The sequence below is a fragment of the Poecile atricapillus genome, chromosome 10 (assembly GCF_030490865.1).
Source record: "Poecile atricapillus isolate bPoeAtr1 chromosome 10, bPoeAtr1.hap1, whole genome shotgun sequence".
In the NCBI taxonomy this organism is placed as follows: Eukaryota; Metazoa; Chordata; class Aves; order Passeriformes; family Paridae; genus Poecile; species Poecile atricapillus.
In genome coordinates this window covers 18,504,609-18,647,456 of record NC_081258.1, presented here as the reverse complement: position 1 = coordinate 18,647,456, position 142,848 = coordinate 18,504,609, and the positions used below count along the sequence as shown (strand labels likewise).

The 142,848-nt window shown below is 45.1% G+C and overlaps 3 protein-coding genes across 7 annotated transcripts; 1 reads left to right on the top strand and 2 right to left on the bottom strand.

The window, feature by feature from the left end:
• Positions 1–35,466: 35,466 nt before the first annotated feature.
• MEAK7 (MTOR associated protein, eak-7 homolog) lies at positions 35,467–45,689 on the top strand. Of its 2 annotated transcripts, none has more exons than XM_058846057.1 (9): positions 35,467–35,595; positions 35,789–35,903; positions 37,004–37,180; positions 39,713–39,943; positions 40,413–40,557; positions 41,177–41,617; positions 42,836–42,954; positions 43,957–44,136; positions 45,142–45,689. In XM_058846057.1, the coding sequence occupies exons 3-9, from the start codon at positions 37,013–37,015 to the stop codon at positions 45,274–45,276; spliced, it is 1,419 nt and encodes a 472-aa protein (XP_058702040.1). In that variant the 5' UTR covers positions 35,467–35,595; positions 35,789–35,903; positions 37,004–37,012; the 3' UTR covers positions 45,277–45,689. The 2 variants fall into 2 exon arrangements, with proteins under 2 accessions (XP_058702040.1, XP_058702041.1); XM_058846058.1 differs by having other exon boundaries at positions 35,789–35,912.
• A 2,772-nt stretch (positions 45,690–48,461) lies between these two features.
• ATP2C2 (ATPase secretory pathway Ca2+ transporting 2) lies at positions 48,462–74,043 on the bottom strand. 4 transcript variants are annotated; one of them, XM_058846053.1, is made up of 27 exons: positions 73,893–74,043; positions 68,670–68,825; positions 67,960–68,076; positions 66,204–66,293; positions 64,951–64,986; positions 64,803–64,864; positions 63,532–63,640; positions 63,306–63,455; positions 62,874–62,942; positions 62,482–62,557; positions 62,235–62,301; positions 60,975–61,099; positions 59,033–59,130; positions 58,228–58,329; positions 57,301–57,390; positions 55,832–55,933; positions 55,115–55,271; positions 53,348–53,518; positions 52,922–53,019; positions 52,784–52,834; positions 52,079–52,245; positions 51,361–51,429; positions 51,162–51,278; positions 50,501–50,648; positions 49,822–49,917; positions 49,367–49,508; positions 48,462–48,716 (listed from the first exon to the last, which is right to left on the bottom strand). In XM_058846053.1, the coding sequence occupies exons 1-27, from the start codon at positions 73,986–73,988 to the stop codon at positions 48,604–48,606; spliced, it is 2,874 nt and encodes a 957-aa protein (XP_058702036.1). In that variant the 5' UTR covers positions 73,989–74,043; the 3' UTR covers positions 48,462–48,603. The 4 variants fall into 4 exon arrangements, with proteins under 4 accessions (XP_058702036.1, XP_058702037.1, XP_058702038.1 ...); XM_058846054.1 differs by having other exon boundaries at positions 68,715–68,825; XM_058846055.1 differs by lacking the exon at positions 73,893–74,043 and adding an exon at positions 71,063–71,138.
• Positions 74,044–79,502: 5,459 nt separating this feature from the next.
• On the bottom strand, positions 79,503–95,181 carry WFDC1 (WAP four-disulfide core domain 1). Its single transcript, XM_058846193.1, has 7 exons — positions 94,752–95,181; positions 88,596–88,791; positions 87,807–87,890; positions 84,835–84,975; positions 83,779–83,820; positions 82,926–83,000; positions 79,503–82,140 (listed from the first exon to the last, which is right to left on the bottom strand). Exons 1-6 carry the CDS (start codon positions 94,869–94,871, stop codon positions 82,942–82,944), a joined length of 642 nt encoding a protein of 213 aa, XP_058702176.1. The 5' UTR covers positions 94,872–95,181; the 3' UTR covers positions 79,503–82,140; positions 82,926–82,941.
• Positions 95,182–142,848: the final 47,667 nt, after the last annotated feature.

The window sequence follows — 142,848 nt, the reverse complement described above, 5'->3', positions numbered from 1 at the left end:
GTCCAGCTGAGGGAATCTTCACAGGGTGGGCTGGGGAGGAACAGCTCCCTGTTCCACCACAGCTGGAATGTTTCACAGCTGCTTTCCCATTTGGGGATCTCTTATTGGACTCTTTCTGTGCTTCAGGAAGAATTCTTTGCCCTCGCAGCTTTGCTGACTTCTCTGATGGAAGGAGCAGGCGAAATGAGTGCCCTGATCTTCTCTGAGTGCCTCTGTGAAAGCTCTGCTGCTTCTTCTTCCAAGCTTCTCCCCAGGCTGCTGGGCAAGGCCCTGGTTTTGGGATCAATTATAGCAGAGCTCTGCTCTGCTGCTCTGCCAGAAATCCCCTCTGGATGTGGATCAGACATCGGCTCGGGATCGTGCTTCTGGTGAAACGCTGAGTGCAGGTCACAGCACTCACTCTCACTTTCCCTGACTGGGGGAGGACAGACCACTTCTGACAGAGTAAAAATGCTGGAGCAGGAGCTGCAGGAGATGCCTCATTAGGACAGAGACTTCTGCTCCAACATAAACTTCTCATTACTTTTTAATACATACAAATAGGCAAGTTTGCTCGCTGTGGATCAGTGCTGTGTGTGATGTGATTCTGTGTCATGACTTCTGAGCTGGCACAAGGAGCCCTTAAGCTGGATTTATTGTTTTGTTGAATCATGACCTCAGGGATTTGTGAGAGAAATGAACTGCAGCCAAGTGCCAGAGATTTTAAGGCAGTTTACAAGTGGAACCTGGGTCAGGCTGAAGTCAATAGCAAATCCCTGTATTCTCTTCTGGAACAAACCCACTTGATCACTGAAACGTGAACTTTGTGTGAGAACATATGGAGCAGCTTTGGTGTGGCTTGAATTTCTGGCCTGAGGCTCTGAGGAGAGGATATTCATTGTCTCAGAATGATGGAGAGGCCATCCCACCCTCCTTTGGGATGGGGGCTGGAGCAGGCTCCAGCATCCTGAGCATCCTAAACTTTCCCTCCCCCCTCCTCTGACAAAGCCACTCTGCAGTGTTTCTGCTCCACTGCTGCACTTGATGCTCCCACATTTAGCCTGGTTCAAGCACGAGGCAGGAAACACTAAAATGATCCTTGTTTTGGAAAAGGTTTCTTTAATCCTCCTGGTTCTGCCATTGGTGTCCTTCCAGCCAGTGACTAAGTAGTCAGAGCTGGATAAAAGCCACTTCTCCCATCTTCCCCCAGATTCTTTTCCAAGACGTTTTGAAAGGCCCAAGATCCTTTCTACTGCAGTATGGAATATTTTGGTAGATGAAATATAATGTGGCTAATATAAAACTGCGGGATGCAGAACACAACCCCATTCAGATCCAATCAAAGCTTCCCTGAATATGGACATCCATTGGAAATTTTCCCTTTTTTCCACCAAATTTTCAGAATCATTAAACCAGCTGAGTTACTTTTTCATGTTACTTTAAAATATTAATTTTCTTTCAACCAATAAATGATCTTAGCTAGAAAATAATTTGCATTAGTTGAGCATATGGGTTGACTCAAAGACAAGTTAATTACAGAACACAGTGCAGAGAACCTTTGCCTACTTGAAGGAGACTGCTACAAAAAGGAAAAATGAAATAGGTGTTATCTCTTTTTAAATTAAATAGCCTGTTACGGGGGATGTGCTTTATCCAACATGAAACAGAGTCTAGATGAAATGAGGAAAGAAAAGAGAAAATGAGATTGAGGAGGCATTGGGAGAAGAAGAAGAGAAAATTACTAAATAAAAGGCTGAAAGAGAGAACGAGGGTTTTTTCTGTATTTTTCAAAAGGTCCTGAAGGATCTGAGGTAACACTGAGAGATGCAAGACAGAAGAGAACAGGACTGAACTGTGCTCCACACTCTGCTGGGTTAAGGGAATTTCTGCTGCAGTTGCTGAAACTAAGTCAGAGCTGGGCTCTGATTTTAAGACAAGAACCTTCTTAACCCAAACAATTCCTACCACAGACTCCCCTGTAATTGTCCTTGGGGGCAGGACAGAGCTGAGGCCACAGCCTGACACACCAGGCTGAGCCTTGCTTTCAGCTCAGGATCTCTTCATGCACAACATATAATTTCAAAAGCCTGCTTTAAACACTGGGATGATACAATTCTGCTCTCTGTGATTCCTTCCAGATTATATATGTGGATATTAATTATGTAAATACATTTATCATTCATGTACATATGGTCATGAATATAAACATGGGAGTCATGCCAAGGGCCAGGGAGAGGCTCTGCTGAATTTCAGAACGAGACCTTCCGGTCCCATTTCAGTCTGACAAGAAGCTCTCTGGTAGGATCAGAGAAGTCTTGGTGCACATCAGAGCTATGTGTTCCAGTATGAGACCATTCAGAACTGGGAAGCAATTCCAGGCTTGACCTCACAGGTGTGAAAATGGAATTCCCCCAGAGAAGAAAAGATGAAAACTGCGAGATAACTTTTCCCCAGCCATGTGTGCAGTGCATGCTTGCAAAGAGCCCCATAATTTTCAGGGTCATTAATTTCAGTGTACAACACATCTCCAAAAACCTACAGGATCTGAAATACTTTGTGCATGAATTCAGATCAATATAATGAATACCAGGTTGTCGTCTGTGTTTCCTGACATTGCTTGTGCAGGATAGAAGATTATAACATCAGAGTTATAATTATGGAACCAAAAGCCTTGGATTTAGTGAGTTAGTTGGGTACCTGCAATTTACTCTCTTATTATCACTCCCCATTCAACCTTTTATTTATCCCATATCTGGAAAATGCACAGCACATGAACCAAGCACCAGTTCACATTTGATCTCCCTCCAAAAGCTTTGTTTAGTTTGATTGATTTTTGAATATACCTTCAGCTCTAGGTCACACCAACTGTGGCAATGACAGCTCTTCAGAGTCATTGCTCTTATAAAAAGGGATTTAAGTCCCTGCTTCTCACAGTCCATCAGTTTTACTGTCTGTGTGAAAGGTTTGGATGTGGCAGGTATCAGCCAGCCCTGCTGTAAAGCACTATTTGATCACAGGTAAGAAAAGGAAACTGTTCCTGTAAATACCTGGAGATTTCTGGAGGAGTGCAGAGGATCTGTTTTATTCAGTGAATCAGTACACGGCTCATGGCCAAATCACCTCACAGACACAGCATTTCTAAAGCCTTTCCAAGGCATTTCACACATTTGGATTGTCCTGTGTGTGGTAGGGACCAGCTCCAAGAGAAAACCTGAACGCTAATTTCCACGTGTTCCCATGGATCTAAAAGATTAATACATAATCCTATAACCCAGCTTTTGGATGACATCTGTTGATGCACTTTCCTACTTAAGCTCCACAAATCAAGAATATCTTCATAATTAACTCTTTGGAAAGAATAAACTGATTCACAGAAGTCATTAAGAGCATAATTTGGTGTAATGAACCATCATTATGAGATAAAACCCATCCAGGCTCAGAAATTACTGCCAATTTGTACCTGAGTCTGGACTTTCCTGGTGTCTGTATTGGCAAGGCAAGGTAGGCATGGGTTTGGGGCAAAATGGGGGGATTTCTGTGGGGAAGGGCAGGTCTGAGCTCTGCACCAAGGGGGTTTTTATTGGCCCCAGGTGCAGTGGTACTGGGCACATCAGGTACTTTCAAAAGGACCCTGGCCTGTCCCACAAGGATAGAGAGAAACTTCAGCTGTGTAAAGCTTGAGGAGCAGTGCAGGAAATTTGTGTTGGTTGTTGTTTATTTGTTGTTTGTTTGTTTTTTTCCAAATCCATCTTGTTCTAAAGGAATTCTGAACACGAGCTATCTACTCAGGATTCTAACCTAAAGCAGGGACATGCCTCACCCAAACAGTGCTCAGGTGTTTCATATCCCAAATCTAAAAATCTAAAAATCTAAAAATCTAAAAATCTAAAATTCTAAAATTCTAAAAATCTAAAAATCTAAAAATCCATTCAAGAGCAGGTGACAAAAAAGGCTTTCCAAGCCAGTCTGTGTGTGGCCAGCTGGGATGTGCTGGCCAGGCAGACCCCAACCCAGTGATGCCAAACTGGTGCCAGTGTTCCCAGCAGTGCAGGATGCTGGGGTGGATCTGATGCCTGCCTTGTTTACACGCTCCCTTTGCTGCTTTCCTTTGCTCAGTAATTCCTTTGCAGAGGGACTTTGGGAATTTCTTATGGCTGAGCAGTGCCAGAGAAAAGCAGAATTGGGGAGCTTTTGTACAGCATCAAAGTCAGAGCAGAGCTGAGGAAACAGAGCACTTTAACCCTAATTTGACACATTATTAAATTCAAAAAGGGCAGGGGAAAAAACATCCTCGTGAAAGGGGACCATGAGGAGCCTTTTTTTCCCCAGGACTTGCCAGCCCTAAATTAGTATTCCGTGCTCTCTGAAGGAGGAATGCTTTTTTTGTGCTGTACTGCTTCAAAATGGCCCTTCAGAACGTGTTTCTCAGCATGCAGGGAATAGCTGAAGGTCTTGAAAAATAAAAGTGCATTCAAACCAGCACTTGGCACTCGCAAAGATTTTGGGCTTTCTATGACCCCAGTCCTCCCATTCTTCTACAACTACTATCCAAAACGAAATATTTTTATCCAGCTGGCCTCCCATATAACAAAATAAGCCAGAATCTTTGTGTTAATTTGCAAACTGGGCGCTTCTCTGGGGTTTGGGCACTCCCAGCTGTAATTTATTCTTTCATGTGACATTTATTCCCAGCACAGTGACACTGGCAAGGGTGGCAGCAGGCTCTGGCCAGGGCAATGTGGGCACTTGCCAAGAGAGCCACGAGCTCCTGCCCCTCTGGAAAGGCTCCAATGGCCACTGCAAGGGGCTGGAGGCAGAGAAGTTCCCTGTTTTTGCAGCCCCACCATCCTGCTGAGAGCAGAGCCATGAGCCCTTTCCCCAGGGATATCAGCCCAGCTCTCTGTGTAATTCTGTCTTGCTTTCTTCTGCCCTTTCACCAGACAAGGGACTCCACACCCAGACCAAATGCACAGAGTGGATACCAGAAACCTTGGATGGATACAAGTTCCAGCTCATTTCCATTGCTTTGATTAAGTTGACATCAGGCCTTTAATTCGTCATAACCTTTAGGTTCTTTTGCAAAATTAAATCATTTTCTTATCTGTTACTGATCACTTTCTTATGTTCCTTCCCTGGGAGATTAAGTGAGATAGTATCTGTGAGCACTTTGAAGATGTTAAAGTGCTTATTACTGGATTTGAAAAGTCAACAGAATCATAAAGTTACAGGGTAAAAATATGTATTAGAAAAGAATAAATCCCAGACACCACTCCTGACTCATCAGCACAGCTGGGTGCTGAGTCCTTCTGACCCTGGATCATGTGCTGCTCTTTATCCCACAGTCCAAATCCCACTGACTGCCCAGGTGAGGAAAAAAAAGGGCATCATCTAATTCAGATTCCCTGTTTCATCCTAAAGACACCCCCTGGGGTCCAATGCTTGCTTTTCTCTGAGCAGAAAGGGAATTTTGCATCACCAGGTTCTGGCCTCACATGTGTAGGCAGACAGCTCTGGTTTCACAACTTGAACATCCTGGGCTACAAATTACAGCCTGATTCAGATGCTGCTTCATATGTGGCTCATCTTTGCCCATGACTTGCTGGGAGTTAGGCAGGGCTTGGAGCTTCAGTTTAACCTCTTGGTGCCTGGCAGTCAACGCCCCCAGGGAATGGAAAGGAGCTGCAAAGTGGAGACCTTCCAAATTCAGGCCAGGAAGAGTCATAAGGACACAGAGCACTGGACAGATGGATTTCCCTGCTCTCCAGTCCACAGTAATTGAATAATTAGTGTGAAATTAGTGGCAAAATAATGCAGAGCAGAACATGGAATCAGGGAGGATGTTTACATCCAAGAAGGGATATTGGAGGTGGTAAAAAACCACGATGTCACCTGGTTGATGTCCCTTTTATCTCCTGGATATAATCAATCTGGGGGAAGGGAATACACTCAGGAACAGGGTTTTGCCTTCACTCAGCAGTTTTTGCAGCCAGGCCTATGAGGACTCCTGCAATATGAACCCTCCAACACCTGCACTGCACTGACCTCCCTGTGTATTTTAAAAACTTGTTTTCTCCTCAGAAGTCTCCCTCTTTGCATCTCCAGAGCTTCTCTTCAGTCTTGCCATCTTGGAAAGACTTCAGTCAAACCCATCAGAGAAAGATTTGGTTTTCATTGCTCACATGTGACGTGTCTTGCTGACCTTTTGGTGCATCTGCTAACCCTGGTCACCATGACACTTCAATTTCCCCAAACAGAAAAGAAGAACGAAAATCCAGAGGGTTTAATCTGCAAAGCTTCCACCTCTGAACTCAATCAAACAATGTTTAAATTGAAGGAATTAATAAGCACCAGAAGCCTTTTTTTGACCTCAGAGAAGTGCAGAGAGTACTGCAAAGGAACAGCAATGTCTGCAGAAGTGTGATTCAGATTTCTTGTACCTTCTTTACAGAGCTTTTCTCGGATATTAATTCTGCCCCTTGTGCTTCTCTGACACTGAGCAAAGCCTGCTCAGCTAATGCTTTTACAACTCAAAGAACCTATTTTATCTGATTATTTTCCAGCCACTTGAAATTAGGGTTTGAAACTGCTCTTACAAAGAGCCATCTGAACTGATGAGAATGTGAAAAAATAGCTCAAGTGCCTATCAGAGAAATATCCTGACTGTCAGCTGCTTCTGGGGAAGAAAGGACTGAGCTACAAGAGGAAGCACCAAGAGCTGTTTAGCCCCCTTTTTGCTCCTAAACAGGAAATTGTGTAAGCATGGTTTGAGGAACAAAGCAGGGAGAGCTGAGGTGTGAACTCTGCTAAACCCCAGAGGTGCTGGGACTGAGGCTGCATTTCAGCAGCTCCAAGAAAAATGCACAGAACGGGCTTTTTTCATTGATCCTGTTATAAATGCACATCATATTATTGGCTTTTGGCAAATATTATAATGAATGTTATGTGTATAGGATTAGAAAATTTAGCTGTATTAATAGAGTTTCCTTTATTTCTGTTATTGATGAAACTTAGAAATAGTGGTATAATACATATATGTTAGGCTATGGCATAGTATTAAAATAAAAACTGCTTTTGTTTGTATAACCCAAAGACTGAAAAAGATAGCTGGAGACCCCCTGCATTTATAAACTGTCTTATCCAGATGAAGACAGCAGTGACCAGAGCTCTGGGGGAGGAATTTATTGCATTTCTGCTATCAGGGAATGTAAATCTCGATGGTGTCAAGAAGATTGATCTATTGGGAAGGGGGCAAGAGAAAACTGAACAGAGGAACACCAAACATCCTGAGAAGAATGTATGAATATGTATGAGAATTTATGGATATGTAGTAGGGTTCTGTTTTTAAGGGACAATCCTTTGTTAGTAAGGTGTGCTCTCTTGGCTGAACCATATCTATATACTTCATTTTTGTCTCCTAATTGTCTTTTTATTAAACTTTTAAATTCTATGAAAAAATATGTGAACCTTGTTTTTCAAAATCCCAAACACAAGGTTAGAAGCAGCACCTTGGCTGTGTGCAACACAAGGGGAAAGAGCAGGAAAGGTGCTGTGTGTAATTCTCCAGCGCTGGCAGGAATAAGGAAAACAGCTCTGTTAATGTGCTGTCTCCATGGGAACTGTGCAACAGGGCTCCCACTGCATGGATTTGCTCACTGCAAATTTGCAGTGCACAGGAAATACCTGTATCTTCTGCATCAACTCCAGCATCTATGGATTTTACTGACTTCTGACACAAAAAAAGAGCAGATATGCCAAAAAATTTGGAATTGTCTTATTTCGAATTTCAGTTTTGGAGGTAGACTGCCAAAACCCCTAAAAAGAAGCCAGGTTTTTATCGGTGGGAAAACAAGGAATGGGAGAGGAAAATTCCCTCCAGTGAAAAGGTCTTTTGTGGGCAGAGGAAGAATTTTTTTTGTAGCGTACTAGAGCTGTGTCTCAGGCACGGATCTAAGAAGGTGCTGATTTTGTTTTGCTGAATGATGATTTCCTCTGGGCATTACCCAAAGCCAGAGTGCCTTTGTCTCCAGTTTGTCATATTCATATTTGAGTTTTCACTGGATCTTTTGGAATCCATGGGACTCATCTGGACTTCTGTAGATCCCAAGGAAAAGTTTTGGATCTGCAGATATTTCTTTCAGCTCCTCAGCACTTCAGCTCTTTTTGCTGACACAAGAGTGGTATTTCACATCCATTTCAGAGTGCAGAGGTGGAAGGAGAGGGTGGTGGTAAAATTAAATTTTTTAATTAAAAGCAATGATACAGATGGACAAAAGTTCTCCTATCCCACACTCAACAGTGGCTCCAACACTGCTCTTTTGATCAAGTTTTGGTTATTTCTTCCCCTTAGAGACAGAGTCTCTCCTCTTCCTCAGTTCCTCTCAGAAACTCTTCCTATCCCAGCTCATTTCCAGCCTGTGCTTACACAGAAAAAGGGGCTCAGCACAAGAGTAATCCTGGGAGGTCAGGGGCCTTCTGCCTCTAATAACTTCCCAAGACTGAAACATGAAAGTAGCCCAAAATCAAAAGTGAAAAGGAGCAAAAAATGCTTATACAAAGAAGCACTGAGTTCATGGCAGATTCATTTGCAAGGGGTCTCCTACTTTTCTTTCCATTGAAACAGAAGGAAATAAAAACCCCCCAGTTAATCTGCTTAATTTACTCACATCCTGAAACCATTAATAAAACCATTTGGGAAGCCAGTTGGAAGTGATGTTGTGATCTCTTTTTAATTCTTGTAACATCTCTGGAAACTGTCACAGTGGGCTTTGCTCTGGGTTCAGGCACCCACAGAGTGGCTGTAGCAGCACAGCAACTCCAAGTCCTCCCCAAAATCCTGGGAATGCTTTATTCACGGTACTGAGCTGAAGTCTGCAATCATTCTTGTGCCTATCACAAAGAGTTTTATGTGTGTAATGTTATTTTTTCAAGGAACTGGTGGCCTCAGCTGGCTCCAGCACTTATAACTCACGTTTTTGCTAGCAACAGAGGGAAGTTCATGAAATTTTAAAAGATTTTAGGTCAAGTTCATCCATGTTTAATGCACTGGGGGATGATCTGGCCTGTTCTGTGAGTCTCAATTTGTTTGACTGCTTAAAACAGCAACTGTGTCCAAGCAAAGAACAGGACTTACACAGTCACACATACATAATTTGTGGATTTTACTGCACAATGAAGATGCAATGGCTTTGTGGCTGTGCCCTGGTGTAAGCCAGTGGGGTTTCACTGTGAATTCACTGTAGATTTACACTGAGAGGAGTGGGAATGCCAGCATGGCTGGGGGTTTGAGGATTGGAATTTTGCCTGTTTTCTCTGAGCAGTGGCTTTGTGCAATTTCCTGCTCCCAGTCCCTTGTCCTTTCTGCTCGTGCCTCCCTCCTTACCCACTGACACTCCACCTTTCCACTTCCCTCTTTTTCGTGCTCTGCTGACACATCCTTTAACAGCAGCAGCAGCTTTGCTCTTCCTTCCAGCCACCCTCCTGCTTCCTGTCCCATCCTCCTCAGATCTGGGAGTTTGATCCCAATTTTCCCTCTGATCCCTTCCTACACACATTCCATGGTTTCCTGGAGTGTTGGTCCTGCTTTGCCTGCTCTTGTTTGACTGGTGAAGGGAGCCTGTCCAGGAACACCCCAGGAGCTCAGACCATAGAGAAATGTGACAAATAGCAGCTGGTGAAGGAGGGTAGATAAAGGCCCAAGCACCAGCTGAAGGATGAGTAAAATGATTTAGATATAAACACAAACCAGATAGGTGACAGCAGTGAAGTATTTCACACTCAGAGCAGACTGAAAGCAAGATGGGGAAGAAAGTTTGGTAAATTTAGCTAATGTTGACTCAGCTGGTGTCCCCAGGGTGATCCACTAGATCTGCTTTACAGCTTCCTTGCCTCCTATTTGAGTCTTTATTAAAAAAAGCTTTCGACCAACAAAAAAACCCAAACACCCCCCACCTGCCTCCTTTCCCCTGAAAAAAAACTCCAGAGGGTTTATCTGCAAACTTTAGTCTGTGCTGAGCCTTCCTGGAGCAGATGTGGTTCCAGGAACCTCTGATCTGTTTCAGGTACTGGCTGACCAGCTGGAACTGGGAAGAACAAGCTGGAAATGCTCAGCTGAAATCCTCATTACTGAGTGTTTGGCAGAATTATGAGCATTTATTCTTTGAAGCCAGTGATAAATGCCAAGAAAAGCTGAATTTCTAGGACTGCCTATTAAAGTGCCTCCCATGCCCACATCCCAGAGTGTGCATGCACGCCAAAATATCTGATTTAATTACTACATCTGATATATATATCAACAAAAATATTTTTAAGTAGATGCTGTAAATTGCAAATGAAATGCTCTAAATCCTCTCCCATTTTACTCCTACAAAGGGTTTACAAAGTTTACAAAGCTCCCACAACATCCCTGAGACAGGCTGTGTGTCCAGGGAGACACAGCTCACTCAGGTGAAACTCAGAGTGCACAAAGCAGCAATTGCTTATTAAGGATCTCAGCCCAGGAATAGCATCCATTTGAAACACCAAGGAGAATTCAGGTCAGGAGAACATAATTATCCAAGTTGGAGTTTGTCCAGGTTACCTGGATTACCACTGCTATAAAAAGTGGAGTGGCACCATCAGTGAGTGATTAGGAGCTGTGTTTAGCAAGGCTTTGGAAGCTCCTAATATGAATTAGTGTTCCATTCCAACCAACTTTTGGTATGAGTTGTGCATACATTTCATTAAAATCTCCCCTTTATGCCATGGCATTCAGCTGCTGCTTTCTGGCCAGTCACAACAATGTGACTTATTTTTTTCTGAAGTTTCAGTGTGAAAAAATTACGTACCATTAAGGTCTTCTGCATTATATAAATAATAAAAACTGCTGAATGTTAAAACACTGGTAATTAGTCATCTCTTGTGTTTTACTTTTGGACTCTTTGTGGTCTCAGCCCTGCAAGGAGCCTCCTGAGTGCACAGGATTAAGGATTCTCCTTCCTATGAGCCCTAAATTGGTATCTCCAGCTGTAAACCCATTAGAAAGGCAATCAAAATTAGAAAGTCCCCAAACCTACTGCACTACACAGCTGGACAGCACAGTGTATTTCCAGCTGTGGGTTAGGAGGGTCAGCTGGGCAGCAGCCTTTGGAGGAGTGATTTGGGATATCCCCCTGTGCAGAGCTCACCCCTGTGCTGCTGCCAGCTCCTGCCACACTTCCCACTGCCTTCCCTGCACTTCGCTTTCAAAGAAATTAAAAACAAATCCCTCATTCCCAGAACAATGGTTATGGCTAAAGGAAAGGGAGGCAGACTGGGGCATGGTCAAGGTTGAGTAATTCCTGACAGTTTTCCCTTCTGTGCTGGCCTGTCCCCTGCAGACCTATTTGCTCTCTTTGCTGACTCACAAATCCATGTGGCAGACTTAAAAGCCTTTATTATAAATACACCAATAATCTGAGCTGTCACTACTGCGAGCTGCTAAGCTTCTGCTAGGGGCACACATAATAATGAGCTCTTATATTCCTTTATTTTCCAAGAGGGAGAGCCAGGCATGGATTTGTTATCAGACATCTGCCCTGTGGGATTCTACAGCTACTTATTCCCACTTCCACATTCTGGGGAAGGATGGGTTCCCTTGGTTATTTTGCTTCTGAGCAGAGAGGGAAAAAACAGAGCAGCTAATGCTCCCTGTTTTGTCTGTGTGAATTGTGGCAGTTCCTGGAGGGCTCTGGTGCTCCACACAAGGCTGAGGGAGCACAAATCCATGGTCCCACAGCACACTGCCAAGCAGAGCAGCCACAGGCAGGACCGTGCAAGGTTCTGAGAGCCCACAATCAGGAGGGAGGCTGTGACAGCAGCTTTGCCATCATCAAGGAAAAGGGAAGTCATGCTAAGCCTCCAGTGAGCAAAAGTTCATTACCAGCTGTTCTACCCACAAGGTTTTGCTGCCCACCCTCATCATCTCTGTCTGCACCTTCCAGCTCCTCAGCCTGGGGTTACCAGAGTAGAATAGCGCCCATATTCATATTTTTATTCTGAGATGTTAATCAAGTAGGCTAATTATATATCTGCCAGGGTTGACACTGGTAGGACTCATGGAACTAGAACCACCTCCCACCCCCTCACACTCCCCTTCTGTTCAGACCCAGGGTATTATTAACCCCCTAACACCAAATCACTTCCATTCTGTTCTTCCATCATGGCAAATGCATGTGTCAATTAGACTTTTGCCCCTAATTTGCATGTGCCCCTGAGTTTTGAACAGCATGCCTCAGGAAAATGGGTCAAAATTCAATGAAAAAATATTCTGCCACCACTGCTTCTACTAAACCTCTGCTTTCCTTGAGAACATGTTGACTTTCATACATCGGCATGGAAAAAACACTCCCCCAAACACGAAGCATTTCAATGCAGTTAAATTATTCAGCTTTGGCTTTGTGCCCAGGAAATATTTTTGGGGTTTGTACATAGAGTTCTCTCGTGCATTTCCATTCAGAAGCAATAGGATTGATACTGTAATGATTGCTGTGCTCTGCAAACATTTGCTGTGCTGTCTGCTGGAGCCAGAGAGGGGGCAATCACTCGTGAACTATTTCTGTGGGAGAGCCCTCATGCTGCAGCAGCCATTTCTGATGCACTGCGATTTATTCAGTGTCAGAACTGGCACTGGAGAGGCTGCAGCTGCTGGGATCAGACCTGGGATCCAAGCAAACAGGAGCTCTTCCCACACTGGGCACCGAGGGCACTGCTGAACCAACCTCACTATTCAAGAGCAGTGTTCATAAAGCACAATCCTGTAAGGCTATGATTAAATACTGCACATTCTGTCTCTAAAGCTCAGGCAATAATAGAACCCCTCACAGTGCTTTCACCTTCTTTTAGCGTTCTGCAATTCCTCAGAGTGTTCCTATTCACTTTTGGCCATGGTTATCTGCTACTTCTTGACAATAAAATTAAAAAAAACCCAAGATCTCTCTTCATTATTTCAAGTAAGAGGCAATCAAAGCAAGATTTGGGTGGGATCTCACCAAAACATGTTCTTTAGAGAGCTGAAAAAGTTTTTTTGATCCAATTTTCCCTATTTCCCATTTCAGGTGCTATGATCCAGACAGAGCTCATTCCTCTCTCAGCCAAAGGACGCAAGTACAAAATGTGTTGCTCTAAATTTTGCACACCACATTCATTTGTGCAAAATCTTAGCTGGACACAGAGAGACTTGTTTCAGCAAACAGAATAAGCCAAGATAAATCAAGGACACTTGTGTTCACACATATAAAGGTCCTTCAGTTTCTGCTTTCTGATAATCCCGTGGCAAATTCTAAGCAGGGAGTAGGATCATGGAATTGTGTAACCACAAAGCCACAGATAGCATCCAGTGTGACTCAGAGCAAATAAAGAAATTTTTCCTCAGAAGCAGAGAAAATATCAGCTCTGTAGGAATTCCTGCTCTACCTGGGGCAAGGACATGAAGGTCAGTGGGTGGAGCAGAATTGCTTTTCACATTTCAGTTTGGAAGAGGAAGATGGTTCTGAAACACATTCAGCATGTAGAGAATAAAATATAATGAGAGATCCCCCGAGCTACTTTGCTTCATTGTGGGCACACCAAGGAATTCCACAAATCTGTTCATGACAAAGCTCATCTGATGGACAGAGCTTTGTGCACACGTTATGAGCACAAGTAGGACAAGGACAGAAAAAATAAAGTTCTATTTATACCACTGTAAACAGATATCAAAGACAGGACCAAACAAGCAGCCAGAGAGACAAAACCACCCCAGGAAGCAGCCAAATAAATTCCCATCCATGGAAGCTCACACTGGTCTCCTCAGCTGAGGCTGGAGGTGTGCACACTGCTAATTAGTACTTGCTTCTGCAAGCAAATTAGTGACCCTTCAGAGCAGGGTGTAAACGATAGATAAGAAATCTCTCACACCACTCCTATGGGATTTAACAGAGCTTTTCCCCATGGCTCTGAAATTCTGGCACACAGAAAATGCACCAATGCTTTTCTGGCTGCAGCAAGGGAAGGATTTTCCATAGCAGAGCAATGCAAGACCAGCAGTCAGACCTCACCCCACTGGGATGTTCTGGAGCTGACAAGAGCCACCAGACTGGGTGGTTTCATTGCAAGGATCCTTCTGATCTGAGGCACTGGAGAACAAACAGCTGATATTGCCCCTGACTCCAAGAGCAGATGCATTAGCTTAGACTCAGAATTCAGAGAGCAGAGGGTCCTGATACAGCTGCTGTAAGCCCATCTGCTCAGAACCAGTTTCTGAGATGGAGAAAATAGGAAAGAGAGAGAAAAACCCTTAAAGCATGACCCTTTTTGGGTTTTAGGATGAATCCTTTGCAGTTTGTGAGAGCAATCATGAGCCTGTCTGAATAAAGGCAGAGCTGAAGGCACACACGAGTGGGCAGGGTTTGTTTCCTCTCTGGGGCTGTACACCCTGAGCAGCTCTGCTGGAACATCACCCAGCCGGTGCCACAGCAACTCTGGGGAAGGATTAGTACAATTAAAAGGTAGCTTTTCATTTCATACATTTAAAAAGTGCCTTTTGGCTTGTTAAACTTCCAGTTACCAACACAACTTTTTAACCAAGCTCTTGTTTATAATTATGTATCATTGATTTTATTAATTTATTTTAAACAACCCCCTGGATTCAGTTTGCTCTGTGTTGCTGCATCCTCTGCAAGGGCAGTGATCTTGCACATTATAGTGGTTTCTACATTGAGCATCTGCTGAGAAAAATCAGAAAACTCCAGCTGAGGAAATGGTGGGTGCAGTTGGGGCTGTGGTCATATACATTACTGGAAAAAAGAAATCCACCTCTCATGCAAGCCCTAACAAGGGACTCACGTGCATGCCAGCTGTCAGGATGGGGAAAGCAGGGTAATTGGAGCGATTAAAAGCTCACAATGGTTACAGACCTGCTTTTGCATTTAAGGTGGAGTGAAACTGTCCTGTAACAATGCCATGGCTGCTCTGGGAAAGCCTGTGAAATCCTCTGTGTCATCTCTGCACCAGTACTTCAAATTCTGGAATTTTAAATTCTTGACCTCACCAATTAGCACCTATATAAACACCTAGGTTTTATGGTGAGAAAACCATAAAAGAAAGTTTTTCTTTCTTTTAAAGAAAGAAAGGAGGAGCAGCAGCACAAAGGGATGTGCTGACCCCAAACTGTGCTAAGGAGCTGTGCTTTAAAAAGATCCTCCACTTGAATATATTATGAAATTGTGGCAATTTTAGTGGCTAATGTGAGGAGGATCCTTATTTATTACTGCAAGCAGTGCAGGAGCAGTGGTCAAACAGGGCAGGGAAGGAGAACTTTCCACATGTATTTGATAGGAGGATTCAGTAAGATCTCAGAGATGAGAATCCAGAATCTCTGTAGAAATCAGGACCATGCAAAGCAATGACATTACAGTTCACCTGAATTACTGCAACAGCGGGATTTTGCAAATTAATCTGCTGCTTTGCCCCTCAAAGAGTTGACCCAAACAATATGAGTGTGCAGGGCATCTGAATGTTATCTAAGTTTCCCAGAAAATAATTCTATCTTTCTGGAGCATAAAGGAGACCTTGAGGAAAAACAAACAGCGCTGTCCTCTGTCTCCAAAGGCTTTCTTTCCATGCACATTTCACACTGGATAAAAATAGCCTTAAACCCTGGGTTAAGTAAGCTTCTTATATTGGAAAAAAACCTGTTTCAAGTGGACAAAGGAGACAGAACTGGCACACCACAGAAAGACCTTTGGTTTCAGTGTCTGCACCTTGAAACACCAGCCTGGTCTCATTTTCTGTGTCCAAGAGGGAGCTAACCAACACCGAGCCACTGATTGCAAGGAGCAGAATAAGCATGGACTGGGTGTGAGCTGTCTACTTCTCCCTTCTGCATTTCTCTCTCTTGATCAGGCTAAGTTCCTTTTCAAGCCTAACTAGCAACTGTGAAAAATTATTCACAGGGTTAAGAGAGAAATCCATTCTGTATCTCTCATCAATACTCAAAACTTACAAGCTGGTCAAGATCTTCACTATAGAGGAATAATTTTCATAGCCAGTAATTTTGAAACTGTCATTAGTACTAAAACATTTCTAGAGATGGGCATATGGCTTTTTTTCTATTGTAATTATTTCTGAGTTACAGTTCAAAGGAAAGCTGAAGAAAGTCAGAGAACAGGAAATGAGACTTCCTGGTGCATTTTTAAACTGCAGTGCATAAACTGCAGCAGAGTTCTGTAGATTACTCCAAAGGGAGTGAGAAGGGAGCTAAGGAAAGCAAGTCCATTGTTTTGCTAAATTTATTAATCAAATGTCCAGACACAAAAAAGAGTGAAAAAAGAAGAGCTAAGCAAGATATTCAGAGACTTCATGCTATTGCTCAGCTCTACTGGTCTGTTCCTCTTGGCTACATTTCAAGCAAACTTGGTCGCTTCAGTGTGCCTCAGTTTCCCCTTAAAAACCCCACACTCCCCCAAAATAAGAAGTCAGAAGGTTAATCATCTCTCATAATTAACCACACTAAGATCACCTTGGAGGATTCTGGCCTGAGCCCTTAAAACTGATCCTGGTAGAACCAGAAACTAAAGCTTTGTTATTATTTCTTAATTACTTGTGGTCAAAAGCAGAGCTCCTGAGGTAGATGCAGGACAAGCAGCTGGGTGACAGAGGGAATTCATCACTGTCCTACAGAAAGCCATTCCCACATCTGAATCCATGCCTTTTGTGTTGGAGACAGCTTCCAAGTGAAGTTCAGTAGATCCCTCACCACATCAATTTAATTCTACAGCTCTGGAGGCCAAGGTCCACCACTGGCTGTGAATAGTTCAAGGTGTAGAAAGGAAAAGAAAAGCTGGAAATTTTGGCCAGAATTAGATCCACATTTTTGTGGTTCTAACATACAGACCAAGCAAAAGTAGTCTGCTTTGTATGAACACAAGATCTTAAAAATGTAGGGGAAACAAAGAGCAGATACACAAGAATAAGAAATTTGTCTTATTGAACCAAAAAAGAATTTACTCAATGCACAAACTGGTCTCAAAGCACTGCAGAAGGGGTTCATTGCCCTCATACCAGCAGTTTATCACCTTTCAAGATCCTTCCTTTGATGGAACAGGTCTGTGTGAGCAGTACCAGAGAAATTCCCTGCTGGATCCATAACCCACTGAGTCCAATGAACATCCCAGTGCAACAGTCCAGACTGAGTTCCTTACCAAACTTAGAGCAAAGTCATCCCACAATAAATCCACACCATCCTGAGATGCTCCCACTGCCAGCCCCACATGCCTTTGGCTTTGCTCCAGAACAAGAAGCTTGATTCAAATAAGGAGGGTGGACATTTTACATTCACTCTCTTCCCAAACAAAACTGATTCTTTAAACAGAGCTGCACCTCTCTACCAAACACCCCATCCTAGGCTGATCTCAGGGCTGTGCTCCCTCCTCGAGGGACTGGTCTCTTGCTCAGCTGTTGGCACAGATTGCAGAAGAGCTGCAGTGTTTTCCTCTGTTCAGGGCAGGGAGCCCAGCCAACAGCACAACACGACCCTCAGGATGGATTTACATTGTTAAAGACTTCATAGCACCAGCTCCAGGTAGTGTCACCTTTTTGTTCCTCAAAGGTACCCAGGAGGCCACGATGTGAACCTGTCAGGAGCCTGATCTGGCTTTAAATATCAGGTGATTTTTAAGCTGATCAGTTCCCTGATCCACTTTGCTATATAACAAATTCCTTTGATAAAACTGAGGGCAAGACAAAACCAGGAAAAAGTGAAACTGGAGGAAGAAACTAAAAGGGAAGAATACATCAATCCAACATTACTACAGAATAAACAAAGTCATAAAATCACTACAAAAATCACACCCCTTAGGCAGAATTAGGTACCAATACTGATGATGGGTGGCTGTGGAAAGCTGTTGTACCTTCAGAAGGTTCAGGTAGAAAATCCTCACCTGCCTTGAGCCAGCACAAACACATGCAGCTGCTCTTTCTCAACCATGTTTAGAACATTAACTTATCTCCACAAAGCCCTTTAACTACAGTTTTATATCCCAAACTGATGCACAAGCTGTGTATTAGCACTGAGGACTGCCAGGGAGACATTTCAGGGTTCCATGTGGGGTTTTTTTTTAATCCCTGCTTTTTATGCTACAGATTTTATCAAGGAAATATTTTGGAAACCTTGGAAAGGTTTTTGCCTGTTCAGTAATGAGTCCTGGGCATGTCTGACCATTTCTCAGTACAGGGATTTCTCCTCCTGTCGTGCTGCCCAAGAACAGATAGAAAGGAATTAGGGCTGATAGAACAACGTACCTGAGTAAGCCAGAAGCAAGCCACACAAAACTCTGAAAACTACAGATCTTCCTTGAATTTTCTCTTGAACTTTCCTTGGGAGGTTTTGCCAGCATGGAGCAATCCTTTGAAGCAATGGAACAAAGGTGTGAGTCACTTAAGAAGTTCTCATTTTAAACAAAAAGCTGAATTATTTGCCCACTCTAATGGGAACAGATATTAGGCTGAAACCATGACTCCACTGCTTCAGCACATTGGAGTCTCAGGAGACAAAATGTTCCTGCTGTTCAGGCAGACTGGGAATTACAGGAGAGCAGGGAAGCTGCCCTACAATGATTTACAGGGCCTAAAACTGCAAGCAAGGGAAGCACAGTTCTGCTAAAAAGACAGAACTGAAATGGGGAAAAAAATTTGCAGTCTTAATTTAGTTCAAAACATGGAAATAGATTAATTTGGACTGTAACAGCTTTCTAGAGGAGATGGGCCATGGATCTTCCCTAAGAAATCAGCAATGATACTGAGCAAGTGAAGCCACATAGCCAGTGTCAAGCTGTACCTCTACATGCCTAAAATTAATAAAATACACTTGGGAAAACCAAGGAGTTTAAGGGCACCTCTGTTAAAGGGCAAAAAAAGAGAATTCACAATTGGAACATGATTATTAGGCTCAATACAATAATTATTAGGTGAAACTCTGTGGTTTCTATTATGGAAAAAGCAGATTAAAACATTACAATGAATTCATGGGGTTCAGATAATTACCTGCAGGGAAAACAAGAGAATGAAGGGACAAAAAGAAAAAACCCCAAAAAGGCATAAAATATACTCAAGAACCATCACATTCAAGGGAACACAAACAGATAACACAGGCAGCGTTTCCAAACACCCCACCAGTGCCTTCCCAAAAACAGAGCTGTGACTTCTGTCCCTCAGACTAAACAGGAAACAAGAACTGGTTTGGACTGGAGCCACATATTCACAGTAAAATGATTACTGTGAAAGCATTTTGTACCAGTTTCAAACCCCAGGATGAGACAGAGATTGCTCATTTAATTTATTTTCTCACATATCAACAGGAACTTCATCTAAGATTTTAAGCACTGCTTTCTGTGGGGTTTTCACCTGGAAAAGCACGTGGCACTGGTCTTTAGGAATTAGTAGGATGGTGTGCACTCTACAGCAATGAAAATAAAGCAAAATAAAATGATAGCAAGCAGAAGATTTAGCACAGGAAAATACAGAGTGACCATGAAATTCCTAGAAAACATTGATATGCCATTATTTAACATTTAAATCCCCAAGCTTCCTATTTATTGCTGTTGAAATGCATAATGTGAAAATCATTTTGGCTTTTTCCTCCCCCCTAAAAATTACAGGTGGCAATTCTTAGCTTTGAAAAATTTAGCTCTGGAGCTGTCACGTATCTGCTCTCTTTTTACACAAGTGTTTTACTAGAGATAGTCACACAATGCTGGTTTCCAACCTTTATTTTCATCTTTTGCATTTGAAGCTGAGCCCATGGCAGGTATTAGGGAGTTCTAGATGGTTTCCAGTCAGAAACCCTGAATATTGTGGTATTTGAGAAACTGCCATGCTGATAATTTATACATCCATTGCTCCTAATGAGTAGAGTCTACCAGCAAACCAGGATTTATTTATCCCAGAAATTATGAATAATTTCCAACAACAAATCCATCTGAGAATTTTGCAGTTTGCCAGCAAACAAAGGAAGTGGCAGAATTTCTCAAATTAATTTTAATGTGCTATTTATCAAAGCTTCTTGTACAATGAGGCAGAGAACAATTCTCAGTTGACAGACAGAACTAGAGTAACAACCTAAACAGATACTTTACATCTTTTGTTTCTACAACACAGCAAGGACTGGAAATGTTCATATTTGCATTCTTCATCACCTTTATCAACACTGTGACCCAAGACATTTTATGCTACTTAATATACTTAATTAATATGTTTAATTAATATGCTTACATGCTATTTAACACATAGCATATAATGAAATATTTACTGACATGGCAGCCCATCACTGATCATACTTTTTGCTAATAAAGAAAAGAGTGTCCCTTACAAAATTAAGGATAAATTAAACTAAAACATCTCAAAAATCTTAAAAAGACCTTATCAGAGTCTACTTTTTAGACAGAGCATTTCCTTCAGCAGTCTCACCCCAAGGCCTGTTCAAAGCCAATCCATCACTGCCCACCCTCCTCCTCATCTTTCCTTTTAAGCAATAGCTGGAAATAGCCCCATCTGCTCTGAAAATCAAAGAGCAGCAGCTGGTGATCAGCCCCCTTTTAGAGCAGCCTGTGAGACTTCAGCTTATTGTCCCGAGCAACTCAGTCAAAATTAATTATAACCTAGATGGAATTAATTAGAGGCTATCTTTATTTCATCTCCATTGTTGTGCAGACAATTGTTTCGCTACTCCTCACATGACTTGGTAATTACAGTAAGATAAAACCACTTCAGATGAAATGGCCTGAATGGGTTTTGATTTAGATTTACAGGAGTGTGTTTGCAGAGCTGGGGGGAGAAGAGAGCTGTTTGTTAAATACAGAGCAGATCTACACACACACACAGAAGGTTTGTCAGCTCTTATTATTGCTCAGTTGGGGCAGCAAAACAGAAAAGTTTTTGTTAATTAAAAAATAAAATACTAACTAAGAACAAATTATTTCTAGCACAGAGAAATTGTGGTGGAATTCTGTCATAAAATTCAAATTTTAGATTCAGGAAGCCTTCCCCTTGTATTTGAAGGTGTAAGAAGCTTCCTGAGATCTGCTGGATGTTACCAATAGTTCTATCTTGCACTGTGGGAGGGAGTTTCTATAGGCATTTTAATTCCAATCCAGATCAAATGGCTCTAATCAGTATTTTCTCAAGCTTTTATCGAGGCAGGCAAGTGACGCAGATGCAGATGCTTCCCAGATGTATTTCAGCTAAAAGGAAAAAGTCTTATCAGGACTGAAAAGAAACAGTGGCAGATTTCTATTTGGTTACACTGTTCTCCATATCTCTGATCTTTGATTAGATTACAGGAATAAGATTCTCTAGTTTGATAGTATAAAACCCATCTGTGAACAGCAAAAAACCCTCAAACCTTGCATTTAAGAGAGAGGAAAACATCCATCTAGTTGTAATCTACTGAAGTAATTTCTCCCTAGAAGCATAACAAAGCTAAATTATTCTAAAATCCTAATGTCTGTTGCACATGGGCTTGGGGGAGGCTAAATGGAAGCTGATCCTCCCTGTGGACATGAGTGCCTGATGTTTCCAGGGGTAATAAATAACATATTCCCTGCTGGGAACAGCAAATGCAGTGCCTGGCACTCCTGGGAATTAGGCTAAACTGAGTCTATGGCACAAAAGTGACGGTGGAGATGAGTGATTAATTCATGTGGTGCCTGCTGTGAGGAAGATCCAGAGCCCCTGGGTCATGGGTCCCCACACTATTTTTAGAGTGTGAAATCCAATGAATTATCAGGAGTTTCACATGTATAATACATGAGGAGGCAGGGAGGCTCAGCTTCATTCTGCCTCTTACGAGCAGGGGTTGATGAGTGAATTTTTGCTTCATCAGTCATGTGACAGCCTCAGGAGGAGGAAACAGCAAAGACAAAACGGTTCTTGATAGCAGCAAACAGTTCTAAAAGTGCTCAGCTTTCTCCTTTCTGAAAAACACACACACACAGGAGAATGTGTTAAAAATCCACACGAAAACCATCAGGAAAGTTTTGGGACAGGTAACAGTCACAGGCATTTCACTGGGAGCCCTCCCAGGCATTCCAGAGCAATCCAGGACTTTCCTGAGGTAATTCCAGTTAAAATGAACATTCTGTATCCATCTCTGGTTCTACAGCAGTGATTTTCACATGGAGGGACAGAGCTACACCCAGCAGTAGGACTTTGGCTACTAAAATGTTCCAGTTATACAACACACACACAAAATGTTCAGAAAATTTTAAATTGAAAAAGTACACCAACTCTCTAGTGGTTGTTACAGACATGCAAGATTAACTAAGTGTAGCAATAAACAAAATAAAGATGCATAATTTACTTAGACCCTAATAATCCTGTGACAATCTGACTCAATTTCCAAATCAGTTTTCCCATTTTTTATCCTTTGGAGAACAATTGCTGCTTACCAAGTTGCTTCCCACAAACACTGCTGTAAAATATTAAAACTCCTGTAAGTAGGAAAAGGTCATCATGAACATTATGTTCAGTGAAGCACAGAAAAACTCAGTTCATCCAAATAAAATGAATTATATGTGTTTATGTAAAAGCTATGTCTGCCCGTTATGTAATTGGTTAAATTAATAGGAATTTTAGTCTAAATCCAAACTGGACACAAAAGAGTTTTCATAAGCTAGCAAAAAAAAACCAAACCAAACCAAAAAAACCAAAACAAAATAAAAAGAAAAAAGTGATTGATTTATTTATGTGTGTAAAATCCTAAATATTTCACACACCATCTTTCAAAGGATCTTTCTGTGATTTCAGTCTCATTTATATCTTAATAGCATAAGAGACTATTTACAGTTCCTCCTGCTCTAGAAGAGGATTTAAAAACCTTGTGTCCCAACCAACCACACTATAATTTCCCACATTTAATTAGAAAATAGATGAGATCAGTTTATTTGAACTGGTACTTGAAGTAAGCAATTAAGTGCTTCACTTAATAGGAGTGTGTGCTGTAAATCTGGCCTTTCATTACATGTACAGCTCCCCACACAATAGGTTTCTAGCACCAGACAGAAGCTTGCAGGCGTTGGTTTAATAAAAATACGCTATTTAGGAATATTGTGATGTATTTCCACTGCCCCTGAGGGACTTACACTAATACAGCCCATTATCTGTCCTTATTACATTGAACTAAGTATGCAATTAATTGGCAATCTGTAGTGGATTATGGAAACATTCCAGATGGATGGGGACTTATCACAGCATTTTGCTGCAGCAGATACTGTAATTTCCTAAGTTTGGGACACTGACTTTACAAGAATTTATTTCTTTGTCTGATAGGTCTTGTGAGCAAGAATTTCCATTTCCTTTTACAGCAGAGGCAAGGGCTGGAGGTGCAGCACAAAGCACGTGTGAGATAACACAGTATTGCTTCAGCAGACTGCCTGTGCTCAGACACAATGGATGTGTGGGCTGCACCTCCCTCAAGAAATGAAAATGCAATCAATTGACTGAGTTAATATTTTGCTCCGTGGGAAAAACTCCATCAGACAGTCTGGAGCTCCGTTAATCTGTGGCACTGCATGAGCTGAGGCAGCCCAAGCAGGAGAAAGCCCTTTGTGGTTTGCCAGCCCTCCTCAGCAATTTGGGGGTGAGAGGGGTGATTGTTAACCTTTCTACCCTTGCCTTCCACTGCCACTGGAGCTGGGTAATGCAGGAAAAACCTGTGATGAGGTATGTGGAGCTGTCACAGACAGATCTGCTGCCATGGGGGCCTGTGGGAGAACTCACCTGGGAGCTGAATCCAGACAATATCCAGAGGAGAGCAGCAGACCTCAGCAATGCATCACAGAGCAGTTTGGAACTCACCAAAACCTATCATTCAAATAAGATGATGTTCTGCACAAACCTCATCAATGTATTATTGACAGAAAGGAAATGTACAGAGAGCTCCTTCTGCCCTTGACTCTTCCAGCCCTTTTGAAACCAGCAGAACATGAGCTCCTGTTCTGGTGCTGCAAACAGAGGGAGAGGCCATAGGAGAAAAACCTCTCATTTCATCACACTTTGGGGCAAATTCACACATTTCCCTTTCCAGTGGCAATAACTATTGTTATTCACTGGACTACCTCGGTCTGTGTAGATAAAAAGTCACCTCCAAACAGTCTTCATGGTATGTAACAGCTCTTACTCCACGTCTCCAGACTTCTGCTTGCTCCCCTCAGCATAAATGCTCAAGAAGTCCCTACAATGCATGGATGAGAGTTGTATTCTTGCTCGACTGAGTATCAGTTCCTAAAAGTGAACAGCTCACTGCTTTTCCTATGCACTCAGCAAGTATCAAAATTCTTGTGAACGTTTATAAATGCTTATTTGCACAGACCACAGCTCAGCCAAGTAACCCAATCCTCATGTGAACTACATGCCCTGCTGTAGGAATTTTCACTTTAATGTAATTTAAGATGTAAATCTCACTGTAAAATAAAATATTTTTTAATTCTTCCTGCTATACCTAAGCCTCCTGATTGCTCCCCTCCTCTTTGGTGCTTGCCACTCTCATTCATTTTCAGACTGGTAATTGCCCCCTTTACATTTCCATCAACAGACCCCCACACATCCAGCAAATCTCCAGATTGCTTTTGCCATGTGCTAGGATTAATAATTAATGAAGCCAGCTGATTGTTCCAAGTGACCCATTATCATGTCGGGGCAGAGATGAACTAGAGAGAAGACAGGATTAATTTCTGAACCTCCAATTTCAGTATCAAAGTTCAAAATCAAAACACCAGCAGCAACATAAATCTATTTCTCTCAAGAGATCTTTTTTTTTTATTATTTTTTTCAGAGTTGGCCAGAACAGTCCTCTGCCTGAAAAGCAGATATTCCCATGTTCAGGGCTTTTTAAGCATAAACTATTTTTTCTCCAGTATGTGGCATTTCTCAGGGCTTTTCTGGCATTTAAGTATCATCCAGCTGTTTAATGATAATCAGGAAGGGAAAAAGAATGGGAAAGGGAAATGTACATTAGCATGAAAGATTAAGGGAAATGAATATGTATAGCACACACAAAAGAATAAAAAGCTGGTATACAATGGGATGCCACAGAGCAGAGTGGGAGGGCTTCTGTTCATTAAGTGTTGATACAGTGGATTTAAATGAAATTGAAAAAAATCCAATTTAAATGCCAGGATAAAAAGCCTTGAATGATCAGGCAGGGGACAGAATGGATTTCTGTCCCTCAGAGGCCAGATCAATGCCTGACCGACAGCAGCTGCAGATGGTCGACAGCAGAAGCCTGCAAAAGTAAAATATTAAATGGTTAGATCAGGTCTGCTGATTCTTTTTAATCCCATTCTTTGCTGTTCCTGTAACATAATATTTATCTCTAGTACAAAAAAAAGTACCTATCACAGGTGTCTTAACGGAGTTGGTATCTTATTAGTTTTTATCATGTCTCAAACCACCTTAGGCTCTACAAGCATAATCCTAAAACAGTACTATTCAATTCTACAAGAATAATTGATACTTCAGCAAGAAGACAGTAAATTCACCCATTGAGAAAATGCAAAACAATTAAATGACAGCTCATCAATTTATTTGAAGTTGTGAGACAAGTTTCACTGGAGACAGCACTGCACAGTTTATTACCAGCCTGCTGTGAATGTAGGGCTCCCTGCTTTGAGATTATTTAAGGATGACTAACTCATGTTACATTTGTTTCCTCTAAACTTCCTCTGGGCTATATGAAAAGCAGGAATCAATTAATTATTTGCAGGACCATTCAGACAGTGCTACAAACAAAATTTAGGATTTCAACACGACGCTTTTGTGGGGTGAAGTATGACATGAAGTTGTACCACAAGAAATGAAAAAACCCAGAAAGGTACAAATTAATTTTCCAATGGGCTATAAAACCACTGAAGCATTTTAAGTGTGACAGCAATTTAGAGATGGAAATGTTGATGTCTGAAAAGTTTAAAGAGCAGATGGAATTGCATAGGTTCCATTGTTTTCAATCGTGTCTGCTTTCTTCATCACTCATAATTAATATTTACAGAATGCAAGACCTTTCTGAAGAGCCATCCCACAGCCTCAGGATCAGTATCTTTTCAGCAGATGACTCAGATTTTAATCCCTTGCATGTCACGGTGGGGCACAGAGAAGGAGGGTGTTTATATTGTCTCGAGCTGGCTGCACAGCTGAAATGGTGCTGCTGTGACTTCATTATCCCCAAGGGATTCGCTGTTTTGGAGCACGGGCAGCATGTTTTAGTCATGACAGAAGGCAAAACCTGTGCGTGGTTATTTAAGGCAATCACTGAATCACTTTTGTGTTGTGCCTGGTATTGATTCACTCTTAACTGCTCTTGGCTTTCAGCAATAGTCTCACTTTACCCTGAGATGTGTCAGGGACTGCACAGTGGGGACGGCGGAGTCACAGAGTAGCCTCTAACGTAAATTACAGACAGGTTACAATAGAGTGGGTAAAACATCCTAAATGAGATACTCCTCTCTTAATGGAGAATACCTGACCCACTCTTGGATTTCTGATTCAAAAGATGGGCTGGAATCTCCAGCATTTGGATCAGACACTGGGAGCAATGCCATACTGGTTTAAGGAACGTGTAGATGATTTATCAATCAAATGAGATTATAATGTCATAATACAATTATAAACACGGTGCTAATAATGCCTTTTATCCACATAAATTAAGAAAACTCTGCAGTAAGTAAAAGAGAGAAGTTTAATCTGAAACCTGAGTGGACAGCACATTTGAAAGTACTTATTACCCAAAGGGATGCAGGTACATTGTGCTTCTTCTCTTCAGGGAAAAGGAACTAAGATCTCTTCAGGGATTTTCTGAGGAGTTTGCAAAAAAAGCCTTTTTATCATTTTAGAAGAGCAATTACTAAACCACTTCAGCCATGGAGTACCAGCAGCTGTCTATCTTCATTTTTCCTGACAACGTTAAAAGTGCAAAATCCATTGGAAAGCTCCTCGCAGAGCAGCTGTGGATTATTTATGGTGCCTTTACTACCCGTGGTCTCAAACGCACTGTTCCACATTGAAGGAATATGCCTTACCCATGAATGATCTGTGAAACAGTCCAAGCAGTTCAGTACTGAAAACAGGATGTCTTGAGGGAAAAAATAGAGCTGGTGAGAGTGTATTTCAAATAATGAAGTGCATTCAGTGCTAATTAATCTGTAAAGTGACAATATGACCAGACTGGCTGGATCCTCTTTGTCTGGTTATTTTGCTGTGTGCCAACACAGAGCTATTTGGGGATACCAGAGCAGTTTGTTAAGCACATGACTCAGTGATATGTGACTAAAATTTCCTGGAATTACATATGCACTTGACTTTACATGCACAAAAAATCTGACTCAAACATGTGCTAGGTTAGCAGTGCCATTCTTCTCATGCATTTCTCACTCAGATTTTAAAAAAACTGGCTGAAGTTTCTGGGTTCAAGTCTGCAGATTTTCCTCCAAGACAACCATTTTGTTTGCACACTGCACCACGAATGGAAGGGGACAGCAACTCTTCCCCACCCAAGATGAAGCAAGGGGAAGAAATAGTCTCAAAAATCAGACCTGTTGTCATGGAAACCAGAACAAGGAATTTCGAGGCCAAAATGGATGCATTTATAAATCAGAGATGAGGAAAATCCTACCCTTTTATAAAAATACGTTAAGTGGAAAATGTCTTTATCATAGGAAGTCAGATATTTACTAGCTCAACAAATGCTGCGGTGTAAGGCATGTATGTGAGTAATTTGTTTCTTTTCTATAATACAATATGATCTCATCATCACCAGTGGTTCATACATTTGAGTAGCCATAGAAACAGCCTGCTCTTCCTTAGTGGCAGAAGGTATCGTGTGACACCCACTTTTGGTGGTGGCCTCACACTCTGCCAGATTTGTGGCTGCTTTTGACTGTGAGGGGTGTTTTTAATGCACCTCAAGCCACTGGGACCAGTTTCAGTCTGTGCAGCTCCACAGCTTGGCATTGCCCCTGAGAGGAGGTACCTAAGGGAGGGAAATTCTTTCTGCAGGATGGGAATAAAAAGTGGCCTCAGGGGTGCTTGTAGAAACAATGCTGTTACTTTTCCTCTCTCTGTTGTTAGAAAGCATGTTGCTACAGCACTGCAATAAAATCAGGGCTGTTACACCATGTACTCTTCCAGTATTTGTGTGGAGAGATGTACAAGTGAACAACAAACTTGCCTGAGGCCATAGAGGAAGACAGGGACACACCTTGGGGAAAAAAAAGGGTTTTTTCATTTTTCAATCCCAATCATTCACACAAAGCATTTCACCACTTTGCCTTCTTTTCCCCACCACCTTGAATCTCCCCTTCCCCACATCAGCTGCTAGCACAAAGCCCTACCTAAAGGCAGAACTTGGCTTGGACTCTGATCTCCTGTGACATATTTTCTGTTTAGTGCTGGAAATTGCTGCTTTAAACTGCAACTTGAGCCCTGTCTGGGGACACATGCTCTGAGTCACCTCTAGCAGCAGATGATTTACAGGCAAAAAAAAAAAGCTGTCCCAGCTCACTGTTTCTATCTTGATCTTACTGATACCGTACTCAGTATAAAAGCACAGGTTATCCCTTGCTTGCTTGCAATGCCTAATTAGACCGAAGCTGTAAAGAGCCAGACTGACCTTTAACAGCTCTTTGTACTGGGGAGAAGAGTTGGATTTGCAGTTTTAGACTGCTTGTTGATAATGATGGTTTCACTCTCCTGTGATAAAGTATACAACTTGAAAACAGAAAACACAGAGAAAGCTGCTGTGTTCTGCTCTGGAGAGCATCTGTGGGGGACACATCTGCCACACGTGTTTGATGAAGGTACTGGAGTACCCACATGTGGAATAAACACTGAGATGGAAGCAGTTTGCTGCCCTAACTTCCTCCCACAGCTCATGGCTCCAGCAGGCAGCACAGCTGGATCGCACAGGAAGCTGCTGGATCACACAGGAGGCTGCTCCAGAACCAGGCTTTTATAGCCCCAAAGTTTTGGAAAAAAAAAAACAACCAGGAACTGATTAATTTGGCAATGCTGGGGTGTACAAGGACGTGACTGCATACTGTATATAGTATATTTTTATGTATATATATATACATACACCCCTGGGAAAGGCATGAGGCAGGAACAGCTTCCTCTCTCACACTTTAATCTGGTGTCTCACCTTTTCCCGGATACTCTTGGAGCAGACATCCCAGCACTGAGCAATCAACAACAACTGGGTGCTCCCACAACCAGCACTGCTTTTGCTTTGGGCAATAACCATCCTATAGTGGGCCTGGGTTACACAGTGAAAGATAAACCAAAGGCTTTGTCTGAAAAACACACTCCACACCTGGAAAGAAATATGGGAAGCAGCCAAAAAGATGAGCTACAATGGAAAATAAACTGTACTGCACAAACAGAATGGACAGAACAAATCCAGCCCAGGTGGAAGGGAAGAAGCTGTGTGGGAAAAGGAGCTGCACGTAACAAAGCAGTGCAATGCCATTTGCACAAACCCCTGAAACTGCAAGGACTTTATTTGCTTACTCAATGGCTCTTGACATCACAAACCATGATCATGTTTCCATCATTTATTTTCAAAACTTAAGGGTTTTCCATACAACAGAGGACAAAACACTGGTTTCTTGTTCCATGGTGGGTGTCAATACTGCAGACTGCCAAGAAACGCAGCTGCCCTGCTGAAAAAGTCTTCCCTCACAAATGTAAGATGTTTCAAGGGGTTTTCTTCCACTCTTTGGAGAAAGAGTCTGTATGCATTAAAGAGGTGAACAAGGGTGAAAATGAGTTCAGGAATGTTACCAGAACTTTCCCATCTCATACTCAAACATGTTTTTGTTTGCCAGATGCAGTACTCTAAAATTGTTTGATGTTTTTCACTGTGTTTCCACCTCATTGTTTCTGATGGCGGTGGCACTTCCAGGGTTTGGGGTCGGCAGACCAAACAGTCTGACCCCAAGGACACAATTGTGATAACAGCCTGTGAGGTGATCCTTGTTCACAAACAGAACAAAAAGTCTGGGCCACAGTGTCATTGTGTGTAGTGCTGCCCACATTGCAATTGAAATAGATGGAATTAGGCTGTGTTCTGAGGAAATGAGACTGTCTGTTTCCATCTGGAGCAAAAGGATCCTCTGTTTTCCATCCTGCAGTACTATATATGGAAAGAGCTAAAGTTATATATTTTCTGTGGAAGACTTCCTCATTGGAAAAAATACCTTCAACAAATTCTAAAATTCCTTCATCGAAAGCAGCATGTAAATGAAAAATGAAAAAACCAGAATTAATATGACCAAACAAAAAAAAAAGAAAAAAAAAAAGAAAAAAAAAAAAAGAAAAAAAAAAAAAGAAGGAAATCCAAAGACTTTGATATTCAGTGAGAGACAGAATTCTACCATTTGACTCCTTTACTCAGTTACAGGCTTGCTGTACCCCTCTACAGTTTTCACTAAACATAGATTACAAACCTTTGCAAACAAAAGAGTTGGATAATGCAGTAAGTAATCTGGAATTGTATTCAAACTAGGCCTGGGCTAAGCAGAAAATAAACAATAGGGGCTGGGTAGGGTTTTGGTGGAGAAGGTTCTCTTCTTAAGGATTGTTTGCCTTGTTAAATTGGCTGTGGTTTATATGAATCTTATCCCACCCCTAAGTACTTTTTCTAAAATACTGTTCTGATCTCTACCCATAATCACAGAATCAGAGAGTGGTTTGGGGGTGACCTTAAACGTCACCTAGTTCCAACCCCAATAATCAGATTCATCTGTTCACTGCACCTTTTCTCCTTTTATAGAAGAGTTGGTTACGAGCAGCCAGAGGGGTTTGTAAAGGGAAGTACAAAGACTTGCAAAACCCAGAACTTCCTTTGTGCTACCTAAGGCCTCAGTTCGGGTGAGAATCAGACTTTCTTTTACCCTTATATGGCAATTCCACAAAAACCCGAAGGCAAATCAGGTGAGAAGCTGTGAAGTTACAGCTCCTACAGCAGCCAGTTACAGGCAGAGCTGAACACCACGGATATCAAAGGGCGTCAGGGATAGTTTGGACTATACCTTTTAAAGTCAAAGGAATTTTGTGCTGAGGTCACCCTACAGATGATCAGTGGGCTGAGCCCAAAACTAGCTTCATCAAATAACATTATTGCAGGATTTCACTGTGACTGACGAGCAGATGGCTCCATCAAAACAGGAAACACAGACCCTAATGGCATTAAAAGAGGTGAAATGACTTTTGTGTTCACTAGACCCTAAAACATGGATGAGGGTCTTTTATAATTTAACTCTTTTAACTCGAACGTGACCTCTTTTGCAAAGGCCAGAGTTCTGCAATACAGCATAACTGAAATGCTGAGTAATAACTGGGAAGTGAAAGGCAGCAGACACATTTCCTCCGTGTGACTTACAGCAGTGCTTATCTACACTAAAGCCTGCAAGAGGCTTGAAACCTCATGGCTTATTTTGACCTATAGTCCCAATCTTCCTTTCCCAGGAGGTGAATATGTCCCCAAAATATCATGCTGAAAAGTGCCTCTGGTGTGATATCACCATTTTTGGAGTTCGCAGATGCCTGTGGCGGGGAGGGCTGGAGTTCTGCTCATTGCATGTGTGAATGCAGCTAATTATAAGCTCTTTGGAACAGAGATCCTGTCTCTGTCTGCACAGTCTTTGGCACAGCAGGGTCCCTTTCTCAGCTGGCCTTCAATGAGAACTCAGTTTGAGGTATGAATCATATCAAAGGTGAATCAGAACGATTCTGAATCACTGACACCAGAGGGTAACAACTTTAACATATGTATACAAGACTAATGAGCTGCAAAATTTCTCTGTTCCAACTCCAGAGAGGAGAAGAAATAATTTTAAAGAAACTAAAAGATAACTGGGGTAAAACAGATGTGCTTGATATAAATGTACAGCTGTTTAGCTCATCATTTACATTCTATTTTGTTATCTTGAAATAATTTATTTTAACTGAAGAGGACTAACCTGAACTGAGAGACTTGAACTGAAATGAGGATTACCTGGAACTAAGGTAATCTAAATTATCTATGGTCTTGACAAACTAATAAAACCAAACCTACTCCATTTTATTAAAGTCAAAGGTATATAATATTTTAAATAAAATAGTTCGGGGTTTTATGGTTTTGTTTTTTTATTCTGCAGTGAAACACACGTCTAACACCAGGTTCACAAAATTACCCACAATTGTTTATAGAAACTTGTGGTTTTTTTCCTCTTTTTTATACACCAGTATATTCCTGAATGTCCTTAAAAGGCATTTAGTGTATTCTTTCTTTCTTACTGGCAGAAACAAAGACACTTAACTAGCTCTGCTGAGTAGCTGAAAATACAGATGGGGAAGTGAGGACTCATTTAAGGAGAGCCGCGAATTGCCGCACTTATGCACCAGGCCTCCAGCTTGACTTTTTACACCCTGGGTACAAAAAAAGGCCTTGAAAGGGTGTTTAGCCTCTGACCTGGATATTCCCCCGCAGCAGGAGCATAATCTGTGCGATTTAGTGTGAATATCTTGTGGCTTTAAGAGCTGGTTACAGCCTAATGTCACAGGCAAGTCACAAAACGCCATCCAGGAGCAGCAAGGATGCTCGGGGTAGATTGACGGGCAGGGCAAGCAAACCCCACAGTTCACACTCAGCTCTGTCACAAACGGGCAAGGATCGCGCAAAAGAGGATAAATTTGAGCTAAGCCGGGCCAGGTACCTTTCAGTAGCTTTTTGACTGATTCTGAGCTCAGTAGTTGGAGAAAAAGGGCCATGAAACTATCATTTGTTTGTGAAGATGATACTGGTCAATCGGAATTAGCTAGCTGGTTGTCAGTCTCAGTGCAAGGTCAGTAGGACTGGAATCTCTAGTCTTGCATTTCCAGACCGAAAAGAGTTCCTACAGAAAGAGATAAAATATGAAACACAACCGGTAAAACAAACAAATGTAAAAACCCAATTGCATGTGAAGCAATGAAGAAACACTAAGCTTCAAAAATAAAGAGGAAAAAGTTAACTCGGGTTAACTTTTGTTAACCTTTGTTTTTCTCATTCTGCATGTTTCACTTTTCTCCTTGGACATCAACTGGAAGTTCATTAACACTGATGGAAACCAAACACACCGTAGACTTTTCCCAGGACCTGTTCATGTAGCCCAGGGAGGGACTTCCACCAAGAGCCGAGTTTTGTCCTCACTGTCATTACACAGAGTTAATAGGAAAGGAGAAAACTAATTTATTACACAAGGTTTGACTTCTCACAGTGTATAAACGGGGGAATCCAAACCCACTTGGAGCCGTGTTGAAACCCGCAGTGTGGGCTCCACAGAGAACTTCCTAAACATGCGATGCCATCGTGTGGGCAAAGCCATCTCCAGCAGTTTCCAGAGGAATGACATTGAATCCTAGAATGTTTTGAGCTGTTTTGAGTTAAAATGATCATCTCGACCCTGCTACGGGCAGGGACACCTTCCTCTAGCGCAAGTTGCGTTCGCATCATATGAACATGCCATTAATTCCTTCATTTTCACTTGCTGTGTCCTGACCCTGCTGACAGGAGTTGAGTAATCCTGTGCCTCTAGTGGTGATCAGAGAGAATCTGAAACAGCATCCACCCTTGGAATTCTGGTCAGTCTGTTTCTGAACTGGCAACAAGAAGACTATTCTACAGGTTTTTATGAAATTTTGCACCCGTGAAGGTTAAAAAAACCACCCCACAATTAAAAAGTGTGGTTAAACTTTATCAAGATTTTTACACATTCTTGAAATAGAGCAAAACAAAAGAGCTCTGCCACGGTTAGTACAGACAGAATCACAGATTGGATTGGAAAGGACCTTAAAGCTCATTTCATTCCAATCCCTGGTATGGGCAGGGACATCTTGCACTATCCCAGGGTGCTTCAAGCCCCATCCAACCTGGTCTTGAAAACTTCCAGGGATGGGACATTAATAACTTCTCTGGGCAACAATTATTTTTCCCCCTAAATTATTTTCTTTTGTACATTTCTGCTTTCTGTTGGGAACACACTGATCAGACTATAATTAAAAATTAAATTACAAAGCTGCTAACCTGTTCCATGGTACTTCGTTGCAGGAATATTCACAACACCAGATTTGTGGGAATTTTCCCATCTCCCCCCATCTGGAAGGAGAAGGAGGCTTCACACTGAGCTCAGGCTGCAAGAAAATCAACCACAGCAAAGCATGGACAAAAATGGTATCACTGCTATGAATATAAAGGCCTTGGTGTGCTGCAGGAACCAACACCTGTGGCTGAAAGAACAAGAATGATGCAAACGGGATGAAAAGTAGCCAATCTGAAAAACAAGTGAGTTCTGGGATCACAGTTTTGCAGCCACTGAGGCTATAATTTTTCTCCCAAGTATTAACATGTCTGACTGAAGGCATGGCCAGTCCCTGTGACCTTGCATTTGTCTTTAGCACATGTACAGCCTTTTCACCTCTCAGCCTCAGAGCAGCCTGATTTTGCCAGTCAGGAGACAGAAGCTGAGCCTATTCATTGAGAAATTGTTGTGTTTTCCTTCCACTCCCCATTGCCACTGAAATCCAGCAGCAGAGTCTGAGTGTTTACCCTGAAAGTGACCTGGGTGTGTTTATTACACACAAGGACTCTCAGCTTTTCCCTTCCCAAAGGCCACCGGTTGTTTCCAGCACACATCAGGGCCAGCAGCACCTTCTCCCATTGACCTTTCTGGGACCTTCCCAGGACATTTTTTGGGATGCTTTTTAAAATGCTTCAGCACAGGACACCTGGCACCTCAGCCCTGACAGGAGCTGGGGTCCCAGCTATAGCTCTGAACTTTAACTCTTTTTGAAACAGGTTTTAGGGCTGGGGATGCTGAGGGAAAAGGGATGCCTCAGGATGAAGGGTCTCCCCAGGGAGGCTTTCCTGGAAAGCAAGGTCTCCTCAGGGAAAAGGGATGCCTCAGGAAGTCTCCTCGGGGAGGAGGGTTCCCTAAAAGAGTGTCTCTCTAGGGAAAAGGGTCCCCTCAGGGTGGTCGGTCCCCTCAAAAAGGAGACTTTCCTCAGGATGGGGGGTTTTCTCAAAAAGGAGGGAATGGTCTGCTCAAAAAGGAGGGTTTCCTCAGGGAGAAGTGTTCCCTCAGGGTGGTGAGTTGCCCCAAAAATGAGGGTTTCCTCAGGGAAAATCTCCTCGCTCCCTTAGAGAGAAGGGTCCCCTGAAGGCTGAGGAGCCCCTCATGGAGGCGGGCTGGTCTCCGGAGCTCTCAGGCTGCCTCCGCACCGCCTTCCACTGCGGGCTGCGGCACCGCCCGCCCGTCCTCTCCGGATCGCGGGGGCACCCCGCAGCTCCTCGCCTTCCCGGCTTCCCTGCACTGCTTCCCTGCCTTCCTCCACTTCCTCCATCCCTTCCCGGTCTTCCTCCATCCCTTCCCTGCCTCGCTCCGCCCGTCCCTCCCCGTGGCCGAGGGCCGGCCCCGCGCTCCGCCCCGGCCGGGCGGGCGGAGGTGCCGGATGGCGCCGGCCGGGCCCGGGCCGGTGTCACAGTCCGGGGCCACTGGGGGCTATCGGGGCCCGGGCCGGTGTCACAGTCCGGGGCCACTGGGGGCTATCGGGGCCCGGCCGGTAAGCGAGGGGCGGGCGGGGGGCTCGGCCCAGCCTCAGCCTCCGTCTCGTCACCAGGATGGGCGGGAGCTGCTGCAGAGGGATGTGCAGGGCAGAGCAGAGCTGGTCACACCGGGAACGAACCTTTGGAGGACCCCCTTTATCCAGCGGTTCGCTGCTTAAATTAACAACGTTTCCACGGTCTGTCTTCTAGGTTACAGTGGTTTTCATTCACCTCTCGGTGTTTGCCCCACGATCGGCATCTTCCTCTGGCAAACAAGGCTTTAGGCCTGAAGGTGAAGCAGACATAACCCGGCCTCTTATCTACGGTAAACAAAGTAAAGGACAGAAATACTGCATTGGGCTCTGCATGTGTCCTTCGGCGGCGGCTGAAGGGCTGCACTGAGGGCTCGTCTACAAAAGAGAGCTGTCAGGAAGGACATGGAATTTGCAGGAAAAAACCCTACAAAATGATGCTTTTATTCCGTATCTGATCTTTTTCATATTGTCAACCCAGACTTGTGTCCTCCCCAGACAGGTGGGAAGGCTGTTGGCAGTGGTGGATGTCACAGTGGTCATGGTGTAATTTGGGGTTTCAGGTGATGTTAGGTCTGTGCTGTGCTTCTCCAGGGAGACATGGCCCAGACAACACTAAAAATCAACTCTGACTAATGCAGGTGACTCCTGAGACATTGAGACAAATAGTTGTACCCCTAAAAGTGTAAAACAAACAAGGAAACCCCAAACCAACCCCCACTGCCAGCTTTAATTCTGTGGGTACCAACTCCCAATGATTGATTTATTGATTTTGTATGAATCTGTGTGTTTTTAATGGGTCTTGAGCTGTGTTCCTAAATGTTTTTGTTCCTTTGTTTCAAATTATTTTTGTAGTGTGTCCATAAAAAAACACAAAACACTCTCATGTGATTTTCAGAGACTTTGCAGTGATGGTGTTTTAGTGCCACATCATATTGGCAAACTTAAGTCCATTAATGCACCAGAAGGATGCAGCATAATCTGTCATAACTAATCCATTACCAGGCTTTTCCCTTATGTTAGGGATGTATTCCAGCTGTCAAACTCACGGTCACTTTGTGTAAACTCATTTAACTGTTAGATCATATTGGTTTTTCCATCTGATAGAGACTTGACTGAGGTTTGCATTGGTGGGCAGGGTGGTTTTACCCAAGAGCTGTCAGTCTGTCAGTTTTTAAAGCACAGTTACTATTCACAGATGTTCTCCAGGTTCATTAAGCCTTGGTGAATACAGAGACTAAAGAGTAGTTTTAATAATTTACTGTGAGGCTGCTGATTTTCTCTTCTTGGAAAGCTTGCACTGGTATGTTAGTCTGTTTGATGTGTCTTTCATGGTCCTTGTGATACTTTTCTGTGTTTAATGTTTCTTTTGATGTTTTTTTCTCTGTTTCAGGTTGAAAAGATGGGGAATGCTGAAAGCAATGCCTATCAGAATCACCTTTCCAGATTCCTTCCTGAGGAGCAGTCTGATATTGATGGACTGTTTGATACCTTATCAGGATCGAGCGGCTCAGCTGGAGCAAGAAATCCCAAAGCTGCAAAGAAAACTGTAACTCTGGCAGCACTACAGGCAAGACAATTTGTTATTCATGATATATCTGGGATGTAGTGCATTGAATGGAATTCCAGAAATAAACTATAAAGATGTAGTATTTTTTAAGGATTTCTCATCTTAATTTAATTTTTCATGTTTTGGAGGAGGATGGATATTTAACTTTTTCTTGCAGTTTAACCAGAGTAGTGACTTTCAGGTTTACATTTATCTCTTAAATTGCACTTTTGGGTCCAATTGCAGCTTTCCCGATTCTGAAGTAAGTTGGGGTGAATGGAAATATTTTCATAGCAACCTGAAAAATGAGAAGAATATTTTTACCCCTGGAGTCTGTAGTGTGGGATCATTTACAGATTGTCTTGAGAAGCTGTCACAAAGTCAGTTTTTATTTGGTTATGCCTGTCTCCCTTGACATATCACTGTCTCTAATCTCTTCACTTGTACTAAAAGGAGAGAATTCAATTTGACTTGATTAAGCTGTGGCTCACTGTTTTAGCTAATTAACATGCATTATGCTTCTGATTAAGTTTGAATTCATTTTCTAATCAAGAAAAGAGAAAAATGAGTCATTAGGATTCTTAATAACTTCAGCTAGTCAGGAACTAAGTGGCCAAATGAATGTAGTGGTAAAGTGCAGTTTTATATATATTACACAGATAATGGAGTCAAATTAAAACTCATTGAAAGCAGCAGGTTATTTTAAGGTGTTTAGCAATGCCTGTGCATACAGACCAGCTTCAGCCTGGCTGTTCGTGAGCTGTCACCAATTTTTGGAACACCAGGTTTGGAAATGATGTTCCTGCTGCCTGGATTTTCAGCACGAATTCATCCAAGGTCCTTGGTTCCTATTAATTGTTTGGGACCTGGCAGAAGTTCCAACTTTGCCCTAGATCAGTGTGTTCCTTGCCTTTTCCCTTCCTGCCTTTTTGTTTTCCAGCTTAAATTAAAATCTTTTGGAGGACTTCCTGTAGGTGCAGGGAGAATGGCAATGGCATTTCTACCTTGTAGGTGACAATGCTCTTGCCTGGACTGAGATTTGATCCAACACCAATCTGGTACCACTGGTGAGGTCCCCAGGCATTACCACCTGTGCTCTGCTGAGGTTACACATCTGGGCCAGGACTGGCTGCACTTCATAGCTTGGGAAGCAGGTGGAGCAGGAACCTCTTGGTAATTTCATGAAGCCTTTTTAAACAAGGTATCTAAGCTGTCAGAGGTGTGAATTAGATGTTTATTAAGGATTCCTTTTTTGCACACCTCCTTTTTTCGCACCCCAGGTCCACTCTTTGGAATAGCTAGAAGCAAAATGAAACAGCACAATGAAGTGGTGGGATTAGGCAAGGAGTGGGTAGGTAATTCAGCAGTGTGAAGTAAAAAACCCTTGAGTATAATGTTTTAGTTGTGTTCCCTGCTGCCTCTCCCACTTCAGGCTGATGGAGGATTTTTAGAAAGCCTCTCAAAGACAGCTGTACCCCCTGTGAGCATCCCTCCCTCGCTGTGGAGCACTCTGATGTGAAAAGCTGTGGCTGCTGTTTCTGCTGCTGCTGGAATCAATGGGAGTTGTAGCACTGACGTCAGTGGGAGCAGCGCAGAGCTCAGGATATTGGGTCTCTCATGCCCAGCAACAGCCATTAGCAGCAAATAGGAGCAGCCCAGGTGGCTTCCCAAGAGTGGTATTGAGCCAGGAATCAGTAATAGCAGCTCCCCTGAGTGGAGCTGGAGTTGGGCTTTTAGGCAGGTGGGGCTTCACTGATTTCAGCACAGTCCCCACTGGGCTACACCCCGTGTGGAAGAGTCAAGGCAGGTCTTGAGCACATCTCTGCACAGTGAGGACACTGGGTAATCACCTCCTCCTGTATGCATGCATTTGAGATGATTTATTTTTAAACTGTGTAATTATCTTGAACACTCTGAAAGATGAATCCAGAGTCAGATCTTTCCCACAGAGCTCTGATGAATGATGATATATTCCAGCTAGATTTCAATTCAAAGGGCCAAGCATGCAGTCCAGATGAATAAGTACTGATTTTGACTCGCTTAACACCAGGGATGCTTTTTAAAAATCAGGTGATCTGTGCTTCAATTAGTTGCTATGCAGGGGGAAATTTTCCATCATTGTTTCTACATATGCTAGTAGAGTTAAACACTGCCTTGAGGATGAAGCTGAGATATGGAAAACACTCCACTTTGTTTTTAGGTGATCTCCACTATTGATAGCAGAAAAAAACCACAATTTTGAATGTTTTACTGGCAGAGCTATAGACTTTTGCATCAGGGTTATCACCTAGAAACCCTTTGCTAATATCCTATTAAGACTTTACAGTGTTGTTTTTTCTGAAGTCTGTGGCGCTTCTAGAAAAACAGTATCAACCTAAATCACTAAAAAAGTCACTGTAAAAGTAGAGATTTTTAGTTTTTCTCTTGGCAAAGCAGTTCTTTGACAAAAGTTTATTGCTGATGGCACAGACTGTATGTCAGCACAGATTAACTGGAAGACATGAGTTGTTCCTGGTTTGTAAAATGTGCTTTTTGCTGTTTCTCTCACTGCAGGCACACACCCGGGAGCCCCTGCCAGGGCCAATGACTGCTCGCTTGTACAATGGAATGAAAAGCATTGACCTGCCTGGCAAATCGTCGGGGCTCAGTGAGCAGATTGCTAAGGAGCAGTTTGTAATTTTTATGTCAAACCTCTTAAAAGGGAATGCAGATGAGAAGATTAGCATAATAATGAGAATGATCTCCAAGACAGGAGGGCCTCTGAAGGGCAAACAAATCCAAGAGGTAAAGGAGCAGTTAAATTTGTGTTGGGGGAACAGCAAGAGAGCAGGGCTGTAGTTAAAGGGAGCCCCACAAGGGCTGTGGTGTGGCTGGTGGTTCTGGAACTGAGTACAATGCTTTCTAGAGCTTCAGTTGCAGGATCAGCTATGTAGCTTTTGAGATATCACAGAACAATAATTCACTAGCAGCTCCTACACTGCAAAACTTGACCCTCTCTTCCCTCTTTCATTCCCTATTTTATGGAGGTGCTTTGTGAAGTAACGTGTATGAAATGTCTTGAAAAAGGATCTTTTTCAAGCCCTATGACACTGAAATAGCATTTCTGTAGTTCCTGACTTGTCATGGCAAGAGATGTTTCTGCCTTTGGGATTACAGCATCACTACTGCTTGACTTTATCTTCAGATGATCCTTCAAAGCTCTTAGAAATTCCACTTAAGAAATACCAAAACGGTGATGTTTTAATCTTTTAAGTTCACAGAGGATCTGATCACTTCTGTAGTCCATGTACTGAGCTACAGGAAGGAGCTGAAAGGTTGGAGTTTGGAGAATACAAGGGATTCTTCAAGCGGAGTCAAAGCTTTGGCTTCTGAGCTGCTCTCAGAATTGAAGCTTCCAGGTAAGCAGCCCTGATTCAGCATATCCCAGAGCTTGTGCAATCACTGATCTCATGAGAATTTCTCTTTTTAGGTCACATCTTTGAATTTAAAGGGTGAGACCAAAATTTCAAACTTAGTGCTTAGAAAATTATATTGGAATTTTATTTATTTAACCTTGCCATCTTTCTCCCCTAAATTCAGGTGAGATTTGCTCTGAAGTCACAGTTTGTCGTGGAACATGTCTGTTTTGCAAATACCTGACTTGCAAATGATAGGAATGAGCATCTAAATAATATTTATTTAAATAAAATTTATCATATACTTTCAACTATGTCCTTTTATAAAGCATACCTACCTTTGCTGTTGTAGTAACAGATTTTGCTGTCTTGTAAAGAACCTTTCATGAGTTGTAGTTTGGAATCTGTGTTTCTAAATCATGACAGCCCAACCAAAGAATTCCACAGGTAATGGTTTCTCAGTTCTGTGGTTTCATTTGTTTAATGTAGTTGACAGTTTACTGTTGCTGGCTCCTTTCACATGTGGTTTTCTGTCCATTATCATAATGAGTATTATGTTTACAATTAAAAATTGCCTGATTATTTTCCAGACAGGGAGATTTACTCTTGTCTTATTCTTTAGATGGGACAAAACTCATGGGTTCTCAGCTGCTGGAGACAAATTTTGACCAAAGTGTCATTGAGGATTGGGTGTACCGAGTTCCCCAGATCTCAGTTTTCCTCAGCGTTGTCATCAGGCAAGGCCTCCAAGTCCTGCATTCCCTCCCAGACCAAACCAATGACATCCTCAACCTGGTTCCTCACTGCAAAGGCATCAAAGGAAGAGGAGTTGTCAGTCTCTTTGACATCCCAGCCATCATCTACATCAACTCCCACCTGCCTGCAGAGATGCAGCACAAGTGGCAGCTTTTATTTTCCTCCAGGCTCCATGGGGAGAGCTTCTCACAGTTGTGTGCTCATATAGTGAACAAAGGTCCTTGCCTGGTAATCATAAGGGACTTGGATGGTTTCCTCTTTGGTGGGTTTGCATCTCACTCCTGGGAGGTGAAGCCACAGTTCCAAGGTAAAACTTTTCTTTCTTTACTATCTCTGGTAAATTCCCTGTTTTTGTACAAACTCAAGAATCCTATCCCCTTAATGGGTAATGTCCCTTTAATGACACAAAGCGTTTCTTACACTTCCAAGCGAATTTGTCTGTGGCAAAAATAACACTGATTTTCAAAGAATATAAAACACATGCAAAGTTATTCTTAGCATGGCAGTCAGGTATGTTGATGATTAATATTTATAGTTTGTTTTTTGATAAGGCTTTTAAAATTGCAGGACTTAATGATCACAGAAGAAATTTTCAGAGAAATCTATCAAGCCCTGTAGTTGCTTAGGTTGAAAATGAAATGAAAATGAATGAAGTAGAGCACAGATGATGAATTAGTGTCTAAATAATTTGTCCACAGGATGGCAGTCCTCCATCAGGAACACCTGAGCCTCCTCTTGCCATTTGTGCACTGTCTTTGTTCCCCATCTAAAATCCAGCAGACAGAGGATTCTTTGGACAAGCTAAACTTCTTGTTCCCTTAAAACTCTGGGGGAGAAGAGAGGGTTTTTGAAGAACTCTTTGGAAAGAATGTTTGTGATGAATTTGTGAAGAAAAAAACATGGGCTATGGGTATTTGGGGTTGCTGGGAATCCTCACTCTGGCTACATTAGAAACTCAATTCATGTCCTAAATGAGTATTTGAAAATTACCACTTCAGACAGTTAGTGTAATATGATTTTACACTGATTGCACATCCATTTCCTTGTATTTTTTCCTGATAGAGAAACATATAAAGCATACAGGGCAAGCACACCACAGGTGCCTCTGAATCCTGAACTGGGCATGGTGAAAATTGCTCCAAATCATCGACTCTGAACTGATTTATGTATTGATGTAGTCAGAGCTAGGGATGCCTGCATTCACACCAGTTTGCACAGATCTGTCAGTTGGCCACTTTTAGGTGATATAATGCAGTCTGGGGTAGGTGACATAGTGACATAATGTCCTAGTGGTGCCTCTGACTGTGCCCTTGGATCTCAGGCTGGAATTGCATTGATTTTTGTGACTGCACGAAGTTCACTGAGAATAAAAAATAAATCTAAGTCTTGATGGGAGATTTATTGCCTTTCTGAGATAGCAGCTGCTGTCTTTGAATTATTCAGCTTAAATTATTTTTTCTAATTTATTTGTAGGCAAGTTACTGCTTGACCTCTTGTCTGACCTGAGGTGTTTCTCTGTTTGCAGGTGACAACAGATGCTTTCTGTTTTCTGTTTTCCCCACTCTGGCTGTATACACATACACAGGGTACAATGACCACTACATGTATTTAAACCATGGCCAACAGACTATGCCAAATGGACTTGTAAGTATTCAGAAATGATGATTTGGAAATTGGATTTGTGGCTGGCATTTGGAAGTGTTTTGTGGGTTTTTTCCTTTCTGAGAGCAGATTTATTTCACTTGTTATTCTCTGAGGAAATTTGCATGCCTGAAGCAGCACAAAACAGCAATCTGTGTAAATGAGGGTTCTTCCACTGGCTGCTCTCTCTTCCACACCAACTGCTTTTGGAATTTTGGAGGAGAAAGCCCAGCAGAATGGGAGTTGCAAGTAGCTGCTGCTGCTGCTGTGTGATGACAGTGGCAGGAGCTCCTCCTACCCAAGTTCACAAATGAGCTCTCCAGCTCATTTGTGTGTTTATATATATATATATATATATATTTATATATATTTATATATATATTTTATATTTATATATATATATAATATATATAATATAATAATATAATAATATAATAATATATAATAATATAATAATATATATGTATAATATATATATATATATATATATATAAACTCTGCAGAGGAGTTTCTACAGAGCTACAACACACTCTGTCTTGGAAATGCTTTACAGTTTTGGAGCATTATATGCCCATAACTTTGGAAATTGCAGCAGGCCGGAATTAATTTGTTCTAGAGAAAGTGAACAACATCAAGTTACGTTATTGGTTGCTGTAGGTACTTTCCTAAATGGAAAGGAGGCAGCAAACCTGAGCACTTCCACTCTGTTTGAAGTGGAACTGGAATAAACAAAAGCCAGGAGCTTAATTTCTGGCACAAGTCACAGACACTTGTATTCTGTGAAGCACAGAGGTAGGGCAGAACCACTCAGGTAAATTTTTAGTTGTGTTCAGGAATAATACATGTGGGTACAGAGGGCCAGCTTCACTCAGAATCCCCTTTTTTCACCTACCCACACAAGTGTGGCATAACTAATGACCACAGCAGCTTATTCTCATGTTTCCTAGCTTTCCCAGTCTGTTTTCCCTGTGCAGGATGTGTTTAATGTGCTGGTTTTCTCCACAGGGGATGGGTGGACAGCATGGCTACTTTGGGCTCTGGATAGACAGTGACTACGGGAAGGGCCACAGCAAAGCCAAACCTCGATGTACCACCTACAACAGCCCCCAGCTGTCAGCCAAAGAGGATTTTACACTGGATGCCATGGAAGTCTGGGCAGTGGGAGATGCCCCTGAGAGTGCAGGGGTAGGTGAAATTGTGAATTGCACCTGTGAAATTGTGTCCTGGTTGCAGCAGAAGATGAGAATGCAAAGCTCAGGGTTGCTGTTTTCTGTTTAAACACTGTCTCTCCACTGCAGTGAGTAACATTTTCCTTTCGTGCCATGTGTTTTGTAGCACCAAATAGCCAAACTATAGTGGAGTTATTGAGGGTGTCAACAAGAAAAAATATTAGGAGCCATGAAGTGATAGAGTCAGAATAGCAGTACTTTGAATTTCAGAAGGCCTTTTCGATATTGAGGAATGCTTTCTGGGAGGAACCTCCTTGGAGGGGCTCAGTAAAACTCAGGGTTTCTAAAAGCACTGAAAATTCTCAAGTCTAATCTGTAGTTCAGGAAGACACCCAAAAGCTTTCTTTATCAGTAACTTTAAATTTACTATTATTTTGTCATAAATTTATGTGAATAGGTTTATTCCTGTTTCTTTCTGCACCTGGTTTATTTTTGGGAATGAGTAGGAGCCCTCTCTTCAGCCTCCATTGTCCCTGCAGTTTATTCTCTTACTAAACTGTCTGCTCTATACAGTTTGGTGGGGTTTTAAAATTTATTTCTTTTTAATTTTTACTTCTTTTCATACTAAATTAATGTACCCTGACTTCACTGGACACATAGCTCTAAGTACAAACAGAGCAAACTGTTCACAGAAAATGTCAAATTGTAACTGGATCTCTTCTTTAAAAACTTCACATCAGCAGTTCAGACTGGGGTGGAGTTAACCAGGATGTCCTGGATGGCTTGTAACCTCAATAAACTTGAAATAGCTCACTGTCATCTTGGGAAAAGTTTATGGCTATTTTATGTACAGGCAGCAGTAAAAATAATTAGATTTTTTTGTGACTTTTGACATTGGAAATAGGTCTTCTCCATTGTGCCAGGCTTGCAGACCACATCACTTACAGACTTCTGAGTGTGTCCCTTCCCTGTAGCCTGATACTGAGATTTTAAATTGACTGTATTTTATTTTGTTTTGAAGAGAAAAGGTAAGAAGAGCATCCTGGATGTGGATCCTCAGGCTCAGGCCTTGTTAGAAATGGCTGGAAAGAGCCGTCAGAGCGAAGGTCTGCGGGAGCCCATGGAGGAGGATGAAGATGATGATGATGAGAACTAAAGGAGCCACAGTAACATGAAAAACCTTTACTTTTATTTGCTTCAAGTGGTGATGATGTTCCTTGGAGAAGATATTTTTTCCTATTTTTTCCCCCCTTGAATTTACCTAATTGTCTAGGACAAAGCTTAAGCCTTGTACTTGTGTAATATTTAGGTCGAAAACACTATTCTGCCTGAAGGGTTTTGTTTGGAGAGGACAAAAAAAATAACTGGGGTCATAATCATTGGGCATGGCTGAGCTCCAGCTGAATATGAATCTGCTTTCATTCCCCATAGATCATGTCTGCACTCTGAGTTAAAAGCAGCAGAAGTTATTGACAGTATGGCTTTCTGTCCTGGAGAATTGATATGTACATAGTTATATATTTATAAAGTCTGTTCAAGGCACTGATTAAAGCTGATACCTCAACTGCACATATTTATTTGTGTGCAATGAAATTAGTCAGCAATGCTTACAAACTGTAATGATGTCTTACACTGGTGAGCACGGAATAGTCCACATGAGGCCATATGAAGAGTGCTGTTAATTTACATTGCTTCAGTTAAAGCACTAAATTTCAAACTTCCTAAATCAGGTTTTCAGCAGGTGATTCCATCTGAGCTGTAGGATGTCCAGAATAGTCACACAACAACAAGTTTTACAGCATTACACTATCCCTAGAGCATCCCACTTCATCACTTTCTGTAGAAATTTGTCTGCTGCTTTTTAAACTTAGGCCAGAATCACTGGAGCCATATGTATCCTAAAAATGGGCCCTACCTCCAGAAGCAGAATTCTCTAGAGAGGGTACATCCTTTGGTAGCCTCATGAGACTGGAGTAAAAGATCAGGCTGTAAAAATGGCTGAGTAGGAAGCAGCCACATTTAATTGAGAATAGGATCTGCAGACACCTTGTGGGAAAAAAAAAAAAAAAAAAAGGAAAAAAAAAAGAACCCTCTTTTTTATGACTGTAAAATGTTTAAAGAAGATTGCTGTACACTTTATTTCCACATAATGAATCATTACTCTGTTATGGAAAAGAATCCCCACAATGTGAAATGCAGCTGGGGTTTGTGCTCTGTTTTGTGGCTGTTCACCAGTCAGCACCAGTTTTGTCAGGTCTCTTATACTCAGGATTTTTTCTACTTGAATTATCGTTCCCATCTCTCAGTAATTATTAATCTGACCTTGCTAATTCTATGTGTAATTAACTTGTCAAAAATAACCCCGATTTCTACTCAGCAACAAGTGTTTGTATCAATGTCTCTGATTGTCAGTCTTTCTCCTCCTGAGGGAAAGGATTGTGTCCAATCTCTTTTGTCCTGGCATGAGTTTGTCTTCTTTGCACCTTAGAGAAAAACAACAGAATTCTGTAATTTCTGCTCATGTGGCCTTCCTTGAAATTCTTTCCCTTGGTGTTCTCTTCTATGAGATTTTTCCCCCCCACTTGTTGTTTTTTATAAGGAGCCAGATTTGAATATTCTGAACAATCTGCACTTGTGCCTTAACAGAGATCTCGTTTTTAAAAATTATATTAAACAACATGAATTTAGCCTTGAAAGGAGAGCATGAAGAAATCACTCCAGCCAGGCATCCTAGGACTCAGCAGTGTGTTTTGTAGAGTACCTGAACAAATGCTGGGGGCATTTATATGCTCTTTGTTCCAGTACTGAAAGTGCTGTGAAAGGCCTGGGAGAACGTCCTTTTATGCTGTGTTTGCTTAGAGAAACCAGATCATCTCCCAGGTTTGTTACACACAGGAGAAAATAAGCATCAGAACAATTCAATTGCACTGATACCTTTGTATAGTTCTCTATATGTATTAACAATATTAAATTTCACAGTGTAAGGAGTAGTAAGTACATGATGTCTTACATGATGTAAGTTGGTGATATCAGCTTTTGTTTGAACATTCTCAAACTCCCACCAGGAGTCTCAAAGGTCTTTTTCACTTAGCAGTGACTAAGCCTATTAAACACTCCCATGTGGATGGCATACAGGATGAGACAGTTGAATTTCTGCACTTAAAATAAACAGCTAGACTTTATTTTCCTTCCATTACAAGGCAGAAGGTTGTTTTTGAGAACTGAAACCCTCTGCAAGGGTGTAAGAAAAATAAAATTGAATTGTACAGAGCTACTCTCCACCAAAAATATTTCAATATGGCCAGATTTTCTTTGAATTTTGATAAGTATAGCTGTTTCTTTCTAGACTATGAATTCAAAATATAATCCTGTTTAAACTTCATTTGTGACTGTCAGCATAGCATTGTGACCTCTGAAAGTAGATTTTGACAAGTTTGTGTCTGAGACTCTTCACTTTGAAGGTGTTAAATTGGGGCAAGAAGAGAACTGACACTGGCACTTTAGCAAATGTCTCAGTGGAGCATTATTTACTAGGATGCTAATGGTCCAACCAGCAGATGGGATTATTCCAAACTGTTCTTTCAATATAAAAGATGGGCTTGGGAGAGACTCAGTTTTTCTTTTAACCTGAACCTAACGATTAAGAAATCTGGGCTTCATGCTCATGCACCTAAAAATGTCCAGAAAGCTTTTGTGAGCAGTGGGTTTAGCTATGATCCGAACAGCTCAGTCCCTTTTGTGCAGTTTTGATCCAACTGCAAAGCTCCACATCCCTGCTCTGTTCCTGACTCATCTTTATTCTCAGGCTCTTGTGGAAGTGAGTCCCTTCCCCATTAAATCCATCCACTGCTGAGTGTTGGGTCTGATCAGCCTTCCCTTTTTCTCCTGTCGGTCACACAGGTACAAAAACTGACAGCTGAGGGTTCGCTTCAGCTCCTTGCTCTGTCAGCTCCCCACTGCTTCCTTGAAAGCCTTGCTGAGTCAAGCCTGGATATCTGGGAATCCACAAACACTATAAATTGAAGGAAAAGAAATGCTTCAGGGCAGGTCTTATCCACTCTTCTAACTAAACATTAAAGGATGTGTCTGAATCACGAGTCTCACTCAGATACTTGTCAGCAGCATTTTAAAATGTAGATTTTATTAACAAAAACGATTTTGATTTAAATAAATAAAATCTCAGTTTATGCACAATAGATTTTTCTGTACAGGTGTGAAACTCTTCTTTTGCCTGGGACTAGCACAGCCTCCTGTAACACAGATCAGTGTTACACAAATACAGCTGCTCTTGGGTTAAACCAGGAGCCACTCCGGAGGTTTCTGCAGGCAGCTCACGTGGAGTGGGTAGAAGAGTCTCTGGTGCAAGGGCTGTGGGTGCAGATGCATTTGAGTACCTTCAGGAAAGAAGTGTGGGTGACAAAGCACGTATTGGGATTATCCAGCATCACAGCTCTGTTCCAAGTGTATTTGAGAGCAGTCTCAGTCAGTTGTGACATCCCTTTGTGTGCTTTGGGTGGCAGCAGCGCTTTTCACAGAGTTTGACGAGCTCGGACACGACGAACACTGAGGAAGCCAGGCCGGTGAGGAACAGCAGGTCTGGGACAGGAGGGAGTGGAGGTGAGCTCAGCTGGGCAGGAGTCACAGCCCAGGGCTTTCCTGCAGCTGGGAATTGTGCTGCTGAACCCCTGAGCTGGTGGCCTCGCTGTGCCCTTGCCAGCTGAGAATTAGGGACACCACTGCAGCAACACAAGGGCCAGCCACAGCTGGGACAGTCCCCTTGGAGGGTGGAAACAGAAATCATTTGGGATCCCTGCCCCCTGCTCACTACAACAGCCTAATGGAGATGGAACACTGTGTGGTAGGGTGCAGTTTGCGGATTTAAATTAAAATCTGTCCCATTTCATCTGGGAAGTTGAAGTTGAACCCAGCTCTTTCCAAAGGGAGTGTCTTCATAATGATCTGAGAAATATACAGAGCTGAAGAATCTTGGCATGTCTCAATTTACTTGCATTTATGTGCAGTAAATCAAAATTCTGAATCTAAGCTGGGATAATATTAAAAAACTACTACTATTTGGGTACAGCCAAGTGTAAATACAGAGATGGGAGTTGTTGGTTGATTTCCCCTGCCAGTGATGTGTTGGGAGCCAACAGAGCAAAATGGGAATGGCAGCTGCTTTCTAAATCACTTTAAGGAAAAAAAAACAAACAAACCCAAAACAAACCATTATTTATTTTGCAACTTACCTAACACTCCTAAATTCTCTGTCTGGAAGATCTTTTGTAGTGGAGGGATGTAGATAACAGCCAGCTGTCCCAAAAATGACCCAAGCACGGAATACAAGAACATGCGGTTTCGGAAAAAGCCGATTTCAAATATCAACTTTGTCTAGAAAAAGGCCAAAAAAAAAAGTTAAAAAAGTAACGTTTCCCAATCTCTGTTGGAGCTAAATGTCACCCTGTTTCTTTACATTTCATCTCCATTACTTTTTAAGTTACAGAAACACAAACTTAGAGCTGTGTAATTGAAAGTGTAGTTGTACTTGAACTGTGATGGATAATTTTATCCATATAAAAAGTTGATAAAACTCATACTACATTAAATAACATTAAAAAAACCCCTTACTATGCAAAATGCTGGTATTCTAATGTTTATGTTTGTGATTTGAGACAAGAAATTACTGCTGACAGAGCCATCTCACCTGAGAGCGACACGTCAGGGCATTGAAGAGGTCAAAAAACACAAAACAGGTAAAAGTCATCGTTGTGGTTCGAGGAGTTATGCCTCCTTTTGGATTCTAGAAGCACACAAAAATTCAGGGGTTAGTTTAACCTTACAAAAATACACCAATTCAATAGAAGAATTAAATGTTCCCTTTAATGAACCCAGTCAAATCACAGGGTAGTAAAACAAAGGAATATATCTAGTTCTAGTTATTAGAGGTGGCATTCAGTTCTCTCTGCTAATTTTAAAGTTTATGATGTTATCAACTGTATTTTAAATTCTTAAACTGATGTGGACTTTGAGTAAAGAACATTGTATATTAAATTACTGAAACTGAAAGTACCAACAGCAATCCATTGTACTTGGCGTTTTCTGCTGGGAAAATGGAAAGCTAGAGGTGAAAAGTCCCTTAAAGTATTGAAGTCACATCAAATAATAGGTTTCCCATCCTAGACTGGAAGGACCAAATTGGAGGTAACAGAGGGAGGCAGGAGCAGGGCTGGGAGCCGACCCTGCTTTCTCAGCCCTCTGCCCACACTGATCCTTCCCCGTGGGATGGGTTCCAGAAAGTCCTTCTCATGTCCTTCAGAAACTGCCCTCACTTTGTGCTCCACCCACCCTGATGGAAACAAGATCTGAGCGCAGATTTCCCTCACCTCCTTCCAGAAGACAAAGAGGGTTCCGCTGATGATGATGAGTGCTGACATGAAGATTTTCAGGATCAGGGATTTGCTGAGGATGGTGTCTGTGATGCAGCGGGGGGGCTGCTTGATGGTGTCCCTGTCAACAGGTTCAACCCCCAAACTGCCTCCAAGAGAAGCGGAGGATGTGTTAATTAAAGCAGGATGGAGCTGGAGGATGCAGTTCTTTGGAATGCAGCATGAATATTTAAGCAAGGTGACATAAGGACCAACATTAAATCATCAGGCCAGTATCCCACCCCAGAGTGAGGGCTAACTGTGAGAGTGTGCTGTAATTGAATTTAGCTGTAATTAGCAGTTGGATGAGGTTCCTAAGTCTTGTGATTTTGGGGCACATCCCCACTATTCCCTGGCCATTCTACCAGCAATTGATATTTTCAGGATGACAGGCCATTCCTAGCCAAAAAATGGAACAGTTCAGTGATTCCACCATAAAACAGGAAAATAGAGAAAACTTCAAGTAAAGGTGAAGTGCTTTTTGCAAGACCAGGAGGGAACAAAAGTGCAGCTCATTGAGCCACTGATGCTTGATGAGGAATCACAACAGTTTGTGTTCCTTGGCCAAATTCAGACATATTAAACCCAAGATTACTTTGCTCATGGGACTCTTCCATACCTCTGTGCTGGCGGCCCATCCATGATGATGTTGATCCATAAGATCTGCATAGCATTGAGTGGATTTGGTAGGTTGAGCACTGTTGACAGGGTAATTAGGCTCAAAGCTGAAATACTCCTGCAAAGCACAGAAGAATATTATTCTGCAGGGCCTCACCCCGAAGGTGCTTTCACAGGAGCTGAAGCAAACAGGAACTTACGTGCTCAACTGGAACCGGACAAAATTTTTTATGTTGTAAAATATTCCCTTTCCCTCTTCTATTGCATTCCTGGAAGGCAGAGGGGAGTTCATTAAGTCAAGAGCACTCACACTGTTTTACACTGAGCTCCCCGTGACACTCAAAACACAAATTGTCTTTTGTAGCCCTTATTTCAGTGGAAATTCAGAGCCCAGCTCAGGAGGTTCTCAGTGAAGCTTCTCACTTAGAATTCCTCTATCAAGGAGTAGATCTGAAAACCTGGGTCATGTGGCCAGGTTCTGGTTCATAAAGCAGGCCTGGGCCCTATTTTTATACTCACTGTACCCTGCCCACTCTCCCTGTTGTTATGAACCAACAGAGCATTGCAAATTATGTTTTTCCTCTCAGCTTCCTGGATGAGGCAGAGCACGAGGCAGAACCATAAAGGTTAGAAAACACCTCCAGGATCATTGAGCCCAATTTTGATCAGAAAAAAAAGCTCTGATCTACCCAGTCTTCTAGGTGCTCTCAGATCCCCAGCTAGCTACAGCAGTGAGAAAAGCTTTCAGGTGAAAGGTGGCTTGGTCAGCACCACTTGGAAGGAAAGTCTTTGTGCAACCAAAGACGAGTCAGAGCCACCCTGGGGCTCTCCACTTCAGGAACTTCCATTCACACAACAGGCTCTCTGCAGTGGGCAGCCAGAAAAGAGCTGAAGAGTGAGAGAAATCTCTAAACCTACATGACTTTTGAGAAGTCATCATCCACGAGGATCATGTTGGCAGCCTCCTTGCTGACGTCTGTCCCCGCTTGTCCCATGGCGATCCCGATATCCGCGGATTTCAGGGCCACGGCATCGTTGACACCATCCCCTGTCATTGCCACCACAGCACCAGCCCTCTGCAAGGCCTGTGGGCAGAGCACAGAGCACAAACAAGCCGTGCTGGCAATTTCAGGGGCTGTACTATTTGCTTTGCTCTTTCTGCACTGAAAGGTCAGAAGCTCTGCTTGACTCTGAGGGTGAAACACACTCGGCACCACACTGAGGACAAAACTCAGAACAACAATTAGGAGACTGCTTTTTCAGGAGTACGGGGAAACTCACAACTCCAGCAGAAGTTAGCAGAGGGTAATACAACCCTCAGAAATTATTCTCCTGATGTTATAGCTGCTAATACCTCACTAGTTTTACTTTTGTATGCCCAGGCCCAGAGTTGCAAGAAACACCATAAAATCATAAAATATCCTGAGTTGGAAAGGACCCACAAGGATCATTGAGTCCAATTCCACAGCTAATACTTTCAGAGAAACCAGTGCTCTAGCTGGGGTTTTACAGTTCTTTACTTTGAGCTGATGCTGCTGGGGAAGAACAGATCATCAAGAGAACTGAGGCTCCCTCCCCCTCATTTTTGTGAGCTGTACAATGAATTTCAGAGGCTCTTAGTACCTTTATTATTTTTAATTTGTGTTTTGGACTTGTTCTGAAGAAAATGGAAACCTGAAAGACAAAAAAAAGACAAAATATAATCTCGTATTAGATGGAAGTTATTGGAAATAGGCTTTTTTATGTAATCAAAGCCATTACATTTTGGACAGTGGAGGAGAGTTCTGCCTCTGCCAGTTGGTCCAGCTCTTCCCCAGACATGGCTTTCAGCTTCCCATTGCAGAGACCAATATTCTGTCCTGCAAAGAAAAGAGACAGCACTCTAAATATTAGTGGATTCTATAATCCTAGCAATGTTATCTGTGTATTTTAAGAGCCTTACACTGAGATTTTGCCATTTCTGGTGCTAAAATAGTGGAATCTATTTACTGGATTTCGGCTCAGAGTTCATAGCTGCTCTATACTCCATTTAACATTTGTTTGAATGCAAAAGCAAAAACTCAGTGACCTTTAAAGCCTTTACTGCACACACAAAAATGATGCTAAAGTTGGTTATTAAGGGATAAAACACTTGGCTGATGTGACAGACACACCACAGACTCCCAGGAAAGCTGCAAAGTTTGGTACCTATAGCCACAGCCGTTTCCAGGGCATCTCCAGTGACCATCTTCACTGCCACACCAGACTCAAACAGGACTTGAACAGCTTCCCTCACTCCAGCCCTTGGGGGATCAATTATTCCAACCAGACCTAGAAATGTTAGTTTGCCAAGTTCTGGACCTGAAGCCAAAGCAAGGACTAGTAACAGAAGGGAGAAAAAGAGGACAAGAGTAAATTGTTAATGATGACATGCTTTAAAAGCAATATTTAGAGAAGATATTAAATTGCCTGTTTTCCAGCAGAAAAAGTCATTAAAAGCAGATCTTTAGTCATTACAATCAGATCTTATATAGACACAAAAATTCAGTCCACTAAATAATAGTTTCTCTGAATGACAGCATTTCTGTTTGACATGTTTCTCTTAGGATTTCCTTCTTTCTCATTTTTCTCTACCACGTCTTCCCCTAAATGCAGATGGATTAGATCTGGACAGTGTTATATTAAACCAGATACTATTAAACTAGTAAGTTAAACAATAGCATTCCTGCAAAAACTTACACTTTTTTTAAAAGCTAAAAATGTGAAATGTAAATTCAGTTAAACCAGTGAAACTCCCATCATGTAAACATGCAGGCTCTGAACATTTTGTCTCTGTTCCTGGTGCACACCCGTTAGCATTCAATCATCCTTAAATCACTCAAGGATATTTTGCCAGGGGTTCATGTCAGTGTTGCTTTGATGATGGAATCAAAAGCTGCAGCAGCTGTCTGAATTAATCACTTCCCTTCAGAGCAGTAATTTGCCATTGCCACGAGGGCAGATGATTTGGATATTGTAAATCAAGCACTGCACAGGAGTTCCTAACCACAGGACACAGGGTGGGAGAATCTGTCCATTAACTTCACCATCCTCCAGATGCAGCTGCCAAGGCTTGTCCTCGTCTCCTTACAACCTGGGAATGGTGTCTGTGTCACTGTGTGAAAGTCTGAGATGTTCTGAGGGGATGTTTCTGGTGATGAAGGAGGTGACTCGTGTGTAAAACTCCTGTGGGCAGTTGGGATCAGGAGATCGAGAGATTTGGGCCTAACAAAGGATTGAACTGAGCTTCAAACAGAAATCTCAGTGCCCAAATCCGTGTTTGGAACTCCTTTCAGAATGGCTTCTTGTTGCTGTCTTCTCCAAAACCAAACCTTGGCAGAGCAGTGCTTAGATCGGGCCCAGCACAAAGCGCTCCAGCGCATCACCCCGAGCGTATCCCAGACAACCACAGCACTCCATGGAACAGAAACATTCACATTTCCTGGGCTTGTTTTCAGTTCCTTTCAAACTCATTAATTTAAACCCAACAAAACAAAACAAAAAATATCAGCTAGCAGACCTAAGACACAGCCCTTGGCACTCTGACAAATGCTGGGAAGAGATCATGAAAGTGGTCCTAAGAACTCAGGGCTTTAAGATGAAACAAGGGAGATTTAGATTGGATATTAGGAAGAAATTATTCCCAGTAAAGGTGCTGAGGACCCGGCAAGGATTACCCAGAGAAGCTGTGGCTGCCCCTGGATCCCTGGCAGTGCCCAAGGCCAGGCTGGATGGGACTTGGAGCACTCTGGGACAGTGGAAGGTGTCCCTGCCCATGGCAGGGGTGGGAATGAGATGAGCTTTAATGTCCTCTCATCCCAAACCAGCCTGTGATTGTGTGAGGACTGAGCCTCTGCCCATCCTAACCAGACAGAGCAGGAAAGTTTCAGGCCAGGTAACCTGTAAGCTGAAGGGACATGGGCACTAAGGACTGACCTCGAAGTCCTGAGGAGCCCATCCGCTTTTCTTCCTGCTGGTAGAGGGCTTTTTGCTGGGGCGTGAGTGACAACGAGATGCCACCACTGTTGTACAGGGTGCAGTGCTGGATGACTTCTTCAAATGCTCCTTTCATAAAGTAAATATCCTCCTGATCCTTTAAAGCAAGGAGAGAGTACACTTTATCCAAGAAGAGGAGCACATTTTAAATGAATGAGTCTTTAACTGTGGGTAGAAAAGATCCCGTTTCCTCTTTTACCTGTTTCAAGAGATGCCCAGAAGCATATATTATGGATAGGATGGCATATTTTTGCTCTGGCCATTTTTCATGCCCTCACAGACAGCATGGTAATGAAAAGGTTGGTGAGTTTTTAAACCAGAGCATAATATCAGCCAAAATGAGCTCCTTAACCCAGTAAGGATAAAGGGCCAACCTCTTGTCCCAAACACCAGACCTCTCTCTCCCTGTCAGTTATCTCTGAAGAGCTTTTGTTTTCCTGCTTGAACCACTGTATGAGAAGTATTCCCTCCTCCCATTCAAACACAGTTTTATGAGCTAAAAATCCACCCAAGCTGGGAATTTTGAGGTTTGTTCCATTTTCTCCCGACATAGTTAACTCCTGAAAACATTATTTGCTGAGGAGATACCATTTCATGCCCATTGTTGAGGTGCACAATTAGAAACACGAAACCAGCCCCTGCCTCTGCTTGCTTTACCTGATTTTTCAGTGTGCATTTCACAGCCATCCACTTCTGCTCTGAGCTGAATGGAATTTCCTTCTTTCTTACATAAATGTCCTTTATGTCAGCTAATTCCATCTGATGCAAGGGAAAACAAAAAGAGCACTGTAAGGCTGGACACTGCCAAAACCTGGATATATTTTCCATATCATAAGGATTGACTGCTGACTGTGCCTTTCCAGGCTGTCAAATACCACAGAGCTCAAGAGAAAACACGAGGAGAGCAAAATTCATATTTCAAACAATTTTTTTTTCCTTTTGGTGTGCCTGATATGGGATAAATTGAACTGGCATTTGAATCATGCTTCAAATGTCATAAGTTTTTAAAGAATTAGTGAGCTGCCCTGCCTTTTTGTGAGGCTTTGGGTCAAAGGAGGATCAAGTGCATTCCCTAAACCTATGGCAAAGCAATGGGTGCAGCAGATTCCTGGGTTTCTTTTCTGGGTTATTTCCCAGCAACCATCCAGAATGGTCAATCGTGGATGTGGTTTTGAATTATTTCCTGATGAATTACACTCAGAAAGCAATTCACAGCAAAACCTTTCAGACCAAATCAATACAGTCCTGCTCCAGCAGAGTGTGTGGGTGTTCCAGGTGAAGTGGGAGAGACTGGAAGCTGCTTTTGGTCACCTTTGTCCCCAGCTCCCACCAAACCAAAACATTAAAAAGAAAAGTAGGAAAGACAGCCTCCCTCATATTCTACTATTGCTTGGCTACTGAATTCCAGAGCAGGAGGAAGGTTTTGACTCAGCATTTGGGGAAATGAAATGCCATTGTTTGAAAAGAAAAAATTAAAAATGGTGATTTCACTGCTAGAGAATTATGAGCTTTAAAAGCAGGAGGTCAGACCAGATGTTTGCAGGGGCATGATTTCATCAGGGACCTCCTGTGCTTCACAGCCCACCCGAGGGCTGAGGCCACAGGCTGGGTGACACCGAGGAGGTGACACTTGAGGTGTGTCACAGCTCTGCCTGCGAGTGTGAGTGCAGTATTCATAAAAAACATCTTGTTTTACATAAGCATGGCTAGGAAAAAGTAAAATCCAGCAGATGACCCAAAATGAGGGTGACCCTCTGCCATGCAATCTGTTCCTGCCCTTTTCAACTCTTGTTTTTCTGCTGGAGACTCTTCACTGGCACGTGCAGGAAATATAAAAAAGGCTGTCCTGTCTGAGCCCAAAAGAAATGCATTACCCAGCCTAACTGCAGGATTAACCAAGCCAAACAATGACTGCTGTCAGCACAGGAGCTCAAGTGTTTGCCCATGACTAAAGGCTGACCAGGAGAGGTAACATCTGCGACCTTGGGCACAGGAGACAAGCGAGGACTAAAACCGGTCTGGGGAATTTAAAGCAGTCTCACTCTGCTGCCAGACCTCACAAATCCAGCTTTTGTTTATTTATTTATTTGAATTGCAGGAAAAATGTTAAACTCTGAGGATCTTACCTTCATTGCCAGGGCAATGAGAGCTCCTTCTGTGGGTTGTCCTATCACACTGTTTTTCCTGATCACGGCGTTATTGACCACACAGCCAGCCTGGAGAAAAGGACAGGTTTGCATGAGCTGTTTTTATCATTGCTGAAGTCACAGCAATGAGTTTAATGAATGAATTTAAATTCATTCTTTAAATGAAATGATGGGAGATTGGGGAATGAAAGGAGCCACATCCCAAAAGTTTTGGGAAAAGGTTTCTCCGCAGCAGCATCACTTGAGATCAGTCCTTGTGTTTTCTAAAGCCACTTAATCCATAACACACACCGGTATTTTGGTAAAATGTTATGCTTTGGATAAATTAACATCAAGAAAACATGAGATACAGCTAATGAGCTTGATAGATCATGAAAATGAAAGCTCAGTCTCTCCTACTATTGTTTGTAATGTGCAGTATGAATAAAACAAGACCTAATCTCCATTTGAGATTCCAGCTCAAATCATTTCACCACCCAAACACCCGCTTTAGCCTACAGCAGAATGTTCAAAATTTTATGTAAATCTGACACGAAACCCAGAGAACATCACAATAAATTTATAAACTGACTGTGTAGCTGGCTAATGTCTAGAAACTGTGCACATTAAAAACCTGAACATGGTAAAATGTATTGGTCTGTCTTCTGCTGGAATTGTATTTTTACCCAGAATATCATTGACTCCTGAAGCTGATGGCTCTGGTCTCTCCATGTCTTATGATCACTGCCTTTCACTCCTAAGCTTCAGAAATAACATCACACTCAGTCTTCCCATGAGAATGTTTTAGCAAGACAGTCCATTTTAGAATTACAAAAGTGTGGTTTTTTTCCCCTAATTATCCAAAGTTATTTGTGCAACTGAAAATTGAATGTGACTAGGATAAGGTGGTCCATAATTTATACTTACCTCTACAAGTTTCCCAATAGAGATGTTGGAGAAGTCTTTAAGGATCTCCTTGGATGGCAGAAGATAAACATTTCCTTCTCCATTGTAGCCCACCCCACTGACCTGAGGGAGGGAGAGAGAGATGGGAAATTTCCCCTTTCCCAGGCAGGGCTGGACTACAGATGTGTGCAGGGGGCTGCACTCGAGAAAATTTTCATTTTGAAGGAGTGCAGTGATTCTTCTTTCTCTCTCAAAGCAATGCTTAAAGGAAAGGCTGCAGACAGTGACAATATTACATTAAAATGGCTTTTGGGGGACAAAAGGAGTCAATTTGTCCTATAGGGAACTTGTTTGTCGTGATTCCAGAAGTCTCCTGCAGCTCAGGAGAGAGATGCAGACCTTTGGCAGCAGTGGGTTTGTTCACTGGGTTTGTTCAAGCCCTGCCCTCCTGCTGACTGCCCTGTCCCTGCCTCACTTTTTGCATTTTCCCTCATTTTGCACAGAGAGGAAGGAACCAAGCAGAGAAGGAAGCTGCTCTTACAATAAATATTCCTACAGGAGATGGGTCAGTGGCAGGTTTCAGTATTTATAAGAGCTTCAGGGAACAGCAGGTTATGGCAATGAACATCTCTGTGGTACCTGAGCAGTTTTTATACCCTCAGCCCCACCTCTGCTTGTCCCCAGGGCTGCAAAAATCCCTTCTCTTTATGGAACGTGCTTGGTTTGGGGCTGGCCAGCCTCCCTCGTTTGGGTGTAAGCAGCCCAAAGGCAAATTCAGTGCTGCTGGCTTCCAGCAGGAAAGGCTGGAATAGCTCCTCATCCCTACCTCTGCCTGGCAGCCGTCCGAGCTCAGCAGCCGGGTCACCGTCATCTCGTTGGCAGTCAGGGTGCCCGTCTTATCCGAGCAGATGACATTGCAGCAACCTGGGGCAGGCATGGCTCTGGTCAGAACTGATAGATAATGCAGCCCAGCAAGCAGATTGAGAAGAAGGAACGCAAGTTTCACTAATTTTGTTTAAACTGCGCCGGGAAAAGGGAGAAAAGATCAAGGAATGCATGAGCTCCCTAACAGGGAAGGAAAGGATTGGTGCACACTGGGGCATTGTGAGCATCACTTGGGTGTGAGGTGTGGCAGGGCACACCTGAAGAGGGTCACATTGTCTTGGTCACTGTTCCTGAGTGGCAATATCACACAACAGAGCAGCTGCTGTGTCCCAAAAATACAGATCCAATTCCCACTCTGCCAATTGAGCCTTGTTCCTGTAAATCAGGAATAGCAGCCCTTCCCTGCCTCAGCGTCAACCATCAGGAGATGGCTGAAAGACTGTTACAAAAAATACTCAAAGGTGGGCATCTAAGAGGAGAAACTGCCCCTTTGCTCTGCTTTGTGCCAGTCCTGATCCAGTAAAGCACTCTTTTCCAGAGCCCATTTACAGAACACCACAAAAGGGTGAAGTAGCAGAGCCACCACTTTGCAGATAATTTCATCTCCCAGGAAGGAGGGAAATTAATACAAAACAAGAATCCAGCTCCCTCCTGAGTGTGAATATCTTCCCTGGCTCTGGAGGTGGTCACAGTGCTCAGGCACAGACCCCATCAGCACAATGACCTCCAGGGAAAAGCCTAGAGAGAAAATAAAGCAGATTGGGATGCAATGAAATGAATCGCGCTTTGGAAGGATTAGCTGAGAGCAATATCTAATTTTTAAATTAATTGAATAATAAAAATAATAAAAAAATAAATTTAATTAATTAAATAATAAAAAAAAAATCATCAAAGAAGGATTGTTTTTCTCCTTTTCAGAAGTTTGACAGTTTTGGCTGTGCCTTTTCTGCACCTGCAGTTCTGCCTCTGTGGGTGCAGCCCTACCAGAACGAATTCCCTCACGAGGGAAAAGCTGTTTCAGATGTCCTGGGTCAGGGCAGAGACAATAAAATCAGGGTGATAAGATTCCTTAACTGCAGAACAAACAAGGGCAGCTCAAACAATAGCAGTGTTTCCCACGAGGACAGGTTTTAGCTGCAGGATCCGGCTGTGCAGCAGATTTTGGGAGGTGCACGGAGCAGGTTTGATATTTATTGTGCATTTAATGAGTGGTGCTACACAGACACCGTGTCTCCCCCTCCAGATCCCTGCTACCCTGAGCCAGGGCACAGCAGCCAAGCCTGGAGTACAGCCACCTGGGAGTAAGGGACAAATGAAAGGAAAGGGGAGGTGGAAGGACAATTCCACCCCGGTTTGTTGTGCCCTGCAGCTGTGAGGATGTGCTGGGCGCCTTCTCAAGGTCCCCTCTGCTCCTCTCTCCGTGACTCTTTGGATATCAGGGAGATGGCCACCCAGCCTGCAGAGGGATAAATGGCTTTATTCGTGCTGCCAAGCTTGACTTGAGGGGCTGGGAGGTTTTTTATCCAAAAAAACTGAAGAGGTGGACAAGGTGGATCTGCAGGAGGATCCCAGAGCATGGAGAGGAAGGAGGAACAAAGATTTTAACCCACTGTGTGTCTGCAGAGGGGCTCTGCTTGCTGTGGGCTGGGTTGCACCATTCCAAGCAAATGTTTGTGCTCATACCACCAAAACAAGGGAAAAGGGTGAGAAACACAGGGTAGAAAATATATTTAATTCTGAGTGGGTTGCTCTGTCCCAGTAAGCCTGTTCCAAATTAATATTTCTGGATCAGACCAAGGCTCCTGAGGCCAGCCTGTGGCTGTCCAGCTCAGATTTTGGATCCTGGCAGGTAACCAAGCCTTGGGGCCCCTTTGCAGCCTTACCTAGGGTTTCTACTATGGGCAGCTTCTTCACAATCACCTTTCTCTTGGCCATGCGCAGCACTCCCAGCACCAGGGTGACGGTGACCACGATGGGAAGGCCCTCGGGGATGGCAGCCACGGCCAGGCTGGGGACAGCAGAGACACAACAGCCTCAACACGGGGACCAAAGCACGAGTACTGACCCAAAGGGACATTCCCAGGGCTGAGCTTTCCTGAGGGTCTGAAGGGGATAACCACTGGGACCCCTGGCACACTGCAAACACAAAAGTGGGATATTTATCCAGCCCTTTGACCTTTTCCTGGATGATTTTGACAGAGCAGTTATTTTTCTTCTTTACATTGCCAAAGAGCAGTAATTTCTGGCTAAGCAGGGATTTAGAGGCTGGATTTAATTTCATTTATTTAACTTTCTGAGGATGGGAGTTGAATATTCCTTGGCATCAGGGCTCACGTTAGCCACTGGCTCCTGGCCCTCACCTCCTCTCTTACCCCACACTGGGGGGTCAGAACCAGCTCCCCAAATGTCCCCACCACCAAAACCTGCAACACCTGATATGCTGGAAAAATCCAGCCACAGTCTGTATATTCAATATTAGCTATTCCTTGGAAAACTCTGAATGCTTCTAGGCATGTGCAGAAGGAGACCTTACAAAACCATAACCTGCCCTCCAAAACTCAGGATTAACCACTTTCCTTTGCCACCACATCCCCCTGGGTCACAGGAAGGTGGCACTGAGTCACTTTGGCTTCTCTGTTTTTTGGCTTTCCACAGGACACTTGTTGTTTTTAAGAATTGATTTTAGAGCCATGACAGCACCAACAGGTTTTATGGGCACTACTGAAAACACATTTTTTACCGTGTTTGGTTAAGAAGATGTGCATGTTTTTTTTATGCTGTATGAGATGTGCATTCCTTTCTTGGGATGTAAATCCAGTGGGAAAAGAGTAATATTTGCTGCTGGTACATTCCCACTAAATTCATAGCACAGATAGGAAAGGGCATTCACAGCAGGATGAGGGAGAGATGCCAGTGAAGATTTTCAAGACAACAGTTTACAAAATTAAATAAACCCACAAGCTTGGTTTTGTTTTTCTCCACTTTGTTTAAACCTCACATTAATTTTGCCAGTGCATGATAAATATGTATTTATGAAAGGTTTTACTCAAGATCTCATATGTGACATGTCCATTTTTTTTAACAGGGAATTCCTTGGGACATTTTATTGGAAATCAAAGAGAAAAGGGCTCTCCAGTGCTCACCTGACTCCAATGGTGAACATGCTGAGGAGACGCTTCCCCTGCCACCAGCCAATGAGCATTATCAAACCTGGGGGGGGGGGGTAAATGATCTGATCAAAAAAAGAATTTCAAAAATCCCTAACGTGTTTTAGCTGCTGTTGTACAACCAAACTGCCAAGTCCAGGTAAGGCAGACCCACGAGTGCTTTTGGGAGAGCAGAGGGGTCCCAGAGCCAGCCGTGCCAGCGTGAGCCTGGCACCCCACTCACCGATTATCCCAAAGGAGAACAGGGTGAGCTGCTTCCCCAGCCTGTCCATGCTCTTCTGCAGAGGTGTCTTGGGAGTCTGGAAAAATCAGATTGCTGGTTCTGCTTGGGCTGTTGTGTGGGGTGAGGAGCTGCTCAGCCCCGAGTGAGTGACCCACACAGCCTGGCTGTCCACACCAGGTGCCTGCAGCTGCCTTGTGCTCTTCCCACCCTCGACCCTCCAACAGGCACAGCCTGCCCTGTCCTTCCCTGCAGACACTTGTCCCTCACTCACATTTTGTGGCATTTTGTGGCAGGAGCAGGACTGAACCCAGTGCATTGAATCCTGCCACTGCTCCTGCCCACAAACTTTCATCCAGGACATCCAAAATTTCCCCAGACAGGGACTGCGTTACCTCCTCAGCCTGCATCATCTTGAACACCTCGCCAAACTGGGAATTTTCACCCGTGCCAATAACCACGCCCTGAAAAAAGGGGAGAAGAGAGATGGAGGTGGAAAAACCTAGAGGACCCCAGGCTGGTTTGGGTTGGAAGGGACATTAAGCCCATCCAGTTCCACCCCCTGCCATGGGCAGGGACACCTTCCACTGTCCCAGGCTGCTCCAAGCCCTGTCCAGCCTGGCCTTGGACACTTCCAGGGATCCAGGGGCAGCCACAGCTTCTCTGGACACCTGTGCCAGGGCTCCCCACCCTCCCAGGGAAGGATTTATTCCCAATATCCCATTTAACCCTGCCCTCTGTCATTCACTTCTTCCTGTCACTCCATGGCCACACCAAAAGAATCTGTAATTAACACTCAGGAAATGATCAGTGATGTCAGGACTCACTTTTCCCTTCCCGTACCGCACCAGGGTCCCCATGAAAACCACATTGCTCAGCGTGGTGATGTCCCCAGCTTCCTGCAGCACACTGTCAGTCTTGTTGCAAGGCTCAGCTTCTCCAGTAAAACTGGATTCATCCACCAGCAGATCTGTAACCTAATTATAAAGACGCATTTCTGGCACTGTTAAGACAAGGAATTTCCCAGCCAGGCTCGTTTGCAGCTGTATTTACCTCGATGAGCCTGAGGTCTGCAGGAACCCTGTCCCCCACAGACAGGTAGATGATATCTCCAGGCACCAGCTCTCGTGCTAGAAGGTGCTGCAGTTTTCCTTCCCTTAAGCTGCACGAGGCAAATGGAAAAAAGGAGAAAGGGAACCAGGCTGTGATGTTTTCATTCCTTCTGCAAGCTTGGGAATGTGGCTGGCAAGAGAGCAAGAAGCCTTGCCCCAGAGAACTTCCAATGTAAATAAGAACAGAAAATCTTCATACCACTGAGCAGAGGATTATGTTCAGTTTGGGCTCGGTTTTAATTCATAAACAGATGGGCAGGTTATGGGTGATTTACATTTCAGAAGTGACTTCAACATTATACAGTAGAGGAGCAATAAGAAGTTGTGCTTTCATGCTTTAAATAATGAATTGCAGATTCTTGAACCTAAAAAGAGACTTTTTAAAGCTAGAATTACCCCTGGCATTCCACTATTGCATCCAAAGTGGAGCCTTCCAGGCAGTTGGATGCTCCTGGTGTCCTATCATAAATAAAGAAAGAACCAACAGTGGGGTTTGTAAGCTCCAGGGTGAACTTTGGACCAGAGGAAAACCCCACACCTCTTTGGCAGGGCAAGGTTTCCCCGAGCCTCACAACTTATTTCTGTTGGCCACAATAAAACTGATTTGCAAAGACACAAATAGGAAAAACGTTTCTTGTCATCTTCAGCACTGATAACAAACATCAAAGCTGTGGGGAGAGCGGTGTCTGAGGCACCCTGCAGCTGCTCCATGGGCTGTGACCTGGCTGTGCCTGTCACACGTGTGTGCAGCACAGGTAGGACAGGAACCCCATCCCACCTGCACTCAGGGGCTGCTTTGTGCCCATCTCCTGGGGGGAAAAAAATACCCTAAAGCAAAAAATATATACACAGGTGAGGTTTTTCCTGCCCAGGCAGACAGTGACACACAGGATGCTGCAGGGATGTAGAGCAGGATTTTTCTGGGGGCCTCCTGTCTCTTAGCATTTATTCAATTGCACAGGGTGCTTACTCCTTATTTTTCTAATTTTTCTAATTTTTTCCCTAATCATTAAACAAATAATTTCTGATCAACACTGATTATTTCATCCCTTTTCCCTGTGACCTGGAGCTGCGCCCATTCACGTTGCCACCCCTCCCGAGACCGGGTTCTTCTCATTATGTGCACAACAGCCTGGAATAATTTTCTTCTCCTGCTTGTCCTGCCCTCTCAGCCCCACTCCCTGCTGACCCCCTGCTGCAGCCACCTCTCACCAGTTGCACTCGGGGGGCACCAGCTTGTTGAGCTCTTCCAGGGACTTTTCCGAGCGATATTCCTTTCAAAAGGACAAGAAGGACGAGTTACAGGAGAGGTCTCTTTCCTGGCAGCCATGGCCACGGAGCAGAGCTCTGCAGAACCCACCTGGATGAAGGCCACGGTGACCACGATGAGCACAGCCTGGGAACAGAGGGGAGGTACACGTGTGGGCACTGAGAGATGGGCTGGGGACACCAGCACGGGGACAGGGGACAGGGGACAGGGGACACCCACCATGGGGACAGGGGACAGGGGACACCCACCACGGGGACAGGGGACAGGGGACACCCACCATGGGAACAGGGGACAGGGGACACCCACCATGGGGACAGGGGACAGGGGACACACACCATGGGGACAGGGGACAGGGGACACCCACCATGGGGACAGGGGACACCCACCATGGGGACAGGGGACAGGGGACACCCACCATGGGGACAGGAGACAGGTGACACAGGACAGGTGACACCCACCATGGGGACAAGGGACAGGTGACACAGGACAGGTGACACCCACCATGGGGACAAGGGACAGGTGACAGCCACCATGGGGACAGGTGACAGGTGACAGCCACCATGGGGACAGGGGACAGCCACCATGGGGACAGGTGACACCCACCATAGGGACAGGTGACAGGTGACACCCACCATGTGGACAGGTGACACCCACCATGGGGACAGGTGACAGGTGACAGCCACCACGGGGACAGGGGACACCCACCATGGGGACAGGGGACACCCACCATGGGGACAGGGGACAGGGGACACACACCATGGGGACAGGTGACACCCACCATGGGGATGGGGGACAGGGGACACCCACCATGGGGACAGGTGACACTCACTACAGGGACAGGGGACAGGGGACACCCACCATGGGGACAGGAGACAGGTGACACCCACCATGTGGACAGGTGACACCCACCATGGGGACAAAGGACAGGTGTCACAGGACAGGTGACACCCACCATAGGGACAGGGGACAGGTGACACCCACCATGGGGACAAAGGACAGGTGTCACATACCAGGGTGACCCAGGACAGGTGACACCCACCATGGGGACAAAGGACAGGTGTCACATACCAGGGTGACCCAGGACAGGTGACACCCACCACGGGGACAAAGGACAGGTGTCACATACCAGGGTGACCCAGGACAGGTGACACCCACCATGGGGACAAAGGACAGGTGTGACAGGACAGGTGACACCCACCATAGGGACAGGAGACAGGTGACACCCACCATGGGGACAAAGGACAGGTGTCACATACCAGGGTGACCCAGGACAGGTGACACCCACCATGGGGACAAAGGACAGGTGTCACATACCAGGGTGACCCAGGACAGGTGACACCCACCATGGTGATGCTGGCGGCGTCCTCGTACTCCTTGGTGATGACGCTGACTAAAGCCGAGGCCAGCAGCAGGAGGATGAGGGGGTTTTTGAACTGAGAAAAGGAGAAGCATGTGGGATGAGAGGCGCTGAAGCTGAGCTGGCTGCAGACCCCAGCAGGAAGGCTCCCTGTGTGCTTTGGCTGCAGGGACACCCCTTGCATCGTGGCCAGGTTTCTGGGCTTCCTGGCCCCACGTGGCCTTGGGGACCAGCAGGACACAGGTCACACCAAAACACACCAATCTCCCCACTTTTCCCCTTTTTGCACAGGCAGTGCTCCCCTCTGCAGACACACAGCACAGAGCTGATTCCAAAAGCTTCTTAGGTGCACAATAAGGACAAACAAAAACTTTACTGTATTTTTAGAATCTGAAACCAGAAATCCTCTTTTTCTTCTTTTTCATTTCTTCTTTAATTAATCTCCTCAAATCTTCACGGGACCCAGGGCTGTGGAAATCAGAAGCTCGCTTGTTTCACTTTTAAACAGAGATTTTGAGGCCCCTTTTCTTACCTGAGAAAATTACAGCTCTGTTTAACTGATGTGGGAATTGATGGAAAGGACTTAGAAAGATAAATCTGCCTGCTTTGTGCAACAGATGTGTGGTGATGCTCAGTAGGAAAGCCAGGGCTTAAATTTATTCCTGGCTGGATCCAAAGGTGAAAGTCCCTCCATTTCTCTTTAGAAAACCAAGGCAAAGGGGATGTTTACAAAATTAGCAGCTGGACAAAGCCACAGCAAGGGGCTGCTGAGGGCTGATGCTCAAGTGCAGGACCAGAGGCACCAAAAGGTTGCAGGAGGATCAGAGATGCACCAAAGAATCCCTTTGGTGTTCCTGTAGGAGAAACTGGCTCTTAAGGCTGAGCAGAAGAAAAAACACCATCTCATTTTTTATCAGGAATAAAAGAATCCTTGGGAAGATTTAATGATGATTACCAAAAGCTTAAAGAATATCAATCACATCAAAAAAAAAAGGGATAAACCATGAAATAAAACTGAAGTCTTTCAAAGCAGCTCAAATCCTTGTGATTCGACTAAACAAGATCAGTCAAATCACTGGTTGGAAATTAAAAATAGAACCAAACAAATAAACAAAAGGCCCTTCTTGTCTGGTTAAAAGTTCTCAAAGAGAGGTGAAAGATACATTAAACACTGATGAGAAATAATAATAAAAGCAGAATTCAAGAATAACTTGTCTGGGGAAAGAGAAGGAAACAGTTATCACCTTCTGCCTGGCTTTTGGGGGCAGCTGTGGATGTCAACAGCACATGGCACCATTTATGGCACTGGTGTATCACTGATAGAGACCCTAAAACTCCCCTGAGCTCCACAGCTCTCCCTTTTCTGGAGGGACAGCCAAAATCAGAGCATCTTCCAGCTGCCACTGGCTCTCCTCAAACCCCTCATGATGTTATCACTTGCCTTAAAGGGAATAAATATGCTCCAGCAATCAGGCCCTGATCTCCAGGGTTTGATTTGTGGGTTGTGTGGAGATAAAAAGGTTCATTTCTGTTTGAAGATGTTATCTGCACCCTCAGTGAGCTGCAGAGGAACTCACAATGGTTTTGCCAGGAGAAGGAGCCGTTCCTGTGTCCAGGGCACAGCCTGTTCCAAGTCTCTGGAAGCAGAAACCCTGAATATTTCATTGCAAACACACACTCAGAGAAAGCCAGCCAGGTTTTGGTTTTGCCAAGAAATGAGGATCTGTGCAGAAAATCCTTACCTGGTCCAGATATTTCTTCCATATTGGCTCTGTGTTCTCTACTGAAAATTCATTCCAGCCGTGTTTTGACCGGCGCTGGAGCACGGAACACTCAGAGAGTCCAGTCTGTAAATCAACCTAGAGGGGAAAAAACCCAAACCCAACCCAAACTGTTCCTATTATAGTTCTAGAAAACTTATATCAAATTTATATTAAACCCCTACAAGCACACTAGGTAAGGTCTTCACGGCTCAGTCCCACATGCAAAAATAAACCTGTTGTTTTTCTCTTTAAATATGTAATTTTGTTAAACTATAAAATATTACCATCAACTACCACAGAAACCCATAAAGTAAGCACAAAGTAATTAAAAAAACAAAAAGTGTATTTCCAGAAGGGAGAAATTATATCATAGATGACAAATTAGAAATCTAAAGCAGTAAAAGAAAAAAAAGTAATTTCTGGTTGCACTGTGTATTTAAAGAGAAAGTAAAAATAAATACACCCTGACAAAATTCAAAGGGAACAAAATCAGAAGGGATAAAATCTACTCTGCCTGGATTTAAAAAATACTGAGGTCAGAAACCGAAATATAGCCAAGCACTAAAGCTTTCCCTGACGGTGGGAACCCTCGAGCCCAGGCAAGGAGAGGATTCATCCCACAAAAAAGGCAGAGGAATTGGGCACTCCAGGAATTTACAAGCCAATTAAAGACTGATTCTGCAGCTCACCTCTTCCCACAGGCAGATCCCACATTCCCAAAGACAAATCCTTACATTTAGAGCTCTTGCCAAGTCCTCCTTGTGGCATTTACAGGCGTCCTTCGGGGGCAGGACTGCCACCTCCTTCTCCTGCTCGATTATTGTCAGCTCGCACTCCTGGCCGGGCTGTGTGAACACGGCAAAGCCATCGTTAGGTGAGAGCAGTGTTAATTCAAGCTTTGCAGCATTCCTTGCTCCTTCCCTTAATCCCACTCCCTTCCCTCTCCTTGCCAGCTGGGCACCTTCAGTCCCTACAGCACTTCCCGAATCTCAGCGCTCCAATAGCAGCTCTAATTAATCCTGATGGCAGCCTCCAAGGCAGGGACATGTTCTCCTAGGGGCAGAGGAACCAAAGAGAGAAGCTCAGGGTGCTGATCAGGACAGGTTTGTGATGTTTGGGGGGTCCTGCCCGAGAGGAGCTCTGTCCCATGCCAGTGTCTCACAGCTCCGACTCGATGCTCAGAGCAAGGAAAACAACTTTGCCCTTGTAAAAAACACAATATCTGAACTGAAAACGTGAGCTGGAAATGTGAGCCAGAAGGAGAAGCAAAATCTCCCCTCCTGTGTCCAGGGCTGTTTTGCTCCACTGCTGACTCTGCAGCTGCCTCCAGGCAGGATCAACCCTTCCTGCCCCATCCAGGCATCCCAAGCCCTTAACAGCATCCCAACCTCTCCCTTTCAATTTCCTTCATCTCCTTCTCTAAAATGCACCTCCCAGAGCAGCAGCATTCCCCAAATCTGTGCCAGGCCCACGCTGAAGGCACTGTGATCACTGTGACAGGCTGAACAGAGAGGGAGAAATCTCACCCTTCCCAAGGGACAGGAGTTCCATTCCCTTTTACCTTCATTCATAAAGCACAAGAGTGTGTGTTCATTAAGAAAGGAAGCCCCAGAGAACATGGCAGGCATTTAGCACCAGCTCCCAGCACCCTGGAATGTTTCTGTGGGATGCACTCAGGTCTGGCCCATCCTCCTGCAGTGGTATTTAGGGACTTGGCCCTCCCTTGAATACTCAGGAGCTTTCTAGGAACATCCAGTGCTTTGCAATCTAAAGCCCGGGATAAATGCAGAAAATCATAAATGCTGAAGATGTCCTCGGCTGTTCTCTCGTGGGGTTGGTTTCAGTCTTGGGGTTTCTGGAGAGCTCAGAACATCTCTAAGCCCTGCTCCTGGAACAGGCTTTATCCATATCCATCTGTTTCAGCCTCTTTTTATGGCCATTTCCTGACCCACAGCTCAGCTGCCAACACGAGGGATGCCAGCAGCCCCCTGCTCCCAGTGGAAAAGCACAGGAGTCTGCTGGGACCCCTTGCTCTGGGCAGGGCTCATTTAGAAACCATTTTGTCCCAGGAACAACCTGCCTTCCCAAACCCCCAGCAATTTGCCCAAGATCTCCACGGATTTTTCTGCTCCCACATTTCCCTCAAGCTGGTGGCCCCATATAGCCCAAAGAAGCTGCTCCCCTTTTGGAGCCATCCTAGCACTGAACATCACCCTCATTTCCACATCTCCTTAAGAGACCTCTTGAGAAGGGACAAAAATACCCCTTCCACGTTTAAAAGTCATGATTTATAGCCCTGTTTGGGTGTCCTGGCTGTACAAATTCATCAGTTCCCTGTAGCTTTGTTGACATCCAGCCACTGAAACCCCAAGAGCCACTTAGGGAGATGGAAGTGGGAAGAAAACAGAGGACTGCCATGGATAGACACATCCCTGAATTCACTGCCACCCTGGTTAATGTGGCCTCTCCAGGCTCCTCTGTGCTGCAGGTGACACACACACAGGTATCAAGGTACAGCTCTGCCCTGGAGGAGTTTAAATTTTAATGGGAGCAGCTGGAGGGCAGGAAGAGACCCGGACACGAGGATAACATGCCTGCAGTCCCCAGCGGCAGCAAGGCAACAGGGCCCAGCTCTATCAGCAATATTTACCTTCAAAAAGGTGTGGAGGAAATAAATGACAAAGGCTCTGGATGTGGCTGAGCCCTCTGTGGTTTCTCTAGAAATGCTGGCAGCTCCCTGCTCCCAGCCAGGGGCTGTTGTGACAGGAACAGCTTTATTGGGATGAGCTAGCTTGCACTGCTGAGCCTACACCTGTAAGGGATTTCCCTTCATGAACCTGGCCCAGCTTTTCCCACCAGAGCAGCCCCTGAAATGCACAGCTTGGAAATGCATCAGTGGGGCCCTGTCTCCCTCCTCCTCTGCATGTGCTGCCTCTGCAGAGCCCCTGTGCCCCAATCCCATCACACCCCGAGGATATGGGGCACCAGGCAGTGTCCTGTGCAAACCCCTTCATGAACACACCTCTCCTCCCTTTCATATTTATGCTTTGTATTTACCTTCTATAAATGCTTTTGTATTTACCTTGTAAAGCAGATGTGGGTTATCCACAACATCCATTTACTTTTATAACCTTTATCCTTTCGGCACAAGAGCACAGACTCCATACAGCAGGGCAGGAAGAAATAACAAAAGGGGAGATATCAGTTTATCTACTGCTTTGCAAGATCAGGAGATACTGGAGGCTGCAAAGAGCAGCTGGTGTGGCTGGGAGCCACCTTGGAGGTAGCTGAGCATCCCTCATCCCAGAACAATCCATCGATTGTGCCGCCCAGCAGCCCATGTGGAAGAAAGCGAGCGTGGGGCTTTCTGCAGAGCACACAGCCCTTTTTGTGTACTCTGGCAAACAGCCCAAAATATCAGTTCTCGGGATTTTCCCCTACCTCTGCCTCTGCTGAGGCTTTGCATATTCTTTTCCCTGTCTTAGGTTACTTTGGATTTTGCAGTTAATGGACTGCAATCCAGAGTGGGCTGGTTTATTTAGTCTACATGAAGCCCTTCCAAACATTAAACTTTATCCCTGCCAAAAATGCAATAAATAAATCAAACCATTCTCTCCAAAGCCTTTTACATTTTTTTTTTTTAATTTTTTTTTGGGGGTGGACATGGCAGGTAAAAAGACCCATGTTCCAAGGGTGCAGGCAAAATCCAGAATGCAGACTAGGGCAACCCTCAGCTCTTCAGGTGAGGAGCTGCCTTGCTTCTCTATCCAAGCTCCCAGCTCTTTCCCACCACCACCATGATTTCTGCACCTCCCACACATTTCCCACTCCCCTGTTTGAACATCTGTCAACAGAATTCCAATGTTTTTTACACAAAACAAAGATCTGGTCCCCCTGCTTGAGATAAAAAATTCAAAATCGTCCCTTGGATTGTTCAAAAGGCCACAGGTTTTGCAGTAAAGCTGATTTGAGGCAGCCAGCTGCAGCCCCTTGAGAATCCTGCCCTGGACTGTGTCCACTGGGGTGATGCTGGTGCGTGGTCAGAGGGAAACGGGGATGTGAGGAAGCAGTGCCCAGGATTTTCTCCCACTTTCACACACACAGGCACGTGTGACTGTGAATGTGCACACATGCTGGCATGCTGGGAAGAAAAAATCTTTGTTCTTCAGATTTCTGTAGGAAACACATAATTCTTGTAAAGTGTAAACCAGCCCCACAAAAATTCCCCTGGTTCTGAATGGGGCACTGCAGGAAAGGAGTTCAAGCATGCACAGCAGAGTCTGGACACAGGCTGGGTGTGTGTTTGATGTGCCAGGTGAGTGCCCTGCCATCTCCAGGTAACGCCATGGCCACAGGTGAACTGGCCATCACCCCACAGTGACAGCACTGGGGCTGTCCTTCCCAGCCCAGTTTGGGCATTTATCCTGCCTGGAGTCCCATCAGATCACCTGGAATCACACCTTTATGGCCCAGCACAGTGCTTTGACCAAAATATTTATAAGGTTGAAAGTGCTCTGCAAGTAAAGAAGCAAAATGCCATCAAGTAGGGAACAAATGAGTAATTTACCAGCCTAAATCATACTCTGATAATAAGTTCTTGATTTACCAAGTTCTTATTTTCATTTTACACTGCTGTCTACTTCCTGCCCAATGCCAAAGCTCTCCTCACCTCCCTCTCCTGTTATACACAGACCACTCTCTGCAAGCACCAGAGCTAAAATCCAAGAGGGGTTTAGATTTGGAAGTAAATACCTGTCACTATTTATTTTGGCACAGCATAAATGGTGCAGCCTAAGAACAAGCCAGCCTAATTGCCAACGGCCTCCTGCCTACGTGCAATCAGAAATCTCAGCTTCCCACCAAGCCAGCTTACAGGGACTTTCTGTAACCTCATCAAGATCTCTTTTTTCCTGGGATTTTGAGCTCTGGGTGAGCAGTGCAGAGCAGCATCACCCGGTGCCCTGCACAGGGTAAGAGTTCAATGCCTCATCTGTCTCCTCCCTGTAACGGTGACCCACCCCACACATTTTTGATCCCAAAAATGGGATTAGCTGAAATGATATTTGGGAAAGGCCTCAGTCAGTCAGGAAAAGCACATGAATCTCTCCAGGTGTGTGGATGGAGCCCATTGGGATGGGAGCAAGGGCTAACCCTGCTTGCTGAAGGAATTAGATGATTGGGGTTCACGTGGCAGAGCACCCAACCAATCTGCCACGTGGGGAAAAAATGGGGCTTGAGCCACGGAAACCTTGTACTGTGCAAATAATCAGACAATCCCAGACTGGAAGATTCTGTGGCAAAACCCCAAGAAGAACAGCAAATATGTCACCCAAACCACCACTGGCCACTCCATCTGCACCGAGGACAGGCAGTGAGAGCAGGGAGTGGACAGCAGAGCAGCATTTTTCAGGAAAGGGAAGCGATATTTCCACATGGACTCTGCAGATCTGAGCCAAAACTCTCCTTGGCTGCTGGTTACCAGCCCTGACTGCCCGAGGCTCACAGCCCCTCTGCAGGGAGCAGCACTCGTGGCAGGGGTACCCTGGGGTCAGGGGTACCCTGGGGTCAGGGGTACCCTGGGGTCTCCATTTCCCCCGTTGTGCCCACCCTCCAGAGCTCCCACGGCACTCCAGGGCACTCCCAAGCTCTTGGAAGCTCCTCGGAGCAGGGAACACCGCTCCTGGGCAGGATTCGGGCCCCAGCTCTGTGCCCTTGGGTAACTGCATACGGTCCAAGCAGGGCTGCCCGTGGCTCCGTGACCCTGGCAAGCAGCACCCAGCTCATCCCCGGCTGCCCGCAGAGAGCGAGAGCGCAGCGATCCCGAGTTACCGGCGGGACAAAGCAGACAAAACCAACCCCAATTACACAAACTATTGCAGCACGGCCAGGCGAGAGGCACGAGAATTCCTCACCTCCTCTTCCTCGCCGCTTCCCAGGGGCTGATATTTCTGCACCAAGCGGAGGAGCGACCTTTTCTGGAAGAGTTTGGTGACAATCCCTTCGCCCATCTTCGCCGCGGGTTGGGAGCAGCGGCAGGGCTGGCTCCGGCTCCGCGGAGCTCGGGGTTACCTGCAGGGAGAGGCACCTGCACCTGCAGCCAAGTCACGCCTTCCCCGGAGCCCGGGGTGAGCGCACAGGAGCCGCGGGGGCTGCGGGGTGTGACACGGGCTGCGACACGGACACACCTGGCTGCGACACGGACACACCTGGCTGCCACACGGACACACCTGGCTGGGACACGGACACACCTGGCTGGGACACGGACACACGGACACACCTGGCTGGGACACTGACACACCTGGCTGGGACACGGACACACCTGGCTGCCACGCGGACACACCTGGCTGCCACACGGACACACGGACACACCTGGCTGCCACACGGACACATCTGGCTGGGACACGGACACACGGACACACCTGGCTGCCACACGGACACACCTGGCTGCCACACGGACACACCTGGCTGCCACACGGACACACGGACACACCTGGCTGCCACACGGACACACGGGCACACCTGGCTGGGACACGGACACACCTGGCTGCCACACGGACACACCTGCCTGCCACACGGACACACCTGGCTGCCACACGGACACACCTGGCTGGGACACTGACACACCTGGCTGCCACACGGACACACCTGGCTGCCACACGGGCACACGGACACACCTGGCTGGGACACGGACACACCTGGCTGCCACACGGACACACGGACACATCTGGCTGGGACATGGACACACCTGGCTGCCACACGGACACACGGACACACCTGGCTGGGACACGGACACACCTGGCTGGGACACGGACACATCTGGCTGGGACACGGACACACCTGGCTGGGACACGGACACACCTGGCTGGGACACGGACACATCTGGCTGGGACACGGACACACGGACACACCTGGCCGGGACACGGACACATCTGGCTGGGACACGGACACACAGACACACCTGGCCGGGACACGGACACACGGACACACCTGGCTGGGACACGGGCACACCTGGCTGGGACACGGACACACGGACACACCTGGCTGGGACACGGGCACATCTGGCTGCCACACGGGCACATCTGGCCCGCACCTCAACAGCAGCCTGGCCTTTTCCTCCGCCCTCCCAAGGATTGCTGCGGGAGGAGCGTCGGCGGGGAGATGGGGAAGGTGTTTGGCCGGGGATGCGAGAGAAGCAGGGGCAGGACAGGTTTCGCGCACCGCCGAGCCTGTTTGTAAACTCCCAGGCTGGGATAGTCCTCCTTAGGAAATGCTGCTGTCAGCACATCACCGGCGTTTAGAAGTGTTTACATCAGGGAGAGGGCATGGATGTGTGATGTGGGGATTTGTAATGATCGTTTATGAAATCCACAGTGTTTCATTCGTGCTGGAGCCCAACACACGGCTAAGGTTGGACTTCAGTGTCCAGAGCTGGACTTGAATAATCCCTGTGGGTCCTTTCCAGCTCGGGATATTCTCTGGTTCTGTGATTCTAGGCTGGATAAAGGTCACTGGTTACATCATTCCCAAAGATTTATGGCTGCCTGTCAGGGAGCATCACGCTCTGGTTTGCCCCACGAGACCGACATTCTCCCCCAGGCACCGTGACTATGGGATCCACTTACCCTTAAATTGTCCCTGAGGTGTAAACTGGGAGATTAAGATCCTCCTTTGACAGTAAAAACTGCACTGAGGGAATAAAAGTCATTCCCAGACAGAGAAAAATAGATGCGCAGTTTTCTGCAGGAGAAGAGTTTCCTCCAAGGTTTTCCTCCAGAAAACCACACATTTATTTTGCTCTGGATCATGATCAGTGACAGCCTGTGGTACCCAAAATGTGGCCAGCCCTCACCAAAACACTGCTTTGCCATGGAGCATCTCAGTGCATCCTGTTTGCATCCCTCGGCTCTCAGCAGCTGCAGGAAAAGCTGAGGAGCCCCTGGGACACCCATGAGTGAGAGGCTCCGTCCCAGCCTGAGGAAAAACAGCGATTGGGAAACGCCCCGAAGGAGCCGGGACCTTGTAAAGCACAGCCAGGGCTTCCCGGCTCCCTGGGTTGAGCAACGCTTTCGCAAGGATCCGAGCTGGGTGCGTCAGGCATCGGGGGAAGTTCCTGCATCACCGAAACAGCGCTCCTTCCCACGGGAAGGGAGCCAGGGATATTGCTGGGCTCTGATTTTCGGGAATCTCTCATCCAGGCCCTGCCCAGGGTTTAGGTAAGGTGCTTAGCCAGGGCTTGGAGCAGATGCAGAGGGATTTGGACTTTATCGTATGGGAATCAGGAGGTGAAACCTCTCTGAGCTCATTTATGCTCTTGAACTGGTGCTCCCCTTGTGCAGCTTTTCCAAGGAGCTGAAGCACATCCAGCTGGCTCTGCCAGCTCCTGACAGGGCACAGCAGCACTGCCTGGCAGGGAATCCCTTCCCCTGCCCACCGGAGCGTGTTTCTGGGCACCACGATCTCAAGATCACCCCAATTCCTGCCAGAAAAGTGGCGGAAAACATCTTCCCCCTTTCTAGGTAGGTAGGAAGGAAGTTTCCCTTTTCTCACCCCAAATCCTTGCCCATCATCCATGAAGCTGCTGGCCACGAGCAGCATCCTGGGGCTGTGCTGTGCACGGTGTGCCCATGGCCTGGGCAGCCCCAGCGTGGCCCTCGTTAGCCACTGTGGCTAATTGAGCAGCAGGCTGATCCTTTCCTTATTTAACATCATCCCCTTGGCACAGACCTGCTGCTTGTAGGCACACACGGAGCTCCAAGAGTAAAATCCAGAGGGCCAAGAGTCCCCTCCCTGGGTTAGGGAGGGGGAACAATGCCCTGAGAGGGACTGACAGAAATTCCAAGACAAACAGGACACAGAAAAGGAGGAAAATGTGTTGATGAGTATAATAATGCACCATAATAATCACTGCAGGGTGGTTTATTATCCAGCAAACTGGCAGCTGGGGAGGAACAGCGTGGTTTGGGCTCTAGACCACGTCCCTCTCTCTCACCTTTATGTTCCCTCAGTTCTGTTATGGGAAATTACATTTGATGAGATGGAATAAATGCAGGAAAAAAATGTTGCTGTTTGCCACTCACTCTGAGAAACTGCTGAACGGACTCAAGTTTCATTTTCTTGCTGCTGTTGATTTCTGTGTGTTAGGAAAGCTAATGAAAAATTAATGTATTTTGCTATCCCATGGATCAGAAAATGCAGGGAATAAACTGAATTAGGACTATAATGCTAAGAAAACAACACTATTACAAGTTGTGTTTCTTCACTCTATCATTTTCACACTCTAAAAACATAACACAGCCCATATACAGTGCCCTAACAGTATTTCCTATTTAATTGGATAATAAAACTCCAGTCCTAAGGAGAAAATTTGGAAAACCTTTTTATTTTTTGTCTTTTAAGTAGAAAATATCTGTTATGAAGACAAACAGAGCAAAGGAGCCATTCTCTGAGACCCCCTGAGCCCAAAAATATGATGCAGTGAGTTCAAAACTCACAGCTCCTCCACCTGCTTCCCTGCCAGAACCGGGGCTTGTTGCACTTTTGTTCCTCTTGTGCCACCTTGAGGGAAAAAAAAAATTCTTCTGCATGGGTAGAATGGAGTTTGCTGCTACCCCAAACTCCAAACACTTCACTTTTGTGTTGGGATTTTCCTGGGCAGAACTTCTGCTGCTCCTGGTTTTAAAAGCAAAGAACAGAGTTTAGAGCCACGGTTCTTTTCCATCTTGTCCAATAAAGGGTGAATAAAATCCTTAGGTCTGTCCCCAGGTGTGTAATGGGGAAGGAAGAGGGAATTCAAATAGAGCTTTTGGTTTCTTTTTGCACAGTTTCCATTGCTTAAACTGGGAGAATCACCTGGTGGGGGTCTCAGGCTAGGCAGAACGAGCCCACCATCCACAGCTCTGTCTGGGAAACTCTCTAAAGGTCTTTTTTTTGTTTTGCACAGCTTCTCTTGTCGTTCTTGCTGTTTTGTCTGCATGGAAAAGTAACAAGAAGGAGAAAACAATGGGAAGAAATAGCACTTAGCACTTACCTCTAAAGACTCACCAGAAAAAGGTGTTTTTTTGTTTTTAATTTACCATTAAAGGACCCTAAATGATGCCGTAAGTCCTTTTGCCATAGAGAGACAATCAGTGCTCATCCAACCCCACCTCCAGAGGGGAATCCAGCCTGTGCAGCCAGTGTGAGGTAGGAGAAGAAAATAACCCCCTGTACAAACCAACCCCTGCTGTGTCAAGAGCAAAGGGAGATCCACAGCCTCCAAAAACTCTTTTATGGGTTGTCCAAACCTCAGAGCCTTCTTCACTGCTCTGCAAACTATGGAAAGCTTCCTGGAGGTGACCAAGACACTCCTACACCACTCCTACATCACAGAGCTCTGAACCAGGCGTGCCAGAAGAACAGCAATTATTTATATTATTCTGGTTATTCTGGTAGTAGGTATAGACTTCTTGAAGATCTATTTTGTTAGTCCTTCTGTTGATCCAGCTGTTGGTTTCTGGGATGCACTGACAGCATTTCAGTGTCACTCCAGACACTACCTCAGGTCACGCTGTGCTTTTTCCACAAAGATCACTACCAAACTACAGCAGCAGAAACCCAATTTGCTTGCATTGGCGTGGAAATGAGCTGAAATTAAACCATGATTTTTGTGGTGTTCACCAAACAAATAATTCTCTTGAAAGCCGGGATTCTTGGCTCCTGTCACACTTGCCAGCAGGAGACAGGAGTTTATGTGCACACCCCCATCCAAATGGGGAGGTCCAAGGGATCCTCCCAAGGACCATGAGAGGTCCAAGGGATCCCAAGGACCACTTCACTGACTCAGTGAGGAGCTACCCTGACACCTGGTGCTGGCTGGGGCCATCTCAGCCCCCCAAACCTTCCCAAAGTGCCAGCACTCGCTGCTGTCCCCCCGTGGCTCAGCTCCAGGCAGCTCCTGTCCCTGCTGTGTTCCCAGGGCAGGAGGGAGGCACTGGGAGGACTCCTGCCCGCTCCGGACGAGCAGGTAGAGCAGGACTGGGTGGGTGGAGCAGGTGGGATGGTGGAGATTGGAACCGGCCCAACCCCTCTCCTCTGCCAGCTCTGCCCAGCTCTGGCCTTTGCCTTGCTTGGTTTCTCCACCCTCTGAGGCTCCTGCAAAGCTGCCTGAGCAGCTGCTGGTGCAGCCCAAAGCAGCTGAGCTGGCAGCAGCAACACTGACCCGGCGCCTGGGCAAACAGGGTCACTTCCCCTGGGGGACCACCCCCAGCCTCCCCAGGGCTGTCCAGCAGCTCCTCTGCGGCCAGTGCAAGTGCAGGGGCCAAGAACTGAGGGTCTGACCCACAACAGTGACCCCTCTGGAAGGGGACGGGGTGCTGGATGCGTTTTGGGGTCTGTCACCTCCCTTCCACTGGACAAAATGACTTTTGTCTCCCTACGCTTGTGTTATGTTCTCCCAACAACTAAAATTTAGAAGATTTATCTTTTTTTTTCCATAATCCAAAGCCAAAAGTCCATCAAGAAGACACAACAGAAACTCAGCAGGGTCGAAAAATAGACTGGTCACTTTTTATTGAGCACCAAAGCAGAACCTGAACACATCTGAGCACCGGGGGCACAGGGAGGGGCTGCCTGGGGCTGCACAGATCCTCGGGGATGTGGGAGGCCGTGGGCATCGGCAGCACTCAGTGACACACAGGAAGGTGATCATAGCACCAAACACACTGCAAAGTGGTCATGAAAATGTTCAAAACAACCTACACCAGGTATTTCCTACTGTGCTGCTGGTAAAGCATCTGTCTTTGGAGAGAAGAGCAGCTGAGGACAGCTCACCTGCTCTGTGTTTTCATTTCAGTGTCTGAGTTTCCCACTTGGGTATTCAGCATTTCACTGTTGAAAACACAGCACTTTGACAAGTTCCTTCTGTGGCTTTTGTTTCTGAGTTTGACAATTACTTACTTGAATTAACTTGGAAAAACCCCCCTGAGCATTATAGCACCACGAAGAAGGGTGATGGCTTTGATAACACCCAGTAAACAGAAATTCACCATCGAATTATTAACTCATCAATGTTCTTGGGTTTTTTTTTTTAATTCCTTTTGCAAGCAGAAAATACCTGCACTGCCCCACCCTGGTGGTCAGGTACGTGCTTCTGCAGCTACAAAGAAAACAGACACTGAAGTGAATGTCTCCACTCAAATTAAGCATATTTTGGGCTGCTTTGAGAGATTAGGTTGAGATTTGAAGGTTTAATCTTTCAAATTTGTGAATGCTAAACACTAGTTTTTCAACTAGCTCCTCACAAGATTTTAGGAATTTTTTAGTTTAAAATTGAACATTTTGGCATTTACTCATTGGGGATTAGATCACTGGAGGGCTTTGCTCATTTAATCAGAATTTGATTTTTTTTCTGCTGAAAGTAATGCTGAAGAAAATCTATTTCGCTGAGAAGCACCAAGGAGTGAGGCTGCAGTAGGATAAGTGGCAAGGTTCTGGTCTAAACACAGATTGGAACTATTAAATACAAACTGGAGCCTGGATAACCTGGTCTAGTGGAAGGTGATGAGCTTTAAACTCCCTTCCAACACAAACCATTCCACAACTCTCTTGTTTTGTGGCTCCTGTCTGAGCAGGAATTAAAATCTCATTGCAGGAAGCTGTAGGATAAAATTCTAAAAATAGCTCTGTCCAAACATGGTGCTGCATTTAATATCTTGCACTTTGAAAAAAAAGTGAGTTCAACAAATGAAGATATTTAGGAAAATGTGGAGTCCTTCAGCTGTTTCTTTGCTCTGTAAAGCACCCAGGACTGTGTTTAGAATAGGAAACAGAAGAGCAGTTTGGCATTTTCCATCTCTCCAGCTGCAAATGTCATGTGCAAAGTATCAAGAGTTTTATAGGCATCTTGGGTTTGGCTTAAACCATTAATGAGTGGAAAAAAAAAAATCCTGTATTTTGTGAGTGGAAGTAGGCACTTGCATTTGTGAACTGGGTATTTATATGCAGTGCTACTACTGTGCAAATTAAAATGCTAATTTCATGCATGCAGATGGGACATGGACTAAACCACGCAGCAAACGTGGCTTTTCTGCCAAACAATTCTGGCTGATTTGCCACAATAAATGCAACTGTCCCTTCAGAACTGCCACAGGAAAGGAAAACCTCAACAGAAAATGTGTTTTCCATTGTATAATGCTAAGCAGCTAAAAGAAGCTGTGAGGCCCAAATACAAATATCCAGACATTAAGGATTTATGGAACACAAAGGTACAGGACTCCTGAGGAGCAGTGGCCCATCTGCCAGACAATCCTTTTCATCACACAAATTTACCCTGGGTTTGCTTTTCTAACACATTTAACAAATTATGCAGACTTCAGGCCTCTTGCTGAGGTTTTGCAGGTACAAAGCCACAGATTTTGTGAGTATTAACTGTGCTGGCTAAAACCAGCACATTACAAAGCCTGGCATGCATTTGTGTGTCTGCCTGGATACTGTAGGAAGGAATTTGTTCCATTATTAACTTTCAATCTGCAGCTCACCAGACTGAGAAAAGTAACCTAAAAACATTTATAAAGCTGTTTTTGCTCCTAGCTTAAACTTCCTCAAATTCTTAAGACTTCAGGTTTAGCCATTTAGAGTGGGTGTGTCAAGCCTGGTTTTTTGTCTGGATATAAATAAGAAAAGAAGAAACTTGCAGGTTTCTTTGAATTTTAAACAGATGAAAAGGCTTCTTTAACGGAGCTGTTCAAGACAGGCAGGCATTGGATTTGATCCAGGGAACCTCTTTAGTCTCACCTATTTTAAAGCAACTTAGATACGATATTTAGGTAGAATTCTGATGTCACTTTAGTAACACTGAGTTGTGTTCACAGGCCTGAAATCTGAATTTCACAACAAGCACATGAAGGGCAGGCTCTATGTCAGCAGCCTGATCATGGCACTGTGGCTTACAGAGATCCCTTAGAGGTGTTTGCAGTTCATTTGTAGCAGGGCAGCTGATAAACAGTGTGGTTTCCTTTGGGAGATCATGTTTTTCCGTTTCCTGGTGGGGTTAAAATCTGGATTCATCCTGTTCCTTGGATAATGGAATTTCTTTTGATGGGCAGGGGGATGCTGGAGATGTGCTTGTGGAGATCTGGAGCCAGAAAGCTGCTGGGTAAAGCATTCCTTGACAGAGTAGTCCAGCTGGGTGAAAACCAAACAACAAAAGGAAAAAAAAAAGTAAGAGGAATTAAAATATTTATCCTTCCTGGGATGTTTGCACAGAACTTGTCCTTAAGTATCTGAGTAATCTTAACAGCCAGCCTGACGTAGGTACAGAAAGACACTGAACTGCTCTGTTTTCATAACTCCCAGCTAAACCCAAGTTCATTTTAAAGTGAAGCTGAAAGTGTTGAGAAAACCATCTTGGGACAGAACTTTTGGTATAATAAATATTTTCATTCTTGCCTAATTCAAGCCGATAAAAAGGACGGAGCTTTTGCTGTTGGCTTAGCTCTGGCCAGATAAATGTGCTTTTGCTCACATGAGTGGGTGCCACTGCTCAGCACAAGTGTTCACACATAAAAAATAATCCCACAAAACCCCCCATGTGCTGAAGTATTTGCTGGACTGACCCTTTTTGCAGTCAGTACAGAATAAACAGCTTTTTAGCTTGTCTGGCAGGACCAGTTACACCAGTGTTTGAAGAAGCCCCCAAACACAAAGTTTAAAGTCTTAAGGAACACCAATCATTTTCCATCCTTAAAGTCACTTCATCCTCTAAATACCTACAAGGCAAAGGTTCTGCAAAGAAATCAGGTGTGTCTGGTGGAATAAGAGTGTTTCATGCACCTGTACAGGGTTTTAAGGTGCTGTCCTTACTCCAGCTCAGAGGAAATATCACCCTCAGACAATCATTTCTGTGAATAATTGCATTCTAAGCACCAGCTATTTCCTCACAGCTTTCCCTTTATTCACAGGGCACTTACCCAGGCACACCTTCAATTAGCCTAAATGCTTCTGCTGGTTTTTCACATAGCCGACCAAATTGTTGGAATTGCTCCCTGTAAAACAAATATCAGCAAAGTCAGGTTTTGGGTTAGGCTCTGGCAGATGGTTTCTCCAGGTTCTCTCAACAGTGCAGTTTTATTGGTCCCATTATTTAGCAGTTCTCTTAGAGAGATGGGATAGCTCACACTTGAAGAGAGAAAAGGAAATCCTCTCATGGTTTTATGGACAAATTTGGCTGTTTGTAAATCTTATATCAAAGATGCTGTCTAGTTATACCTGAAAGTCACCTCCAATCTGATCCTCATCCAAGAGGGAGAAACCAGGAGCTTTGAAACTGTGAGGAAAGGTGTGGGAGATGCTCCTGCTTTCTTTGAGCCCCAGGTTTGTCAGAGGGACCTGACACCTCTCAGGGAACACAGAGGGACTGATTCACTGGGCTGCAGCCATCCTTTATCTCTTACCACAGTCCAGGACCCTGCTTTTGACAGAGCTCTGTGTTCCCCTGCAAGGAGTCCTGAGCCAAGAGCAGAGCTCCAAAAATATGCTTAAAAAATTAAAAAAAGATTATTGGACTGGGTGGTTCCCCTGGCAGAAGTCTGCACCATTTAACTCATTCTGTCACAGCTGAAAATTCTGGTTCTCAAGAGTCCACAGTTAGGAAATTTTAGATCTTAACATAAGATCTTCTGACCAACGCATAGGGAGTTGAGGATAAAGAATCTCTTTTTTCTATGTACAAACCTTCATTTCATAGGGAGAAAATTCCTTGTAAGCATTGCAAGAATGATAAAGCTTAATAATAACAACAAACACTTCATGCCAGCAGCTTACCAAAATATTCCTTGTAATACTTATGCCTCAGGTTGTGTCCATCTGGAAAAGAAGGTACATGGTGAGAACATACCCAGTCAGCCTTTATTTTTTGTATTAAACTCTGACCTTCTGTGTACAGCACAGAGAAATTAGAGATATGGAAATAATAACCACACAATGAGGAAAATTAAAGTCCTCTGTAGCTGAAGTAATTTGGATTGCTATAAACCTCTTATAAACTGCTGAGATTACTGAGCTCCATGGACACAACTCACTTGCCATAAGAGTGGGAAATGCCACTACCATTTTATAATTTTTTCAGCAGCTGTAAGTCAAGGAATCAGAGGCTTTCCCAAATGAAATAAAATTTGGGCAACATTTCAGGTCATCTATTTAGTGTTTTACATAATTCAAGTTCTAGCTAGGTTGTTCTGTTTGCCATGTATATAATTATTTAAGCCCTTCCTTCATGTCTAAGATCCCCACAGCTCTACATTACATTGGTTACTATGGATGTTATTTAAGAAAAGGTTATAAAAGATATGATCCAAAAGTCCTGGAAAAACTCTTTAATCTGTTTTGGAAGCAGCTCAGAGACCTGGTTTGATGCTTCCCCTGGTTTTTACAGTGACCAAATGGCAAAACTGATGTCTCAGGTCTGTACCCTGAGATGATTTGTAGCCCAGTGCCAGTGTACATATCCTATTCAATGAATATTTAAACATGTTATGAGCTCTCCTGGAAAATATTTTGTCATGTACAAAATTCTCTTTTGGGTACATGCGTCAGCAGAATAAAGGCAACAAAGTTTTGGATGCAGAAAGCAAAGGCAGAAGAGAAAACTGGAATTTAAACCCCAGATTTCTCATCGAAGCATGCAGTAACACACAAATATTTCTGGTTTTTGTGCTGCGTAGTAAGAGCACACACAGACACACCACCAGAGGACACTGGCACGGAGCATCCTGGTCCCTTCCTTTCTGGTTCTGCCCTGCACCGAACAATTGAACAAACAGTTCTACCAAACACCAGCATGCAGGAGGAGAGGGAGGGAGGGCGGCTGTCCCCACTGACCTGAGTTTCCCCGCAGCTTGATGCATTGGCCCCTGTTGGGGATGCCCTCGGCCGTGTTGCCCGGGTTGATGATGTGGCACTCGTAGCCCGTGGGGCAGTGCAGGGGCTCGTCCCCGTCCTCCGTGGTGCTGCAGGCCTCGGCTGCAAGAGAAGCCTGCGGGTCACAGCCAGCAGGGCTGCGGCACCCGTGGGGATCCAGCCACGGCCCCGGCTGAGAGCCTGTCCGTGAGGGCAGCACGGGGCTGGCACCTCCCGGCCCAGCTCGGGCCCGGTCCCTGCACGGAGCCTCCCCACAGCCGGGCATGGAGCCTGCACGGAGCCTCCCCACAGCCGGGCCCGGTCCCTGCACGGAGCCTCCCCACAGCCGGGCCCGGTCCCTGCACGGAGCCTCCCCACAGCCGGGCATGGAACCTGCATGGAGCCTCCCCACAGCCGGGCCCGGGCCCTGCACGGAGCCTCCCCACAGCCGGGCCCGGGCCCTGCACGGAGCCTCCCCACAGCCGGGCCCGGGTCCTGCACAGAGCCTCCCCACAGCCGGGCATGGAGCCTGCACGGAGCCTCCCCACAGCCGGGCACAGTCCCTGCACGGAGCCTCCCCACAGCCGGGCACGGTCCCTGCACGGAGCCTCCCCACAGCCGGGCATGGAGCCTGCACGGAGCCTCCCCACAGCCGGGCATGGAGCCTGCACGGAGCCTCCCCACAGCCGGGCCCGGTCCCTGCACGGAGCCTCCCCACAGCCGGGCCCGGTCCCTGCACGGAGCCTCCCCACAGCCGGGCATGGAGCCTGCACGGAGCCTCCCCACAGCCGGGCATGGAGCCTGCACGGAGCCTCCCCACAGCCGGGCCCGGTCCCTGCACGGAGCCTCCCCACAGCCGGGCCCGGGCCCTGCACGGAGCCTCCCCACAGCCGGGCATGGAGCCTGCACGGAGCCTCCCCACAGCCGGGCACGGTCCCTGCACGGAGCCTCCCCACAGCCGGGCACAGAGCCTGCACGGAGCCTCCCCACAGCCGGGCATGGAGCCTGCACGGAGCCTCCCCACAGCCGGGCACGGTCCCTGCACGGAGCCTCCCCACAGCCGGGCATGGAGCCTGCACGGAGCCTCCCCACAGCCGGGCATGGAGCCTGCGCCAGCAGGGCCATGAACACTGCCTGCCACTGATCCCTCAGCACTCCTGCTTGGCTATTTCTCATGTATTTGTAATCCTGCAGCTCTGTAGTGTGTAACTCTAAACACACAGACTGTGAGCTGCTGCTTTCACATTTTGGTCAGACGCAGCAATTCCTCTCCAGGCCTGGGAATCGAGGACACCTCGCTGCCTCAGGCCTCCAGAGATGGAAACAAAAGTGAATTGTGTGGGAGCAAACTTGGGGTGAATGACTTCAATACCTGCAGCTGGAATTGGAAGATGAACCCCTAATATGCAAATGGACCAAACTTATAAAAATATGAAAACCCATGACCCATCATCCATTTTTGGGTGCAGCCCTTGGGGGAGCTTCATCTGCCTAAAATGTACCTGAAGGCCCTTCAGTAAATATATCCAGTTTTTACTCCCTTAACTCTGTCTGCCTTCTGTTTGTAGGTAGCCCAAAGAGACATCTCCATTGCCCACCGTGCAGGATGATCCCTCCATGGGGCTGCTCCCTCCAAGCAGGGATAAATGTGTCCCAGGCAGGCTCTGGGCCGGGTGAGGAGTTTGGAAACGTGAGCAGGATGCTGGCAGTGTGCTGCTCTGTTCTCTGCTCCACACCCATGGACCTGCTGCTGAATCCAGACCTCAGGTGTGACTCACTGCGGGCTCAGGCAGTGCCACCCCCTGTCCCAAACAGAGGTTTCGTCACTTTGACCCAGGATGGGCAGCAAGTGCAGCTCAGAACGGGAAGGTGAAGCAGGACTCGGGCAGTGTTTGTGGCCATTACATGTACAGACTCTGCAGGGCCACTCCACCCTCTCATTTTTAATTTCAAGGACCTCTGCTGTAATTCTCATGCCATGACTGATGGTTCTTACTTCCCTAATTACTCCCTCAAGCTGAGAAGAAGGGGTTCAGATAAGAACAAATAATATAAGCATGACAAGGATGGATGAAGAGGAACCTATTTTATCTTATTTCTAGCTGTGCAGCTTCAATGAGCTGGAGGCAGAATTTTCTCTTCAAGAACTTGGAGTTTCTATAATAGATGAGAGTTGAGGCTCAGCGAGTCTACAACCATCTGCGTAAGAACAAAGAGGGGAATTTATTGGCACTACCTGGATCTGACTAAAGCTGATCAAAAGATGGGTTAACATTTCCATGAAAAACTCAAAAGCTTCAGGTGGCATCTGGGAATGCCTCATAGAAGAAAACTTCTCTTCCCATCTCCCCACTCCCTCCTTATTTCAATTTTAGGTACGGGAAAAAATTAACTAAAAACCCTTTCCCTATGGAATGAACCTGAGAAGCTCAACCTCGTTATCAGTCTCCAAACTCAGATGCCCCAGGTTCACATCAGCTTGACACAGCTCTGCAGCAGTTTGCCAGGGCTCCTGTCCAAAGCACCTTCAGATCCAAGGGCCACAGCCCTAGCCCAAGGCATCTGGGTGATGAGGCCACTCTGGATTAAAGGATTCCTCTTCCAAGTCCACCCACGGTCTATCAGGAAGCTGGCAGAAAATTATGTGTATGATGACAAAGCCTTTTTCTAAGAGGAAGATATATCTCTAATTATTTGAAGAATAGGTACAAGCGCAGTCCCCTGCAGCATTCCTACTGCTCTGCTGGATAATCCATATCCATAAAAAGTAATTTATTTACTGCACCATATAGCAGCCCCCAGCACCACACAGAGTTATTCCTGTGGAAACTCCAGACAAATACCAGCAGCCCCAGCAGCCCAACATCCCAGGCAAGCTCTGTATGAGGAATTTATCCTCCAGGATCGTTGTGTGATTAAGGATATTACAGAGAAGACAGAGAAATGTCCTGTACCTTGTAAGACTTCCTCTGGGCCATCCAAAAGCCACCCATTGCCTCCCAGCCAGCGGGGTTTGGGCTGAACCAGCCAGTCCAAGACTGCAGAAGACAGAAACAAGAGACTGTAGTGTCAAGATGTAGCAGCCATGGGACACAGAGTTATGAAGTCATGGATTTCCTCTAAGGGCCTGTGAGGAGGCTGCCTGATGGATTGATCTGATTTTGACTTATATTCAGCTCTTGTTGTCCTGGTGGGAAGGGAGACATGGATGTTATCCAGGGGCCACAAGAACCTGGTGTCCTAGAGGCCCAAGCAGCTGCTGCTTCCCATTCTCATTCCCATGGCATGGAATGGTGGGGTGGCTGCCTCACTTCTGCCAGCACTAGTTCAGGCTGGGATTGTCTCTTTTCCTGGATATAGAAACACAGGAACACAGATTGGTTTGGGTTGGAAAGATCATCTCATTCCAATGCCCTGCCATGGGCAGGGATACCTTCCACTATCCCACGCTGCTCCAAGACTCATCCAACCTCTGGACACAGTGATTGCAGGGATGGGGCATGGAAAATGCCACCCCAGGAAGAGAACTGGCCTCGAGTGACTTCTACAATTTGACTAAGTGGAAGTTTGCCTTGGACACCTTTGTCACTCATCACCCCCAGAAACCAGAAGCGTGGAACCAAACTGCACCCCAACTCGCACTGCAGCCTCGCACCCCACACCCAACGGGCGTGGAGATCACCACCACCACCCCCATCTCTGCAAGCCCCTCTCTGTCCTGCTTTGCCCAGGGGTCCCTGTACCTGGCGGGGGCTGCACGGACTCGAGGCAGGCGTAGATGCAGCCGTTGTAGCAGCAGCGCTTGTGGCGCTCGCACTCGGAGTCGGAGCGGCAGCTGGGCACCTCGCAGGCGCGCTCAGGGAGGCTCTGCGGCGGCGGCGGGCACCGGTCGTTCTTCTGGTAGTGGGAACTGTGAGAATGAAGAGGGTACTCATAATCCTTTGCAAAGAGAAGAAAAGGAAATCAGGTTTGGCGTGAGTACGGAACATCCCACCAGATGAAGCGGGAAAAGGGGTTTCAAAGTGGTTTTTGAGTATTTGCCAGAGAGGAGGATTAACTGTCCAGCTCCTCCAGCACTGTATGGTCCCCTCAGTGAAGCGCTTTTGATGCTTTAAGTTTTAGCTTTTATATTTTCCAGATTTTGTACTGCATTAGCGTATAACTCTGAACTCCATATCAAGCGTTAGCAAGTCTCCTCACAGCTCAGGCAGACACAACAATCCCTTTCCAGCCCCAGAACCAAGGACATGGTTGCAGCTTCAGCCCCAAAAAGTGTAAACAACAGCAAATCAAGGAGAGCAATCTGGGAGGATGGGACTGCATCACCTGAAGCTGTAATTGGACAATTAACCCCAATATGGAAATGGACCAAAACTTATACAAGTGTGAAAATTCGTGACCTGTGGTCCATCTTGGGCAGAGCCATGGCCAGGCTCTTGTACCGCCCAAGGTGTATCCTTTGATACCTTGAAGGCCTTTTAATAAATACCTACTTTATTCCTTTAATGTTGTTTAGCCTCTTGTTTCAGGTAGCCTCTCAAGGCATCACTTTGGAAACACCAATCAATCACTAAATTATTGTGTGGAACTTGTTTTATAATTGAGAAAAAAAAATCCTTTAAAGTCTTTTGTGCTTGTCTGGGAAACAGAGAGAAGACTCCAGGCATCCTCATGATGAGGACACCAAAACACTTTGATAGGGAAGCAGTGGAAATGAGGGCACTGTGTTGTTTTGAGTCATGGAACAAATATTCTAGTAGCACCTCTCTCCTCAGTGGGATCCTTCCATCTCCATCACCTTGTCTGGACCAGAATTTATATGGGAGCCTTTCAAGTTTATCCACAGAGCTCTGGGTTGTTAAATTAGACACCATTTCTAACTCATGGGACATTCTGGGTGAGATCTGTGAGAGTGATTCCAGCTTCAGCCCCAAGAAAATGAGGCCACGTTTCACTGCAGCAGAAAGAAGCTGAGCTGCTCACTGCACACTGACAGGACAAGAGAGGGGTAAAGTGGATTAACAGGCACAGGAACATTTATGAGGCACCATTCAGATATTTTTCACACTGGTGCTGTTTTAGCAAGAAGCCAAATCCCTCCAGCAGAGAGGTGAATCACCACAGCCCACTCCTTTCTCACCTGTGGCTCAACCACTCACCTCTGGGCTGCAGCTCAGCTCCCCAGGGCAGCAGAACGTGCTCAGGGCACTCAAGTCTCAGATTTATTAACAACTATTTATAAGCTCTAACGAAATCAAAAGGTGGTTTCTGGGTTTGCACTTTTAAGAGAGATCAGCATCAAGCCAGAAACGTGAAGTGGGCGCTGCCATGGCCTCATGAGCGGGCTGGTAAGGGTCATAAATACAGAAAAATGTGTGTAAATATACACTTGGCCCAGTCACTGGTGTGTTACAAAATCAGTGATGAGAAACTGGGGTTGATATTCCAAGAATAAACGTGGTGCAACAGCCCCCCAGGGGTTTCTAGGAAATTTCACCACCAGACTCTGGAGAAATTTGAGGTGAGATTAACATCCCTCTCTATATCCTGCTCCATCCTTATTGCTGTAACCCCCAATGGCTCCTTTGGAGCATCTGTGCCTTTGCAACAGCCTGTTCCCACATGGATTCTCCCAAAAACTGGCCAAGGAGAGGCCATTGCACAGAGATGGAGTGTTAGAGAGACAGAGAATTCCTAACATTTTCACTAATGACAGCCCTGTTCCCAATGTCAAGAAATAATTTCTACTTTTTCCTTTAAAACCCTTTCATGACATTGTTTTCCTGTGAACTGATAGGTAGTTTAAACCACTAAAAAGATTCGGAAAAACCCAATTTTGATGATATTTTCCATGCTGAAGGGGCAAGTTCTCACTGTTAGTCCATTCCTCAAAAGCTGCAAATACTCCAAATCTGAAACATGTTTTAAAATGGAAAATATTGAAAATACACCTTTTTTTTTTGAGGGGGGGAGGGGTGGATGTTGCTGGATTTTAAACAGAGAAAATTATCAGCCCACGTATAATTTTTGGATATAAGGGAGCACTGAACAATAAATCTGTGCAGCTCCAAACACTGAACAGGTCTCCTTGTTGGAGGGAGTGTTCATCCTGAAAGGTCACAGTTTACTATTCTATTCAAAAGGTCATCTGCAGACGGAAGTGTGACCAAAATAATAATGGCAAATAATGGACCCATGAAAAAACCACCAAACAATTACTGCAGTTGCTTCACAGATGATTCAGAAACCAAGAAAATTGCAATGAACAGCTGGCTCCATGAATGAAATTTCCGCTGGGGAACAATATAACAGTTGTAGCCAAATAACTTTGTACCTCATGACCTCCCTGCCCATTTTTTCTGGTCACCTATTGCTCACAACTCATTTCTTTCAAAATAATAACATTTTGCATATTTGGTTTAACGAAACCCCTTGTTTATGTGTGCATAAAACAAGATTCCCTCATTCCCCAAAATATCCTGGTTAAGGACATCTCCAGGTTTGGGTTACAAGGGTTTTTAAAAGCTCTCAACATTCACAGTTTGGTTCTGATTTATTATCTTTGCAGATTGTGGCAACAGTAAAAAATTCTTTAACAACATTTTTCAGTGCAGAAAATTTCTGTTGCCCAGGGAGACTTATTAAATCATTTAATGACATATCTGCCTTAGAGATAGCCAGAAACAAAGTAAAGGGATAAACTCAGAGTTCAGCTGAGGAACCCTGGAAATCAACAAAAATGAGGAAAAATCTGGATGGGATCACTCAGTCTCAGCCATAATTTCAACAGGAACTGAGGGATGCAGCTGTCTCCCAAAATTCCCAGATCTATTCTGTTATTTGTGCCTGGAACTGGTCCCCGAGCTTGTGTCAAAGCACAGCTCTCTGCTAATTCATATTCTGCATGGAGCCCCTCGAGATGACACATGAGGTTTATTTCAGCCTCCCACCAGCAGCTCAGGCCCTGGCAGGTATTCCCAAAGAGTGGCCATAAAACACCTTCTCTCTGAAAAAATACACACTCAGGGGGAATTTTGAATCCTCCAATATTTCCATTAAAGAGCTGGAAAATCACCCGTCAGTGATGATCGAAGTGGCAAACAGACTGAGCGCAGCTTAAACAATCTGAAGGACAAGAGCAAAGCAATGGGAATAATATTCTCCTGTTGCTGGCTCGGGATTTGTCTCTTTGGTTCTGCTGTTTGCAGCTGGAAGAATGCTGCAGAGCTGGGGTGGGCTCCAAGAAGATGCACAATAATGATTAAAAGGCTGGAAAGCAGGAAATACAGAAAAACGTTTGTCTGTGTGCAGGTTCCAAAGGAGAGGCTGAGACTGCTCTGCTCACAGGTTGCTCTGAGAATTTGGGGGCCAGAAATCTCCTGGGGCACAAAGAGGGTCCCCCAGGGCTGATTTATGACAGATGGCTGCTGGAGGGTAAATAAATTGTTGGAAGAGCATTACAGCAGCTGTGAGGAATTCTTCATTTTTGGAAAACTTTAAAAGGAGGCTGGGATTTTTCTAAAACACTTGCTGTAGTTGACAGTGGAATGAAATCCAGACTGGCCCAGTTTTTTCCAACAGACACGATGGGTGTTTTATAATGAACTGAAGCTCACTCCCAGGTAGCTCCCTCCCTCTGCCCCTTGGGAACAGTCCCTGGAGCGCAGGGGCTGCAGAACATCAGCTGCAAATCACTAAACTTGACAAGTGTCCCTCTGTAAAATAGATGGATTTTTTTTAAAGCCCAGCTCCTGCATCCTACTGTGGCTGCCAGGTTTTTCTCCTCACTGCAATCCCTATTTCTCCCTTCTCCATTCCCACTTGACCCCTCCTTGCCAACCCACACCCTTCCTCAGGGTGAATGAGACCCCAAGCCAGCTCCTCATCCTCACACCTGCCCGTCATTCTGCATCCAACATTTTTCTGGACACACTCCTCCTGCTGCTGTAGCCTCAGATTTTCTGCACTCAGACCACACAAAGCTCCCTCCCCCGTGTCCTTTGGGGTCCCACAGGGATGTCTGTGGCCCGTGCCCCATGTGGCTGCACGTGGCCATGAGCACCTCCATCTGTCATCCCTCTATCCAAGTGACTCACAAATCAGCTGCTCTGCCCCCAGACTCTGGTTTTCCAACTGCAGGGAACACACAGCATTTGGTAGGAAAGAAAACATCCTCTGAGAAACCAGAGGGGCTGCCAGAACAGACTCTGGTGCAGAAGAGGATGGAGAGCAGACGCTTTCCCCCTGACAGGGTTTTGAGGAGAAAGAAAAGCATTTTCTGTTTTCCCTGGATCAATGTTTCTGTCAATATGAACAATTCTAGCTGAGCTTGCCAGATCAGTAGCACCTGGATTCAGGGCTGCCAGGAAAAACAGCCCTTTGAAGAAGCGCAGGTTGAAAGAAGAGGATATATCCTCAGGGGAGCCGGCTCTGCCTCGGCAGGGCTCCTTATCTGAAGATCAACATGTAAATTCCTGTTCTGCTCCTGTCCGATCTCCCTGGGTCATTCACCTCACAGATCCTATTAAATCTGAGCTTCACACTGAAATATGGCAGAAGAACATCCATATAAATGCACTTTCCAGTGAGTGATTTTGCAAGAAATGCAGCTCTTTATATCACCATTTTCCAATTCAAGTGCAAACTAGATACCCGATCCCAAGAAAGACTATAATGAAGATTTCTTACAAAATCTTGAGGTGCCTTTCAAATATCAGCACAATGTTTTTCTGCAAAATTTCAAGGAGACAAGACAGAATTTCAGTTTGCTCATCGGGGGCAAGGGATGTGTGTCACAATTCTGAGTCAGCAATTGCCATGCACAAACATCACTCGAAAAGTCATGGGCATAAAAACATCCTTTTTGAATTAAAAGCTGCAGAAAACAGATGGAGGAATCTGCCTGTGACACCAAGGTACTGTTTACACACATGGAATGGTTGGAAGGTGCAATCAGACTTGTTTGGGGCTTGCACCCCAGCAACTCAAGGGGCAGAAACCTTGGCTCAGTGCTGGTTTCTAAGGGAACTTGAATGGATCAAGTAAAAATTTCAAATTTATAACTTTCTTTATTTTCTTTTTTAAACAGCAGGTCCTAAAATTCAAGCTATCAAATTATTTCCCTTCTTTTTCCAATTTCCATTTCCTCTGTGGCCGTCTCTAGCAGCCGTTTGGCCCAGACACCCCAGGACAAGACCCAGCACCATCCCCATGGCTCCCAGTAAGTCGTGTCTGTGCCAGGTCCAGTTCCAGCACTGGTGATCCATGTGGATTTGGAAGCTGTGCTCAGTGCCCTGTGAAGGCTGAAGGCTGCCAAGAGCAGGCACAGATGGTGCCACCGAGCGTAGGCAGCAGCTCTGCCCGCAGGGAATGTGCCAGGCACGGCACAGCCATGGGGATGGATCTCTGGGATCGCCACCCTGCGGGGTGATGGGCACGCAGCTCTGGCACTGTGGGGTGAGGGCTCTGTGCCTTACAGAACCCGTGGGCAATGCCACCATTTCCCCAAAGTTACCCCAAAAGGCATCACAGGGGCTGGGCAGGGCACCCTCCCTGCTCCAAGCAATAAATCCCATTATCTTCCACTAAAGCCATCCCCGGACCCGCGGGGTTTGCATCCCCCATCCCCCCGGTCACTTTTCCCTGGCTGCCCTGGGGAGTTTCCAGGGAAAGCGGTGCCATCCCAAAGCTCTCTCCCTGCTCCGAGCGCTTCCCAAGCTTCCCCCTGCAGCAGCTAGGTGGCAAAAGTTCCGTGCAGCCTGGGAAAACTTCAGGAATCCCCGTTCCACAGAGCCAGCCCGCCGATCCAAACACTCCCGATCCCAGAACGCGTAAGGAAAACTCCCCTTTCCCTGCGAGCATCCCCAGCTCGCCCCAAAAATCCCCTCAGCCTTACTCACATCGTATTTCTCGGTCATTTTCAGCAGAGCGCGTTTCCAGAGAGTCCTGGCACTGCCCGGCTCCGGCAGCAGAACCAGGACACACAAGGCTGCAGCCAAGATCTTCCTACAGAAACGCATCTCTGGCAGCAGCCTGGAACACGGGATTTTCTCCAGGGAGAGATGGAATAAAGAGCCCCCGGCTCTCGGGATTCGGGCGGTTCCGAGGCTTGGCAAAGAGGGAGGGAGACGTGGACGGAGGGAGGGAGGGATAGACGAGGGCTGAGCGCTCCGAGAGCCGCTTTTCCCTGCACTGCTTCTGGGAAGGGAAAAGGGGAAGGGAAGGGAAAGAAAAAAAAAAAAAAAAAGAAGGAAAAAAAAAGAAAAAAAAAAAAAAGAAAAGAAAGCAAAGGAGCCCACAGGCAGAAGCCGGGAGCTGCTGTTGAACTTCTTTAAGTTAGATCAGGTTCTCGGCTCACATGTTCACACAAAGCTCACGCTCTCCTTGAGTGATGGACGGGAAGATTACTTGGAAAGATTATTTTTAGACCTTTGTTCCCAACATCTGGCATCCTCCGAGAGCCCCATTCAGAGCCAAAGCGTGGGATCAGATGACAGCTGCCGCAGGGGGAAATAAAGGTCTCGGAGGGGTGGGCTCGGCACAGTTTTGCAAACAGTTCACCCAAACTTCCCAGGAGCCTGGGATCTCCCTTTGTGTGCTTCCTACTGAGCGTTTGCATCACGGTTTGACAGTGATAACTTCATCTGAGGCCACTTGAAGGAAATGATTTAACGGCATGATAAACATCCAGGGGCTCTCATTAAACAGAGGTGACGCTGGTTTTCTGAAAGCGGTTTTGAAGGAGGGGAAAGACGTGACCGCTGGGAAAATATAAATTGGGGTGTGGAATAGGGAAGGAAGGTGGTTTGGAAATTACACCAGCACAGAGAAAGCAAGGAAGGGGACATGAGTCAAGCTGGGCCTGACAATGGGAGGGACGGAAGGAGTGGACGTGGGGATTTGGACATCTCCATGGACATCCAGTGCCTGGAGGATGGGAAAGGACTCATGAAGTCAGGCTGAAAGCAGCCCAGCATCCTGCCTGGGATGGAGACAGAGGCAGGTGCAGAAGGAGAGCTAGAAGAGCGAGGCAGCTGTTACATCCATGTGTATAAATATGTATATCTGCGTTTATATACTCTTATAGACATCGGGAGGGCTGCTCAGGGCTCGGGGGCTGTTTATTTTCTCATTCCCCCTGAATTTCTCCTCCAGCAGCTCGTCCAGCCTCCACCTGAATGAAGGAAGAACAGAAGCACAAAACTTGTCAAGATACAGACACTAAGCCCTGTTTGCCTTCACTTCACCCCGGCTGCAGCTCTGCTGAGCAGAGAGGAGCCTTGCTGGATGCACTGGATTTAATTTTTATCTAAAATGGGTCTGCAGAAGAGTGTTATACCCTGTGGACACACACAAAAAAAAAAATCTTCCAATTATTCCTTATACCTGAAAGCTGTGGAAATTCACTTTGATCCATGCCCAAGTGTCAGTAGCTGCATGCAGGTCGAAGCCAAAGGATTTCATCTTGAAGCTTGCCAGAATATGATGATGGAAACCTGAAAAAAGGCAAGATATGCCTTAAAAAGCTCAATATTTAAGGGAATATATTTGATTTATTTAAAGTTAAAGTTCCTTAAGGTTTTCCAGCAGTAACTGTGCTTTGGGCTGTCCTCTCTATATCTTTACTGCTATAAAAAGGTTCTTAGTAACAAAATCTGCTCAATTCATGCCAGGGAAATTTGCTGGGAAGTAGAAGCAGGGGTTACTCTTATGGAGGGAAAGGGAATAAAAAGTTAAACTGGAGATGGTCACTTCCCTCACAGCTGCAGAGGTACAGGGTGGGGGATCCCAGTGGGACAGCACAAGTGCCTTGCCCCTGCACGGTCTGGGGATTCCCAAAGGAGCTCTGGGGGCAGGAGCCTGAGAGGGAATCCCTGTGGGGATGCAGTGACCCTGCATTGCTGTGTTTTTATAGACCTATCCCTGCTTGATCCATACAGTCATTCCCACAGGTGCCAGTGGGGTTTTGGGAGCTGACAGGGTTTGAGGTGGCCCCATGGCAAGGCTGTTTCAGGCACAGGAGGGGACGGGGAGAGAGCATTTGGGCTGGAGAGCATTTTGTGCTACAGAGGCTTCACCCTGCACCTGGCTGCTGAGAAGGCTGTCCCTGCAGGGAGCACAGCTCCATGTCCCTGTCACCTGCTCTGCCCCATTTCACACTCCCCTCTCCCCCAGAGCTGCAGTCACACGTTTAAAACAGAATTTAGCCCAGTTTTCCTTCAAGGAGGTCATTTTCCTCTTCATTTAATGGTAACTGTGGGCAGCTCACAGGTCAGCCCATGGAAAAGTGACTCCCTAAGGACAGAAGTGTCACCTTTGAATGCTGGCAGAGCTCAGCACCTGCAGGTCACTGTCGCCTCCACCCAGATCTCATCCAAGCACCGTCTGAAATCGGCAGCTGTGCTGCAATTAGTGAAAGGCACACTCAGACAGCTTCAGTCCATCCAGAGAGGAATGAATCACTGCCATAACACTGCGACCTGTTCCACCTCTGACTTGGTTTTTTACTGCTCAGAGGGCTTTGTCTGACCCCGCAGGATCCTCCAATTCCTTTCACAAACACAGCTCCTTGGTTTGTTTCAATATTAATATCTGCACCTCTCAGGCACATCCAGGAGCTCCCACCCGTGCCCTGACTCCTGTGCTCTGAGGTGACAAATGACACAGCTGCTTGCACAGAATAAACAAGATTTTTCCTTGGAGAATTCCTACTTAATTTATGTCTTTGTGCTGATATTTCACTGATCTGTGCTCTCTCTGAAACCCAAACCACCGTGAAACAACTGCTCACGATAAATCTCCCTAAATTAATTCCATTTTTTGTTGTTTCATATACTTGCAATCTGGACTTGGAGCAACTAATTCCAAAGATTAATAGCTACTTCAGACATTATTTACTGGCCTTTATTTTTGCAGATACACAGTTGTGACATTTATCTGGGAAAAAAACAGGGTCTGTGCCTTGCAATCCATGGATTGTATATGGAAGAAGTGAGAATCCTGCAGGAGCAAAATTCAACAGCTGGTCACGGTCTTCACATCAAAATGAAAGTGGATGTTATAACACTTATGGAATTTAACTCATCCTGCATACACCTCTTTCATGAATTTGTCCTGCCACCCATCTCCATTCCTCACATGCTTCTACCTCCAGTCTCTGTTGGAAGCTAGGCAAGGCATTGTATATTTTTTTACAAGGCTAAGAAAAACTCCCCTGGCAATACTGGAAAGAATATTTTTCTCCCCTTTTCTGCATATGCATCTTCTTGGCAGTCCCTGGCTGGGCTGTGTTGTCACAGGACAGTTCCAGGACATCATTTTTGCCATTCTTATCCACTTTGTGCTTCCATTTGGGGTTCACTGAAACCTAAAACATGAGAGACCTCGCTTATTGAGACATTTTTTGTCCACTACAGAGCAATTCCTGCCTTACCAAGTTCACTTTTGGATGGCCCATTTAGACAAAAAAGAAGAGAAACAGCCTTGACTTTTTGAAGAATTTCTTGTTTAACATTGGCAGGTTTATGGCTCCAGCCATTAGTGTAAAGCATTTTGGGCAGCTTGTGGAGAAATTTTAAGCATCAGACACAGGTCCTTACAAACACAGCCAATGGCAATAATTAGAAATTTAAGATTTACTCGTAAGCAGGTTTCTGAGTAGTGTAATTCAAATGCCAGGTATTTGATGATGTATGGTGATTTAAAAACAATTATCAAAAGGAAGAAAAAAATTGCCATTTTCTCTTAAACTACATCTTTTCCACACAAAGCAGTAGGGCTAAAGTAGTTTATTCCAAGTGGAGCAGTTCCCTCTGGTGATAGTACATCCATAGGGAGTGGCTGTCCTCTGCACAGAACAATAAGTGATGATGGTATGAGGCATAATTGAATTATTGCAATATCTTAGCTGTATTTGGGTCCAGCTTATATGAAATCTTGGGCATTCAGCAGGCTAGAAGCTAAAATAATTCTTTAACATGTGCTTGTCCAAGGAATCTGCAGAGCATCACTAAGTCAAAATTTCTCTGCTTCAAGATTTGTGGTGAAGTTCCTCACACCAAATTCCTGCTGCCTTCAAGGATTCTGAGTGAGATTTCTCCAAACATCACCACTGAGCAAAGAGTCACCCCCTGTGAAAGAATCTCTGCAAATTTCCATCCCACAAACAGTTTCAATAAGGCAAACTCTGCAGTACCATAAATTGCTGTCAGATGATAGTGCAAGAACACGGGTGAGACTTGAGCACCTCCCCGGGGCCTGTGGAGCCCTCAGCATCATTTGTTACAGCCAGGAAGATGTATCTGAATGAAAGGATAGGAATTTTATCAGCTTAGGGCAATAAAACCATTTTTTGGAACTAGGATTCATGATGCCTGATTGGGATGACTTAAATAGTGATTTCTAAAAATGTTCTCAGGAGGTTGTGAGTGAAAGTCACGGGGCAGCCAAAGAAAAAGATCTTTTTCTAGCCAAAAACTAGGTAGGTCAGCCTAAGTCAAGACTTGCCTTTTCCCAGAGGAAAGATCTGACTTTTAAAGAAAGATTCTATCAAAGAGAGTTTCCTCAAAGCACAGCACTGCAGCAGCACGAGGTGACTCATTTTAGCTGGATATAATCCCAGCACCTTCATGCCAGGGGTTGCTGCAATTCCTTTTCCGGGTGCTGTTTCCTTGCCAGCTCTGCACAGGTTCTATTGTCAGCAGCAAAGGGCAATGGTTTTCTGGGGGTTATTAGAGATTTTTATAAGTTACCTGATCCAGTGGGAGGGTTCCAGCTGCTTTGTGTCCCCCCTAAAAAATGATCTAATAATAAACTCCTCCCCTGCTACTCTGGCTGCCTGACAGAGGCTCAGCCCTGGGGCTCATCTGCCCCACTTGCACTCACTTCTAGGAAATCGGAAAAAGCTGAGTGAATCCAGAGTGGTTTTGTTGTGAATATGAGCATGGAGAAACTACAGCCCTGGCTCAGCTTCCCCCAGCTGAACCTGCCCCATGAAAAGCAGGGAGAGCCCCAGGGCGTGCTGTGCTCCCCAGCAGTGAGGGACCCTTTGTGTGGTCACCCCTCAACCTCTGCCTTGTGTAGGGTGTCCTAGAACAGCAATCTTATCATTGTTGCTTTCTTCCCTTGCCTAATCCAGCAACTGGAGCTGCTCCCCACATGGATTAGCAGGAAAAGGAGTCCCTTAGGTGTGAAGTCCTGAGGGGTGAATACGAAAATCAACAAATAGAAGAACTTGTAGCATCTCTGGAGGGGCAACCTTGGATGCAGATGATTCACCCCCTCACCCACAAGCTTATTTTATGGCCAGCTCTACAGGAAGACACCAAATCTGGGGTTTCAATATTGGATTCATTCCTTGCCTGAGCAGGAAAAACTGTGCCAGATGTTTGCTACCAGCGAGCTCCGCTGGGAATTTATAGAGTGAAATAAAAGATCAAAAGCAGCTCTAAACACAGACAGGTGACTCCCTTTAAGCATCTGGCCCCAAGCCCTCGCAAAGCCTGGCAGAGGTCAATGTTAAGTGGCCCCTGACCATTTGGAAAGGCCTGTAAAGAAGAATATAAAGCGTCTACTCTTAACCAGCTTTGTTGGATATGAGGTATAAATGAAGCAGATGAATGCTATTAGGGAAGCACTCTGTGAGTGCTGCATCCCACTGACAAAATCACCGGGAAACCTCCAAATGCACGATCCTGTCAATTACGAGGCAGAATGGTTCCCAGTCTGGGGGAGAGGCTCCTCTTTGGGGCACAGCCGTGTGCCCTGGGGACACTGCTGGAATCCCAAATCCCAAACAATTCCTCTGGGCGGGACTGCCCAGCTGCGGTTCTTGCCCGCTGCTCCCTTGTGCCAGCTCCCTCCGGGGCGTGGCTGCCCCAAAATCTTTTTTCTCCAAAGAGGCTTCTGTGAGCTGCTGGTGCTATTTCTCCATTTCTCCAGAATGCTAGGGTTTGGGTTAGGGTTTGGGTTAGGGTGTGGGTTTGGGTTAGGGTTTGGGTTAGGGTTTGGGTTAGGGTTTGGGTTTGGGTTAGGGTTTGGGTTAGGATTAGGGTTAGGGTTTGGGTTAGGATTAGGGTTAGGGTTAGGGTTTGGGTTAGGGTTTGGGTTAGGGTTTGGGTTAGGGTTAGGGTTTGGGTTAGGGTGTGGGTTTGGGTTAGGGTTTGGGTTAGGGTTTGGGTTAGGGTGTGGGTTTGGGTTAGGGTTTGGGTTAGGGTTTGGGTTTGGGTTAGGGTTTGGGTTAGGGTGTAGGTTTGGGTTTGGGTTTGGGTTAGGGTTTGGGTTTGGGTTTGGGTTAGGGTTTGGGTTAAGGTTTGGGTTAGGGTGTGGGTTTGGGTTTGGGTTAGGGTGTGGGTTTGGGTTAGGGTTTGGGTTTGGGTTAGGGTGTGGGTTTGGGTTAGGGTGTGGGTTTGGGTTAGGGTTTGGGTTTGGGTGTGGGTTTGGGTTAGGGTTTGGGTTAGGGTGTGGGTTTGGGTTTGGGTTAGGGTGTGGGTTTGGGTTTGGGTTAGGGTTTGGGTTTGGGTTTGGGTTAGGGTTTGGGTTAGGGTTTGGGTTAGGGTTTGGGTTAGGGTTTGGGTTTGGGTTAGGGTTTGGGTTAGGGTGTGGGTTTGGGTTTGGGTTTGGGTTAGGGTGTGGGTTTGGGTTTGGGTTTGGGTTAGGGTTTGGGTTAGGGTTTGGGTTTGGGTTAGGGTTTGGGTTAGGGTTTGGGTTAGGGTTTGGGTTAAGGTTTGGGTTAGGGTGTGGGTTTGGGTTAGGGTTTGGGTTAAGGTTTGGGTTAGGGTGTGGGTTTGGGTTAGGGTTTGGGTTAGGGTTTGGGTTTGGGTTTGGGTTAAGGTTTGGGTTAGGGTGTGGGTTTGGGTTTGGGTTTGGGTTTGGGTTTGGGTTAGGGTGTGGGTTTGGGTTTGGGTTAGGGTTTGGGTTAGGGTTAGGGTTTGGGTTTGGGTTTGGGTTAGGGTTTGGGTTAGGGTTTGGGTTTGGGTTTGGGTTAGGGTGTGGGTTTGGGTTTGGGTTTGGGTTAGGGTTTGGGTTAGGGTTTGGGTTTGGGTTAGGGTTTGGGTTAGGGTTTGGGTTAGGGTTAGGGTTTGGTTTAGGGTTTGGGTTAGGGTTTGGGTTAGGGTTTGGGTTAGGGTTTAGGTTAGGGTGTGGGTTTGGGTTTGGGTTAGGGTTTGGGTTAGGATTAGGGTTAGGGTTTGGGTTAGGATTAGGGTTAGGGTTAGGGTTTGGGTTAGGGTTTGGGTTAGGGTTTGGGTTAGGGTTAGGGTTTGGGTTAGGGTGTGGGTTTGGGTTAGGGTTTGGGTTAGGGTTTGGGTTAGGGTGTGGGTTTGGGTTAGGGTTTGGGTTAGGGTTTGGGTTTGGGTTAGGGTTTGGGTTAGGGTGTAGGTTTGGGTTTGGGTTTGGGTTAGGGTTTGGGTTTGGGTTTGGGTTAGGGTTTGGGTTAAGGTTTGGGTTAGGGTGTGGGTTTGGGTTTGGGTTAGGGTGTGGGTTTGGGTTAGGGTTTGGGTTTGGGTTAGGGTGTGGGTTTGGGTTAGGGTGTGGGTTTGGGTTAGGGTTTGGGTTTGGGTGTGGGTTTGGGTTAGGGTTTGGGTTAGGGTGTGGGTTTGGGTTTGGGTTAGGGTGTGGGTTTGGGTTTGGGTTAGGGTTTGGGTTTGGGTTTGGGTTAGGGTTTGGGTTAGGGTTTGGGTTAGGGTTTGGGTTAGGGTTTGGGTTTGGGTTAGGGTTTGGGTTAGGGTGTGGGTTTGGGTTTGGGTTTGGGTTAGGGTGTGGGTTTGGGTTTGGGTTTGGGTTAGGGTTTGGGTTAGGGTTTGGGTTTGGGTTAGGGTTTGGGTTAGGGTTTGGGTTAGGGTTTGGGTTAAGGTTTGGGTTAGGGTGTGGGTTTGGGTTAGGGTTTGGGTTAAGGTTTGGGTTAGGGTGTGGGTTTGGGTTAGGGTTTGGGTTAGGGTTTGGGTTTGGGTTTGGGTTAAGGTTTGGGTTAGGGTGTGGGTTTGGGTTTGGGTTTGGGTTTGGGTTTGGGTTAGGGTGTGGGTTTGGGTTTGGGTTAGGGTTTGGGTTAGGGTTAGGGTTTGGGTTTGGGTTTGGGTTAGGGTTTGGGTTAGGGTTTGGGTTTGGGTTTGGGTTAGGGTGTGGGTTTGGGTTTGGGTTTGGGTTAGGGTTTGGGTTAGGGTTTGGGTTTGGGTTAGGGTTTGGGTTAGGGTTTGGGTTAGGGTTTGGGTTAAGGTTTGGGTTAGGGTGTGGGTTTGGGTTAGGGTTTGGGTTAAGGTTTGGGTTAGGGTGTGGGTTTGGGTTAGGGTTTGGGTTAGGGTTTGGGTTTGGGTTTGGGTTAAGGTTTGGGTTAGGGTGTGGGTTTGGGTTTGGGTTTGGGTTTGGGTTTGGGTTAGGGTGTGGGTTTGGGTTTGGGTTAGGGTTTGGGTTAGGGTTAGGGTTTGGGTTTGGGTTTGGGTTAGGGTTTGGGTTAGGGTTTGGGTTAGGGTTTGGGTTAGGGTTTGGGTTAGGGTGTGGGTTTGGGTTAGGGTTTGGGTTAGGGTTTGGGTTAGGGTGTGGGTTAGGGTTAGGGTTTGGGTTAGGGTTTGGGTTAAGGTTTGGGTTAGGGTGTGGGTTTGGGTTTGGGTTAGGGTTTGGGTTAGGGTTTGGGTTAAGGTTTGGGTTAGGGTGTGGGTTTGGGTTTGGGTTTGGGTTAGGGTGTGGGTTTGGGTTAGGGTTTGGGTTAGGGTGTGGGTTTGGGTTAGGGTTTGGGTTTGGGTTTGGGTTTGGGTTAGGGTGTGGGTTTGGGTTAGGGTTTGGGTTAGGGTTAGGGTTTAGGTTAGGGTGTGGGTTTGGGTTTGGGTTAGGGTTTGGGTTAGGGTTTGGGTTAGGGTTTGGGTTAGGGTTTGGGTTAGGGTTTGGGTTAGGGTGTGGGTTTGGGTTTGGGTTAGGGTTTGGGTTAGCTTTTGGGTTAGGGTTAGGTGTCAGCGTGGACACCAAGAGAAGCACCCAAAAGGCACACGCCATTGCAAATCCCACCCTTCACACATGACACTGACACAGCCACAACTCGTGGCTGATGCCCTGCTCTGACCCACAAAGACTTGGCCGGGGCTAAGCACTTTGATTTTATGGCTGCACCTCTCCCAGTTTGAGCTCTGCCTGCCTGTAGCCCCAGAGGCAGACTGTTTCCCATAACAAATATCCTGCCTACCTCCAGAAATACTAAATTCATAGCTCAAGGGCCTGTCAGAGACACCTGCAAACCCTGCACAAGGCAGAGGAAGGGCCAGATGTGTATCAGCATCACGCCTGTGTAGGATTTCCTTTATGGACCCTTTCACCTCCACATCCCACATCCCATTAGCAGTGAACTCCCCCGCCCTGCTGCGGCTCCTCTGAGGCCAGGAGCACTTTGGCAAGGACGTTAAATGATATCCCAGGCAAAAGCCTTTAGAGCTCTGAAATAGCTCCAGCTGCTCACGACAGCCCTGGGGATGTCAGTGCTCTCCAGAATAGCTGCTGGTGTCACCTCGAGCTGTGCTGCCCCCTCAGCCCCAGCTCTCTGCAGGAGCCAGGGGCTGAGCAGGGATCTGGGCAGGCAGGGAGCATCCCTGCAGTCAGTAATGCTGCTGCACAGTTCCTTAAAAGAGTTTTGGATTTCCAAATCTCCAAGGATTTTGGAGCTTCATTTGCTGGATGACGCTGCTGCTCTGAAGGAGTTTGCTATGAGAAGGCAAAGAGTTTTTCTTGTCTTTCCTTATGCAAAGTGCAGGGTTGAACAAGCCATAGAAAATCCCACTTTACCTCTGATAAAAGCTTATCTAGAGCTGGCTGAAGATAGTCAGCAATATTTGGAGCTATTGCAGACTGGGCTTTATCTGGGAGAGCTCTCTTTGATATCCCTCAGTGCACATGGTTCTGTCACCCAGCTGGCCTGGGGGGGACATCCAGGCTCTCTCCTATCCCAAATCTCTGCTAAGTGGGCTGGATCTCATTCACCACTGGCTCCTGGTGCCCAGACAGAGCTCAGGCTCTGGCTTCCATCCTTGCATTGTTTTGAATCCTCTCTTGGCTCGGGCATTAGATATAATGAGATCCCATTTCAAAATCAGAAATCAAGAGATGTCAATCTGGCAATGTAAAGCAAAAACATCCTGTAAGAAAATTCCCAAAACTACCTGCTGACATCCACACCTGCCTCTGAGCAGACACACAGATTCTGAAAGAATCAGTGTGGAAGAAAACACAAGAGAGCTCAGGTAATTTCATTTATTTTTGGATGTATGTAGCCCTAATTAAGAGGATGGATGTTCTGTACTGGCCAATTTCACTCCTCAGCTCAGGAAGGGATTTCTTTCAGCAGTCAGACATAGCTTAATTCTTTTGAAGGTGCTGCAAGAAGTACAATGGAAAGGGTTTCCTCCCTTGGTCTCTGTGTGAGGTCCAGAGCAGCACGTTCAGTATCCAGCTGAACTCTTTCTGAATTGTTCAGCAGGCTGAGACAGACACATGGAGAGTTTCCACCTTTTATCTCAGCACAGAACTTTTCCATGTGAATAGCGTGTCTTTGTTGGAGAGTTGTTGTCCTCCAGTGAGCCACTCATTTTTCAGATGGCAGAAACTCGCATTTTGCCACAGATGTTGCCTATTACAGCTTTTCCCAATCCTGACATAAAGGGGAACCTGCAGCTTCTCCCAGTGCTTGGCATTCCCTGCCACATCCTGCTCTCTAAATCACCTGGGCAGGGCAGAGAAGGATGAGCATGAGACAATGGGAAATGGGGATGTCTCTGTGACAAGGTCATGGTTTGATTACTGCATGGAGCCTTCAGCATGAGGAGCTCCTGCTCCAGCAGCAAAACAATCTGGACGTTGTTAGCTGAGCACAAAGCAAAAAATCCCTCAACACCCTGTTAGCACCAGGCAGAGATTACGAGCAGCACTCAAACCAAGCTGTATTTCAGACCTGGTTCTGTGGTTTCTTAGACCTGCAGAGGACAATCAAACTCTGACTCTCATGGGAGAGCCCCCCAGCTTAGGGCACAGCTGCCTTTGAAGTTACCCTTGTGAATTGTACTTGCTGGAAAATGTTTATTTCAGTTTTGGCTCAATGTCCTTGTTAAACTTTATGGACTGTATAACTATGCTATATAGTGTTATGTTTATCTTGTATGAAGAGAAATATTTTATATATCTACGTAGTTATGTTTGTTTACATATCCATAAACTTCAATCTCAGCATGTTTCTTAAGGGTTTATGCCTCTCTAGCCTGTCCCTCAAAAAGCAGCAGAGGAGTACCCTAGAATCCCAGACAGGCTTGGATTGAAAGAGACTTTAAAGACCATCCAGTGCCACCCCTGACATGGGCAGGGACATCTTCCACTGTCCCAGGCTACTCCAAACCCCATCCAGCCTGGCCTTGGACACTGCCAGGGATCCAGGGGCAGCCACAGCTTCTCTGGGCACCGGTGCCAGGGCCTCAGCACCCTCACAGGGAAGGATTTATTCCCAATATCTAATCCCAATCTAATCATCAAATCTCTGCTTGCTGTGTCATAGTTCTTCCTGATACCGGCTACTTAATTCCTGCAGAGCAGCTCCAGGGCTTGCCAGAGTTGGAGCTCAGATTTACACTCATGTTTTGCACCACTTGGCAATTTTTTTTTTTTTTTACTTCTTCAGGGTTCATTTATCAGAGTTTTGCAGTGCCCAGCAATGCTGGACATGTTCCAATGTAAATTATTTCCACAGAACCAGCAGTTGTATATTTTGTCCAGCCTGAATCCTGGCAACCTCAGGCCTCTGTGACTTGTATTTAATTATTAGGACTGGGAGAACAACCTAAAAGTATCTGAGTGCATTGGTCCCATGGGCTGTTTTTTTAGCAGGTTTCCATAGGATGGGATAAACATTTGCAGTTGATTTGGCACGAGTTCCAGGTCCCCTTCAACTCTACCTGTCTTTTAAGGTTTTTAACCTGCTCTTGAGTGTAACCAGCCCTAAGAAATCACTTTTTTCTGCCTTGTCTTCCTGAAGTAGGTGCATTATTTCATCATCCATGTTTTCTGCATTCTGAGAGTGTTAATGGGAGGAAGTGAATAGCTGGCTATTCAAATACTTTTTCACAATCTCTCTCTGTCTTCTCTTTAAAGTCCTGAATTTGGATTTTTTTTTTTTTTCCAACTTACATCCAGCAAGCTCTTTGGCAAGAGAAAGCTCAGATGAGGCTTGGTTCTTTAATTACATTATTGGCAGACTGTGGCATTCCTTTGTTACTTTCTTGATCTAATTCCCCCAAAGAGCTGCAAAAAGGAGAATGGTGGATTAATTTAATCATAGCTTCTTGTGTGGTTAAATACCAGCTCCTTTATTGTCCCCCCACACCTTTGGGTGCTCTGAGCTGCCTCTCTTCCACCCAGGGTGAAAGGCTGTTCCTTTTTGGATCCTTTTGGATATTTTTTCCCTTCAGACTTTATTCAAAGGAGAGATGCAGACTAAAGTCCAAGTGCTGGGGATTCAGTAGGCAGAGCAGAGGATTCAGAGCCTTTCTTCCTCCATCAAGTCCTTCAGGGACAAAGTGACAAGGCTGATTTAGCTGAAGGCTGGGTGAGCCCTCCCACAGCTCCCACGAGCAGCTGTAGGCACGGGAAGGGTCCTTGTTAGAATGATTCCAAAATGTCAAAGCCCAGCAGCGGAGCAATGAGTCTGCTGGAGGTTTTTGGGGCACTGAGCCCCACATCTGTATTTTGCTGAGCCTGTGTGGAGGGAAAATCTTTCTCATGACAAGGTAATGGAGACAAATGGGCTACGACCTCTTTCATCTGGGGCTCCGTGTCTGCAGAGCTGGCAGTTATTACCAACTTTCTGTCTCAATTAACTCAACACTTCTGCCAGAGCAGCCCTGGACATGCTGTTTGCAGCAGGGCAGATTTACTTTTCTCTGCAGACTAAAGCAGCTGTTTCAGGCTGTGGCTGAAAAGTTGTGGCATTTATAGGTGAGCTTTTCCAGACTCTGCACCGAAAGGGGACTGTGGAAGTGTGAGCTGTGTCTCCTCATCCCTGGATCGGAGGCCTGTCTTTGTGTCAGGGGATGAAATCCCACTTCCCCTTTGGAGAAATCCTATCTAGTTCTATCTAGCTTCCCATTCCTCAGGCTCTTTCCTTTGGGAGCTCGTTGCCAGCCATAAAATTCCAGGCAGCCTTTGCAAATCAAAGCAACATTTAATTTGGACATAAGGGTGAGTAACAATTAGCACCCTCTGCAGAGCTATTGGTGGGACAATTACCAGCTGGATCACTGGGAGTCCTGCTCCTAGAAATTTCAAATAAACTCCCTCTTTCAAATAAATTCACAATAGTTCCTTGAGCAGAGGACCCTTCATTCTCTGTAGCTCTGTGTCAATGTTGAAAAATCAAGCTGCAAAGCTGGGCTGGAGTAGGTTCTTCCCAGCTAATTTCTTAGGATTTTTAGCTGAGCTGCCTCAAAGAGAGATTTGCTTTGAAGCTTTAGTCTGGAATTCCCACAGAGGAAGTTTTTCACACCTAAACTGGCAGATTTAGACATCTCAACAAGCAGTTTATATAACTGTGAATTACTACAAAGCAACGCCTCACTCCAAGTATCAAGGAAAACAGATTTAAACATTATTTGAATGACTAGAAGGGCTCTTAAATTAAGGGAGAATGGAGACTAATAAACCAGCAGTCTATGCTATAGTAAGGCAGCATTATATCCAGGAGAAAACACTGGAATTTAGGTCAGAAATTCCGTAACTTACACACAGGTCACACATGACCTGGCACAGCAGCCCGGCTCCTACAGCTTTCCTCTCTCTCTGAGGAAGAAAACCTGCTGCTCTCCCCCCTCCACACCAATTTAGATTTATAATTGTGTGTAACACGGCCTGATTCTGATTTCTTTGTAAGTAATTGTTTGCTGAGAGATCAGAAGAGATAATAACTGAGAATAAAGCAACTCCCTTCACGTGAATAATTGCACCATCAGCCTGTTAGAGTCACAGCCAGGAACTTCCAGGCTGCAAAGTCTCAGGAATGCATGAGCAAACGCATTAGACACAATACATCTACTGGAGCAGGGATTCATTCAACAGAGCAGCTCCTGGAAACATGGAAAAACATGTTCAGTGCAGGAAAAACTCATGGCTGTGCCCCCCAAAGGGGAGCAGTTATTTTAAATCGGTATTATTTATAAAATGACCGCCTAAAGACAGATACTTTATGTGGAAATACTAATTCATCATAAAAATATTTCAGGCAGGTATACCACAAACTCAAAAGGAACACATTTCATCAGATTCCAGATTTTCAGAGGAAGAAAATAAAAATTCTACAGGCTTGCCTGGAATGGGAATTCTGAGTTGAAAGGCTGCAATTGTGCCCACCAGTCACCCAGGGGCATTTCAGCCTGTTTCACCTTCCTCTCATTCTATACATTTCCCCTCATTCTATCCATCTTTCCTCTCATTCTATGCATTCCTCCTCATCCTGTCCCTCCTTCCTCTCCTTCTGAGGTAGTTTGTATTCCCACACTCAGTGCAGGACGGATGTAGGGAATAATTGCTGTTTTCTCTGATGCATGGGCAGCGTATTTCTGATAGAGGGCTTTGTAAACGAGTTCCTTCCAGATCAGAGCTTTGGGGCCACCAAAAGAGGAGCTTGCTGGCCTGAGGTGGGAGCCCAGAAGCTGAGGGGTTACTGACAAAGCCATGGAGACCTGGGAAGGGCCCCAGGAGCCTCACGGAGCCGTAGATCCACCAGGAATCTTGGCCTTAGCTCCGCATATCTCAGGACATGAGTAATGTCTCCAGCACTGCTGCTGCTCTGGTCTAACAAATGCCAGGCTAACTGGCTGGATCGTTACCCTCTCCACCATGGGATGGATCCAGCTGCCTCTGGAGCCAGCTGGAGCCTGTCCATGGAGCAGAGAGGGGCTGGAGCAGCCCCACTGCTGCTTGTCCTTGTCCCGCTCCCTCCCTGCCCAGCCACAGGCACTGGCAGCCCGAGGCAGGGCCTGGAGGGCAAAGCCTGGAATCCACAGCTATTCCTCAGAGGGCATGGAACTCCTATTTAAGGAAAGGAGCAAGAAGGAGAGAAGGTTTTACGATGAGGTCTGGAATGAGGCAAGGGAAAAGAACGCCAGCGATTCAAATCCCGGCAGGGTTTGGTGTTTCAGCCAGCATTGAGGTTTTACGGGTGGCACTGCCAAGGTGCACCCCAAAATGTGTCCCTGGAAGAGGTTTTATCTGCTGGCATCACGAGGAGCAGTGTAACTCTGGGGAGGGCTCACTGCAGAGCCAGACTGTGAGAAATGCACACAACCAACACAGCTAACCTTGGAATTGAATTATCCCTCCTTCCTCAGGCTGCAAGCCCTGCCCCTTGGTGGGGTCCTGCTCTGGTAGAAGGGTGCAAGAAGGGCTGGGAAAGTGGTGCTGGTTGAGAGCAGAGCAGTGCAGACAGCAGCTGAGTGTTTCCAAGAGGCAGGGCTGAGCAGGGTTGTGTTTGCAGCTCCTCTGGGCCAGGGCACTCTGAAATGTACCGCAGCCCATCCCACCCCAAGGGTTTGCAAAGGATGAGTGAAATTCTGGCCTTGGAATAAACCAACCTCCACCAGCGGGCTCTACATCAATCTCTGTGTGCTTGGCCTCCCTCTCTGCACACAGGGAATATTTTGGGGTTGATTCCACTTATGACTTGGGTGTACAACAGGGGGAAGCAAAACCCCGACCCTACAAAGTAGGAATGTGGGGGTTGTAAATTCAGAAAACTGACAACAGGCAGAGAAGAACCTGAAACTGTTTCTAATTAATTTTTCCAAGGTATGTCCCTCCTGCTTTGAATCTCACCACTTAATGGCAGCTTATCTCCTCAGCTGGGATAAGCTGCTCTGGAACCATTGTATTTTGGGATGAAATCCTGTTCCCGTTTCAAGTGAAATTGCTCTTCATTCTCATAGCCCAGGGATTGCAGCATCTGTGCTGAAATCTGTGGGTTTCACACTCTGCAGGGGGGCAAATATTAGCTTCAAGACACAGTTTTCATTGAGGATTTTATAGAAGGAAACATTCCAAAAAATGCTGACTCTACAAGGTCTTTAATTTGGAGCCAAAGTTAAGGTAATGGTTACCCTTTCCCCACATCAGAATCAGAAATATGAAAAATAGTTGTCAAAAGATTTTTTATTAAAATCTGAGAAGTGAGGTCAGGGGGTCAAGGAGCTCTGGAAAACAGAAATCCTTGAGGAGCATGTCTGGTTGTTTTTTTCTGAACGGGAAAGTTGCTTTGCTTGAGCCTTTTGAGTGTTTGCTGATTGAGATGAAGCAAAGCCCAACCTCTGAGGATGAAAATGGAGCTGCAGCTCCATCTCAGGGCAGTGGAGACACCATGTGCCTTTTGTTTTGGACAACCTGACTTCTAGGGATTCAAAAGTCAAATACTTGACTCCAAAGAACAAGCATAAAGATGTTTTGGGTTGTTTTCTTTATTCTTTTTATTATTATATATTTTTTTTAATTACTGAAAACCTGAAAAACAGATATAAAGGTGCAGATTGATGTGGCTTTCTTGGTGAGGTGATGTGGGAGTCACTCTGTTGATCTCTGCACAAATCTCTGAAGGGCACATTCCTGTCAGTGCCAGTACTTCCAGGGAGCTGCTTCAACATATGGACGAGTGAGAAAATATCTTCCCTGCCTCCACAGGGTGATGTGATCAACTCCAAGACTCTGCCTCCTGTGCTCTGCCCTCTTCTCAACAATCTGCTTTTTCCTTCTGCATTTTGGTCACTCTTTCTCCTCTCTCTTGGACTAAAAACGTAGCTTTCCTATTTTTATTTTCACGGCTCCTGGGATGCTCAGATTGCTGATGTATCAGAAGGACCAGCATGTGCCAACTGGGAGATCTTTGAAGGGAGGAATTCCTTGTGTGCAGATTCTGCAAAGACACACACCAGTGATATGGAGCAGTTGGAAATGCACAGAACTTGCCCAGAGAGAGGACAAAAGTTTGGAGGCTGCTTATTTTCAAGAGTGATCCAATGCTCATTCCTCTTAGATTACAAGTTAAAATATAATTTGAGGAAAAAAAAAGATCAGTTGTTCTTATTTTCCCTAGGATTTCTCATGTAGAGGTATAATAGGAATATAATTACCTTATATCAGGCATAGACCATGAAGGAAACAGATGCTTATTTCTTTTAGAGATTAGACAACCTTGCAGACTGCCCAATAGGAACCAGAGTAGAAAGCAGGCAATACATCTCATATGAATCAGGCAAATTACAACATTGCTCAGGAAATAACTAGATTTTATGACTGATAGAAAAAAAAAAGAAAGAATTTTTTTTTTTTTAATGCAGGTTGTAGCAAGATTTCATTCATTTTGAAGTAAACTGCCTCTCGAGCAATTGTGTTTTGGCCAGCTGCACCTTTTAGATCTGCCTGATGGTTTGAAAGAGAAGAAAAAAGGGTATTTCCTGCAAATACACTGAACACACCTATAGCACCAGCAGCTTTCCTTGAGCTGCCAGTTGGGGTTTTCTGAGTTCAGGATTTTTCAGGAGCTGCTGATCATCACTTGCAGTGGCCTCAAAGCCCACATACCTGTGAGGACCTGGGGCTGCTCCCCAGACTGGATCAGCCCCAAAAACAGCATTTTTGCTTCCAGAGGTGACTGTCTGCCACCAGAGCAGCTTGTGAGAGGTGGGAGCCTTACAGCATCCTCTGGCCTCTGCTGAGGAGAGATTTTCCGCTTCATTAAAGCCCTGATACATTAATGGGCTGTGCGTGATTTCAGGGGCTGGTGTGCAGGGCTCCTGCAGTTCGTGCCTGGAGCTTGTTAGTGTAATTTTCTAAAGATTAGAGAGCATTGATTCCACTGGGAAGCTTTGGGGAAATGCCCTTAATCTCCCCTGGCCGCGGGGTCCCCGCTGCGCTCCCGCTGCTGCCGGGGATGTGACTCGCAGGGAAAGTTTTTCTCTTCAGCAAACTGCATCAGCTGCAATCCAGAGCCATTAGCTAATGGCAGCTTCATGGAGGCACACTCTTGGATTTTCTGTCCCCCACATTGTCTGAGCCCCCGAGGGCTCCCACAAAAGAGAGACACTGACTCAATTCTGGCTTCTGTTTCACCACTGTAACTCCAGTTAAGCTCAACAAGCTCGGACAGGGATGCTTTAGATGGAATTTTACCTGCTGTATGTATTTTAACACAGAAGGGTGGTGTGTACGTGAGAGTTGTTATACGCTGGAGAAAGAAAACTAACCAGAATAATTCAATTTCCCAGACAAAAGGTGGAAAGTACTAAAATTAAGTAGTAAGTAATTCAATTTTCCGGTTACAAAACAGAACATTCTTGGTAGAATTAATGAATGAATGCCGAGTTTCTGGGCCAGTGTGTACAAATCAAATCTCACAGTACACAGGTGGCAAGGGACAATAAAAAGTCTAATTCTAAATTAGGGCCACCAAAGGAGGAGCTTGGAAGCTGGTTTATGTTTTGAATAACTTTTTGCCTATTGTGTGTTTGAGCCAGTTCAGGATGTGAAAGCTGCTTTCAATATCTTGTTCCAAATGCAAAATGACCCCCAGTGATTTTCAGTTTTACATTGTGTAAAGGCAGGCAGAGCCTGACCCCAGGGACAGCATTATCAGCTGTCCTCAGCAATGGCCCAAACAGGGAAACAGAGAAACTTAGAAAGAGAAAAGCAAAGTGCCTAAAGACAGACAAATTGTCTGCATAGTCCAGACATTGTTTTCTTATCTCTGACTAGGCTGGGGAAGTAGATTTGTTGGTCTTGACAAGAAAGCCCTTTGTACATTGTGGGAGCAGGAGACCCAGGGGGATGAGAACAATGGGCTTCCTTTGACACCGGGATTGATTACCTTCAGGAAGTGCATGTGGATTGCTCAGTGATTGAATTCCACCATTGCTTTTTCAGGATCATCTAATTATATTACAGACTCTATCCTGCTCCTTTAAATGGTCACAATCTCTTTTACCACAGTAATGAAATAACCGCTGCTTAAAATAATGGTATTTTTGTAATGGGCTTTGCAGCCAGCGCTGGAGCATTTCCTGCCCTGACAGCGAAGGGAAGGACAGGGGTGAGTTGCCACATCCATGCAGGCAGGTGCTGTGGATCTGTCCCCCCAGTCCCAGCTGCCCAAACCACCTTGGCAGGAGTCTGTGGGAGGGAGAGAGCTCCGTGCTGCTCCTCGCCATCCCCAACCAGCAGTGAAATGGTTTTGGGAGATAAGAGGGAAGGAACAACAGGCCAATGCTGGGCTCCTGTTGCATCAGCAGCTGCACTGGGCTTGGGGACACTGTCATTTCAGAGTTTGAGGAGATATCACTGGTGTAAAACCTCTGGTACTGAGGTCAGGGGTAGCAGCTCCCAGGGAACCCAGTGCTCCTTCACCAACAATCCAGACTGAATCTGCCAGCAAAACGCACCAGGCTCACTGCTCCCCTCACAACCCAGCATCTTGCAAACCCCAGGCTTCTTTCTTAAGCAATCTGGTTTAGGAAAGTTTGCCCCTTCCCTTTTCCTCACAATATTTGCTTTCAGGGAGATGCCAGCTTGCCCCACAGCTGTGGCACTCATGGAACACCTTGAATAGGGGCACCCTGCATTGCCCAAGGGGTGCCCTCAACTTGCATCTTGCACAAACAGGCCCGTGTGAAGAACAAAGGAGATTCGTGGCTGTTTGCTTACAAATTTTTAATAGCACAACTGTAATTTATGGGAGATTTCCCTTTCCTGTGACCAGAGCTAGAGCTGGAGGAAAGTTCTGTGTTGCTTGTTCTGGTTATGTGCACACAGCCCTTGGATGCTGAGCTACCAAGGACATTTCCTTGCACAGATGTTGGGGAATTTATTTTTTTTTTTGTGCTGCAAATGATGAATTCCAGAGATCACAAAAGCTAGAGAACTGTCAGCAAAGAGCTTGTGGTTCAGGGCAAGGAAAAGCAGCTGCTGGGAGCACCTCTCCCTGCAGGGCCCCTGCCGTGACCTCCACCTCTGGCAGGGAATCAGTGAGGAGGAACGGGATGTCAGAGCAGGAGGGAGCTCCCACATGGAGCTCAGTGAGAGCAGAGATGGCAGAGCTGTTTGGGAATCAGCAGCACTCCCAGAGAGTTAAAAGTTTATAGAGGCCATGGGAGTGGTTTACAGAAGATGCTTTACTAAAGAGAGAACTCAAACTGACAGAAATTACTCCCCGCCATTGCTACCTTGATATTTCACTGTCTAATTAAATCAATTCTTTTCTGATTTGCGCTAAAACAGTTTGTGACTTTTACAGCCCAATTCTGTGACAGAGGGTGGATCATTCTTCCTTTCCAGCTGACCTTTTGCTACTGTGGATTAAAATCTCCACTCTATTTACAAACATCAGCTCACTGAATGAGCTGTTGAGGGCTGCAACTGTTGATGGATGCTAAGGTCATCTGAAACATCAAAGCAAAGGCTATTTATGAGCAAGGATGGAAAAAACATGGCAAGCTGCCTCTCTTCCTCGCCAGCCATGTGCTGCAGCCACAGCTCCAGAGGTTGTAAGAGTATTTTAGAAGCACAGGCTCCAGCTTTTATGGGCTGAAGATGAAATACCCAGTGTGGTCTCGATGGCAGCAAACACAAATCTCCTGATTCCTCAGAGCTTCAGGTGCCACTGAGTCCTGTGCAGGGGATAAACGTGGCAGTGCAGATGCAGGAGAGGAGGAGGAGGAGGAGGAAGAGGAGGAGGTTGGGAGCTGGGGTTGGGAGCATCAGGCTGGGATCGATGTTGAAGGCTCTGCATCAGCGTTACCCACTGGGCTGTCCCACCCCAGCAATTAAAGTCACTCCCAGAAGCAGTGAAAACAGCTTTATCAGGATCAACAGAATGGTGTAAAATCCCTGCTCATTCTGAACCTTCTGTGAGCAGGGAGATCCCTTTATCCCCTCAGCCCCAGGACACAAATCAGAGATGTCCCCTTGCCATTCTCCCCCTCAGCTTTTCCAAGCTGCAGATCCCACAAAAAACCACCAGCCAGGATTCTCCCCCCACCAGTTTAGATTTCTTTCAGTCCTATTTGAATCAAAAAGTGGTTTGTGGCTTTTCATTTAATGTTGCTCTTTTTTTTTTCTTTTATTTATATCTTTTTTTACCTGGCAGATTAAAAAGATTAAAAGGAGCAATTAATTTTTCAGATAAAATATTTCCCTGAACTTCCCTGGTCAAGAATTGGGATGTTTGCAATAGATTTCAGGTTCACACAAGCAACTGCTCTCTGTTTTTCTTGCAAAAAACCCAAATTAAACACACAAATCAAGGGTATCAGTAGCTTAGGATCTTGTCAGAAGCCATAAATAACATGCAGTTTATTCCAAAGGAGCATATTTTGGAAAATACTTTTGCCTTTTGAAAAGGCTACAGGATGGTGCAAAAGGAGAGGAAAACTGGGCAGTTTCCTCTTGTTCCCACTCCTTTCATTACATTTTACCATGACATTTGTAATTTACCAGATAAATGATTTGCACCAAAATGGGAATATTTCCATTGATGAGGGAGGATGTGAACCATCCAGAAGAATACTTGGGAGGCTTGTTCCTTCTGTGTTTGGCTCCTGAGCTCAGAGGGCTATTTTCCACTGTGCAAGGCACTCAAATATAGCTCCCAGGATATATTGGGCTAAATATAGCCACCCAAAAAAGGTATTTGTATGAAAAAGTACCAATATATCAATTTCCCCAGGCATGACAACCTTTCAGCTTTGTTTGGCAGTTGAGAAGAAGTGAGAACACTGAATTTCTGTTTTTACTTAGAGAAGGGAGCCGAGCCTGGAGTTGATTCAGACTTTTTACCACTCTCAAAGTTGTCTTTGTGGTAAAACTTCTTCCTGGAACCTGGAATAGATGTCAGATCCCCAAAATGGACCTACTCCAGTTACTGTGGGGAAAAGCAGGGTGTTTTCTTTGCAGGTCCCACATCATTTCAGCCCTTGGTAACCTTTTCCCCCAGGTCCTTGCACTTTGCCCCACCTCAAGCTCTTGGGAGCACACCTTTCTTTGAACATGGGCTGAGAAAGAGCAAATGAGCCAAAGAGGAGAACCTCAGCCACATCATTTCTTACAATTTCCTCTAAAACTATTGGCTTATCTTTCAAACTAATATCCTGCCTTGGGCTCTTACATCTCCATCACATCCAAACAAAGAGGCCTCCACCTCTCCACCTGAAGACTGTAGGTTTTTTTCACTTTTCCAAAGCCATCTTCCAAAAAAACCCCGAATTACAAGCCCAGAACACTTCAGTAATCTTCAGGTGAAGGTCACAGGTAGGGTGTAAAAGATGAGGGTTTTGGCTTCACGAGGCTTTAAGCACTTTAAATAAGTCCCATTGAAGGAGGCCTCATATTTTTAAACTTCCAGATGGGCTGTAGGGTTTTGCTGGTTTGGGATCTTGGACCACAAAGCACACAAAGGAGATCTGTCAGGCTTCAGATAAACCACAAGGGCAAATTTAATCTGCTTAGAAATGTGCAGCTGACTTGATACAGATTTTCTGGTGCACAGATCAAAGGCAGCGCTGCACGCTGGGCTGGCCTGAGTCCCTGTGGGTGAAATAGATGGAGAGAAATGAGCAAAAGTGAGGAAACTGTGAATGGGGCTTTAATACATGATAGATCCCCTACATTTGGTAAAGAGACCCTGCCTGTTGGCTGGGAGAAGGGAGAGGGGAATGCAGGAATTTCATTGCTGTCCTGTGACTGCTTCAGACAAATCCCCAAAACTGCTCCAGCTACTGGCCTGAGTAGTTTGCTGCCAACTTCTTTCACCTCCTTGGAGAGAATTCATTCTTTTAGCCCTCTGGGGGAAATGGTTAGGCAGAAATGATTCCAGAATGGAGAGGATGGCTTTTATATTCACAGCATCGATATGGCATTTACAGGAGAGAACAATTCAAAGGGCTTGGGGTTTGTGTGGTTCTCCAAGGTTACTGTTGAAATGAAAAAGGAAAAATAAAGCTGTTTTTGAGGGTTCTGGTGTGTTGGGAGTGTCTGTGCTGTGCTGCAGTGCTCTGGCACAGCCAGAGCTCTCTGTACCCCTGGGTGACCTGGCCTGCAGGATGCTTCCATCAGCCTCCCTCCTGGTCCCAGAGGAGACAGGGAAAACTTTGTGTCTTTCTGGGCCACTTGATCTAATAAAATAACAGAGTTTGTGGGAGAATTTAAGTGGCAAAATAGAAATGTTCCCAGAGCAAGGGTTTGAAGATTCGTTGTTTCTGTGAGCTGTCATAAACCAGGGCTCTGCGGCCTTCCCCAGACAGGACCTTGACAGCAATCAATAACTAGAAAAATGAAGCCAATTGTTGGCAGCAGGATTTAATATCTCTTTGATATGGAGCTTTATTTTATTTCTGTGCCTGGCTGTCATCTGCTGGGACAAGTTCTGGGAGGAGTGGAACAAAATCCAATTTTTGTTGTGCTTCCACAGAATGAGCAAGTTTGCTTTGCACCATGAGATGAGATTGTACAGAATAACTGCTCAGTCCTCTCTTTGTCCCCCATCCCCAAATTCCTGAATTCCTCTGAAAGGTTAAACATAGCTCTGCTTTGAGCTGGAAAACAAGATATGTCTAACGGATTTTTAAGGATTAACTTTTCCAAGGTGAATTATTTAACTCATTACTCTGGTGCTCAGCTGAACTGTCAGATTTGGGCTGTGTGGTGATTCTTGGGATAATCTCCAATTAGACACCAGGGACTCTGCTGGGAAGGCAGACACAAATCAGGCAGTGCCCAGCACAGAGGCTGAGTGGGCAGATGGAGCAGAACTCGAGCTGGGGGTCCCTGGCACTGTGCAGGGACAGACAGGGCTTTGCTGGGACAGAGATTTGTGATGTGGGCCAGCAGCCAAGTGGAGGAGTCAAATCCTTTGTGCTCGTGCCTTGCGATGCTGGGAGATGACCAGTCAAGGCTGTTTATTCTGAGATTTCAGAACTTTATGCTACAGGTTTCTGGGGGTTTTTTTGCTGTAATCCCAGCTCTCCTCCCTGCAGCACACTGAGGGCAAGCAAGCAAACACTTATACAACATCTGCTATTGGAAGTACAGGATTTATTCCTTTGACTAGCTTTAAATATGACTTTTACCCTTAAAACAAGGATTATTTCCTATATTAATTAATAATTTAAAATTAATATGAATTATAAAAATAAAGATATACATGAATACCCCAAGTCCTCATTGTGTATTATTACCTATATTAATTAATAATTTAAAATTATATGAGTTATAAAAATAAATAAATTTTGCATTTACAAAAAATACATCAATGCCCCAAGTCCTCATTGAGTTGACAACATCTTCACCTGGGATTCAGAAAGGTGATAAACACACATTTTAACATTTTCTTTACAAACTCTTCCCTTCTCAGGAAAATGTGTGTTTAGTAAATACTTCTGATGACACAAGCACGTTTTATTGTTTGAGTTAAATGAATGCCATAGACTTAATTAGTTGCACATTTCCCTAGCAGGAAATGGGAAGCCATTAGAACTACTGCATTAAAATACCCCTCAGCTACTGCTTCTTTGCAGATGATTCCAGTTTGGCTCATCTGCATTTCCCTGGGAGTGGTTTCAGCAGAGATGCTTGAGGAGCAGCATAGGATGAAGTTCACCCCAGAGAAGTGAGGTTTGGAGGTGCTCTGTCCTGCTGTGTGTGCCCACATCTGGAGCAAGAGCTCTGCACCCTGCCACCCTCATCCTCCCCTTCCAACAAGGAATAATCCAATAATCCCTTGCTCAGCTGCCTGTGCCCCATCAGCCTCCTCACTGCCAGGGTGCCACGAGGAGCAGAAGCTCTAAGCAAGCTCTGCTCAGCTTAACCAAAACATCCCAGAATTATCAGCAGCTTCCAGCACAAACCCAAACCACAGGCGATGCCACATGAAGGAGGTGAGCTCTGTCCCAGCCCAAACCAGCACATCTGACTCACCCTGTACCATCCCTCTGTCTCCAGAAGGAAAGCCACAGCCATTTCTGGACATAGCTGTGCAATTCCAGCCCTCTGGTGTCACCTGGAGCTCAGAAATAACATCCCTTCCCTTTACAGCATTGTCTCCACAATACCTGCCATGGAACAGAGAAGGCTCCAAGGGTGTGAGCTGACAGAAGCTGGTTCCAGTTTGCTCGAGTTCCCAGCAATCTGCTGCAGGGATAATGAGGAAGATGTACTGCTCATTTCAGTCCAGGGCCACTTCGAAATGAGCTGAGCCACTTAATTAATGGATGTATTTAAAACTGGGAATGGAGGGATAAAAATCACTGAGAGGTGCAATTATTTTGATGGATGCTGCGAGTAAGGTCCTGTAATTCCTCACAGAAGGATTGTGCAGAGCTAATTGTAATGCAGTGATTCCACAAACAGGCTCCTCTGGGGGACTCCTTTGCTTTGGGGGGGATTGATCCTTCACTGGGGCTTCATTCAGGGCCTTCTGAGACCCCATCAAAAGCTGAAAATGGTTGTTTTATAAGATAATATAGGAAATGGGGTGAGAGCAACCACTGCAGTTTGGATTAGTGAGATGAGACAGGATCTTGGCACCCTGGCCTTGATCTCCAACAGCTCCTGGTTCTGTTGCTGTTGAACACATGAAGAGCACATCCAGACAGGCACAAACATGGCCTAAACCATCCCTGGGACACCTTCATGGTCTCATGGTCTGACAAATGGCCAAGGGCAAGGGCTTGTGGACCTTTTAGTCAAAGGTGGGCACTGAAATTCTTTAGCTCTGCCCCTGCAGACTGAGAACAGCACATCTGGAGAGTCAAACTCCCCCTCAAAGCACTTATCTGTGATTTATGTCATCTCTAGCTTTTAATCCTCCTCATAAGTCAAAACACAGAGTTTTCTTTTCAGAGTACCCTAGGGAGTCACACGAAGCTCAGAAGGAACCCTCAGGCTCCCTGAATCCCAGCTGCTCTGAGATTCTCGCTGTAAACTCAAAGCCAGGCTTGCTTTGTGCGTAAATCTCAAAGTTGTGGAGTCTTAGAAGTCAGGCCTCAAACTTTCTTAAGCAATTTGCTATTTGAGGATGAATATAGAGAGAAATGCTCATTTGGAGTGAGGTCTGATTTTGTTTGGAAATTAAATCTATTTACACAAGCTCTTTGCAGCTTAACAGCCTTGGGTAAACTTCCTGTAACCCCACATGGCATTATCAGTTCTGTTTGAGAAGGTACTGAAAGCTGAAAACTCACATTTTCTAATTTCAGAGTCTTGTTTGCTTTCTTATTTGATAGCATCCTATCTCTTCTGATGCTTCATTTCTTCCATTTCCAGTTTCGAATGCCTCCTCCATTACTGCAGGACTATCAAATATTGCAAAAGATGAATGACATGGAAATAGATGTTTGGTACTTTGTTGATGCTACTCAGTAGCAACAATCCAAAAAGCATTATAAAGTCTCTAAAAGCCACTCAGAAAAAGAGATAACATTCATTTAATTTATTTTAGTGATGCTGTTAGTGTCATCCTCAAATGTCACACAGCATTTTCCTTTCTTTTAAAGGCAATTGAGGATCTGACTGCAATTCTGGCACCCATTCTGCCACAACTGTTGATTTAACTTGAAAGTGTGAGTGTTTTTACAGTGCAGAAAATGTCACAATAGAAGCACCCAGGGTTGAAGGATCTGAAAGCACAGCATGGCACTGCAAACTGGACCTGGGGTAGGGGTCAGACCACTCTGGAATTACACTGGGACACACCTTTGTTGAGACACTGAAGGGTATTTTTGACATTTTTAAAGAATTCAGCTGTCCCAGTTGAGGTAAAGAGCTTTTTTAGCTAAGATGATGATTTTTTAATAGGAGGAAGAGGATGGAGAATCTTTGCTGACTGAATACACTTGTCCATGAATGGGTTGTGAAATATTTGGATGAACAAGCTGAGCTCAAGGAGAGCCTCTGCTATGAAAGGTTAATTGACAATAAAGTGGAGACTGGGCCCTCAGCAGCACCTGGGTGCACAGCCTCAGCTCAGCTCTCCAGGTTGTTTTCCTGCAATTCTTGTTGGTGCAGCCACCAGGAGTTACCTGGGGCAGCAGCATCTCTTTTCCTGCCCTTTCACAGCACTGATTAATGCCAGCTCAGGGCTTTGCACTGCCTTTCCCATTCCACTGACAAGCCCTGATTCAGATTTGTCCCTGCAGACAGAAATTGCATCTTCCACAGCAGAGAATGGCACAGATGAAAAGCAAAGGGCCATTTTATTTTTTTTTATGGCATACTGGTTCTTCTAAATGTATACTCTGATATTGATGTATGGCCATTTTTACCACTGAGGATCCATCTGGGAGCAGGAGACACTGCACAGAGTCCTGGTAGCTTCAGCTGGATGTGTGAACAGCCAAGGACTTGCTCCCAGAAATCTCCCCTGTGTCAAAAGAAACATCTTTCAATGGTAACCTGAAGAAGCAGAGCCACTGTATTAACACAACATCATTAAAAACTACTTAGGATAAATTTCCACTGCAGCCCTTCCCCACAGAGCAGTCCCAGCTGAAAGGGACTGTGGTGCTTTTACTGTGCACTGCTGTTCCACAGCTGAGGGTTTCAAGCCCCTTCACCTGAAAATCTTTCTTCAGAGATACAAAGCCAGGACAAATGTAAAAGGAATTACTGAATAGGTTTGTAATTAGCCAAATGAAGCATGACAGGTTAAGGGCACACACACACACTGCTCAGCTGCTGATGTAAACAAGCACTTCATGATGTTTAAAGCCTTTTCAGAAAAAAATCATGGTGTGCACTAAACATGGGAAAAGCTCTTCAGAAGAGGCTTGTACAAAATAAAGTATTTATTTACTAATTCTCAGACACCTGCTGGTGGGAGGTGTCTGATTTGCAGCATCCCCAAGGAAGCAAACACACCGTGGTGCCATGACAGAGACCTAATTATGTCCTTTTTCATCCACAATTAACCTTACAGATTAAACAGGAAGGTATCTAGCACGAAAGTGCCGCTGAAAGACAAGGGTAAAACACAGCCAGAAAAATCTCCTTTCATTGCAGAGCTCCTGTGAGCAAAGAGGGAAATCAGGAAACCAAATCTGAGCCTCTTTCTGTCTGCCCCGTTAGCCTGACACGTCAGGTGAGTGGTCACTAATGGGAAATTCAGTTTATACCAAGAGGCAGGGGTTTGGGCACACACTTGTTAACACACACTGCAGTTTTAAAGCAGAGTTTTAGCAGCTTAGAGGAGAGGGAAATAAAAAGCAGTGGAAAATATGTTGCTGTAGAAGCAGAGCATTTAGAGAACTTCTGCTGGAGGCAGAGTGTGGAAATAAACAAATTCTTGTAGACACTGCCCTCATGCTGCCTTTTAATTGAACTACATAGATCAAGCAGTGCCACGGGGAAGGGAAAACAAACCAGCCAGGAATTTAAATGAGCTTTAGGAAGGAATTAGGAAAGTCACCACCAAGCCAGGCCCCAGCTGTAAATATCTCTGATCCGAGGACCACGATACCCTGGATTTTCACATCCCGGGCTCACAGCAGCTCTCAGACACTGGAACAGCTCAGCCACCTCAAGCCAGACCCCAACCCTTCGCTCCTTTCTCCTGTGTGTGGATAACTCCTCACATGGAACTCCAGGATGTCTGGCTGGAGTCCTTCTCCTTTGGGGCTGATAATCCTTCTAGACCCAAACACACACTCTTGAAAGACCCTGGCTTCAAAGGGGGCCAAGGGCCCCCAGGAAAAAAATCATTTGGTTATAGGCAGGCACTTGTCAGGATTTTACCCGTGATGAATGACCTAAAACCCAAATAAACCTCTTTACTTGCCCAGTGCCATGAGGCCTGAGATTTAATTGGAGATCCCAGATGTTACCAGATAATATATAATTACAGTGATCATCTTCTGATTAGACCAAAACCCAAAAAAGCAACACTTGAGTGCCACTGAAGTCAGTGGGAGCTTTGCCAGCAACTCCAAGCTGGCAGGATTTCACCCAACATTTCTTTCACAGTAGATTTAATTAGTGGTCGGTAATGAGGCACTCTTAAAATTCTCCACATCTGGGGAAAGAGAAACATGATTAGATTAGAGTGTACAGTTATAATTCACAAATAGGATTGCTAGAACTAGTTTTCCTCTGCTTTTTTCTCCTTCTTTGCCAGGAATAACACAATTAAACTCAGCGTCTCCACACATAATTGAGTGAGGAGTGACTGAAGTGAGGTGGTGGTGAGGAAAGCTGCTGCAGGCTCCTGACATGGGGGCCTGATTTAGGGGTTCCATTTCAGATTTGAGGTTGCAAATTAACCACAAATCACCCCAGAACACGACATCAGATGGAAAACAAGCCAAGAGGAATTCAGGCAAAAAGTGAACCACCTCTTCCACCAGGCTGATGGCCACAGATCCTTGCAGGAGTGTCCTCAGTGCCTCCCAGCACTGGTTTCTTGGGCCAAGGCATGGACTGGCTGAGCCCTGCTGTGTGTATTTGAGCTCTATATTCATTTATCACAGCTCTGAGCTCCCACTGGATTCACTGGGTCAGCTGAGCTCTCCTCTGGGCACCTCCAGGCGTTGCAAACCGAGGAGAGAGCAGCATCACCCTTGTTCTGTCACTGAGCTGCAGTGAAAATGGACAAACACACACCCAGAGGAGCTGCTCCATGGGAGACACAGCAGTGCTTGTTCCAGAAAAAGGATTCTGCTGAGAATCCATCCAAGGGCTGGGGGATGGATAAATAACAGCAGAGTGGGGAGGCATGGCTGGTATGAAAATTGCTCATGAGAGAAGCTCAATGAAAAAGTTGCACACAGGGGGTGAAGAACAGAAGTTCAGAAATCTGGAATGTAATTTTCATATTTTTTGGAAAAAAAGCCCCAGACAAACAGAACAAGTTTGTTCATATTTGATAATTCCATAGGAAGCTGTTTCTTTCATTTCCTGAGGAAAAATTTTCTTGGACATCTCAAACTCCTCCAATATTCCAGGTCAGAAGAGAGCAAAGGCTGGAAGCTGAGCTCAACAAAATGCTGTGACATAAACCCAAAGTCAGACCTGAGCTGTAATAATGGCTGGAAATACAGGTTTTATTTCCATTTCTTCCCTGAGTAAGTGCCCCCTGCTTTTCATTAACATTTGGAAGAAATCATGTCGACTCCAAGCCGGTTAGGAGGGGAAGCCAGTAAATGTAACATGGATTATGGGATCACTGTCTGGATTAAGCTGGCCAAGAATGGCTACAACCTTCACTTTCACAAAGCACAAGAGTTTCCATTTGTGGATACAAATGACTGGACAGCATGGTTACAGCTATATTATTATATCTAGGATTTTTTTTTACTCTTTCTTTTCCCAAAGGATTACTCCTTTTGCTTGGAATAAGAAGCAATAAAAGTGAGCAGGCTGTAAAACCCAATGATCTGGATGGAATTACCTCCAAGCTGCTTCAAACAGCAAATGTCCATGATCTTGGTCAGACCATGGCCAGAAGTTTGCTGCAGCCCCAGGAAGGACAGACAGAGATTTCCATGCTCACAGGATGAAGGAGGATGACTGCAGATGTAACTTTCCCTAGTTCAAATCCACATTTTAATATTGCTGCTGCCCTCCAAACCTCCTTTGTGTGCAAAGGTGGAATTTGTTTCACTACAGGGCCTGGAAGTATTGAGTTTCTGACCTGCCTTTGCTCAGTTAGCACCAAAATGAGCAATTACATTCAGCAGAACTGTAAGACCAAATGTCATAAATAGTCTGGTGCTATTTATTTATATATTATTTATATATACTGCCCTGGAGGGATCCCACTGTCATCCTCATCCTGCCAATGTCCCCTCCACAGGGAAAAGCTCAGCCTTGCATTTGACACACGAGCTGAGGTGCTGAAGAAAACTTCTGTTGCTGTTGGACGTTTAACACAACCAGGCTCCCACCAAATTTACTCGACTCCGTTGTTGGCATCAGCTGGAATCTCATAAAACCTCAGAACAGCGGCTGACTTGGCATAATCCTTTCCCTGCTTAGGAAGTACCTACCAAGAGCAGGTTGGAATGAACAGATTTGTCTCATTTCTCCAAAATGCTTGTGGAAATATGTGACCTTTGGGCTCCAAGGCTGAGGAGCAAATGTTATTCAAGTACCTCATGTTGGCACTAGAAGAATCCTGGAATTCTCGGCTGCAATGGTAAATTTGGGGGTTCAATCACACCAAATCATTCAGGAGCAAACAGACTCCTGACACAGCTCCCCACCCTTTCACAGAGTTTATTCCCGTACAAAATCAATACAAATTCACAAAGCTCAGTGCATTCACTGAGGGGATGCTGACCCATCACCTGGAGGTGGAACAGCCTTTCCCAGAGCCCGGCTCACCCCCAGGAGCTGCACACGTAACTGGAGAGATTTGATAACATTGAATTCCAGAGCTGTGCTCTGTCGCTGTCTGGCCAGGCGGGATCACCCCGAGGGAGCGGATCTCTGCAGAGGAGCAGAGCTGTTAAAAATTAAATGTTCCTGGGGTGTCAGCCTTTCCTCAGGCTCCAGGTCTGAGAACAAAGATGTTTCCCTCCAGCAGCAGGGCAGGGAGTCTGAAACTTGAACAATTGCTTCTTTTTTTTCCTCAGGACTTTTCATTCCAGAGTAAGAGCTTGCCTCTCCTTCCAATTATTTTAACTCCTCGGAGAGCAATCACCTCTTCTAATGGAAGTGATGCCAAAACTCCTGGGAGCACCAGCATGGCCCTAAAGAATATAAATCCTTCTCCCACTTTCTCCCTTAATCTCCACTAAATCCCCTTACATTATGCTGAATTAGATAACAGGGAGGGCATAAATATTTCCTCAGATAAGAAATAAGCTTCCCTCAGTTAAACAACCCCTATTATTTATATCCATGCGAGCGACAACCACGAATTAGAAGTTGCTGGATTCCTTGGCTTTTTTCTTTGCTTTTTTCTTTCTTTGTTTATATTTTTAAATTTTATTTTTATTATTTATTTTTAAATATGGTGGCACATTTAAAAAAAAACAAACAACAACAACAACTTATGAAGCTGGGGCCAGAAGTTATTAAAGTAATGGGAAAAGCCTGATGGAACAAAGCTGATCCAGAACATGGATTGAGGAATATTATGTAACTATCAAATGTTTCCCAAAAGCAAGTGAAAAGTGCCCTGAATCTGTGGACATGACATCACCGCCTCCTAAGAACTTAATTCCCACAGATCCATCGTATCTTATGATTATTTACAGGGAAGCACTGAGTGATTGTCCCACAGCTCACGCTGGGTGCAGCCATTAGGCTTAGGGAGCGCTGCTGCCTGCCAGGGCTTCAATAACTGGGTTTATGGGCTTCTCTTTTATTATCTGTGCTCCAAGATGTGAATCCCCATCCAATCCACCCACGGCTGCATGGGGGAATTGGCTGCTGGAGATGGCTTGGCTTTTTTCAGCCACACTCCCCTCCCAGGAGAGAGTTTCTGAACCAAGGTGGAAAAGGATCTTGAAATATTTTGTCTGAGCCACAGATGGGGACATTAAGAACCTAATTAGAAAAGTACATTTACTTGGCCTGACAGGTTAATGTGAATGGTAACTACGGATGACACAGCCCCAGGTAAAACAGAATTCACGTGGCAATTCAGCAGGAGCAGTTGATTAAAGAATGACCAAATAACCCCCGTGAATCTGCATTTCTGAGGTCCAGCTCTAATTTCTCAGCAGTTAACTTAATGGCCAGCTGAAAGCGCAGTGCTCAGATGATTCAACAGAATATTCATTCACCATCAGTAAATACACGAACCAGGAGTTAGGAGGAAATTGTGGTACCTACTGGAATTAGCAGGATCTAGGTAAACTATCTGTAAATAATTTCTTTGATGGATGAGATTTTCCCCCCTTGGCAGACAGCACACGTTGTAATTCTTCTGAATGCGTTTATTATTTTAAATTGTTCTATCATTGCCTCAGCAAATGAAGGGAAATGGGTTGTCAGGAACATATAACTTTGGTTATCCAAACTCCTTGTTTAGCCTCAAAAGTGCCTATTTTTCCTGTCCCTGAGCAGAAGTCCATTCTTCCCCTGCAATATTTGCTAAGTGTTTTCTTGCAAAACAGAACAAGTCTGAAAATAAGAGTAAAGAGGAATTAGCAGCAAGGAAAGCAAGGGTTTGTTTCCTAGTCAGATTTTTGCACACTGATATTTCTGTGGGGACTACAGTGGGGACTCCTCTGGCTGCTTTATTCTAAAATAAAGCTATGAATTGCATCCACCACTCTCAGTCCATCCCACGTATCCAGGTTTCCTTTGAAGAAATGAAGCTGTAACTCCCTGCTCCCCTGTGATTTCCATAAACTGGATATAAATCCAGCTGCAAAGGCTTCTCAGCCTCGGGGAGGGAGATCACGTTAATCATTCACATCTCCAGCGTTTAAGCCACACAAATCTCTGCAGGTCTGAGCTCAGCTCTGGCTCCAAGCACCAGCAGCACCATGCCAGTGGAGCAGAGGGAAGGTGTCATCCCTCTCATCCCTCTCCCCTCCCAAATTCCCTCTCCCCAGCCATGAATCCCTGCTTGTGCCAGCCCTGGAGGAGCTGTGTGTGTGCCCAAGGGAAGAAATAGCCTGACAGACTGCTGCCCGTGTCTAATCCTGCAAATCAGCCCCAATAATCACCTTAGCTCTGCAGCAGATCTATTTTTAATGAGTGCCACCCCCCGGCTGACTTTGGGCTCCCAGCTCCAGATGTGAGGCCATTGGCTGCTGGCTAATACTGGACTTTCACTGGCACTCTGTAATCCCTCGGGATTACTCACTGAGATGCTTCCCCCTTCTTTTTACATAACCAAGGGGACCTTTCTTATTTATCACCAGAATGGAGCGGTTTCTAAATTCAGGCCACAAAAGCTGTTCTCTAAACTGACCCTCTGTACACTGATATTTATCCATTTATAAATACAATATACTGAACTCGGATAAATAGGCTTCTAAATCTAGGCCTTCCAGCTTTTCAGTTATTGTTCCAATTAAATCTGGAATAATAATATATTTCTTTTTTTCACTAGATTCAAATTTTCCCCGGGGGAAAATAAAACCCGGCTTTTACTCATAAGCCCAAACCTTATATAACTCTTCAGGATATGATTCATACTACAACTGCATGGGGTGACAACTGCATTTTGATAGACACACACAGACATTGATGTTGTCTGCCAGCATCTCAATTTTCTTTGAAACACATAAACTCTCACTGCCTTCCTTTGGCTGCAGGAAGGAATCTGTCAATGTTTTTAAAGTTCAGCATGAAATACCTCTGTCGCCACAAGAACTGAGTGGGAAGATTTTTCCTGTTCCCTGAAGAGCTGTAGGATTTTGGAAGTGTTTCATGTTGTGCATCAGGACAATCCATCAACACTTTGAAACTCCTCGAGGAAGAGAAATTCAGATTTTTTTGTCCTCGGTTCTGTGTGGCTGAAGTTTCGTTCCTGAATTTGAAAGTATTTTGTTCCTGTGTGAAGCATCTCATTTTTGAGATGGAGATACCTGAAATATTGAAATGAAAAAATCATCACTTTCTCAAAACCCACCAATTTTCTTATTTTGATAGTTGTTTAAAATAAAATTTTAAAATTCCTTTAAAATTTGGTCATTTGTTAAAGGCAAAATCCCATTAATTTCAGGTAAGGATTTCTCAAGGTGACGATTTCTTTTGGAATCAGTGGGTTTGTGCACGCAGTTACCTGGATTAGAGTGTCCAAATTAAAATGGACCATTGAGCAGCAGGCAGAGAGATCTCCTAGACCTTGGTGTGGTGTTCCCAGGGCAGGACCTGGGGAAGGGCAGGGAGCAGTGGAGGGCAGCTGGCTGATAGCTGGTTACTGAAACACACACGTTTCTGCCCAGAAATCTTAACAATATTAAATATTTCTCATGGTTTCGTTAAGGGAAAGGCTGCAGCATTGTTTTATTTTGAGGAATTTGGAAGTTTACCCAGACAAAAGTTGCCTTGGTTTTGACTGCAATGTTTGTGGCTCATCCTGATACTCCTTAAAATCCCAATCCAAACCAAATCGGATCTTTGCTTTACAACCATTCCAGAGGAAAACATGTTCTTAAAACACCCACTCAGTGGATGGTCAGAGGTGTAAACTCAGGGATTTCACACCAGAGCATTAATGAAATACGGGTGGGTTTGACTCCTGGAATTGCAAACAAAAGCATTTCTGTGATTTCTTGATGACACCTGTACTACACCTGCCCATCCCTCTGTCCTGCCCATCCCTCTGTCCTGCCCATCCCTCTGTCCTGCCCATCACTGTCCTGCCCATCACTGTCCTGCCCATCCCTCTGTCCTGCCCATCACTGTCCTGCCCATCCCTCTGTCCTGCCCATCCCTCTGTCCTGCCCATCACTGTCCTGCCCATCCCTCTGTCCTGCCCATCACTGTCCTGCCCATCCCTCTGTCCTGCCCATCCCTCTGTCCTGCCCATCCCTCTGTCCTGCCCATCACTGTCCTGCCCATCCCTTTGTCCTGCCCATCCCTCTGTCCTGCCCATCCCTCTGTCCTGCCCATCCCTTTGTCCTGCCCATCCCTCTGTCCTGCCCATCCCTCTGTCCAGCCCATCCCTCTGTCCTGCCCATCCCTCTGTCCTGCCCATCCCTCTGTCCAGCCCAGTGTCCCTGCAGTGACCCTCACATTGGTGCTGCCAGCCCCAGAGAAGATCCTGACCCTGCCCTTCCCCTCCAGAGTTGCTGTGAAAGCTTCAGAGCTCAACCCACAGCAGCTGGAGCACATGGACAGACAGGGACTGCAAAAATGGGTTTCCAAGGAAACCAGAAAACCCAAAAAATATCATGTTGCTTGATGGAAATATTTAATTAAGAGATTTAACAACTTTCCCTAGATTTTAATTTGGTCTCAATAGCAATTTTTTTAAAAAATGTTTATTCTAAGTAGAAAAAAACACCTTTTATCCATATTTTAAAAACTACATCACAGATAGTTCATAGGAATTGGACAAAAATACAGCAAAGGTTGCTGGAGATGGACCTTTGATGTCTTGACCTTCCAGGCCAACACTTGTTTAGATAATAAATTTAAATATTTTTTATATATATAATTTCTGTGGCTCAGGTTTTGTCATTAACATGTTTTAATGACTGCAGGGGGTTTCTAAAAGCACCAGGTATCACAAAGCTAAATCCAGTTGAACTGCTGTGTGGTCTTTGTCCTTGATCATCTCCTCGTGACAGAATTGGAGTTTTTAAGTGATTTTTTTTAAAGAAAACCCATCTGGTTAATTTTGAAAAGCCCAGTAAAGCATTCTCCCATGGTTTGCATTCCATGTTATTTGACCAAAGGCTGGAATAAACAATTAGGAGATGCAGCAAGGGGTGATGGTGTGCAGGCAGGGGAAGGGCTGGAATCACACAGAACCTGTGAGGGGCTGTCTGAACCGGCCATCACACACAGCATCCTTTGTTGCTTCAGCACAATCCCTAATGGATGAGTTGCTACATTGCTGTAATGTGATTTAAAATGAGAAATAGCCATAAACATCTGCTCCATCCCCACCCAGCTCGGCTTTGCTGAACTCCTGGGTGTGTTGCAATGAAGGAGCCACCATCTGCTGCTGAGCTCTCGCCCTTTCCATCCTCTGTGCTCCTGCCAGCCACCTCCAAAACACAGGGAAATCCATGGAATGCCTGGCAGGTGGAGCAGGACCAGGCAGAGCTCAGTGGGAGCTGTCCCATGGTGACACCCAGGAGTCACCCAGAGCCACCCACCCACTCCCACCTCAATAAATGAATGTTCCTGGAGAGGCTCTGCCTGTGCAGCCAGCCCACAAACACAAAATGTGCCACTGGAAGCATTTCCAGCTCCTAGGGGTGGTGGTGATGTGGGTCAGACTGAGGGAGAGCTGGTGGGCTCACTGAGCTAAAGGGGATGAGAGAACTCTCACTGGGATTCCCTACCAGGAAATAGGAAGAAACACAGCCCCAATTGTTGGAGATATTGGTGTGTTTATGTCAAATTGCTGATTTTTAAAAGAGATAAACTGTAAAAGAGATCTGCCAGCTTTTTCTGGCTCTGGAGAATGCATAATATTTCCTGACCCTCCCAGTCAGGCTCCAACCCTGAAACTCGTGGGTGAGAGCAGCAAAGAGCGACTCAGACCAGTTCAGGGGCTCTGGAAGACCTTTGTCCTGACTGGCCAAAAATTTCCCCCAGTGTTTCAGTCCGGCCTCAAACATTCATTCTGGTTCCTGGTTTTTCTTTTACCATCAACTTTTGTCAATAAAAGACCTCAGAATGTAATCAGGGGCATTCTGTTGTAAGAAAAGAAAATCAGCCAAGAGGAAGTCCTTGGCTAATGGCCTTTTAAACCCCCCTGTTACCTATATACTGAACTAAAAATAAAACATTTGCATGATGGAAATAGACAGGAATTATTTGCTTGCTTTTTCTCTTTGGTTACCATATATTGGCTGGGTTGTGCAGAATGTTATTATTATTCAGTCTCCCCCTCCCAATATTTCACTCTCACAGACCCAAGGGCCTCAGGATTTCAGCAGCCAGTTCTCATACACTCGTTTCAGCCTTAAAAATCTCTCTGCTAAGTCAATGTACATAATCCAGTGACAGATTGGGCTCTTACTGTGGAGACAGAAGAAATAATCAAGTGCAGGGCAGAAAATCCCAGACACCCATCTGACTTCACTGCCAGGGAAAGCAGACGGTTCCTTAAATTACAGAGAACATGTCAACAAATAGCAATAACACACTGAAATAGGGCCCAGAATGGCCTGATCCCTGTGCCAACACAGGGCTTGGCTTGCCCAGCTCAGCTCTAATCTTTCAGCTTTGTGGTCAGAGGGTGAGGAAATGCAAAGCTGGCACAAGTCTTGCAGAAAGGCTTTTGAGGTAGCAGAGATGTGTTTCACCTCTGTTTGCTCTCTCGCCGTGTGTTTCTGAGGCAGTTAAGTGGGGTCAGTCATGGAAGGAAGATTTTTTCCCTTCTCGTTTTTCAGGGGCCGATTCTTTTGAATTTTGAATACTTTTGAAGCCTGGTTCCAGCTCCCTGAGCTGTGGCACATCCAGGCCAGCACTCCGTGCTAGGAAGGGCTGCAGTGCCTGGACACCCAGCTCTTCCTCCCCACCGAGGAAATCGTGGAGATGGCATTCTGCTCCCTGCCACAAACTTTCAATTCCATGTAACCCACACTGCAGTGTTTGCATGGCCCAAAAGTCACCTTGCAGAGATCCTTGCTTGTGGCAGCCAGCACAGGGTCCCCAGAGCCTGGGGAAGGTGAGTGAACCTTCCAAAAGTCACCTTGCAGAGATCCCTGCTTGTGGCAGCCAGCACAGAGTCCCCAGAGCCTGGGGAAGGTGACTGAACCTTCCAAAAGTCACCTTGCAGAGATCCCTGCTTGTGGCAGCCAGCACAGAGTCCCCAGAGCCTGGAGAAGGTGACTGAACCTTCCAAAATTCACCAAAAGTCACCTTGCAGAGATCCTTGCTTGTGGCAGCCAGCACAGGGTCCCCAGAGCCTGGGGAAGGTGACTGAATTCAGCCCCAGAGGAGCTGCCTCTCCTCCCAGCCCTGCACACACAGAATTGTTTTTCCTCCTCCTCCTCTCATTTTATTCTGTTTCCTTTGATTTTCTGTCATCTTTATCTCCCTTGTCTTGATCTGCAGGTGCCCAGGCTGCTTTTGCTTTTCAAAGCCCTGCAGCTGCAGGCAGGAGAGGGAGGCAGGAGGGATGGGGAGGCTGCACTGGTGTGCTGGGAAGCACCAGGGAAAGCAGGGGTTAGAGGTGGACAAGCTGTGAGGGAGAGGACCCTGGAGAAACACACTGTGAATGGAATTTGAATCACTGCTAGGAATTACAACCTGAGCAACTGAGGGGGCTGAGGGTGAAAATTTCCATTTTATCTTCATGCTTGCTGGACTTTTTCCTCCTTTAAGATCTTTCAATCTGAGTTAAATCCCGGGATCCTCAGGCAGGCAGCATTCCCTGTGGCTGTTATTAGCATCCTGCTCTCACACCTCCTGAAGATACACCAGACCCTCTCTATTTATTCCAAACTCACACACCAGATGGACACACAGCTCTCCAAAGAGCTTCACTCCAACACCACCCTCCAGGTTGGGGTTTTTTTTGTTGTTGTTGTTTTTTTGGGTTTTTTTTGAGGCAACCCCAGTAATGAAAATAAATGCCTGGGGCCTGACAGAAAGCAGGCGTTTGATTACATTAACAGCCAGTTTTCCAGCCAAAAGTGATAACAAATTAAATAGCCATCTGAAATGGGGAGTAATAAACCAAGGAATGCTGGCACAAATTGCCATCTGTGTGTTGCTCACTGAGGATTCAGTCTCCAAAGGAAGCCTGGGTGCAGCAGAGCGTGTGACTGAGTGAGGGGCTGCCTCCAAACCTGAGGAACAGCAGCAAAGCCCAAAAAAAAAAACCATAAAATGAGCATTAAACCTTGTATTTAACTCCTTTGCTACGATAAAGGCAGAAAATCCACTTCAAAATTTAAAATATATATGAACCTTTAATATCTCTGTGAACAAACACATCCTGAAGGGAGTGATGAGTCACTTCCAATTTTCTCTGTTGGGAATAACGTCCTGCAGTAATAGAGTAATGCAGTAATACACTTAATATTTAAACCTGAAGCAATCAAATGATGGTAAATCAGAGGAAAGATTGGACATACATTTCTGACACGATGACTTTAGCAGCCCCCACAAGCAATGTTTCCCCTAAAAGGTGAATTTGTGGCTCTGAGGTTCACCAGATCCTGTGTAAAAGTTTGTTCTGCACAGCAAAGTGGGTGAGGAAATATCAGTTCTGACACATAAAATCCCACTTTCTGAGGTCTCACAGCTCTCTGTCCAGGTGTTCAAGATCTTTGCACAAGAGGTAGATTTGTGTGAAAATATTTCACCTAAAACATTGCTGCTAAATAAAGGAAAAACCAGATCTTGCCAAGTCTACAGGTGCAAAGCACCTGCCCAGGCTGTGAGCAGCATTTCCTTGTATAGAATATTTGTTTTTTAGGTTTCACAGGAGCAATACACAATTTAAGCCAAGTAGGCACCAATTTCAATTTCATTCCCCACTCTTTGGTGCTTTCCTCTCTTCCCTTAAATTGCAGGTCCAGCAAGTTGGTGGCTTTAAGAGTTTTAGCCCAAATAAAAAATAATAAAAAATAAATTCAACATTAAGACTTCATCATTACCATGAAAAGAGTAAAAACATAATCTAAACATACCTTTCAGAACCAAGCAGGAGGTACAAGTGGAGAACATCTTTATTTTTTATAAGCAAAATTTGCAAAGATTAATTTGTGATTTAGCTGCAGGTGTTGGCAGTACTGTTGTTAAGCACCTGCTCCATCCACATGAAATCCTGTTGGTGTGTTTGACTTAAATTTAAGTGCACAAAAAAACGTGTTCCTAAACAAGAGGTGCTGGGAGGAAACTTCACAGCAAGACTGAATTTTAAATCAATTGATCTCCAAACTTCTCCATCAAAATTCCCTGCTCTGACACAAACACTGTGGCAGAAAGGTACTGACACAAATTCTGCATCAGAAGGAAAAACAATTCTAGAAGACTCTGATTGCTTCAGGCACCAAAGAAAGAATTGCAAAAAAATCTTCTGACAGCTTCAATAATGAGAACGTGTTCTTTACCTTGTTAGAATGTCCATTTCACTTTCCAAACCCAGTTGTTTTTTAGGGGAAATGCCTTGGGAGAGCACAAAAGTGGGGTGGCACAGCCGTGGCAGGGAGCAGAGCCCCGGGGAGGAGCGGTGGTATGGGGACCGAGCTGGTTCCTCACTGCACCACGCCGTGTTCAATGAGCTGAATTTCATTCAGGGTTTGTAATCATGCCCTGCTCTCCCCACTCCTCCTTCTGACCCTGCTCTTGCCCCAAAATCACCTTGCCCAAGGGCCCTGTCCCTGCTGGGCCTCCAGGTGAGCTCCATGGCTCTTGAGGAGCTCCACAGCTGCCTGCTCCTGCTCTCCTCACCAGGGAACAGCTTCTCTGGGAAAGGGAATTCCCATGTTTTCCCACACCCCTGTCTGTTCCAGCCCAGGGACAGCTGATCCCGGGGCTGGCAGGTGAATTTTGCCATCCCACAACACAGGACACGCTCCTTTGTTTCCTGGTGTGTCACTGATAAACCCACGTGGAGTACGGGACTGTCTCATGCACCTTTGGGACTCCCCTCTACCAATGAACACTGTAAAGCTAAAATAGAATTACTAATGATAGAACAGCAAAAATATAATTATAAAATATAATTATTATATAATTAATTAATATAATTATAGTACTTTCATTCTAAAGGCTTAGACAATGTGCCCCATTTGTCTGTACACAAATTGAGTTCATCCACTTTGATTTTGCCACCTTTCTGCACTCTTGACTGTCTTCTACTTCCCCATGTGCTTTATGGTGCCATTAAGAAAACAAACTAGTAAAACCTACTAATGATGTCACCCCCTCTGGCTTTATTACATTTTCCTGAATATGTTTAGATGAGATATCAGGAAAAAAAATCCTCCCTGTGAGGGTGGGCAGGCCCTGGCACAGGTGTCCAGAGAAGCTGTGACTGCCCCTGGATCCCTGGAGGTGTCCAAGGCCAGGCTTGGAGCATCCTGGGACAGTGGAAGGTGTCTCTGCCATGGCAGGGGTGGTTCTGGAAGGGCTTTAAAGCTCCTTTCCAACCCAAACCATTCCGTGATTCTACAAATGTTGCTCCTGAAATTTCTCATAATCCCATGGAGAAGGCACTCAGCCCAATTTAATTTTTTCTGTGCTGCTGTATCATTATTATTATCTTTTCTTTAATAGATGGCCACCAGTTCCAGATGTCTCTAAAAATGAGAGCATCTGAGTAATTCAGTTTTCCCAAGTATCAGCACTGAGCAGGCAGAACAGATGGCCATTCCCACAGCCTTGCACGTACATCCTCCTGACGTGTGAGATGGAAACTGCAGGGCAGGAAAAACAAGGTATTGGACTTTTTTTATTAACTTTATGGGGTGAGTGACATTTTGCTGGAAGCCAGGCTATTTCTGCTTGCCATGTGTGCTGCTGCTCATAGCTAAATTGGAGATGAAGTTGTGGAAAGAGGTGGAAACTGTCATGATGCAGCAGACAGCAGGAGGATGAAAGTCCCTGGTCTAGACAGATGATGAGAGAATCACATATTTTTAATTTAGTATTGAAGGACACTTCTATCAGCACCAGCTATCAGTGGACACATTCTGCTCCGTGACAAAATAACCAATTATTACAGCAATTCTATACAGAGAAGTAGGATTATACAAGTAGAGGTGGATGTTAATAAATATATAAAGAGATATTATGGACTTCTTGCATTTAAATGTGTGGTTGAAAAGTTGCAGATGGATTTACATATAAAGAAAAAATATCTAGATAGGCAATCAGTTGTCAAGGTTTTAGTGCCTTGGTTTGTCTCATTAAACACAACCACATTTTCTCCTTATTTTTCATATTAAAATTAATCATTATTTCATTGGAGTGAAAATAATAGGAAAATAAATTCAGCCTTGCCTTAGCTTTGTGATTTATCCCCTTTGACCCATAGCAGGTTTTTCACAAAACATTTCAACATCCCTGCAGAAAGAAAACCTGAAATCGTGACTGCACTGGTTTATCCCATGGTTAAGTAAAGATTTCCAGCAGAGTTCTCCATTCTCTGATATATTACTCAAAGCACACATTTGGATAATTTACATGCTCTAAACATTCCTCTCTGGCATGTTAGCCCAATTTCCTTTAATAATCTAGCAGAGCTAATTCACCTTGATGCTGAGTGATGCCTACACGAGTTACCTGCACAAACCCTGGCTCCTGCTTTCTGAAGCCTCTTGATTTTAACTCATTCACTCTAAAAACTGGTCACTTTAAATGGAAAGCTTTAGAAGTTAAGTTCCTGTGCTGAAATTCCAGGAGGACCCCAGACCTCGCTCCAGGGCCCGTATTAAGGTGGTGCTGACACGTGAGGGAGTGAATGTTGCTTGATGTTGTTTTCCATACATATATATGGAATATTGGCAGCAATGTGCAGGGCCATGTCTTTGAGGCTGGGAGAGTGAGAGCTGAGAGCAGCCCTGAGGGTGTTCCCAGATACAGCCACAATGCACACTCTCAGTTAATTTGATAAAGATCATTTCCAATCCCGTTGCTTTCCTGCCAGCCATTCTGTGTTGGGAATTATTGCCAGCCACAGGAGCACATTGTGCCAGGCAGCCCCTGCTCTGCAGGCTCAGCAGGATTTGGGGTGCCTGAAGTGTTGTGGATTCCTGGAGGGACTGATCCTTCCCCCAGCTGATACCAGAATTTCCAGCAGCCCTGACAGAGCAGGGTAAGGCTCTGGTGTTGTGTCCCCAACCTGCAAGGGTCCTGCACAACCCCATGGGTTCCCATCTCTGCCACCTGAATTACTTTGGTACCTGCAGCCCAAGGGTGTAGAGAATGCTGTAGAGAGTCTCTTGAAACATGCAGAGAGTAATAAAGGTGGTGGGAGAGCTGGAAACCATCTAGGCAGGCATTCTAGACACTAAAGGCAGTTATTAAGCTGTAAAACACAGCGTGATTTTCCTGACTGCTCTGCTCCTTGCACTTCTCCATAGCCACTGGACAAGGGTGAGAATGGCAGAAGGGAGCTTGAAAACCGGAAAAAAACCTGACAACTTCTTGTTGCTCTCTTACTAAAGAGAGTTCAGCCCTGGCAGCACAGGAATGGATCCATTTGTGGACATGGGATGTTCTCAATTATCCCCTCTGGCAGGAGAGAGGGAATGGGCAGCAAGGGGAGCAGCTGAGACAAATACCTGCTAAGAGTGGGGTAAAAGTGTTTTAATCCTGCTTTGGGGGCAGTGTGTGGCCTCTGGAAATGATTCCCATCCCTATTTTTTGCAGCTGGAAGATCTCTGCAGCCCCTCCACAAAGGTTCTGTGGCTGCTCAAAGGCAGCAGAGTTTCTCCCAAGGAGAGTCTGTCCCAGCCACAGGGGATAGATGGCTTGTGTCAGCCACTCCCCTGATCCTCAAGCAAGTAATTAATGTCAAATCAGGCTTTGAGTACCTCCTCCCATTTCATAAAAATATTGGTGACAAACTGTAAGGTACCCAGAGGTCTGTGGGACAGTCTGAACCCAAAATGTTTTACAATTAGACTTTTCTCCTTCTTCCTCCAACCCACAAATGATTTTCAGTCCCACTGCTGTTTATAAACCCCCACAGTCACGCTGTGCTCCATCCTCATGAAAACAACCACAACACAGGCACGAGTTTCCCAGCACATGCAGGTTTTTTTGCCAGTGTGTAGCTTGTGATGTGGCTTCTTGCCAGGCTGCTGGCATTTCAAAATTCATCCCATTCCCCTTGTTCTGTCCCTCTGAGGTGCTCACATCAGGCTGAAATTAAAGTCTAGGTATTTTTGTTTTGCTCCATTATGTCATTTATTTTAGAAGGATGTCTAAAAAAGGAGAGAGAAAAAAAAAAACTTATTTTTAAAATTTGGAGCACATCACTGGGGCAAACAATATACTCCTGATCTACCTGCTTCTTTTTTTTTCTTTCTATTTTACAAGGCCATTACTTAATATGGATAGACACAACAAAATCCAGTGGGAGCTTTAGAAAAGTGAGAAAATTCATCACAGTGAGAGCAGTCAATGCTCTGGGTGGCCACAAGCCACAAACCTGCTGAAATCAGGTTTGTAAGCCCCTTACACAGATCTGAATAGGTGCTGTAGATCCCTTGGCTTATAAAAGATTCTGGTATCTATCTATCTATCTATCTATCTATCTATCTATCTATCTATCTATCTATCTATTTATATTTATATTTATATTTATATTTATATTTATATTTATATTTATATTTATATTTATATTTATATTTATATTTATATTTATATTTATATTTATATTTATATTATTTGTATTATTTCTATTTCTATATTTCTATTTCTGTTTCTATTTATTTATATACACATTGAGGACTAGAGGAGGTGACAGAACAGGCTGAAGTTTCTCAGCTGCTCTTTCAGAATGGAGAGTTTTTAAGGCCAGAGCAGCATGGATGGATAGAATAGTCCCAACCCTGGGGTACACCCCTACAGCCTGGACTTTAAGTGCCTGAACTCCGGTTTGCTGTAAGAGCACCACGTGTTTGAGAGGAAATTGTTGCTCAGTGCCCTCTGAGAAGCCTGATGAGAATTAAAGGAGTGCATAAGCAGGTACCAGGTGCAATTTTATTTCTTACAGTAGCTGGAGTCACACAACTCCACACCAAACCCCCAGCAAGCACTGCCTGAGGATAAACTGGGCTGCAGAGGGGCTCCCAGGCATCTCCATCATCCCGGGCCCAGGAGCAAGTGCTCTGCTGTTTAATTGTGGCAGGGAGCTGTGGCAGGGCAGGGAAAGGCAGGGATCAGTTTCCCTGTGCTCAGTGAGAGCCCTGCTCGTGTCAGGTGTGCAGGAAACGCAGCTGGAGATCCCAGGGGTAACCTGAGACACCTCCCTGCCCTGCACACTCCTGGACAAGCTTGAGCTCTTGGCTGTGGCTAGAGGACACCAAACAGAAGCATGGCTTTGATCACAACAGCTGAAGTTTTCATCCCAAGGAGGCAGGAGCCTTTATTTCGGGGTTTTCAGCCCCTTTTATAAGGTGTTCTGATACAGGTTAACATGATTGGTGAAAGGAACAACACCTCCCTCACCCCACTGGTGAAACAAGAGAAAAACACACCCAGAACATCTGTACAACATTGCTTTGGGAACCAAATCCTATTTACAATAAACAGTCCTTGAGAAAGAAAAGTTTCCCAAAAGATTTTCCTTTGGGAAACAGATCAGCCACTGACAGGCTGAAAACTCTCTCAGGCTCAGAAAATCATGTCCACACTTAACAGTGCATTTCTTCTTCCCTGCTTCCATTGCTAAGGTAATCTGCTTTTCCCTTTTCCTTCACAGATAAGTGCACAATAATGGTTCCAAATATAAGCCCTTCCCCTGGTTTCAAACAAAAGCCAGCACTAAGAAATAAAATATGTTTTAGAGGTATTGCACAGGCTGGGTGTAATAGCTGCCATAAAAATGTATTGCAACACTGCTCAGATCTCTCAAGTCAGAGCAGAAACTGGGTTTCATTATGCCACTTTTTGTAAAAGGGAGATGACAGTGGTACCAGCTTGCTGAACTTGTCAAAGAGATTATTTGGATTAATTTACTTCTGCCTCACTCACTGTTCTCCCAAGGGCTGGAGGAAATGGCCTCAGGTTGGGCCAGAGGAGGTTTAGATTTGAAAATATTTGAAATATTTGAAAAAAAAAAATCTTCCAGGAAAGGGTTATCAAGCATTAGAACTGGCTGCCCAGGGCAGTGGTGGAGTCACCATTCCTGAAAATGTCCAGTTAATGTGTGGATGTGGCCCCTGAGGACAGGGCTCAGTGCTGGCTTGACAGCGGGACTTGATGAACTCAGAGGTGTTTCCCAACCTCACCAATCCTAGGATTCCCCAATTCTGCTGCTCCTGAGACTGCCAGAAGCACTAGAAATCTCTGATTCTATAGGGATTTATTCTATAAGTCAGAATGAGTGCTCCAGGGATGTTTTCCTCTTCTCTGGAGCCTTGGAGAACGCCCCTTCAGAGGGTGGCAATATCCGTGCTTGGAATAGCAGCCCGTCCCTCAGGGCTCTCGTGTGCTGCAGCCCTGCTTGGGCTGGGCAAAACCTTCAGATGAACACAGCTTTTTACTGGACTACACAGCAATAAACTTTATTCTTGCTTTTCAATGATAATATACAGGTGACCTTTTCAAAATCTTGCTATTAAATAAAGACCTTGCAGGATTTGTTACAAACCTAAAACCTGTGAACAATTTGACAGGAGTCTTAAAGAGAGGCGGCTACAAAAGCTACATAATAAAAAAAGCACTGAGAATGTTTTAAAATTCCTGCAAAATGCGTTTTGTTTGGTTCAGTGCTGGATCCTGCTGGCTCACACCTCTGGTGACCACAGCGAGCTCAGGGCTCTCCAGAGAGGTCCCTGATGAGGATGGAGCAGGAGGAACACACCAAAAACCTTTCTTGCACCTGGTGAAGTGGCTGCTGCCAGCTCTGCTGGGAGTGGTTGTTTTTCCAAACATTTTAAGGAAAAACACAAGTACAGAGTGAGGTCGAGACCTGGCCAAGAAAATCCCTCCAAGCAGCACCACAAAGTCACCTCCTGTTCCTCAGTGGGCCTGAAGTCAATAAAAGTCTCCTGTCGGTTTTACTGGCTGTGTGCTTTAAAAAACACAAACACACCTTCACAAATGTGACACAAACTTTGTCACATTATCTTAAAAAACTCCTGCCACTTAAACAAACAGCACCCAACTCTATCATCTCAAAAATGTGACTTTTTGGCTCATCAAGTCTGTGGCTGCTGGGGGCAGTCTGAGAGATGGGCTGAAGTGCATGTTCCTTTTCTCTCTTTTCAGGCACAAATATAATCCTGAGGATAATAAAATATTCATGATATTAAATATTTAAATTCTTCCACCCTGCTGGCCTGGATACTTCTACATTCACAAAAAGAAAAAAAAAGAAAAAAAAAAGAGTTCTAACAAACTGAAAAACAGGAACACAGCGAAACAGGAAAAAACTTGTGCTCAGCAAACACAGGTGAGTGTTTAGGAAATTGTAACTTCATCAAAGTTAAGCTTTTAAAGTTGAATTTTTTTATTATTATTAATTAATTATTTTTTAAATTAAAATATTATTTTATTAAAAAAATTATAATGTTTATTTAAAGTATTACCACTGAAGCAGTGATTAATTTATTGCAAAGGAATGACAACAAGAAATCACAAGTAACTCACAGGGTCTCAGGTCTTAGGGAGGGAACTGCACCTCCCTCATAAAAGAAAAGTTCTCAAACCTTTTTGGGCTGGCCTTTCAACAGGAAACACTTC

Bases quoted from the DNA above. Each gene is read 5' to 3' on its own strand.
- MEAK7 (XM_058846057.1), top strand. From the start codon at position 37,013: ATGGGGAATGCTGAAAGCAATGCCTATCAGAATCACCTTTCCAGATTC. The intron at 41,618-42,835 runs GTAAAACTTTTC...CTCTGTTTGCAG, and splicing joins GGTGAAGCCACAGTTCCAAG to GTGACAACAGATGCTTTCTG. The intron at 44,137-45,141 runs GTAGGTGAAATT...TTTGTTTTGAAG, and splicing joins ATGCCCCTGAGAGTGCAGGG to AGAAAAGGTAAGAAGAGCAT.
- WFDC1 (XM_058846193.1), bottom strand. From the start codon at position 94,871: ATGCGTTTCTGTAGGAAGATCTTGGCTGCAGCCTTGTGTGTCCTGGTT. The intron at 88,792-94,751 runs GTGAGTAAGGCT...CTCTTTGCAAAG, and splicing joins AAATGACCGAGAAATACGAT to GATTATGAGTACCCTCTTCA. The intron at 87,891-88,595 runs GTACAGGGACCC...TGTCTTCTGCAG, and splicing joins GTCCGTGCAGCCCCCGCCAG to TCTTGGACTGGCTGGTTCAG.
- ATP2C2 (XM_058846053.1), bottom strand. From the start codon at position 73,988: ATGGGCGAAGGGATTGTCACCAAACTCTTCCAGAAAAGGTCGCTCCTC. The intron at 63,456-63,531 runs GTAAATACAGCT...CTTTATAATTAG, and splicing joins CAGACCTCAGGCTCATCGAG to GTTACAGATCTGCTGGTGGA. The intron at 51,430-52,078 runs GTAGGTTTAGAG...TCTGCCTTCCAG, and splicing joins GATGACTTCTCAAAAGTCAT to GAATGCAATAGAAGAGGGAA.